Source organism: Trichomycterus rosablanca, chromosome 2 (assembly GCF_030014385.1).
Source record: "Trichomycterus rosablanca isolate fTriRos1 chromosome 2, fTriRos1.hap1, whole genome shotgun sequence".
Classification (NCBI taxonomy): domain Eukaryota; kingdom Metazoa; phylum Chordata; class Actinopteri; order Siluriformes; family Trichomycteridae; genus Trichomycterus; species Trichomycterus rosablanca.
The window spans coordinates 15,899,956-16,040,808 of NC_085989.1; the positions used below are offsets into that span (position 1 = coordinate 15,899,956).

Here is a 140,853-nt window from a genome sequence, read left to right on the forward strand (position 1 = left end):
GAGGCAGAACATTACCACCTCCTTGTTTCTACACTCACTGTCCATTTTATCAGCTTCACTTACCATATAGGAGCACTTTGTAGTTCTACAATTACTGACTGTAGTCCATCTGTTTCTCTACATGCTGTTTAGCCTGCTTTCACCCTGTTCTTCAATGGCCAGGACCACCACAGAGCAGGTATTATTTGGGTGGTGGATCATTCTCAGCACTGCAGTGACACTGACATGGTGGTGGTGTGTTAGTGTGTGTTGTGCTGGTATGAGTGGATCAGACACAGCAGCGCTGATGGAGTTTTTAAACACCTCACTGTCACTGCTGAACTGAGAATAGTCCACCAACCAAAAATATATCCAGCGTCCTGTGACCACTGATGAAGCTCTAGATGGTCCTATATGGTAAGTGGAGCTGATAAAATGGACAGTGAGTGTAGAAACAATTAGGTGGTTTTAATGTTCTGGCTGATCGGTGTATGGCGCTTTTATTCAAAGTGCGCAATTTGCAAAAACAAAGACGTAGATATACCAATGGAACTTTTGAGGCTAATTATAATGAACTACAAAAATCATCACGACTCATCAACCCATCAATTAAACACCTTTAAGAAACTCAAATATCACCAAATATAGACAATGCTGAAGAACTACACTGCATACCACAAACCAGGACCAAATACAGGCAAAACAATTGGTGGGATGGCAATCTACATAAAGAAGAACTTCCCCCATAGCCATGTTCCCCACACCCAACTGCAGACAACAACAATCAGAACATCAATTATCATCCATAAAAATATAACCATACATACCATATGTATTCCCTCAAACATGACACTAAAGCTAACAGTCTGAACAATTTGACTGATCAACTTCCACTACTATACATTATTTTAAGAAACACCACTCCCAGAACCAATTAACGTTGAGTTTCAAGGTACTATATATATATATATATATATACAGTGTATCACAAAAGTGAGTACACCTCTCACATTTTTGCAGATATTTAAGTATATCTTTTCATGGGACAACACTGACAAAATGACACTTTGACACAATGAAAAGTAGTCTGCTTATATAACAGTGTAAATTTATTCTTCTCTCAAAATAACTCAATATACAGCCATTAATGTCTAAACCACCGGCAACAAAAGTGAGTACACCCCTTAGTGAAAGTTCCTGAAGTGTCAATATTTTGTGTGGCCACCATTATTTCCCAGAACTGCCTTAACTCTCCTGGGCATGGAGTTTACCAGAGCTTCACAGGTTGCCACTGGAATGCTTTTCCACTCCTCCATGACGACATCACGGAGCCGGCGGATATTCGAGACTTTGCGTTCCTCCACCTTCCGCTTGAGGATGCCCCAAAGATGTTCTATTGGGTTTAGGTCTGGAAACATGCTTGGCCAGTCCATCACCTTTACCCTCAGCCTCTTCAATAAAGCAGTGGTCGTCTTAGAGGTGTGTTTGGGGTCATTATCATGCTGGAACACTGCCCTGCGACCCAGTTTCCGGAGGGAGGGGATCATGCTCTTCTCAGTATTTCACAGTACATATTGGAGTTCATGTGTCCCTCAATGAAATGTAACTCCCCAACACCTGCTGCACTCATGCAGCCCCAGACCATGGCATTCCCACCACCATGCTTGACTGTAGGCATGACACACTTATCTTTGTACTCCTCACCTGATTGCCGCCACACATGCTTGAGACCATCTGAACCAAACAAATTAATCTTGGTCTCATCAGACCATAGGACATGGTTCCAGTAATCCATGTCCTTTGTTGACATGTCTTCAGCAAACTGTTTGCGAGCTTTCTTGTGTAGAGACTTCAGAAGAGGCTTCCTTCTGGGGTGACAGCCATGCAGACCAATTTGATGTAGTGTGCGGCGTATGGTCTGAGCACTGACAGGCTGACCCCCCACCTTTTCAATCTCTGCAGCAATGCTGACAGCACTCCTGCGCCTGTCTTTCAAAGACAGCAGCTGGATGTGACGCTGAGCACGTGCACTCAGCTTCTTTGGACGACCAACACGAGGTCTGTTCTGAGTGGACCCTGCTCTTTTAAAACGCTGGATGATCTTGGCCACTGTGCTGCAGCTCAGTTTCAGGGTGTTGGCAATCTTCTTGTAGCCTTGGCCATCTTCATGTAGCGCAACAATTCGTCTTTTAAGATCCTCAGAGAGTTCTTTGCCATGAGGTGCCATGTTGGAACTTTCAGTGACCAGTATGAGAGAGTGTGAGAGCTGTACTACTAAATTGAACACACCTGCTCCCTATGCACACCTGAGACCTAGTAACACTAACAAATCACATGACATTTTGGAGGGAAAATGACAAGCAGTGCTCAATTTGGACATTTAGGGGTGTAGTCTCTTAGGGGTGTACTCACTTTTGTTGCCGATGGTTTAGACATTAATGGCTGTATTTTGAGTTATTTTGAGGGAAGAATAAATTTACACTGTTATATAAGCTGCACACAGACTACTTTTCATTGTGTCAAAGTGTCATTTTGTCAGTGTTGTCCCATGAAAAGATATACTTAAATATCTGCAGAAATGTGAGGGGTGTACTCACTTTTGTGATACACTGTATATATGATATGATATGATAAAAATATCAAGCCAACAGTGCCCTGTGGGCAGCGTCCTGTGACCACTGATGAAGGTCTAGAAGATGACCAACTCAAACAGCAACAATAGATGAGCGATCAGCTCTGACTTTACATCTACAAGGTGGACCAACTAGGTAGGAGTGTCTAATAGAGTGGACAGTGAGTGGACAGCAGTGCTGCAGTGCTGCTGTTTCTGATCCACTCATACCAGCACAACACACACTAACACACCACCACCATGTCAGTGTCACTGCAGTGCTGAGAATGATCCACCACCCAAATAATACCTGCTCTGTGGTGGTTGTGGGAGAGTCCTGACCATTGAAGAGCAGCATGAAAGGGGCATGCAGAGAAACAGATGGACTACAGTCAGTAATTGTAGAACTACAAAGTGCTTCTATATGGTAAGTGGAGCTGATAAATGGACAGTGAGTGTAGAAACAAGGAGGTGGTCTTAATGTTATGGTTGATCGGTGTGTATATACAGTGTATCACAAAAGTGAGTACACCCCTCACATTTCTGCAGATATTTAAGTATATCTTTTCATGGGACAACACTGACAAAATGACACTTTGACACAATGAAAAGTAGTCTGTGTGCAGCTTATATAACAGTGTAAATTTATTCTTCCCTCAAAATAACTCAATATACAGCCATTAATGTCTAAACCACCAGCAACAAAAGTGAGTACACCCCTTAGTGAAAGTTCCTGAAGTGTCAATATTTTGTGTGGCCACCATTATTTCCCAGAACTGCCTTAACTCTTCTGGGCATGGAGTTTACCAGAGCTTCACAGGTTGCCACTGGAATGCTTTTCCACTCCTCCATGACGACATCACGGAGCTGGCGGATATTCGAGACTTTGCGCTCCTCCACCTTCCGCTTGAGGATGCCCCAAAGATGTTCTATTGGGTTTAGGTCTGGAGACATGCTTGGCCAGTCCATCACCTTTACCCTCAGCCTCTTCAATAAAGCAGTGGTCGTCTTAGAGGTGTGTTTGGGGTCATTATCATGCTGGAACACTGCCCTGCGACCCAGTTTCCGGAGGGAGGGGATCATGCTCTGCTTCAGTATTTCACAGTACATATTGGAGTTCATGTGTCCCTCAATGAAATGTAACTCCCCAACACCTGCTGCACTCATGCAGCCCCAGACCATGGAATTCCCACCACCATGCTTGACTGTAGGCATGACACACTTATCTTTGTACTCCTCACCTGATTGCCGCCACACATGCTTGAGACCATCTGAACCAAACAAATTAATCTTGGTCTCATCAGACCATAGGACATGGTTCCAGTAATCCATGTCCTTTGTTGACATGTCTTCAGCAAACTGTTTGCGGGCTTTCTTGTGTAGAGACTTCAGAAGAGGCTTCCTTCTGGGGTGACAGCCATGCAGACCAATTTGATGTAGTGTGCGGCGTATGGTCTGAGCACTGACAGGCTGACCCCCCACCTTTTCAATCTCTGCAGCAATGCTGACAGCACTCCTGCGCCTATCTTTCAAAGACAGCAGTTGGATGTGACGCTGAGCACATGCACTCAGCTTCTTTGGACGACCAACGCGAGGTCTGTTCTGAGTGGACTCTGCTCTTTTAAAACGCTGGATGATCTTGGCCACTGTGCTGCAGCTCAGTTTCAGGGTGTTGGCAATCTTCTTGTAGCCTTGGCCATCTTCATGTAGCGCAACAATTCGTCTTTTAAGATCCTCAGAGAGTTCTTTGCCATGAGGTGCCATGTTGGAACTTTCAGTGACCAGTATGAGAGAGTGTGAGAGCTGTACTACTAAATTGAACACACCTGCTCCCTATGCACACCTGAGACCTAGTAACACTAACAAATCACATGACATTTTGGAGGGAAAATGACAAGCAGTGCTCAATTTGGACATTTAGGGGTGTAGTCTCTTAGGGGTGTACTCACTTTTGTTGCCGGTGGTTTAGACATTAATGGCTGTATATTGAGTTATTTTGAGGGAAGAATAAATTTACACTGTTATATAAGCTGCACACAGACTACTTTTCATTGTGTCAAAGTGTCATTTTGCCAGTGTTGTCCCATGAAAAGATATACTTAAATATCTGCAGAAATGTGAGGGGTGTACTCACTTTTGTGATACACTGTATATATATATATATATATATATATATATATATATATATATATATATCATAACCAACAATTTCTTTAATGTATGCAAATGTTGTTTACAATCAACATTCTAATTAATTCTGATCTGGAGTTATTGAAGTTGGAGTGAAAAGAGTCCATGTTGGTCTCCAAAGGTTTAATAGTGTCATTATTCATACATTGTGCCTTTTTGTCTTTAAAGCTTTGTCAGACTCTGAAAAAGCATCACTGAATCACTTAGTAAAACGAGTCCGAAATGACTCTTTTCAAACGAAAAATTCATTTGAATCGAATCAGGGAGCTGTGCTCTTATCTATGGTAAAGATTCATTCATTTTGCTCACTCTGTTTCATTATGGTGTTGAGAGTAAACAACTCCATGAACCAGTTCGCATTTGATTCAGAGATTCAGTCGTGCTTCAAGTCTTGAAAGACAGCTGTATAAACCAATCAGAGCTTCTAAATTCAGATTGTGGGCGGAATTTCAGTTGTTCCTGCAATCCAAAGCAATACATGCTGTTTTTGGATTTCTCCAGTGTGATTTAGGTGAGCTGGCAATGAAAAACAAACTACCTGTTTCAGTGTTTTACTGCGAAAACCGAGAGAATAAATGATCCGAATAAGACAGGTGGCCAAACGGTTGGAAATGGATTTATATATTCTGGAAATATTCTGGGAATTTACAAGATGGCCACCAAGAAGAAAAACAAGTGGATTATATCCCTAATGGAACAACACACAGATATAGATTTGGTCTCAGTTTGAAGAAGAGAAGTTCAGGTAAGCAGCGGTTATAATTTTATGCTGCTGTGTGGTTGATCTGGGTCGCATTGCTGCTGTTTACCGTGTGCTTTCATTTTGCAATGATGGCAAAGCATTACCAAATATTGAACTCTTTCGAGATTTTTAAGCTCATTTATTCAAAGTAAAATGGACAGCATAAATGTGATTGAGATTCTGCTGGTTTGTTTGATATAAATATTGCCAATATTAATACTTTAATGACGTCTTACCGAAACATTCAAGCCGAGTGCTAAACAAAGCGACATTCGCAGACACTTTTTACGGTTTACGGTAAAAGTCGTGTTTAAAGGTACAAATTTCTCAACGAAGGGCGTTGAGTTTTAAAGATTTCGAGTTACCACTGTACTATTATAGACCTAATGGAGACCCCATCGAATGGTTCAAGACAACCCTAAAAGAAATAGTGTAAGAAACCATCCCAAAAACATCCAAGGAGCCAAAAAACACTTGGTTCAACAAGGAATGCAAACAAGCAATAAAATATTTATAGTATAAATATTTATACTATATATAATAAATATAGAGACCAAAAAAGCTAAAATCATAAAATGCACAGACTCACACAAGTCATACACACCAGACCACCCCATGATCAGTAATATACAAAAGTAATTTACAAAATAAGACATCAGGCTATGCCAAACTTCAGGACATAGTGGAATAGTAGGAAACAAACAAGCAAATCAACTAGCCAGAGAAAAAAAACAGACAACATATAACATTAAAATTCCCTATACATAAATATAAAACCACTAATAATAAGAGGCATATATTAACACTAATGGTAAACCACAAATAACCACAAACTTCAAGAGATACTGTACACCCAAAAGTTAACAAGCCAAGGACACACCAACTAAGATGTATTGACTAAATCATACACACAAGATGTAGAATTTACACAGCAGAATAACCCACCAACACCTGATAAAAGGATAAAATCCTCCTGCTAAACACCCATTACGATAAAGCATGTCCTAATAGAAAGCCCTAAATAGGTCATGGAAAGGCAACAACTACTTAAATCTGGAACCATAAAAGAAATACTTATTCAAGAAAATACAGGAACAGTACTAACGCATCATTCAGCCATAAAAATAAAATACTGAGCATGCCATAAATGGCACAAATATGTGCTAAACATGGTGTTAAATCTAAAATAAATTGAATGAATAAATATCCAAAGCGAGTTTCAGTTGCTGTTTATTACAGTGCAATCAATCGAGGGTTAAGGGCCTTCCTCATGGGCCCAACAGTGGCAACCTAGTGGTGGTTGTACTTAAACCTGCATTTTCTGATTACTAGTCCTGTACCAATGTACCACAAATCTTAAATGGCACAATAATCTGTTAACAACAGCCCTTACTGTGAATTCATTTGAATTTATTTTATACAGCTTTTTTTCTATTTGCTCCTTCCATTCCACCTCAATTTAGACATCCCCAATTCCCAACTGCACTCATGAAACATGTAAATCACTGACCTTTTACGAGACACCTATTAAAAATATCTAATGCTATTTCTATTTCTCTATTTTACGCTATTTCTATTCCACTATTCCTATTCATCTGTGTTTAAACCCAGATGTAAACCCCAAATAAGCAATCCAAAGGTGACAATGACAAGAGAAATGCTTCCTTCCTGCTCCTGTTAAAACACTCTACAGTGGTAAGCCGTGTAACTATAATCAGTAAGGACTAAGACTATAAAAGTACTATAAATATTAGGACTAAAAAAATTTTTTTTTTTTTTGCATTGCACACGTCACCCTTTATACATGATCAGACTTTAGAGGTTTGTTTATTATTCAGAACAACAAACAATTGCCAACTACTCATGACCTGCATATAGGGCGGCACGGTGGCTAAGTGGGTAGCACTGTCACCTCACAGCAAGAAGGTCCTGGGTTCGATCCCCAGGTGGGGAGGTCCAGGTCCTTTCTGTGTGGAGTTTGCATGTTCTCCCCGTGTCTGCGTGGGTTTCCTGTGGGAGCTCCGGTTTCCTCCCACAGTCCAAAGACATGCAAGTGAGGTAAATTGGAGATACAAAATTGTTCATGACTGTGTTTGATATTAAACTTGAGCTGATGAATCTTGTGTAATGAGTAATTACTGTTCCTGTCATGAATGTAACCAAAGTGTAAAACATGATGTTAAAATCCTAATAAACAAACAAAAACAAACTATCCTGCATATATGTGTTACTGATGAATAATGTAGTACTCTTAAATGACCACTGCATGGCGCACAATGTCACAAAAAGTCCTGGGGTTTTGTTAAAAACAAGATACACTAAATGGCCAAACGCATGTAGACGACTGAACGTTTACTTGTTATACATCTCACTCCAAAACCATAGGCAGTTACATAGAGTTGCCTGCACACTTTGCAGCTATAACAGCCTCCACTCTTAGGAAGACCTTTTTAAAAATATGAGACGTTCTGTGAAAATCTGTGCTACCTTACTCAAAACTCTTGTATGGTCTTTTATGAAGTTTACTTTTTGCACAAGGTCACAGTCATGCTGAAACAATAAAAGGCCTTCCCAAATGTTGGAGGCATAGAATATACTTTATATAATTTCATCCTTCTCTTAGCAATGAGTGTGGTTAAATACCTTAACTTACTAATTAAGAGGCATGTCCATATACTTTTGAACATGTGGTGTATCTTAAAGCTGTGTTTTCATTGCTTTTTCATAGACATTGCATATTGTGCATTATTACTCAGTAACTTGTGTTGAATTATTTTATATGAACATTCTTAATCATCGAGTTTGTGACCATCATTTCTATACTGTTATACTGTTAAGCCATTCCACCTTTATGACCTCTAATAAGCAATTTTGGTGCTTATTAAGTGCTTACAGGCTTCTGAAACAGCTCTTGTGAAATGTTCACACATTCTTCTCATGCAAAAGCTTCCAGTGTGATGTCCCTTTTCTAGAGTGGCTCCCACCTGTAAATCCACGTTATGCATGGTGTGTGCTATTTGATGGGGTTGGGGTGCCGCTTGTCCATGCCGGTCCAGCTGGTTCTAAAAGTTCCATATCTTTCCTTTTTTCCTGAGAACTGAGCTATAATGTGACAACCAGCTCTCAGTTCTGTGCTGTCCCTGTGCTATCCACTTTCTGTGTTGTAGGCTGTGGATGTTTTGTGTCTTTCATTTTTTACTTTTAATTTAATCTATTTGCAATTGCCCTTATTTGTTAGTGGTTTTAGCACAGTAGTGTTCTTCCCCTTTTGAAGCATTTGCACTTCTATTTCACTCTTGCAGTTGTGGGGACTTTTTTCTCACACTTCTACTGTATAGCAGGGCGTGACCCACCATGTCAGACCTTTTTCATTTGCTGTATCATTCAATTACTTTATTTAAACTTTAGAGCTATAAATCCCTATTTTAGTTTTTATATACATCATAGAGTAACTTGTGAATCGGGTGAATAAACACTGCCTATAGGGCTGTATATATACAGGTACGGTACATCATGCTTGAACTGTGACAGGGTAAATGTTTATGCAAATCTGCTTTGATGAGTTTTTGATTCTGTATGGCTGAACTCCATGCTGAACAATTTCACACAGGAAGTTCACATAGGAAAGAGCACAGTCTTGTGTTACCAAGTGCTTCAGGTCAAAGTTATTTTCTCATGTCAGTCTGTTTTTGAGTGCAGAATCACCATCATGTGCCACTTTAGAATGAGTAACTGCTTCATACCTGGAGGAGTCCATGTACGTTTTAGATGAAAGTTGAAAAAGACAGTATGGAAAATGCGAATAATGTCATGTTTGGTGTGGTCAGTTTCATTACATTTGTTAATATACAGTATAGTTTGTTTGTTAATACAGATCCATTCCTACATTTCAGGCCTGCAACACATTCCAAAAAAGCTGGGACAGTGACTTTGTAATGTTGCCATTCCTTCACACAACACTTAAAAGATGTTCTGGCACCAAGAATACCAAGCGATGTGTCTGTATGTCTATGGGAATCTGCCCATTCAGTCAAAAAAGCATTTGTATGATGTGGCATTGATATTGGTCAAGAAAGCCTCAATTGATATTCCAGTTCATTCTAAAGCTGTTCAGTGGGCTGAGCTCAGGGATCTGTCCAGGCACTGGAGTTTCTTTAAGCCAATCTTTTCTTCATGTCCTTATAAATCTTGCTTTGTGCACAGGGATACAGTCATGCTGTGCACCAATCAGCCATAACATTAAAACCACCTCCTTGTTTCTACACTCACTGTCCATTTTATCAGCTCCACTTACCATATAGAAGCACTTTGTAGTTCTACAATTACTGACTGTAGTCCATTTGTTTCTCACAGAGCAGGTATTATTTGGGTGGTGGGTCATTCTCAGCACTGCAGTGACACTAACATGGTGGTGGTGTGTCAGTGTGTATTGTGCTGGTATGAGTGGATAAGTCACAGCAGCGCTTCTGGAGTTTTTAAACACCTTACTGTCCCTGCTGGACTGAGAATAGTCCACCAACCATAAATATATCCAGCCAACAGCGCCCCTGGGCAGTGTCCTGTGACCACTGATTAAGATCTCAAAGATGACCAATTCAAACAGCAGCAATAGATAAGCGATCGTCTCTGACTTTACACAAAGTAGGTAGGAGTGTCTAATAGAGTGGACAGTGAGTGGACATGGTATTTAAAAATCCAGCAGTGCCGCTGTGTCTGATCCACTCATACCAGCACAACACACACTAACACACCACCACCATGTCATTGTCACTGCAGTGCTGAGAATGATCCACCACCTAAATAATACCTGCTCTGTGGTGGTCCTGGAAGAGTTCTGACCATTGACAAACAGCATGATAGGGGGTTAACAAAACATGCAGAGAAACAGATGGACTACAGTCAGTAATTGTAGAACTACAAAGTGCTTCTATATGGTAAGTGGAGCTGATAAAATGGACAGTGTGTGTAGAAACAAGGAGGTGGTTTTAATGTTATGGCTGATCGGTGTATAACTGATTTATTAGACCTGTTAGCAACTGTTGTGGCTGAGACACATGAATACAATTAGAAGGGGTGTCCTAATACTTTTGTTCGTATAGTGTAGTTTCACTCCTCTTGTTTGTGCTGTTGGTGTGATCTTTGCAGAATGAAGTGTTTATAGTTCAGCTTGGGTAACTGAAGTTTACTCAAGTAATAACTTCTACAATTTCTACTATTCTTATTGTATGTTATTGGTTCACATGAATAGATCTTTAAAATTAAAAAGCAACTTTAGTTGTCTTAATACGGAAGGGCACCTCTACAACCCATACATCCAATCTCATTTTATTTACTGAAACACATCCTTTTTTCAGCCTGTATTATACACAATTATTCGATGTGTTGAACAACAGCACAGACAACACACTATATGGTCAAAAGTATGTGGACACCTGACCTTGAGCTTGTCTAACAGCATTAATGTTAGTATAGAGCCCATCCTTTTTTGCTGTTCTTTTAGGGAAGGCTCTTTACAAGATTTTTAAGATGTTATGATGTTAGGTTAGGTATTGAAGTTGGAAGTGGAAGATGGCCTGACTCGACGTTCCAAATCATCCCAAAGATATTTAATTCAGGCCTTTGTGCAGGCCACTACATCTCCTGTACACCAAGTCTGTCTTTAAAAACCTGTCTTTGTGCACTGTCATGCAGAATCAGAAAATGACCTCTTACCACAAAAGTTGTAAACATATAATTTATTTTATAGAAATAGTTTTAAACACTTATCTGAACTTGATCATCCTGATTGGTGTCCATATACTTTTGTCAATACAAACAGCAAGAATGGTACAAGTAATGCATTATGCTTTTCACCAATACTGGCACAAAGGGTTTGGTCTTTTAAACCATGCAAACATTAAAATTGGAATCGTCCTGGGAGGAAGAGTCTTTTACTTTCACACTCACTTTGTTGGCAGAACAGACACAACACGATGCAGGAAATGTTAAGACCTAATGTGATGTCCAGAAGTGGAGCTTTTTCTCTCCAGGTCATAGGAACAATTTAAGGGCAACATCTAAGGTGCTCATTACATAAAAATGAAATGCTGAATGCTCTAGAGAGCAATTTGCTCCTACCATTCTTATAATATAAAACCAATCTAAACCAAAATAGAGATAAATATTTACAAGAAAGAACGGAACTGTCCTATTTACAAAAGCCCAAATTCATTAATGTGCTCAATACTTCTTACTATACAACATAAACAGTCTGCTAAAACACTCCCACACTGACAACATCACAACGCAGCCATCTGTAAGATCTGCACTTTGAACTGCTGTGCATGATGGGAGAGGTCTGTCACACGGTCCACCATCTCCTGCACAGCCGCCGTGTTAGGGTAATGCAGGGCGGCGATCTTGGTGGCACCCACCACAGTCTTTAGCATCTCGCAGAGTACGTTGCTGGAGTCCATCACCCGATTGGCTACGTCCGGCATGGAAGCCTGTCTGGACAGAGTGTCTCCTATAAACACCAGCTTATGAGCACTGAGGATGACGAATTTAGCGTGAGCGACGAAGATACGCGGAGGCTGGCCGGCCGCTACGCAGCCGAAAAAGGCGTCCACTGCGTTCAGCAGAGTCACAAAGTGCTGCTCGCACTGCTCGCCATAGAAGGCCAGCAGCTGCCGATCACGTCCACACAGATGAGCCCCACCCCCTGCCGAGGACATGGAGGAGTCAGACGGGGAGGAAGAACCTGTAGAGTGCTGATGGGAGATCCACTGCGTCATGTCGTTCTCCACTGGTTTGATAACCTCCTGCTCCAGCTGCTTAAGCTGATTCAGCTGTAAAATTGTAGAGAGAAGAAAAGCAAATTAAAAAGGGGAAGAATGAAATACAATTATACATTTAATAAATAATAAAAAAAAACAATGTGTATTATACACTGATCTGGCATAACATTATGACCACCTTCCTAATATTGTATTGGTCCCCCTTTTGCTGCCAAAACAGCCCTGACCCGTCGAGGCATGAACTCCCTGAAGGTGTGCTGTGGTATCTGGCACCAAAATGTTAGCAGCAGATACTTTAACTCCTGTAAGTTGTGAGGTGGGGCCTCCATGGATCGGACTTGTTTGTCCAGCACATCCCACAGATGCTCGACTGGAATGAGATCTGGGGAATTGGGGCCAAGTCAGCACCTCAAACTGCCTTAAACCATTCCTGAACCATTTCTGCTTTGTGGCAGGGTGCATTATCCTGCTGAAAGAGGCCACAGCCATCAGGGAATACCGTTTCCATGAAAGGGTTTACATGGTCTGCAATAATGCTTAGGTAGGTGGTACGTGTCAAAGTACATTTGTAAATGGATGGCTGGACCCAGGGTTTCCCAGCAGAACATTGCCCAAAGCATCACACTGCCTCTGCCGGCTTGCCTTCTTCCCATAGTGCATCCTGGTGCCTTGTGTTCCCCACACGCACCCGGCCATCCATGTGAAACATGATTCATCAGACCAGGCCACCTTCTTTCATTGCTCAGTGGTCCAGTTCCGATGCTCACGTGCCCATTGTTGGCGCTTTCGGCGGTGGACAGGGGTCAGCATGGGCACCCTGACTGGTCTGTGGCTATTCAGCCCCATACGCAACAAACTGTGATGCACTGTGTATTCTGACACCTTTCTATCAGAACCAGCATTAACTTCTTCAGCAATTTGAGCTACAGTAGCTCGTCTGTTGGATTGGACCACACAGGCCAGCCTTCCCTCCCCCATGTGAATCAATGAGCCTTGGCCACCCGGTTTACCACTGTTCCTTCCTTGGACCACTTTTGATAGATACTGACCACTGCAGACCAGGAACACCCCACAAGAGCTGCAGTTTTGGAGATGCTCTGACCCAGCTGTCTAGCCATCAGAATTTGGCCCTTGTCAAACTCGCTCAAATCCTTACACTTGTCCATTTTTCCTGCTTCTAACACATCAACTTAAAATTTTTTTCACTTGCTGCCTAATATATCCCACCCACTAACAGGTGCCGTGATGAAAAGATAATCAGTGTTATTCACTTCACCTGTCAGTGGTCATAATGTTATGCCTAGTCAGTGTATATACACACACAAAACTAATATAGTTATAATGCAGTTATGTAGTGTTTAAGGTTTTATATTGTATTATTACTTCTATTGCAGAAAATTGTAAACGTGACTTATCTATTGCTACAATACAAATATAAATTACAGCAACTTCCACACTGTGACACTGCACTGGAAAATGTTTGCGGATGTTTTACCGCAACATCTGCAGCAGACTTCACACACACTCTTAGCCTATACGAATTAAAACCCTGGTTTCCACAGCAAACCCTTCAGTATGGCTCCTCAGTCATGCTTTTAATTCAGTCCAGCTCATCTCAGTGGTACAAACCAAACAGAACTCAACAGGGATTCTGCCCTGCTGCTCAAATAGCCTGTCCTCTCAGGCACAGCCAAACCCAAAGTTTAGGTTGGACTTTCCTCAAGAACAGTTCAATTACCTAACCAAAGCAAACTGAGAGGTCAGCATGCCTTAGCTATATTCTCATCTTCCAAACATGGTCGCTTAATCATGAGGTTATGAGGCTAGCTTCATCTGAGCTGTGTTTTAAATTAAGATAAACTTGCTGTAAGTGAACATGCTGCCTTACCAACTTTAAATGTTTACATTGAAATGAGAGCAGATTATTTATTATACAAATTTTATTTAGGTGTCCTAACTTTAATTTTATAAAGGTGGAAAAGATGCTTAAGAATAAAGCTAAAATACTGTTTCTATTATTAAGTGCTCTTTGTTTTGCAAGCAGGTTTGCATGGTCAGGACCCCCACAGTACCACTACAGAGCAGGTATTATTTGGGTGGTGGATCATTCTCAGCACTGCAGTGACACTGACATGGTGGTGGTGTGTTAGTGTGTGTTCTGCTGGTATGAATGGATCAGACACAGCAGCGCTGATGGAGTTTCTAAATACCTCACTGTCACTGCTGGACTGAGAATAGTCCACCAACCAAAAATATATTCAGCCAACAGCGCCCCATGGGCAGCGTCCTGTGACCACTGATGAAGGTCAAGAAGATAACCAACTCAAACAGCAGCAATAGATGAGCGATCGTCTCTGACTTTACATCTACAAGGTGGACCAACTGGGTAGGAGTGTCTAATAGAGTGGACAGTGAGTGGAACTCCAGCAGCGCTGCTGTGTCTAATCCACTCATACCAGCACAACACACACTAACACACCACCACCATGTCAGTGTCACTGCAGTTCTGAGAATGATCCACCACCTAAATAATACCTGCTCTGTAGTGGTCCTGACCATTGAAGAACAGGGTGAAAGCAGGTTAAAAAGGTTTGTAGAGGACTGTCAGTAATTGTAGAACTACAAAGTGCTTCTATATGGTAAGTGGAGCTGATAAAATGGACAGTGAGTGTAGAAACCAGGAGGTGGTTTTAGTGTCATGGCTGATCGGTGTATGTATATATATATACTGTATATATATATATATATATATATATATATATATATATTAAGTACTAGGCAGGAATTAACTATTTTAATATAGGGCATAACACTTACACCTACATCTGTTCACTCAGTTACTGTCACCTAGGAACAGTTTTTAGTAGCCAGTCCACCTGATGTCATGTTTTAAGCAGTGCACCCAGAGATAAGCAAATAGCACATACTAAAGTCCTTACAGACTATGTAAAAAAGTGGGGTTCTCAGGTCCTTGGTGTGACACCCACACTACCTGCTGCTCCACGCTGGTGTACTTTATATGATTTCAGTTTACTGCAATGTATTTTTCTATTTTTAAACCCAGTTTCAGTTCTTATTACTGGTTGTAATCCAGACTAAATGGACTGAATGTAGTGCAGTATCACGCGTTCCACATACCTGTTCCTGTCCCAGCTGGAGCTTGTTCTGTTTCACAACATTCTCCTTTTCTAACAGCTCCTTCTGATGACGCTCAAAGTCTTCTTTACCCTTTCAAGTGGAAAAAATAGAATCATTAAACACTTTATTTTGTATCATCTCAATGAAGTATTTCAAATATTTATTATTGCTTGATCATATTTTTATTGCTTGAGAATTTATTCTTTTGTTATGCCGGATGTCTTGGCAGTTTGGAGATTTCTGGTCTTTTTTTTAATGGAATAACTGGAACACAGGAAATATTTGCATTGATTTGTCATAGGCTTATTGTGCAGCAGTGTGCAGTTTGCAGAAAATATGCTCACATCTACTGGGTCAAAAATCTACATACAGCTACTTAGATTATTTGGTTTTGTAGAAAGTTCTATAATGTCATTCAAGTTTGAGTCATGGCATCCTAATTCCTCCTTGGCAATTTTGACTGACTAGGGCTGTTACGTTCTCTGTGCCTATATAAATAGGGCTAGTTCAACTGCACTCATCAGGTCTAAGCTACAGGCATCACTATGTGTAAGATTCATCAGTTCAAGTCTTTAATGTCAAACACAGTCATGGCCAATTTTGTATCTCCAGTTCACCTCACTTGCATGTTTTTGGACTGTGGGAGGAAACTGGAGCTCCCAGAGGAAACCTACACTGACACGGGGAGAACATGCAAACTCCACACAGAAAAGACCCGGACAGCTCCACCTGGGAATCAAACCCAGGACCTTCTTGCTGTGAGGTGACAGTGATTCCCATTAAGCCACCATCTGTACAAAAAAAAGGGTGGAAGGAAAACCCAAACTGTTACCCTATTCCAAAATAAAAAGGTGTCCAGATGATAGGGATGTAACGATGCACCAATACACAGTTAAAAATCGATGCATTTTTGCCACGATTTAAATCGATAATTCAAGTAAAATGAATCGATATTCACTTTAAACAGCGAAGGGCACTTGCGCCAGCCACCTCGCCTGGTTGCCAAATCGAGCTTTATCCAAAATGGGTGAAAATTCAAAGGTTGCGGTGGTGATTTATGCCTGACATATAAACCGGCACCACAGTGAGAAGCTCCGGTCAGCCCGTGTAAGCGAAAATCATTCATAAAAGGGCAAACCACGCTGACAAGCGCGTTTACATGAGGTGCATTGGTATTTTCGTGGCAAAAGATATGAGGCCATTTTCAGTAGTTGAAAATGAGAGATTTCGATTACTGGTTAACACACTGGAGCCTAAATACTGCATTCCATCGCGCCTGCACTTTAGCCATACTGTAATGCCAGCACTTTACTTTACAGCACTTTACCAAGCTTGGAAGGAGCACAGGCAAAACCTTAGTTTATTTATTTGAGGTTACTTTCTTTGTTTGTATTATTTATTTATTTATTATATAATGTGGGATTTGTTTTAAAATTTCATTTTGAAATTTGAAATGTGAAGGGAAATGTGCAGCATTTTTGTTTTTGTTTTTTATTTAGATAAATAAAAGCTAAGCACACATACATTATTCTATTTTATTTTTTAAAGAGAAATAATAAAAGGAAACTTTGTCATAATTTGTCTTTAATTTCATTTTGTTTAAAAAAATCGGGAAAAAATCGTATCGTGAACTCAGTATCGTGAATCGTAGATTATAGAGTGTATCGTTACATCCCTACCAGATGATCAAACGTAACTCAAAAACTACACACAAGCTGATCTGCTAAAAACTAGAAGCTGCTTCACTAGATGGTACAGAGTGGCAGGATGTAGAATACGATGCCTGGGATACAATGTTAACCCTGGAATATGTGAGACAATGTAAAAATGCATCATGTTGTAGTATAAACATCTGGATCTCAGCTAGATCTTACCTGTAAGTGGACATAATCGTAATCCTCCATCCAGCTCTTTACACACTGCTCGCTGTCCTGAACCACAGGGAAAGGTTTGGTCTTGCCACAGTAGCTCTCTTCCTCTATTTGAGTGCAAGTGAAAGGATGAACAACCCCCTCTATAGGCACCTTCTGGAACAGCAGCTCCGCATTGACCCCTATCGTAGATACCAGCTGCTTGGCGTCATCGGGCAGAGTTCGTGCCATCATCACGAAGCGCTCAAGCTCATCGCTTTTGCCTTGCTGTCGGTTGCCTGTGAAGACCCAGGAACCGTTTTCCAGGCTCTGGTGCAAGATCTGCTGTGAGTCCTCCAGCCTTTGCAGCTGCTTTTTCAGTTTTGAATGCAGAGCCGGGTCAGACAGGGCAGTTGCATTCACTGCAGCCCCTTTTCCAAAAGCGAGAAATTCTGACAGAGCGCTACGTACTCGCTCCATCGTGGCACGGACTTCATTAGCATAGCGTTCCATAAAGCTGTGAGTTCTCCAGCTGGGCAAAAAGGCCAAGTTTTGCAGAGATGAGACAGAAGACTCCAGGCCTTGCTGTAGACGGCCGAGCTTCTGTAGGGCTGAATCAAGGTCCAGTGTTAGACGTCCCTCTGCTGGAGAGCCGGCTGATGAGGACGACGTCGACATGCTGCTTCCTGTACTGGAGAACGATAGGCGGTTCATGCCATCGGTCATCTCTGCCAGCGAACGGGAATCAGAGGGAGGGATGTCGTAGATGCCCTTGTTGCGATTGTGCTCCCTGCACTGTGTTTGCTGCTGCATCCCTCGTGGAACATCGTACAAATCGTGGGACGCTCCAGTACTGATCTGACTAGCAGGAACATCATAGATGGCGCTGTTGTTATCGCTGGGAGGAAAGTCGTAGTTGGATTTGGTGGATTTGGTGTGGCTGGGAGGTGGTACATCATAAATGCCCTCCAGCTTCTGCTTGTGAGGCTGAGGAAAGTCATAGTTCCCCTCTTCTTGGGCGGTGTTGCTTTTGCAAGGTGGTTTGGAATACACCTGTGAAAACGACGACAACATTAACACAAGCTACATTAACAGGTGAAGTTATTGATCTGCATTGCTGTTCTGTTGTGTTTAGGGGCTAATTTGTTCTCCCCAACTTAGTCTCCCCTTTTATACAATTGCCTCAAATCTAGAATGGAAAGACTAGACATTTTCCTTCTCTGAGATATGTGAAGCCACTTACCAACTTTATGGGGTGTGTTCGAAAACCTAGGGAGCTGCCTTGCTGTCTTACTGTCTACATAGGCAGCTGACTTAGTAGAGAGGATTCTAATAAGTTAGTGACTTAAAAGGCAGGTTATTCGAACGCACTACTTAGATAGCGATTCCATCGGGTTTAGCATTTCGCGTTTAGCATTTAGCATCTCGCCATTAAAACCAATAAACTGAGGTAGCATACGTCAATACCATCTCCCTTCATGTACCGATAACGGTTAAATTTCCTGACAAGCCCGAACTTGCAAATAAAAACCCTCGGTACAAGTTTATACAAGTTAAAAATCAGTAATATTTTATTTACGTTTGAAAATAACTCCATTCGTTTCTCCGCCCCGTCAGCCATGAATGCTGGGATTGTCTTGATCACTAAGGCAGCGTTCGATGCTCACTCGTTCTTGAGCCAAAATAAAATTGAAATAATAAGATGCCTCAGAAGTGTGGATTTTAAGGCATCTAGGATTTCGAACAGCCTCCTTCTCGGGAGCGCGCACAGGATGACGTAAAATGCTGCCTATGTAGACAGCACACTAGCTTTTCGAACACACCCATTTACTGCCCTTACCATAGCTTATTTGGCACCTCAATATGTAGTGAACTGCAAACATGGTTGGGGGGCTACACATGCTGGCATCACATGCTTGCTAAAGAAGAAAAAAATACCAATCCACCCAGAGAGAAGCCAATCAGCTTCCAGCTATGAATGACTAATCATATAATTGACTAAAACTTGTGCCCTTAAAAGAGAAGAAAGTGCAAGATTAGGAACTGGACATAGAAAATGCTGTTTATGACATTGAAACAGTGTATTTATTTTTATTTTTTTCTATTTATTTATGCATTTTCTCCTCTTTTTCTCCCGATTTAGCGTAGCCAATTAGTCTTTCGCTGCTGGGGATCCCTATTGCCTCTGAGGAGGGTATATTTGCCTGCTCCACGTCCCCTCCGACACGTGCGCAGTTCCTCAACCCCTTCTTTTTCGCACATAAGGCTCATCGACTTCTGCACAGGCCCCATCCACTTAGTCTGGTCTTTTCCCACCAAGCAGACTTAGTGGCCCATTTTGTCTGCTGCAGGCATTGCCAGTTGTGCCCGCTAGATGGCCCCCAGCCGACCGGTAGCAGAGCAGAGATTCGAACCGAGGTGTTCAGAATCTCAGCGCTGGTGTGCTAGTGGACTATCCCGCTGCGCCACCTGGCACCACAGTGTATTTATTTATTTATTATTATTACATATTTTTTGCATTTGGGAAATAATGCACGGCCACTTCCGCTGGGATCCAGGGTTAAGTCCCTAGCAGTGCTATTGGTCGTTTGGGCATCTACATAAAAATATGATTGGCTACGTCTGAGTGGGGGCGGATGGCTGAGGCCCCGCCGCTGACTGGTGTCCTGAGGTGAGTTAGGACAAAGCAGTGATAAAATATGAAACTAAATAGTTTTTTGCAACCCCCCTTTTTTCTCCCAATCTATAATCTAGTCCTTTCCAGTTCCCAATCATGACTCTACTGCTTGCTAAAGTCCTGGCCTTGTCAAAAAGAGCTCCCTCATTAAAAAGAAGATATGCTGCTTCTTTTTACCTGCCAGCAGCTGACTCTCACAAAGAGTCATATCGCGTACAGAGTCACCCTATGCATGACTCTGTGAATCATCCACCACTTGTGCAGTTTTTTTTTTTTTAACCACATGTTATTTTTATTTTAAATGTATAGTGTGTATATAGAATAGATGTAGTGGATGTATATCACCAAATCATATTACCTGACATCATTTTATGTCCTATCAAAAGTTTAATTTTTTTTAAATAGAAAGACAGTACATTGCAATACAGATTCCAAACAATTTCTGTCAGTGTGGCCTAAGTCAACCATACATACAAAAACAAAAAACAGTGAAAAACCACAGACACACCTCAGTCTCCGCTTAATGTTTTATGGCAGATCTATAATCATGTATTTTTTGCTCTCCCACATAATGGATGTGGAAGGCATTTGACAACCACACATTTTAAAACCCTGGTTTGAGCTTGGTTTTGACATACATGGCACTATGGCAGGGACATAAACCAACATACAACAGGAACTGGCTCTAACTAATTTCAGTCAAGCATTAAATCTACTGTGTGGAGTATGTGAAGTCTACGCAACCCCTCAATCAAATAGGTTGCAAATAACAGGTCCCCAACATACTTATACTCATTGCAAATAAACTCTGCACTGGACTGTGCTGTACTCTAAAGAGCAGTGAAATATAAAAACATTATTTAAGACGCTCAGTGTGGAGTTCAAAGCACCATTCTGAGTCTGTCTGGATGACTACTGGCAGACAACGGTTTCATTTAGCAACCAAGAAAAACTAATAAAAAACAATATTTATTTTCTTAAGGTTTTAACTTTGTAGGTTTTAACTTTTGCAGTCTAAGGCTACACCCACATGACAAGCTTTTGCCTTTGACTGTGCCTTTGTTTCCTATGTTGTGAGGCTGTGCCTTATTTGGGTGGTGGATCATTCTCAGCACTGCAATGACAATGACATGGTGGTGGTGTGTTAGTGTGTGTTGTGTTAGTTTTTAAATACCATGTCCACTCACTGTCCACTCTATTAGACACTCCTACCTAGTTGGTCCACCTTGTAGATGTAAAGTCAGAGACGATCGCTCATCTATTGCTGCTGTTTGAGTTGGTCATCTTCTAGACCTTCATCAGTGGTCACAGGACACTGCCCATGGGGCGCTGTTGGCTGGATATTTTTGGTTGGTGAACTATTTTCAGTCCAGCAGTGACAGTGAGGTGTTTAAAAACTCCATCACTGCTGCTGTGTCTGATCCACTCATACCAGCACAACACACACTAACACACCACCACCATGTCATTGTCACTGCAGTGCTGAGAATCATCCACCCCCCGAATAATACCTGCTCTCTAGTGGTCCTGTGGGGGTCCTGACCATTGAAAAACAGCATGAAAGGGGGCTAACAAAGCGTGCAAAGAAACAGATGGACTACAGTCAGTAATTGTAGAACTACAAAGTGCTCCTATGTGGTAAGTGGAGCTGATAAAATGGACAGTGAGTGTAGAAACAAGGAGGTGGTCAAAATGTTATGCCTGATCGGTGTAGTTAGTATTGATATCATTCAGGTGTCTTTGCCTTACTATAAATTATAAGGTTAATCATATAATGCATACTACATACTGTGTACAGTGTACTACAAACCTTTGGTGGGAGTCAGATAAACACAGGGAGAACATGCCACAAACAACATTTACATTTATGGCATTTATAGCAGTCACTATTAAACAAAGTGACTTACAATTGTAAACAAATACCATGCAAGGAATTTAGGGCTTAGGGCCTTGTTCAGGGGTCCAACAGTGACAACAGTACCTTAACCAGTGACACTAACTGAAGGCGGGAACTGAACTTGGGTCTGAGCTTTGCAGCACCTACACTACCCGGTTATGTAGCTCGGACCATTAAGGTCACAAGTCTGGCTCATCTTAAGCCACACATCAGACCTCAAGGAAGACAGGCATCAAGACTCTTATCTGTACTAGAAGTTTATTATGGTGTAATAAACTTCCCCTGTCCTCAGATATGACCGAAGACCCTCCTCTTCACTGCACACTTTAATGGAAACTAACCTTGCATTTGCTATTGACTTAAGACTGAATCTTCAAATAATCTGCTTTTTACCTCTATTTTAACCTGTGTTTTAGTTAAATCATGTTCCCAGACTGTCACACAATTTTTTGTTTACAATTCTGCAAACATCACCCTAGACTGAAGTATCTGCTGCATGCTGCAAATGTACTTGTCAAGCATAGAAAATTCTTTTTAATATGAACTATTTTGTCCTGAGTTGCTCTTGAACAGACTTTGAATGGACAGCATCTGTGAGTTAGGCAAAGTAAACATGATTGCAACATACCGCTTGTGATGGTGGAGGTATGTCATACACCCCTTGATTTTTTGTGTCCAGTGATGGAGGAATATCATAAACACCTTGGCCTCGAGTACTCGCATGCTTTCCCATTTTTTTCCCAGCCGGGATGTCATACACCTGTAAAGCCAACACACAGCCAGTAATCAACACTGATCCAAACTCTGTCCATGTAGATGTAGATCACCAAGAACTCACAATTCACATAATCATGAGTGACCTGAAAGACACCTACCCCTTGAGTTCTCATGGGAGGAACATCATATAGGTCTTGAGAGTTGTTGGATGCAGGGCTGTACTTGTAGGTCTGTCCAACTCGTGTCGGGGTCTGCACCTGCTTAACACATAAAGACAACAAATTTCATTTTACATTTTGTATCATTTTGGCTTTCATGTTTTTTTAATCAGTTCTTTATCCAGTGATTGCTTGTTCAGCCCGTCTGGTGCACTTAAGCTTGATAAAGATGCTGGCATGGTGTGTATGGATGCAAATTTTGCCAATTCTTCCAACAGCATAAAGTATCCTATTAAAGTATAAAATAAAACACATCAGCGAGTTTTATCTTAACAAATCTTCATGCACTGTTGATTAAAAACAGCGTAACAATGAACGTGTAAAGCAGTAAGATGAACCTAGTTCACACTACACGATTTCTGCCCTGATTTTCACACACCGACTGGCCGCCGCTAGATGTGGCAGCTCGGAAGCAACTCGACGTTTGCTCAGGGATGGAAACTCGGCTTGCGATCGCTATGTGTGAACTGTTCAACGACTCGATCCGAGCGGCTCACTGAGCGCTCTGCGACTATCCAGCATGTTAAATATCTGGATCAGTCGGACAACTGGCAACACATGCGGTGTAGAACTACAGCCAATGAGAACGCAAGATACGGGGTGAGTATAAAAACGTGGGACAGGGGCATAATTTAGTTTCTATCAGAATACATTCACACACACGTTTTACAGTATTTCTAACCTTATCGTTCTCTACAAACCATAATACCAACACTGCATTGCAAAAAAATATTTATTAACCTCCAACTCACTACAGAACAATCCATGCGTTAGCGTAGCCAAATCCACTCAGATTCATTTATTTTTTCTCCTTAATTTTACACTGCACATCAGCGCTTATTGTTGACGTGTATTTTTGGACTTGGTATCATTAAACCCCTCATCACTTTTCGTGTGTATTTTGTGACAAAACGTAGTTTGGGGGACCAGACAGACTCGCCTGCAATTCCTCATGGTGATAGATCGTGTGGTGTGAAACCCCCTGTCGCCGATCAGTTGTGTAGTGTGAAATACACAACGACTGAAAAGACTCCCGAGTGCTAGAGATCCAGTTGTGTAGTGTGAGCTGTACAGCAATCAGAACAACTTGAAAGTTGTGTAGGGTGAACTTGGCATAAGCAGAACCAGTTCAACATTTAGAGGGTAAACTTTACACAGTGGTGAGCTGAACATGCTAATTACAAAAAAAGACGCAGTCAGTATTTTAAAGCTCTTTCTGACAACATTAGTGTAGTTATTATACAATGATGAACCTTGATGAGTTTTACCTTTAAACTAGAGACTGATGCAAAATATACACATTATTTTTGTTGATTTTTGTTAATTAAAAATCATATCCACATACAAAGAAATGCAACCAGACTCCATACTGATGCTAACTGAATTCAGTGTATGTGTTTTTATGTTACTGTGAAACACTGGATGCAAGGCAGAAATACCCTGGACGCTCATCCATGGCCACCATGCCCCTTTCCTTCCCAGCCAGCTGACAGCACACCTGAGATTCAAATTTGGATCTCATTGCTGGTGGGCTATTGTAATAGACTGCTGCACCACCTAAGCCCCCCACTGGTCATGATTTAAATAATAAATATGCATGAAAGGATTTACATGTGTAAATGCATCAGTAAGCTGAGCTGTTTTCCCCAAGTTTAATTTAATGCTATTTTGCTGCTACTTTTTATGTACACAAGACAAACAAAATTACCCAGAATTCACAAACAAAAAAGGCAATTCTGGCAGCTGGGCCTAATCTAACATCATTATGGTCTTCCTGAGACCAGCTGGCTTGTTTATTTCAGTCCTCAAGTGACCGTACTACTGTAGCTGTGGCCAGGTCCAGTTTTGCTGTTTTATCTAAACCCTTTCTGACAGAAGCAACAGCTCTGCATCTTCATAACGCTTAAGTGCACCAGACAGGCTGAGAACAATGAGAGAGGAAACTAAAGGTCAGCCAGGTCGAATGGTGATTGGTGATACAGAGTGACAGATCAGATAAAAGGAGAGGATGTACACCAGAGTGTATTTTACTTTCACACACAAAAATACCACATAACCTTTACTGTTAATGACATTAAATTTCCTGGTACACATTCAGTGATTCAAAAACTATTCAGAATTAGAATCACTTTATTTCGCCAGGTATGTTACACATACAAGGAATTGGTTTCGGTGATAGTACACATGATACACATGATACAAATGTACACCGATCAGCCATAACATTAAAACCTCCTTCTTGTTTCTACACTCACTGTCCATTTTATTGGCTTCACTTACCATATAGAAGCACTTTGTAGTTCTACAATTACTGACTGTAGTCCATCTGTTTCTCTACATGCTTTGTTAGCCCCCTATCATGCTGTTCTTCAATGGTCAGGACCCCCCAGGACCACTACAGAGCAGGTATTATTTAGGTGGTGGATGATTCTCAGCACTGCAGTGACACTGACATGGTGGTGGTGTGTTAGTGTGTGTTGTGCTGGTATGAGTGGATAAGACACAGCAATGCTGATGGAGTTTTTAAACACCTCACTGTCACTGCTGGACTGAGAATAGTCCACCAACCAAAAATATCCAGCCAACAGCTCCCTGTGGGCAGCGTCCTGTGATAGGGTGTGTCTAGAAGATGACCAACTCAAACAGCAGCAATAGATGAGCGATCGTCTCTGACATCTACATCTACAAGGTGGACCAACTAGGTAGGAGTGTCTAATAGAGTGGACAGTGAGTGGACACGGTATTTAAAAACTTCAGCAGTGCTGCTGTGTCTGATCCACTCATACCAGCACAACACACACTAACACACCACCACCATGTCAGAGTCACTGCAGTGCTGAGAATCATCCACCACCTAAATAATACCTGCTCTGTAGTGGTCCTGTGGGGGTCCTGACCATTAAAGAACAGGGTGAAAGCAGGCTAAAACAAAGTATGCAGAGAAACAGATGGACTACAGTCAGTAATTGTAGAAGTACAAAGTACTTCTATATGGTAAGTGGAGCTGATAAAATAGACAGTGAGTGTAGAAACAAGGATGTGGTTTTAATGTTATGGCTGATGGGTGTATAACATGTAACATTCATTTGAAAAATCATTCAGCATGACTTACGGCCACACAGCAGCAAATCCTCGTCTATTGTTTTTTAGTAAAGAGGTTAAGCAAGGTAAAAACAAGAGAGGGAGATGGAAGAGATGAAGACGCAGTGATTTTCATTGGAAGTGATGAGGATGGACAGTTAGGGAGGTGAGATAAGATGAGGTGAGATGACAGTTCTATCGGGAGAAAGGTGCTAAGAATGGAGTATCGTCTCAGAAGGATGCTTAGGACAGGGCAGAATGATGAATAATCTGCTGCGATGACCCCTGATTGGCCAGACAAAACAAAGAGGAAGAAGATTTGCTTAGTTTACACGAGTTGACATTTTTACCCAGCACATAATACTAGCTGTCATGTCAAAAAATTGCCACGTCAGTTATCATTCACACACCGCCTAGCTGCTAAACTGCGTAACTGGTTCCAAATGCTCATCCAACAAGCCGTCTGCTTTCTCTTACACTGGGTTCAACTATATAACGGTTTGCTGTGTCAGTCAGACAGAAGAATGTTTGGAATCCTCCCGCCCTCGTTCGCCCTCTGCCTCTCTTCACTATCACTGAACAGTTCACTTAAAAGCCTAAAAATGACCAACCCTTGGTTTGACCTCAATATCTGGAAGAACCAGACGAATCGCAGCACTCTGATCGAAAGGCTGAAGACCCACCAGTCATTTCCAGTATTACAGTGGAGTGACACGTGCAAGCACATTCTCACGACATAAACGCAAGGATCTGAGGAGCACAGAGAGCCAGATGGTTTTAATCAACGTGCTCGTCACACACACAATTTCACTGTGTTTTTTAGGTGCACATCAATGGAATTCCTACATATAAATCATTACCAAGGAATGCTCGGGTCAGAACAGTTCACCAAGCTTAACGCCTGTTCCCATAGCTCTTAAATCACCTTTGCTTGAGAAGCTGAGGCAGAATGAAGCAAAGTAAAAAAGAGGAGATATACGGAAGAAAATATGAGCTCAGTTTAAACCCTAACCAAAGAGACGGGACACTACTTTTTTAGTCCTGCTGCCAGTAGCTTTGCAACGTGGAAAAGAAACAACAGCAATGGAAGGCAGTATGTGGTGCAGCACTTTACTACACTAGCCCAACACCATTGTGATTAGGGATGTCGGGGCCGATCAAGGCATTTTTTAACTGATCGGTATCGGCTTTACTAAGGCCGATCCTAAGCCGATCCTTTGTTTTACGTCAGCATGTCCGCTGTGTGGAAATACTTTAAATTGGAAAGTGAAACAAGTCCAACAACGAAGTGTAATGTCTGCAATGCGAGCATTTCACGAGGCGGTAGGAGCAGAGCTGCGTTCATTACTGTAGAATTTTACTATTTATATGGTGTGTGAGTCAAGGATCACTCCGGTTTACAAAACAACGTAGTGATGCACTTGCTTAATAAAGGAATAAATACACGGTATATTCACAAATTGTCGGGAGCAGAACACTTTATTAACTTCTTCTGTTAGGGTACCGAATAGCGGACAGCTAGAGCCAAGCACGCTATTCCATGCACTATGGAAGCCCCAAAGGGTCAAAACACACTCACTTCGCGTAGAAACGTCCATCAAACCATTGTCACAATACAACCACAGAAAACTTTGTTACAGTTACAACACGCATACAAGTACGGTGGCTCATAAAAAACAAACCAGATATCATTTAACCAAACGATCTACAATTACTACCAATTTGATACGGCACCTAAAAAATAAACACTCAGCCGAATACAGCGAGTTTATTATTGTGATGAGAAAAGGAACCGGCTCTCCGCTAACACGGCAGAGATGCTGATTTTCCTCAGAAAGAACCTTCACTTCATTTTGAGTGTTCTAGTTTTACTACTACAATGCTGCACTAAGTTTGTTTACTTTTATTTTGTAAAAATAAAAGAACATTAAGCAATAGCTTGGATGCAGCCAATTTTTTTTCCTACAGCACTGCAGAGCTATTCAGTTGTTAAACATATACACTGGATTAATTTGAATAATTGTAATGTACTTGAAGTGTGCACTGTGTGAACAGTATTATCTAGTTCTTAACTAGACAATAACTACAAAATACAAGTATCGGTTTTGAGACTCGGTATCGGATCGGGATCAAAATTAATGATCGGGATCGGGAACAAAAAAACGTGATCGGGACATCCCTAATTGTGATCAGAGTTCCGATCTTAATGGTGCAATCGGCTGGCTGGGTATCTACAAAGACATTGGCTATGTTTGAAAATAGGAATGACTAAAGCCCTCTGATGGATTGGCGCCCCGTCTCGGGTACTCTTTCCTTGCGCCCAGTATTTCCCAGTGGAAACATTCCTGCCATGACCCTGACCAGGATATGAATGCCTGTTAATTATCTGTGTTTATGAGCTGAATTGCTTTGGTTCTTGTAAAAAGCTGCCAATTTAGGTAATGTACCACCAAATGTGCCTACTTAACAAGATAATTACTGGGAACTGTGGCTCCACTCGTTCATTATTCCATTCATTTTATCTCCAGTACCCACTTTAAATAACTTTAGAAACTGCTGGCATGTTTGGAGGACACCGGAACAGCTGGGTTAAACCCACATGAAAATGCAAAGAACACTCCAAATTCCACACAGACAGTAACTGAAGGCAAGAATCAAACCCAAGACACTGAAGCTATGCTGCACCAACATGCTTTATGCTATGTGCTACTACAGAAAAAAACAGTTTCAGCTGAAACTAACAGTCTGAGGATGCTACGTGCTGAAAGCACACACACAAACATACACACAGACACATACACACACACACACATACACACATGCACACACACAGACAGACACAAACACACACACATATGCACACACAAACATACTCACAAACAGACACATTAACACACACACACATGCACACATACAAACATACTCACAAACACAGAGACACAAACACACACACACACATATGCACATACAGACACAAACACACACAAACACACACAGACACATACACATGCACACACACAGACACATACACATGCACACACACAGACACACACACACACATGCACACACACAAACACACAGACACACATACACATGCACACACAGACACACATACACATGCACACACACAGACACATACACATGCAGACACAAACACACACAGACACATATACACATGCACACACACAGACACATACACATGCACACACAGACACATACACACACACAGACACACACACACACACAGACACATATACACATGCAGACACAAACACACACACACATGCACACACACACACACACATATACACATGCACACACACAGACACATGCACACACACAGACACATACACATGCACACACACAGACACATATACACATGCACAAACACAGACACATACACACAGACACATACACATGCACACACACAGACACATATACACATGCACACACACAGACACATACACACAGACACATACACATGCACACACACAGACACATATACACATGCACACACACAGACACATACACACAGACACATACACATGCACACACACAGACACATATACACATGCACAAACACAGACACATACACACAGACACATACACATGCACACACACAGACACATATACACATGCACACACACAGACACATACACACAGACACATACACATGCACACACACAGACACATATACACATGCAGACACATACACATGCAGACACAAACACACACACATGCACACACACAAACAGACACATATACACATGCACACACAGACACATACACACAGACACATACACATGCACACACACAGACACATACACATGCAGACACAAACACACACACATGCACACACACAAACAGACACATTAACATGCACACACACATATGCACACATACAAACATACTCACAAACACAGAGACAAACACACACACACATATGCACAGACACATAAACACACACACACACATGCACACAGACACATATACACATGCACACACAGACACATACACATGCACACACACAGACACATACACATGCACACACACAGACACATATACACATGCACACACAAACACACACACACATGCACACACACAAACACAGACACATATTAACACGCACACACACATATGCACACATACAAACATACTCACAAACACAGAGACACAAACACACACACACACACATATGCACATACAGACACAAACACACACACACACTTGCACACAGACACATATACACATGCAGACACAAACACACACATGCACACACATTAACACACACACACACATATGCACACATACAAACATAATCACAAACACAGACACAAACACACACACACATACAGTATATATGCACACATACAAACATACTCACAAACACAGACACAAACACACACACACATATACAGGTCCTTCTCAAAAAATTAGCATATTGTGATAAAGTTCATTATTTTCCATAATGTAATGATAAAAATTAAACTTTCATATATTTTAGATTCATTGCACACCAACTGAAATATTTCAGGTCTTTTATTGTTTTAATACTGATGATTTTGGCATACAGCTCATGAAAACCCAAAATTCCTATCTCAAAAAATTAGCATATTTCACCCGACCAATAAAAGAAAAGTGTTTTTAATACAAAAAAAGTCAACCTTCAAATAATTATGTTCAGTTATGCACTCAATACTTGGTCGGGAATCCTTTTGCAGAAATGACTGCTTCAATGCGGCGTGGCATGGAGGCAATCAGCCTGTGGCACTGCTGAGGTGTTATGGAGGCCCAGGATGCTTCGATAGCGGCCTTAAGCTCATCCAGAGTGTTGGGTCTTGTGTCTCTCAACTTTCTCTTCACAATATCCCACAGATTCTCTATGGGGTTCAGGTCAGGAGAGTTGGCAGGCCAATTGAGCACAGTAATACCATGGTCAGTAAACCATTCACCAGTGGTTTTGGCACTGTGAGCAGGTGCCAGGTCGTGCTGAAAAATGAAATCTTCATCTCCATAAAGCTTTTCAGCAGATGGAAGCATGAAGTGCTCCAAAATCTCCTGATAGCTAGCTGCATTGACCCTGCCCTTGATAAAACACAGTGGACCAACACCAGCAGCTGACATGGCACCCCAGACCATCACTGACTGTGGGTACTTGACACTGGACTTCAGGCATTTTGGCATTTCCTTCTCCCCAGTCTTCCTCCAGACTCTGGCACCTTGATTTCCGAATGACATGCAAAATTTGCTTTCATCCGAAAACAGTACTTTGGACCACTGAGCAACAGTCCAGTGCTGCTGTTTCTGGTTCAAAAGTGGCTTGACCTGGGGAATGCGGCACCTGTAGCCCATTTCCTGCACACGCCTGTGCACGGTGGCTCTGGATGTTTCTACTCCAGACTCAGTCCACTGCTTCCGCAGGTCCCCCAAGGTCTGGAATCGGCCCTTCTCCACAATCTTCCTCAGGGTCCGGTCACCTCTTCTCGTTGTGCAGCGTTTTCTGCCACACTTTTTCCTTCCCACAGACTTCCCACTGAGGTGCCTTGATACAGCACTCTGGGAACAGCCTATTCGTTCAGAAATTTCTTTCTGTGTCTTACCCTCTTGCTTGAGGGTGTCAATGATGGCCTTCTGGACAGCAGTCAGGTCGGCAGTCTTACCCATGATTGCAGTTTTGAGTAATGAACCAGGCTGGGAGTTTTTAAAAGCCTCAGGAATCTTTTGCAGGTGTTTAGAGTTAATTCGTTGATTCAGATGATTAGGTTAATAGCTCGTTTAGAGAACCTTTTCATGATATGCTAATTTTTTGAGATAGGAATTTCGGGTTTTCATGAGCTGTATGCCAAAATCATCAGTATTAAAACAATAAAAGACCTGAAATATTTCAGTTGGTGTGCAATGAATCTAAAATATATGAAAGTTAAATTTTTATCATTACATTATGGAAAATAATGAACTTTATCACAATATGCTAATTTTTTTAGAAGGACCTGTATATATGCACACATACAAACATACTCACAAACACAGAGACACAAACACACACACACATATATATGCACACATACAAACATACTCACAAACAGAGACACAAACACACACACACATATGCACACATACAAACATACTCACAAACACAGACACCAACACACACACATATATATATATGCACACATACAAACATACTCACAAACACAGAGACACAAACACACACACACACACATATATATGTACACATACAAACATACTCACAAACACAGAGACACAAACACACACACACATATATATGCACACATACAAACATACTCACAAACACAGACACAAACACACACACACACATATATATATGCACACATACAAACATACTCACAAACACAGACACCAACACACACACATATATATATATGCACACATACAAACATACTCACAAACAGAGACACAAACACACACACACATATGCACATACAGACACATATAAACACACACACACACACAAACATACACAGACACATATACACATGCACACACACAGACACACATGCACACAGACAGACACAAACACACACGCACACACACACAAACATACTCACAAACACACACACATATTAACACACACACACACACACATATATATATATATATATATATATATATATATATATATATATATATGCACACACACAAACATACTCACAAGCACAGAGACACATGAACACACACACACACACACACACACACACACACACACATCACTCAGATTTAAGTTCCTTTATTTATCCTTCCTTGATCCGTCTCTGCTGATCTGGAGGGTGTGTAAATATTGACCAGACTGACTGTGAGCTCACTGTGAATAGTTAAGAGAAATGAGAAACACTCCGTGGACTGCGTCTCTGGATACCATTACACTGGAACAGGGTGACTAAGAATGAGGTCAGAGTCAAACCTGTACACAGAGGGTCATTTATGCCAGAGGAAAAAAAAACAGTCCAAACAACAGTAAAGTATGAATGGTGATTTGATCGAATGACCAAGAATAACTTACACCAGTGAACATACAGAACATTCACCACACATAGAGGATAATTAATTAAATATTTAGAAATACACTGGAACAGCTTTTGAGTGGAAATACGATAGAATGAGCTATGTGTGTGCACAAGAAGTATACGATTACTGCTACTGTTAATGTGCACATAATTTTTATGAACTTTCTGATTTAATGCTGATTTATAAAGAGATCCTAGGCGCTTTGGTGACACAGCGGTAAATGATGCTAGCCCACTAATGCTGAAATCCAGGATTTAAATACGCAGTGGTGCTGTTGTCCAGCTGGGCATCTGCATACATACATAAGTGTTCAGAGCCCTCGATTTTGGCACAATTCATCATGTTGTAGATTTGATTTTGATTTGATGTGAATGTAATTTTGACCTCAAAATCTACACTTAAGGACAACTTAAAGTTTTTTAAATATTGCGGTGTTGTTTTGGCTGTATGCTTTGGGTCATTGTCCTGTTGTCCCCTGTCTTGGTGGAACTTTTCTTCAGGGAAAGCATATTACTGCCACCACCATATATAACCATAGGGATTATATTTACCAGGTGATAAGCAGTGTCTGCTTTTTGCCAGACATTGTGCTAGCTTAAGTCACATGATTTTTACCTAACAATGGCTTTCCCCTTGCCTCTTAGCCATAAAGGCCTAATTTACAGAGCCTTGAATAGATGGTTGTTTGTCCAATACCCAACTCCAGAAAGACAGTTCCTTGATCACTGTGGTTTGGCTTTTCCTCTGACAGTACAGTATAAATTGTTACCCTTATAGACCCTGGTGTGTGCCTTTTCATACTATGTCTAACAGTTGGACGAGTTCTAAACACATCTCAATGATAATAATCTTTTATATCTATTCATTTTTATCTTTTTTTATCTATCCATTATCTCCACATCATGTATTTTATAGGGTCTGATGTAACACATCTTAAATATTGTGTAGAAATTTAAATAACATAAATAAATCATAAAATCCTAAAATGCTGGCATGTAAAACTATAACACACCCCTCTAAAGATAACCAATAATCACCAGTAGCAGCTTAATCATTGTATAAAAAATGTTATTGATACTGCAGGGTCACTGGTGTCTCCTCACTATTCTTGCCCTTTCAACACCTCAGAATGACCCCACTGACCAAACAACCTTTATCCCATGCCAAGCAAACCTGGTTTATCATTTAAAAGCTGATAAATGAGTCAGTGACATGCATTCCTACCCTGTGTCTAATTTCAGTACCTTCCTTTACAACTGACTACTAACCTCTTCAAGTAAACTTATTTTCTAGCACACTGATTCATTTTGCATGACGTCCAAAAATCTCATTTATTAATTAGATAAAATAAAAATAAAAAGGGGGGCTTTAAAAAGTGCACTAAAAGTGGTGCATAGAAATTAATAAATGAAAGCTTTATTTTTTTATTTCATTTTCATCAACCACTTTTCCTGGTCAAAGTGGATTCAGTTCCACTGGGAAACACAAAGAGCAAGGCAGGAATACCCCAGACAAGACGCGCGCCCAGTGTTCCCGGTGGAACCATGACAAAGATAAAGCTGTCGATTAAAATGAAAAAAAAAATGACAAATTAAAAAATAAATTAGCCGCTCAGGTGGCGCAGCAGTAAAAACACACGCTGAACACCAGAGCTGGGATCTCGAATACATTTTATCGAGTCTCGGCTCTGCCTGCCGGCTGGGCTGAGCAGCCACATGAACAATGATTGGCCTGTCGTTCAGATAGGGGTGGGATATTAAGCCGGATAAGGACTTTCTTGTAACTAATGCAATTACGACCTCTGCTGGCTGATTGATGGTGCCTGCACAGAGACGGGAAAAGAGTGCTGTCAGGGTGTGTCTCTCCGTACACAGTGCTGATCCACATTGCACTCGTCAAAGTGTAGGTGACAAAATGCATACAACTGCTGCCCACGTGTCGGAAGGGGGCGTGGGTTAGCTTCGTTCTCCTCAATCAGAGTGGGGATCGGCATTGATGGAGAGGAAGCATGACATAATTGGGCAACTGGATGTGCTAAAAAGGGAGAAAATGCATAAACAAAAATATATAACAGTAAAATAATAAACCAAACATTGATGTCTTGCTGCTGAAGCCGTTAGTGTGATGTTTTGCTCTCGGCCTTTAAGAATTTTCCAGCCCCAACCTTGTAACTGCTCTATTTATTGAGCAGTACGGACAGATCCAGCCTATTAATATGCCAGTCCTATTATGCAGACAATTAAGTGCCGAATCTTCAGAGACCTCAGACGTCTCAGCCAGAAAAGCAAAAAGTGCAAAGCCCTCCTGCCTAACCATGTGCACAGAACAGAACACGTTACTTTCTATATGGGGAATGCAGTCACTGCTGATTCTAAGACTTTCCAGAACTGTTAATGATTGGCTGTTTTGAAAAAGTTTGCAGGGGCAAATATTTAAACTGAGGCATTATCTATTTACTGCTCCCCATTTTAAAGGCATTTTTGCCTGCAGATAAAATAATAATTATGTGAAATTAAAGTGATTTGTGAGGAAAGCTAAAGGAGGAGAAAGGAGGGGGAACAATGAACCGGCTGAACTCTGTCCATGGGGCAATAAAAATGAGGTACCTTTTAACAAAGCATTTCCCGTTGCCTCATTTTTCTGCTTCTCTTGCTGATAGGCACACATAAAACGTCCCTGCAGGGGGGAGTATGTCAAGAATGCAGGGAAAATGAGCTGATTCGTTAAAAAAATGCTGGTTCTTTTATTAGCCTATAATTATCAGTTAAGATAGGATGACAAATTGTGCAAACAAATAAAAACCAACAGTTTAGCAAGAGGTCGTCAAACAGATGAGTATGACCTGAATGAAACGTCTGAATCTGTGTACTGTTTAATTCTACCACAGCAAAAAAGATAAGTCTATATTTTTCAAGTCTCCCACATTTTGTGGTCTCTTGCCACACTCCCAAGGTAAACTCAAGTCTAGATCAGACATTACCAGAATTATCTTACTTTAAACTCATTTGTACAACCCCAAATCGGAAAAAGTAGGGACAGTATGAAAAATGCAAATAATAAATGCAGTGTTTCTTACATTTAATTTGATTTTATTTCATTGTAGACGGTATGAACCCAAGATATTTCATGTTTTGTCTGGTCAACTTTATTAAAAAGAAATTGGAGCTGGAGCAATTTAGGGCTAGTAATAAGGTAAAAAAAAAAAACAAACAAACAAAAAAACTAATAACAGTGTAATTTCGAACACGGAATGTCAACCAGTGATTGTAATCAAAAACCATATCCACAAAACTGAACTGAACACTGTGATCTCTAGGGATGTAATGATGCACCACAAGACAGTTAAGAATCGATGCAAATATGCCACGACTCATATCGATTGAGATGTAAAATGAATCGATATTCAGTTTAAACAGCAGAGTGCACTGGCGCTATCCACCTCGCCTGGTTGACGTCACTGCACAGAGTTACCGGGTTCTGGATTTTCCAGCCAAATTGGGCTTCATGAAAAATGCGGGTGGTGATTTCTGCCTGACCTGGCAACCCTGTCACTACACTGTTTTAGTAAAATGGCAACAGCAGGTGAGGATTCGGAATCTGAGGATGCCCCCTCCTCTTATCAGAAGTGTGGCAGCATTTTGAATTCCTCAAGACGATAATGGACAAAACTAAAACACCGTGCAAATATAGCAAAGAGGGTACTGAACTACATAAATATGAAAATGTAGATATGCTAATATTTCTTAAAAAAACATGTAAATTCCAAGCTTGAAAGGAGCACAGGCAAAGCCTTAGTTTATTTATGTGAGGATACTTATTTATGTGAGGAAAAAATTGTATTGTGAACCCAGTGAATCGCATCGCATCGCGGGTAGAGTGTATTGTTACATCCCTAGTGATCTCCGATACCTCAGACAGCACTGCATCAGGAACTATCATTCGTCAATAGCTGATATAACCACATGGGTGAGGGATTACTTTGGCATACCTTGTCAGGCACTACAATGTGAAGTTACATGCACAAATGTCACATAAAACTTTACTGTGCAAAAAAGAAGCCTTATGTTAACCATGTCTAGAAGTAGCAAGTGTTCTGGTTTCGGAGGCACCTGACTGTCTGACTTGTCTCCAATAGAGAACATGTGAAGAATATTGAAACACAAATGCAACATGACAACCCCTGATGTGTTTGCAGAAAGAATGGGACAAAACAACACCTGAAACACTTCATCACTTAGTGTCCAAGGTGCCAAAACATATTGTAAATGTTGTGATAAGGAATGGCAACATTGGTAAATGCTTGCCATCCAAACTTTTATTGGAATGTGTTGCAGGTCTAAAATGCAGGGATGGAGGTATACTATATTGCCAAAAGTATTCGCTCGTCTGCCTTCACACGCATATGAACTTGAGTGACTCCCATTCTTAATCCATAGGGTTTAATATGATGTCGAACCACCCTTTGCAGTTATAACAGCTTCAACTCTTCTGGGAGGGATCCCACAAGGTTTAGGAGTGTGTTTATGGGAATTTCTGACCATTCTTCCTGAAGCGCATTTGTGAGGTCAGACACTGATGTTGGCCTGGCTCACAGTCTCCGCTCTAATTCATCCCAAAGGTGTTCTATCGGGTTGAGGTCAGGACTCTGTGCAGGCCAGTCAAGCTCTTCCACACCAAACTCACTCATCCATGTCTTTATGAACCTTGCTTTGTGCACTGGTGCGCAGTCATGTTGGAACAGGAAGGGGCCATCCCCAAACTGTTCCCACAAAGTTGGGAGCATGAACTCCCGCTCTAGAGTCCAGCTTTACACCACTGCATCCGGCGCTTTGCATTGCGCTTGATGATGTAAGGCTTGGATGCAGCTGCTCGGCCATGGAAACCCATTCCATGAAGCTCTCTACACACTGTTCTCAATCTAATCTGAAGGCCACATGAAGTTTGGAGGTCTGTAGCGACCTCTGCACACTATGCGCCTCAGCATCTGCTGATCATTTTACGTGGCTGAGTTGCTGTCGTTCCCAATCGCTTCCACTTTGTTATAATACCACTGACAGTTCACTGTGGAATATTTAGTAGCGAGGAACACTGCATTTTTGTTTGCATTTTCCATACTGTTCATTTGGGGCTGTAGAAACTCAATGGCAAAGCAAAGCTGTCAAAAAGTGATTAAAATTCTGGCCCCAATGCCCTAGCGTGGCTACTCTAGCTATTCCAGCTATTCTATTATTGGTCAGTAATCTTTATCTTTATGGCTGATAACTCTACACATAAGAGGTCTGCTTGTGCCCTCAACTTGACACAACATAAAGAAAAGAACCAGACTACGCATACACTGATAGCACTCAGCTTTTGAACTGCTACATGATTCACAATTTGACTTACTAGAGGTCTGGGAATTGTGGACATTGAGGGCAGTAACCAGAGTTAACCAGTTACGCGGCAAATACATGAGAAAAGATATGCTGACAAGATTGTGTATGCTGCAGCACACCTTGGTTATACAGGCAGGGCATTTAAGTTTTTCTAAATGGAACTCCCAATTTGTTTTAGTCATACAGAGTCAATCAGGGAAATATTAACAACAGAGAAAGGAAGAAATATGCTGGGTTTCTAGCATATAATGCTGTTACAAAAAATTTGAAAAAAATAAACACATTTAAATAAGTTGGGACAGAGGCATATTTGTTCCATCACATTTCCTATTAATAAGACTTTTTAATTATTTAGGAACTGAGGAGCAAGTGGAATTTTTCTCCATTCGCGGTCGCCATTGTCTGATTCTCCTCTAGGCACATCTAGGCATTCCTATGAGCGGACCCAACACAGGAGTCCACATTGGATCAAAGTGGCGTCAGCAGATGGAGTGGCTGTTCTTATTCTCTCTGCCCTTTTTTGCCACTGCTGGTTCCCTCTATTGTATCTCTATTCAAGAACTTGGGTTAACACATGCAGGTGGATTGAGTAGCTGGCACAAAGGTGACAATCAGTTCTCATTATGTCTCTATCCCTATCCCCGTGGGCAGCGTCCTGTGACCACTGATGAAGGTCTAGAAGATGACCACCTCAAACAGCAGCAATAGATGAGCGATCGTCTCTGACTTTACATCTACAAGGTGGACCAACTAGCAGCAAACTCCAGCAGCGCTGCTGTGTCTGATCCACTCATACCAGCACAATACACACTAACACACCACCACCATGTCATTGTCACTGCAGTGCTAAGAATGATCCACCACCCAAATAATACCTGCTCTGTGGGGGTCCTGTGGTGGTCCTAACCCCTAAAGAACAGGGTGAAAGCAGGCTAAAAAAGATATATAGAGAAACAGATAGACTACAGTCAGTAATTGTAAAACTACGAAGTGCCTCTATATGATAAGTGGGGCTGATAAAATGGACAGTGAGTGTAGAAACAAGGAGGTGGTTTTAATGTTATGGCTGATCATCCTGATACATACTTGATATAAATCTTAATGATCCACAAAGCCCTTAGCAGGCATAACCTATGAACAACGTATTAAAGATTAAAGGCATTCAGAAACACAATAGTGCCTGAGGGGGGGATTATTATCGCATGCTTATTGTGTGCTACAGGAACTCTGACATGGAGATAGATTCAGCAGGAAATCCTTATTTCGACTTCACCTTCCTTAAAGCCGCACCTGCGTAAAACTTCTTGGATTAACTTTGGACTGAGAGACATTCGCATAAACAACGCATTTATGGCTACGACACACCCTCTTACCTCATGCGAGCTATGTCTGGTAAACTGCAAGCCTCAGTGGAAAACAGCAAATAAGTGCACCCTCTCTGCAATGGCAGACCGTGATTTTATTTAGTGGTTGTCAAAACACCACATGCAGCAAAAATAGCAATTTACATTTGGAAAACAGGCTTAGCACACAAAGAAAAATGCAGTAAAATTTATAGCCAGAGACGGGGAGTATTTTAAATACCAGAATGAATGATCACAGATTAACACTTAGGTGTAACTTGCAGTGGTCGCTCAAAGATCAGGGTACTGGACTAGTGGTCAGAAAGTCCAGGTTTAGGCCGCATCATTGGTAAGTTGCCACGGTTGGGCCCCTGAGCAAAACCCTTAACCCCTTAATTGTTTGAACTGCATAATTTGCAATTGTAAGTCGCTTTGGATAAAAGCATCTGCTTTATGTCAAAGGTCTAAATGTGATCAGCTGTGTACAATAGTTGTGTGTGTTTGCTAGTAATAATATTTATGCATCTTTATGAACTTCTAATACAGGGGTGGGCAAACTTTTCGGCTCAAGGGCCACACTGGGTTTTAAAAATGGACAGACGGGCCGGGTGGGTGCAGGGGTGGGGGTTTGGAACTAATATAAATTCACATTCAAACCTTTATTTTCATGATTAAAGGGTGAATATTTTGAATATAAATGAAACCCATTATGTGCACGTTTACACATGCGTGAATGTGATTTTTTTAATGTATTTTTATCTTTGTTTCTACTAGGTGTATCGCCGTCTAAAAAAAACAATTCAGCGTTTAAAGCAGCACTTTTGACATAAGTTGATGGTTTATGTGTGACGTTTTAAACCAGCTAAGTGGTTAGATCATGCTGGCCTGATGGGTGACTCCAGAGGGGTAAGTGGGCTCAGTTCGATGGCAAATGTGTCGAATGAATATTTGTACGTAGACCAGATAGACTCAGCTTTAGCAAAGTTTGGTAGTGGTCATCTAGTGGAATCAATTGAAACGCAGGATATTGCAGGAAAAAGGTGAAATTAATGCGGTTTTAGGACAGTTTTGAAAATACTCAGCGGGCCGGACTAAACTAGCCCACCACTGTTCTAATAGAACTACTGCATCCTAATCAGAGCAATACTAAAGCCTGCATGGGAGAGGTCTTTAAACCTTGTCCCTCGTCTTATTTTTAACAAAAAGTAATTACTCTGCACACCTTATTAGTTAAATTGCTTTGGTCATTTTGTGCATAGTCTGTGTTGAAAAATAAATAGTCTGGACACTACTATTCTACACTGATGAGCCCAAACATTACAACCACCTGCCTAATGGCATGCTGAGACATCTAGAGGCATCCTGTGGTATCTGGTACCAGGACATTACCAACAGGTCCTTTAACAACTGTATGTTGTGAGGTGGATCATCGTACAATGTACCCTGGTGCCATCTGTTCTGCAGTTAAATGATGCACCAATGCCCAACCATCAATATGATTTTAGAAAAAACTGCCCCAGAGTGTACTGCCCCAGAGGGTGGTAGGGCAACTCTGTATTAATGAACATTAAAACCACCTCCTTGTTTCTACACTCACTGTCCAATTTATCAGCTCCACTTACCATATAGAAGCACTTTGTAGTTCTAAAATTACTGACTGTAGTCCATCTGTTTCTCTGCATACTGTGTTACCCCTCTTTCATGCTGTTCTTTAATGGTCAGGACTCCCACACGACCACTACAGAGTAGGTATTATTTGGGTGATGGATCATTCTCAGCACTGCAGTGACACTGACATGGTGGTGGTGTGTTAGTGTGTGAGTGGATCAGACACAGCAGCGCTGATGGAGTTTTTAAACACCTCACTGTCACTGCTGGACTGAGAATAGTCCACCAACCAAAAAAATCCAGCCAACAGCGCCCTGTGGGCTGTGTCCTGTGACCATTGATGAAGGCCTAGAAGATGACCAACTCAAACAGCAGCAATTGATGAGCGAACGTTTATGACTTTACATCTACAAGGTGGACCAACTAGGTAGGAGTGGACAGTCACCACCATGTCATTGTCACTGCAGTGCTGAGAATGATCCACCACCTAAATAATACCTACTCTGTAGTGGTCCTGTGGGGGTCCTGACCATTGAAGATCAGGGTGAAAGCAGGCTAAAAAAATATGTAGAAAAACAGATGGACTACAGTCAGTAATCATAGAACTACAAAGTGCTTCTATATGGTAAGTGGAGCAGATAAGATGGACAGTCAGTGTAGAAACAAGGAGGTGGTTTTGATGTTATGGCTGATCGGTGTGCAAATGAAGTTCTAGCAGGTTCTCAGTCAGACAGATTTAGCTTTCCTTGCAAACAGATGGATGCCCACAAATAAGCATTCTCTTCCCATTTGTTGGACTTTTTGTGGGTTTTTGTCAGACAGACTGCATCTGAGAGCAGAAAAAGAGAGCTAAACATAACATGTGTGGACCTGTGGGAAGGCAAGACACTCCCAGCTTGCTGCTGCCATTCGAGTCTGAAAGTGGCTTTGGCCGGATGCAGAGCCTGCTTCGATTTCATCTCAATTAGGACCATAAAACGACGAACAGAGCAGCATGAATACTGAAACGTGTTTAGTGCTGAGTCAATATCCAGCTGTTGAGGTTAGAGTAATATCCCATTAAAAAATCCACACTTTTTAACTTATATCAAGGGTGGTCAACCATTCAAGACAGGGCTAATGTAACTAACATGAAGGAAAAGTTTTACAACCACCAACTTTAGCATTCTTCAAAACTGCATGTAACATTATAAATAACTCCTGTAATTAAAGGCAAATGGCAGAACAGCCAAAGCCCTTGTGAGTCAGAAGCTTTTCAGCATTTAACGTGCAATTAAAGTGAATGTAGAAATGCACACTATTTGATCAAAAGTATGTAGACACCAGCCTGTGGGCTTCTGACATCCACTTACAGAAATGTTGTCAACTGGTTATAACAGGTTCCACTCTTCTGGAAGGGCTTTACACATGATTCTGGAGTGTGCCTGTGGGGATTTGAGCCTAGTCAAAAGCACATCTGTGATGGTTTTGAGGTCAGGGCCTAAACTGTTGCCAAAAAGTTTGATAAAAACAATTGTTTCTATATAACAAATGCTTTTTCTTTTTGCGCAGTATTTCACCGTGAAACCAGACTCACTGCAACCCTGAGCAGCATAAAGAGGTTAATAACAATGTTTTAACTACACCTGTAAAAGTGGGTGTGGCATAAACACCTGAGCAATTTATTAGGAAGAGTGTCCACATACTTTTTGCCATCCAGTGTGTCATAATCACTTCATCATCCTCATCATTGTATTATCTTATTGGCTCTGTCTGTGCTACAATGCATGACTTAAAAGCCTAAATAGTCTCTTACCATACAGGGCATCCCGTCTGCTGCCAGCGCACTACTTTGTGGCACCTGGTACACGTCCTGGCTGGGTGGTACCTGATAAATTCCCTGTGCCTGGCATCCTGGCATGGGCTGGTACATGCCCAGGGGTGTGTGGGGACTGTGCTGCTGGTGTGCCAGACTCGGTGAAGGAGATGATGAGAGTTTGGACAGTGCTTGATTTTCAAACATGGGCCCGATGAGAAGCTTGAGGCGGTTGCCCGGCGCGATTCCCTGGCGCCCATGCAGGGAGCAGAGCCACCATCCCTCGAGGCCACCCGTGTTCTGTTCGATCACTGTCAGGATGTCGCCTTTGCGAAACGCCAGCTCCTCTGGAGACTCGGGCATGTTGTCGTACAGAGCCTTCGCCATCTGGTTCTGTTGAGCAAGAAGAAATATATAATCAGTATCTACATTATAATAAATAACAGTAGCCAAATGTCTCTTGTCAAATGTGTATACAAACTTTCCAGGACATGTAAAAACCTATTTTTTATTAATTAATTCCCTTGATTTTTTTTATTTAACAGACAAAAGTATAAAGAAAAGATTTCCAGTGTTGTTACTGATCAACATGCCTGCAACACACTCCAAAAAGTTGGAACAGAGGCATGTTTTGCACTGTGTTCCATCGACTACAGCTGCTTTGTAATATGCAGTTGCTATTTGTCTTTTTCTCTTCATAATGCACCATCAATTTTTAATAGGAGACAGATCTGGACTGCAGGCAGGCCAGTCAAGCACACACGCTCTGTGTCTATGAAGCCACACTGTTGTAGCGCGTACAGAATGAAGCCTGGCACTGTCTTGTTACAATAACCACTAACATCCCAAGAAAAGACGCCGCCTTGATAGCAAGTATCATGACAGTTGTTGATTTGTGCAGCTTTCACTGATTACAGTGTGGATGGTCCTTTTTGTCAAATGTAATATCCTATTTTTCAGAAAACAAGCTGAAACATGGACTTATTGGACCCCAGAACACAATTCCACTGTCTTTTAGTCAATCTGTAATAAGCTTAGGCCCAGAGAACACTGGTGTTTCTGCATAGAATTGATGTCTTGATGTCGGTTTGGTTGCATTTCTAGTTGCAGTGGCAGACTGTGTTAAATGACAGCAGTTTTCTGAAGTACTCCAGAGCCTAAGTGGCTATATTTGTCATAGTAGCATGTCGTCAGAGGGCTCAAAGATCACACACATTCAGTTGTGTTTTCAGTTCTTACCCTACCTGAGATTTCTCCAGATTCCCTGAATCTTTTCATAATATAATGTAAGGTATATTTTTTCATTCAGTTTTTTTAACTGAATGACATCTTTCATGAGGTTTGGGACACAGTGGTAAGCCACAACCCATCATTTCTTGTACAGCCTTTTGTGGATTATGATTCCCTCAACTGTTGTCAAATTACCTGCTTATTGTGGAATGTTTCAGACCACTGTATCTTTAATATTCTATTATGTTAATATATTAACTTCTCACTCTTACTTTGAGAAAGTTTGTTACCTTGTTTCCATTATTTTGGTCACTATTTTTTACCCCTTTTGTTTGTGGCATTGTCTTTTAGCCATAGTATTGATTTTACCTTGGTTCTGCATTCTGCAAATGCTTTTATATCTTGCAAAATCACTTTCAATTCTTTCAAGAGTGGGACTCCACTTGGTGCTTGAAGGGCCTGGCAAAACCCGTCCCATTACATATCCATAAAAAACCCATAAACTTGGGCTGCTCAGGTGGCGCAGCGGTAAAGTACGCTAGCTCACCAGAGTTGGGGTTTCAAATACATCGTATCGAATCTCAGCTCTGCCTTTCCTACTAGGCTCGGCGGCTGCATGAACAACGATTGGGATTAGAGGGTAAGAAATTCGGTGCGACTGCGGCCCCTGCTGGCTGACTGATGGCGCCTGCACAGGGTTGAGGAATAATGCTGATGGGGGTGTGGCCCTCCGTACACAGTGCCCGTCAAGTGTATGAACTCGACTCGTGCAGGTGAAAAATGCACTATCTGTACTGACTGTGCGTACCAGAGGGGGCGTATGTCAGTTGAGAGGCGTCCTCAGTCAGCGGTGAAGGGTCTCAGTATAGAGGACGCATTCAGGGTAAATGGACACGACTAGACTGGGGGATAAAAATTGGGGGAAAAAGAGGGGAAAAAATATAAATAAATTTAAAAAAAAACATAAACTTTATAATCTTCATTGTGTTGGTCTGCATTTATTTTATGCCTCTTAAGAGTTGAGACATCTTAGAGTAAAGCCCCCTCCCTGTATTCTAAAATCCTTTTGCCATTGATGCAACAGTCTTATCTATTCAATTAGCACATTGTCACTGACCGGAAGCTTCTGCTGGCATTGTCTCTTGTCAACTGTCTCTATGGTCAACTTTCCTCACAGCTTTAGAAGAAAACTGTTCCCATGTGAAACTCCCAGTTGAGGCGACATAATTATCTCAGATCGGATGTGTGGTCGTATGCCTATTGTCTACTTCTCTTTTCCTTGGTGTGAGAAGTACTATGAGCTTGACCATGATCTCAGAGGTTAATGCCAACCAATAAGAATGTCTGTCTTGTTTGCATAGCTTAATGAGCCCAGATAGTCATGCTCAAATGCCCTGAGATCCTGATATGAAAGGGAAGCTGAACGTTCATTGCTGTTGGTGCCAAGATGAGGAACATCCTGAATAATTCAACCCATTCCGTGCTGCTGTAGCATCTGTATGCTGATTCATGAATATGTATCAGTACTGTAATGCTGTGTTAGGACAAATACAGGTGCAATCATTCATACAGCAGCTATTAACCCCAGAGTGTTTGATTTTTACAATGCATATACACCGATCAGCCATAACATTAAAACCACCTCCTTGTCCATTTTATCAGCTCCACTTACCATATAGAAGCACTTTGTAGTTCTACAATTACTGACTGTAGTCCATCTGTTTCTCTGCATGCTTGGTTAGCCCCCTTTCATGCTGTTCTTCAATGGTCAGGACCCCCACAGGACCACTACAGAGCAGATATAATTTAGGTGGTGGATCATTCTCAGCACTGCAGTGACACTGACATGGTGGTGGTGTGTTAGTGTGTGTTGTGCTGGATCAGACACAGCAATGCTGATGGAGTTTTCAAACACCTCACTGTCACTGCTGGACTGAGAATAGTCCACCAACCAAAGATATGCAGCCAACAGCGCCCCGTGTGCAGCTTCCTGTGACCACTGATGAAAATCTAGAAGATGACCAACTAAGATGAGCAATCGTCTCTGACTTTACATCTACAAGGTGGACCAACTAGGTAGGAGTGTCTAATAGAGTGGACAGTGAGTGGACACGGTATTTAAAAATTCCAGCAGCGATGCTGTGTCTGATCCACTCATACCAGCACAACACACACTAACACACCACCACCATGTCAGTGTCACTGCAGTGCTGAGAATGATCCACCACCTAAATAATATCTACTCTGTGGTGGTCCTGTGGGGGTCCTGACCATTGAAGAACAGGGTGAAAGGGGGCTAACAAAGCATGTAGAGAAACAGATGGACTACAGTCAGTAATTGTAGAACTACAAAGTGCTCCTATATGGTAAGTGGAGCTGATAAAATGGATAGTGAGTGTAGAAACAAGGAGGTGGTCATAATGTTATGGCTGATCAGTGTACATCTATGTTAAGTGAGCAGACACCTCCAAATGACCAATGTAACAAAGTCTAGATGCTTATTTTATTACAATAATTGTTTACATTTAAGGTACTTGAGTGGACGGTGGTAAAACACACTAGCCGATTTCTGTTAAGAGCTCTGGACCTCAATTCTCAGCTCTGCTATCGGCTGACCGGCCTGAGAGGGTTGAGCCAAAGGGATTCCTTATTACTGCTGCAACTGCGACTTCTGCTGGCTGGTTAATAGCACCAACATAACAGGGAATAATAGAGATCAGTGTGTGACTCTCCATACAAAATACTGATCCCTGTGTAAACCTTATGTGCATTGGGCAAGTGAAAAGAAGCATTTAGCTACTACACACGTGTATTAGGTACAGTCTTTCTCTGCCAGAATAGGGGTCTGCAGGGGTCAACTGCCCAGAATTGCCATATTGATGCATTTCTAGACTGCTAGACTTCACAGAGACGAAACATTGAAACCAATCCTAAAACACAGGTCCCTGAAGTAGTGTGCCATCATCACTACCAGCTGCCGCACCATGGCACCCATATGTCAATTCGGTACTTTTCATTTATCTTATTTAAAAAAGATAATTTACTTACTGGCGTGCTTTGGTGGTGGTGGAGGTGGTGGGTGAGAAACAGGACTACTTAAAGAAAACCAACACAGACACATGCAGGAGACTAACCGAAGGCTGGGGCCAAACCTACCACCTTTAACACTGTAAAACTGTTAAACACAGTAAAAAAAATCTTTACAACCTCTATATCAGGAGAACTGGTATAGTACGCTAGCCCAATTAGCATAGAAATAAACAAATAATATGTAAGTTCATCACTTCGCTGGAAGCTGGAACATTTAGCCATTGCGTGCGTTGCGGGTTAAGACGGCCGGAGCGTTATTAGAGAGCAGAAAATGACACAATCAGAATGATGTTGGATCATATATATATATATATATATATATATATATATATATATATATATATATATATATATATATATAAAATTGTCACACGTAACTAATGTTGCTGACTTTTGCTGTCCACAAGTCATTTTTTGCGAGTCACGAGTCGAGTCCGAGTCATTTGAAACGAGTCCGAGTCGAGTCTGAAGTCTTACGTGCGACCCCATCTCTGCCTCCAGTAAGATCCGGATTTGTCGATGGAAGCCCTACGATAGATTAGAGTCCTGTCTGTGTGTCTGTGGTGAGGACACTAAAAGAAGCAGCCAGCACGACCCTAACCAGTATCAAGTGGTAGTAAAAACAAAATGAACATCTTCATCCTACTTAATGGAATCTTGGTTTCAAGTGTCATGTTAGCTAACTGTTATTTGCCCCAGTCTCCCTGATCTATCATCTTTCCTACCACTTTTACAAGCCTTGCAAAAATAGAACATTGTTTTAAAGCTGAATAGAAGAGATGCCAGTAAGAATGTTACCAGAGTAAAAGAAGTATACACATGATATATGATGCTGATCCCAGCATAGACTGCAATGCTAACATTAGAAAGCATAGAAACCAACTACAAGACCACAATGCTACAAGAACCACTGAGAGTAGAGTGATGGATTATAGGACATTCCACAATCTGAAGCAAACAGATCTACCCTGGATGTCTCTCGAAATAGCAATCAGGTCCTGGTATCTATGATTATCCGGGATTCTTGACTCCTCAGCCAGATAATTCAGCTTTCTAAGCATTAGCATCGGGTTGAAAAGTAAACAGAATGTCCAAAAAAACGTATCAGTCATGATAAGTGTGATAAGGACACACAGGTCAGCACCTAGCACTCACAGACCTTTAGCTCTCATGTCCCCTCTCTACATGACTCATACTGTTCTAAAAAAAAAAAAAGAAGACGTTTTTTATATTTCGCTGACCCGGACAGCTCTAAAATGATTGCGTACACAAAGGAATCTGTGCTGACCTTACGCAATGATGAAAAAGTAATTGGGTAAATGAGCTGACTTTACACACGTGCAGAAATTTGCCCTCTCAGGCAACGTGCCTGCATACATAGCACACCTCAGCGGGGAGCTGGTACTCTGAACCAGCCTTTCTTGTGAAATGACGCTGGGAGAAAATAAGAACTGACTCACTCAAAAGTACCCTCGAGAGGGTGGGGGTGGGAGGGCATTGAGTGAGCCAGCACAGTTACTTGCCCTCATTTCAGGCGAGTAAGAATAGAAAATAATTATGTTAATGACGCTAATGAGGACCACATGGCTGGGCTTCATGGTCGTGCTGAGCGGGTGAGCGAAAAAAGCCGCTAGCCAAAACAAAACAGGCTGTTCCCAGGCTGAGGTGTAAACGTGCTTAATGGATTGTGTGTACGTGAGCCCTCTGGTTCTTCTAGATACATCTGGAGTTGACTGCTTTGTGCTCATATTGTTACTGATGCGTGGCATCATTGGACTGGAATGATCAGCATCAACAATGACCACCACTGATCTGTAATTAAGTGTATTCATTCACCAATCCTCCACAGGCTTGCAATGACTGGAGAGCCACTGACCACATCTAAGGCTATGGTCACGTATACTACATGACCAAAGCAATGTGGACACCTCTGCTAATAAGTTCAGCTGTTTCTGCCATATCAGTTGCTAACAGATGTATACAATCACTTATATGAAATCAATGTGTTTTTTTTTTTTATTTAAATGCATTTTCTCCCCTTTTTCTCCCTGTTTAGCGTGTCCAATTGCCCAATTGCATCGTGCTTCCTCTCTGCCTATGCCGATCCCTGCTCTGACCGAGGAGATCGAAGCTAACCCACACTCCCGCCGACAAGTGGGCAGCAGGCCGCATGCATCTTATCACCCACACATTGACGAGTGTTGTGCCACCTAGCGTTGTGTACGGAGAGACACACCCTAAGAGCACTCCTTCCCCATTTCTGTGCAGGCGCCTCTAATCAGCCAACAGAGGTCGTAATTGCACCATTCTGACAGAGAGAGAGACCCATATCCGGCTTAGTCCCGCCCACCTGAACAACCGGCCAATTGTTGTTCATGTCAGCCGGCAAGGCAGAGCTGAGATTCGATACGATGCATTCGAGATCCCAGCCTGGTTGCAGCGTGTGTTTTTACCGCTGCGCCACCTGAGCGGCCAAATCAATATGTGTTTTTAACAACAGAATGTGTTTAGAGAAGGCTCTTCCAGCATTACTGAGGTCCTAGGCACAAAGCAAGAACACAGTCTGGTGTCTTATTCATTCAAATTATTCTTCAGAGACGCTCAGGTAGCGCAGCGGTAAAAAGACACGCTGCAACCAGAGCTGGATTAGAAGTACATCGTATCGAATAGAATGCTGATTTGAAACACCCCCGACCCACCCTCAGTGCACATGCGCCAGCTGTGTACAGCAACATTGAGTTTTTGAATGTTCTTTATACGTTTTTTATGTCTAAAACTATTTCACATTCAAATCACTGTTATGTGTCAGTATGAAGTCTGACTCAAGTTAAACTCTGCACATATACATACAGACAATAGACTGCATGTTTACTATGTTTAGTTAGCAGGAGTTCGGGTGACCCAGCAGTGAATTATGCTAGCCTACTATCACAGGGAGTAATGGTTAGAATCCCCAGCGGTGCTATCAGCTGGACGAGCGTCTACATACAGACATATGTCTGGGATGAAGGGATGGCTGAGGCCCCATGATGGATTAGCTTCCTGTACTATTTACTCGCCATCACAATAATGACTATTAAGCTCAGACCCATAATCTAGCTGACTAGGATCCTTGCTTGTAATCTGTCCCAGCCAAGGGACTAAACAATCTAAACAAAACGATACACTATATTAGCAAAAGTATTCGCTCGTCTGCCTTTACACATATATGAACTTGAGTGACACCCATTCTTAATCCATAGGGTTTAATATGATGTCGGACCACCCTTTGCAGCTATAACAGCTTCAACTCTTCTGTGGAGGCTTTCCACAAGGTTTAGGAATGTGTTTATGGGAAATTTTTTACCATTCTTCCAGAAGCGCATTTGTGAGGTCAGACACTGATGTTGGACGAGAAGGCCTGGCTCACAGTCTCCACTCTAATTTATCCCAAAGGTGTTCTATCGGGTTGAGGTCAGGACTCTGTGCAGGCCAGTCAAGTTCTTCCACACCAAACTCGCTCATCCACGTCTTTATGGACCTTGCTCTGTGCACTGGTGCGCAGTCATGTTGGAACAGGAAGGGGCCATCCCCAAACTGTTCCCACAAAGTTGGGAGCATAAAATTGTCCAAAATCTCTTGGTATGCTGAAGTATTAAGAGTTCCTTTCACTGGAACTAAGGGGCCGAGCCCAACTCCTGAGAAACAACCCCACACCATAATCCCCCCTCCACCAAATTTTACACTTGGCACAATGCAGTCAGACAAGTACCGTTCTCCTGGCAACCACCAAACCCAGACTCGTCCATCGGATTGCCAGACAGAGAAGCGTGATTCGTCACTCCAGAGAACACGTCTCCACTGCTGTAGGGTCCAGTGGTGGCGTGCTTTACACCACTGCATCCAACGCTTTGCATTGCGCTTGGTGATGTAAGGCTTGGATTAGGGATGCACCGATCCAACTTTTTCAGTTCCGATACCGATCCGATACATATACTTTGGCTATCGGCCGATACCCGATACCGATCCGATACCATTGTTGAATTAATAAACCGTATACTTTATTATGTGGGAAAGGCATCAGGATCGACTTAAACATTACTAAGTTTGCAAAACAAAATATAATTAACACAGATATAAATGTACTGAACTGCTATTTATTTGTCAATAAAATAATAAACAGGCATCTTCATATTTCAGTGTTATTTTCACTCAACGAGTGAGCATCCGACGCTGCCTTGGTGACCAAAGCAATCCCAGCATTCATTGCGGGTCGGGTGCGCTTTTCTTACAGAAAAATAAACATGGCTTGACGGGGCGGAGAAACGAATGGAGTATTATCAAACGTAAATAAAATATTACTGATTTTTAACTTGTATAAACTTGTACCGAGTGTTTTTATTTGCAAGTTCGAGCTTGTCAGGAGATGTAACGGTTATCGGTACATGAAGGGAAATGTTATATTGACGTTAGCGTTAATGCTAAGATGCTAAATCCGATGGAATCGCTGTGTAAGTAGCGCGTTCGAATAACCTGATTTATGAGTTGATGACTTATTAGAATCCTCTCTACTGAGGCAGCCGCTTATGTAGACAGTAAGACAGCAAGGCAGCTCCTTAGGTTTTCGAACACACCCAAAATGTGGCTGCTGACAATGAGAAAAACAGTAGTAGCTTAAATAACTTTTTCAAATAAACTTATCCGTAAATATTTAGTGCAAACAGTAATTCAAAATAAAATATAGCAGCTAAACCTGAGTAATAAACATGTTGCCATCGAACTTGTTGGCATAGCAAGCGTGAAATACCTCCATGCAGCTGACTCTTTGGCTCGCTCCATGTTGCTCTTTTTGTTTGTGCTCTACGCCATCCGTCAGCAGTGCGTCCTGTATGGGCTTAGCATGCGTCGCAAACGAACTAAAGTGAACGTATATCGGCCCCATGGATCGGTTTAATTATCCGATATCCGATCCATCTCATTTTGGTAATATCGGGACCGATATCCGATCTTAATATCGGATCGGTGCATCCCTAGCTTGGCTGCAGCTACTCTGCCATGAAAACCCATCCCATGAAGCTCTCTACACACTGTTCTTGAGCTAATCTGAAGGCCACATGAAGTTTGAAGGTCTGTAGTGATTGACTCTGCAGAAAGTTGGCGACCTCTGCGCACTATGCACCTCTGTCATTTTAAGTGGCTACCACTACGTTGCTGTCGTTCCCAATCGCTTCCACTTTGTTATAATACCACTGACAGTCGACTGTGGAATATTTAGTACCGAGCAAATTTCATGACTGGACTTGTTGCACAGGTGGCATCCTATCATGGTACCACGCTGGAATTCACTGAGCTCCTGAGAGCGACCCATCCTTTCACAAATGTTTGTAGAAGCAGTCTGCATGCCGAGGTGCTTGGTTTTATACACCTGTGGTCATGAATGTGATTGGAACACCTGAATTCAATGATTTGGATGGGTGAGTGAATACTTTTGGCAATATAGTGTAATCACAGAAATGAAAGCAAAATTTAAAATGACCTAACAATCTAGCTTCTCAAACTAACTTCACTAGTCAAGACACTGCCTCATTATTTCTCACATAGTACCACCCATTTCCTCTGAACTATGAGTCAAGCCCGCTTTCACACTCTGATGGCATTCTGATGATGCAAAAAAATCCCCCCACCTACGAGCATTTAATACACAATCAAGTTACCATGGCGGCCTTTCAAAATGAGACCACAGGTTTCAATATTTATTCTGCAAGGTTTGGTTAATTTGCTCTCTCAACCACAAGTTTCAAAATGACTGGGCTTGTCTCACTATCAACATGTTTTAGGCTGAAGGGGAATTATGGTATTTTATAACAACATTTAACCAACTTAACTGCTTAACAGAGTGATTCCTGTGTTTTGGATGAACTTGTTTAAAAAGAACACTATTTGTTTACATACTACACATGAGTACCAGTTAGCAGAGGAAGAAGGAAGGAAATAACACATGCTGTGAACTTCTTGGAAGGTGACCTATTTTTAACACAAGCTGCACATCATTAAATTGCTTCATAGGCTTAGAATTTCTATTCTTAGGCTTGTCTTGATGATTTCTACGCTGTGGATTTTGTCTTTCTATACTATTTTATTGTATTTTATTAGGAGATTGAGTGGTGCAGAGGTGTATAATGCTAGCCCTAGTGGTGCTATCTGCCGACCAGGTCTCTACACAGCAGGGCTCTAGAGTGTGACCAATTTGGTCGCACATGCGACCTAATTTCTCAATGATGCGACCAGCCGTTCGAGGCAAAAAAAAGTCTCTGTTACTCTGAGTGAAGTCTCCGGTGCAACAACAGACACACATTAGGCCCATAATCTAATCATATCTATATGTCTAAACCAATCAGAGATAGTGAAGGGCGGGACCAGCGTCTTCAACGGTGGGCGTTACACAGCGAAAGTTAAGAGTAGTAATATCATGGCGGAGTGTGTAGGATATGTGTGAACATTTGTGCTGCTGTTACAGATGTTGGTTTTAATGTAAAAACATCAATCAAATATCGGTGATAAGAAGACGTGACGTGTTTGTCTCAGTTGTTGTTTTCTTTAGTTCACTGACGTGAGAAGAGTTTTGCGCTTCGCTTTCACCGCGACTATCGACGTAAATAACCAATTTGCTCAGCGCTCGACTCGATAGATAAAACATCATTAAAGTTCCATTATACAAACAAACATCTGTGTGAAATAACCATCAAACCCAGTCTAACAGCTCCACATGTATCTGTGTTTAGCTGGATTTACTTCACGTGTGCTGTTTATATTTCACGTTAAGCGTTGTTCGTTCTGTCCGGGTCACTTTTACCACCTCATATCACACAGTTCATCTTTTTTAAGGCACTTTAAAAATATCAGCAGCAAACTGACTCAAAATGTAATAATGTCATGTAGCCTATGTCAATAATATGCGTCTCGTTACTGCATTAACCATATATAATATTCTTATTATTAAATGAGATTTGAAGCCCTTAAAACACTTGCACTTTTAATTTAGATTTTCTTTTTATTTCATTTATCTTGAGTTTAAATTTCAGCTCAGTGAAGCACTTTAAGCAACAACACTTTTTCAGTAAGTTACCTTTCTTGTAGAATTGTGCTTCTGAGGTGTTAAATGCGATGCGGTCGAAAATTTTAGTGCACCAAACTTTTGTGCTGGTGCACCTAAGAAAAGAAGTTAGGCACACCAGTGCAACCAGTGCAAAAAGTTAGTCTAGAGCCCTGCACAGACATGAACGACTAGGTTTGAGGGTGGCTATTTTGTACATTTTGTAAGGGACATCATTAAAACAATAAAAGACAGTTGGAAATAATGCATAGTTTAAAGACTGACACGAATAATACAACCCCAAATCAGAATAAGTTGGGACGGTATGCAGTGTTTCTTACATTTACTTTGACTTTTACAAGGGCAGTGGTACAAGGAGGGACAGGCCATTAACCACCAACAGGTTGTTGTACAGCCAAGACTCATCACCTGTTTAGGACATGAAGCCTAAAGTGCCTGGTACAGACCAACAAAGGAACTACTGTGGCTCAAACTGCAGATTAAGTTAATACTAGCAATGAGGGGGATGTGTCTCAACACACATCAAACATTTCAGTGTATGGGGCTGCATAGTTACAGGCCAATCAAAGTACCCATGCTAATACATGTCTTAATGGATCTGAGCTGTTTTGACAGTATAATAGGCAGGTGGTCTTAATGTCTTCCCAAAGTTTGTCTCAACACCTGTTTATCTATTGGCTGGACAGAGACTTGGAGAGGTCTCACACCCACCTAATTACAGAAGGCTTAGCCAAGGCAGAACAATTCTTTGGCTGAAAACAAAACATCAAAACAAAGACAGGTAAATAAAAAATAATGAATAAACAAAGTAATAAAACTCAAAAAGTACACAAAAAAACAACCAAACTAAAACCACAGCCCAAAGCGAGACAGGCTTTCCACCAGTGGAGCAAAACCACGATCGCCAGAAAACAGAAAAACACTGGTACTGGGTTTGGAGAGAATAAAAGAGCACTTGGATGCAACTCTGCCAGCTACTCAATCCACCAGCAAGTTCCAACCCAAATGCTCACCAGACAAACAAAAGAGAGGAACTTAGAAAAGCAACAGTGCCAACACAACTAAAGATGCTGCCAGCATTGATCCAAAGCAGCTTATAATTATGAACAATTACAATCTAAGCACATGAGGCCTAAGGTCCCAACAGCGGCAACCTGGCAGTGAATCAGTAACCCTCTAATTGCTGGTCCAGTATCCCAACCATTAAGCTACCAGTGCCACATAGTCACATAGTCAACACGGTATAACGACTATTAAAAAATCCACAACTAGCAAACTAATAATAAATGTCTATGTGTTTATGTGGAAAAAGCACCATCAATCGACTTGCATAGGGGGCAAAATGTGGAGAGAGGAATAGATTCACATCTGTGAAACATTAAATAATGCAGATTTGGCATTATTATGGAATGCATTTCAGCGTAGTAGAAGGGAAACATTTTAATTTAAGAGAGCAACTCATTAATTAAGGCAAATGAGCAAAATGGATAAGCCATGTTGTGCTGATTTAGTGTGTCACCTAGTACACTGTTTGCAGGTATTTTTATACACACAACCCCATATGAAATCAGAGCTTATTAGCTACATCTGTTCATTTAATGCATTCACTGTAATTATTTAGCATAGGGTGTAGGAAGATTGGGAAGGAAAACAAACATTACCAAGGTCTAGTACACTTCGTGGGTATAGTCCATATAATCCTAGTCAAATGCTATTAACATTCCTGAATGTAGTGTGCATAGTCATGAGCTCTATTCAGCAGAGATAAAATATAGCATGATACATCATAAGAAGTGTCAAACCACATTAAACACGGAAAAAACAGGTACCGAGTCGCTAATTTAAGTATCGATTCCCTTTTTTGCTCTCAATATTCATGTAAACATGAACTAAACTGGACAACTGTTGTCTTATACAGGCAAAGATATACAGATGTAGCACTAGAGGCGCTCGGGTGGTGTAGTGGTAAATTACACTAGCCCACTATCGTTGGGATCCAGGGTTTGAAATCCCAGCTGTGCTATCTGCCAGTTGTGCACCTACATGCAGACATGATTGGCTATGTCCCTAGGAATAGATTGGCATCCTGTTTGGGGTGTGTTACTCCCGTGCACTCAGTGATTCTGAGAGACAAACCCCTGCGATCCTGAACAAAATTAAGTGGTAGCAGAAACATGAAAATTAAATAGCACTAGATACAGCACCACTGGTATTACAACATGCCACAAATACTACCAAAAACTGGCTACATCAGCTACACCTGGATACTAGATATCAATTTTTAACTCTAAGAACAGGGGTGGCACGGTGGCTCAGTGGTTATCACTGTCGCCTCACAGCAAGAAGGTCCTGGGTTCAATGCCCAGGTGGGGCGGTCCGGGAGGTCCTTTCTGTGTGGAGTTTGCATGTTCTCCCCGTGTCTGCGTGGGTTTCCTCCGGGTGCTCCAGTTTTCTCCCACAGTCCAAAGATATGCAAGTGAGGTGAATTGAAGACATTAAATTGTCCATGACTGTGTTTGATATAACCTTGTGAACTGATGAATCTTGTGTAATGAGTAACTACCGTTCCTGTCATGAATGTAACCAAAGTGTAAAACATGACGTTAAAATCCTAATAAACAAACAAACTAACTCTAAGAACACTGTCAATGTATTTAGCTGTTTAATAACATGAAGAGGTCAACCTGTGTATAGACCTTTTAGAGTAAAATGATAATGTACAGGCTTAACATAATAGTTATAAATGCTAATTCCAAACTCCAAACACAGCACAGACTAATTAAAAAAATCTGTTAATCCCTTTGCCAACCACAGCAGACATTAATGACGCAGATGCCAATTATAAACCCCACTGAAAACCACAAAACCCAGACCTGTGAGCAAAAACGAGTATGATCTTATCAGTCAACGTGTAGCATATTTTCCACTTCTGGATGGCGGAACACAAAGCATGCCCTCAATACATGTCTGCTGTCAGCTGTTAAATACAGTGGCTGATCTAGTTTAATTTTCCATGAGAAGGTCTGGAAAGTAATGCATGGAGTACAACTGTGGAGTACACTATATGGCCAAAAGTATGTGGACACTCCTCCTAACAACTAAGTTATAGTGCTTTAGCAACACCCATTGCTAAAATGGATATAACACTATATATATTTGTATTAGTACGCTTCCAATCTTGTGAAAGCCCTGTTCTCGTTCCAGCATGACTATAACCCCTGTGTAGACCTTTATCGCATGCGTTCTTTTAAAGAATAGTTGAATGACAGTATTTCAAGAAGGAATACATACACTATATTGCCAAAAGTATTCACTCACCCATCCAAATCATTGAATTCAGGTGTTCCAATCACTTCCATGGCCACAGGTGTATAAAACCAAGCACCTCGGCATGCAGACTGCTTCTACAAACATTAGTGAAAGAATGGGTCGCTCTCAGGAGCTCAGTGAATAGGATGCCACCTGTGCAACCAGTCGTGAAATTTCCTCTCTACTAAATATTCAACAGTTAACTGTCGGTGGTATTATAACAAAATGGAAGCGATTAGGAACGACAGCCACTTAAAATGTCAGCGCATAGTGCGCAGAGGTCACCAACTTTCTGCAGAGTCAATCGCTACAGACCTCCAAACTTCATGTGGCCTTCAGATTAGCTGAAGAACAGTGTGTAGAGAGCTTCTTGGAATGGGTTTCCATGGCCGAGCAGCTGCATTCAAGCCTTACATCCCCAAGCGCAATGCAAAGCGTCGGATGCAGTGGTGTAAAGCACGCCGCCACTGGACTCTAGAGCAGTGGAGACGTGTTCTCTGGAGTGAAGAATCGCGCTTCTCCGTCTGGCAATCCGATGGACGAGTCTGGGTTTGGCGGTTGCCAGGAGAACGGTACTTGTCTGACTGCATTGTGCCGAGTGAGGAGTTGGGCTCGGCCCCTTAGTTCCAGTGAAAGGAACTCTTAATGCTTCAGCATACCAAGAGATTTTGGACAAGTTCATGCTCCCAACTTTGTGGGAACAGTTTGGGGATGGCCCCTTCCTGTTCCAACATGACTGCGCACCAGTGCACAGAGCAAGGTCCATAAAGACGTGGATGAGTGAGTTTGGTGTGGAAGAACTTGACTGGCCTGCACAGAGTCCTGACCTCAACCCGATAGAACACCTTTGGGATGAATTAGAGCGGAGACTGCGACTTCTCGTCCAACATCAGTTTCTGACCTCACAAATGCGCTTCTGGAAGAATGGTCAAAAATTCCCATAAACACACTCCTAAACCTTGTGGAAAGCCTCCACAGAAGAGTTGAAGCTGTTATAGCTGCAAAGGGTGGTCCGACATCATATTAAACCCTATGGATTAAGAATGGGATGTCATATGTGTGTGAAGGCAGACGAGCGAATACTTTTGGCAATCTTCTGGATGCAAACTGCACACATACTCCGTATTAAGTAAGTAAGTTCAGGTTTTTGTTAGTTTGTCCTTTCATATGGAAATACAATGTAATTGGTAAGTCTTATCATGGAATAAAACAGAAAGAATATTAATGCCTTTGAACTTTGCTGCTGGCAAAGACTTTTGAGAGTACCTCGGCCATCAAAGAAGGCAAAGAAATGAATTCTAGACCATATCAAACCTAACCTCTCTCTTACAGCCAAGATAACCAAACTGAAGCTGTAAGATGCTGAACAATTATCAGAAGAAAAAAGATGAAAGCAGAATGATGAATATAATTAGAAGAATAACAAACAAGCCATTAAAAAGTCTGCAAGCCCAAACAGAAAACAGATGGCTCTTAATGATGATAATAATAATAATAATAATAATAATAAATACCGCAAAGACCTTTTTTCTTTGTCCTTAAAACATCTTCTCTATCTGAAAGTGAATCTTCACTCTGCAGCCCTAAGCAGTTCTGAATCGGTTGCAGAGAAACAGCTTGAGGCTTGAAAATCTTTTGTACAGCTAGTCAGCAAAGTGCCCCACACACACACTTTCAGTTCTTTACATACATCCTGAAGACACCCAAAACAAAGCCAGATGCTCAGCAGACCGAGAATGTGTTATGATAGCCGGATGCTGTTGACATTGAGCATTTAGAAATGGCATTCTTGCTGTCAGATTTTCTCAGCAGGCATTTTCTTTCTATTTTATGCTTAACAGACAGGGGTATGACTATTGTCTGATGTCCTTTAGCTCATTTAATAGGAATATAGGACTAGTGCAAGAGAGGTGAGGGGTTAAAATGATGGTTTTTCTAATTCCATAGAACAGAGCTGGCTAATCATTTCAAGCCTAGGACACATAATCATCTGAGGGGCCTTCACGTATGAGCAGAAAGCTCACAGCACATGTGCTCTCGACTTCACACTCGACTTAAACATTAGGGAGTAAAGCAGACAGGTCTTTCTGTATATTTACATTTAGATTTTCAGCATTTAGTATACGCTTTTATCCAAAGCGACTTACAATTGAGACTGCATACATTACAAGCAATTGAGGGTTAAGGGCCTTGCTCAGGGGCCCAACAGTGGAATTCTGGCAGACGTGGGGCTTGAACCAGTGACCTTCCAGTTACTAGCCCTGTAATTTTACCGCTGAGCTACCACTCACCAGATACGGATCATATACATACGAACTAGTTTACTACAGTTTAGCCCACTGAGCATATGAAACATCTTACAGTAAAAAGACTTGATCTGTTTTAATGGACTACACTACAAATCACCTTGTCACCTCACTACATTCATAACATATACACTGATCAGCCATAACAGTAAAACCACCTCCTTGTTTCTACATTCTGTCCATTTTCTTAGCTCCACTTACCACATAGAAGCACTGTGTAGCTCTACAATTACTGACTGTAGTCCATCTGTTTCTCTGCGAGCTTTGTTAGCCCCCTTTCATGCTGTTCTTCAATGGTCAGGACTCTCCCAGGACCACTACAGAACAGGTATTATTTGGGTGGTGGATCATTCTCAGCACTGCAGTGACACTGACATGGTGGTGATGTGTTAGTGTGTGTTGTGCTGGTATGAGTGGATCAGACACAGTAATCTTGATGGAGTTTTTAAACACCTCACTGTCACTGCTGGACTGAGAATAGTCCACCAATCAAAAATATCCAGCCAACAGCGCCCCGTAGGCAGCGTCCTGTAACCACTTATGAAGGTCTAGAAGATGACCAACTTAAACAGCAGCAATAGATGAGCGATCGTCTCTGACTTTACATCTACAAGGTGGACCAACTAGGTAGGAGTGTCTACTGTGACTGATTCCCTCATACCAGCACAACACACACTAACACACCACCACCATGTCAGTGTAACGGCAGTGCTGAGAATGATCCACCACCTAAATAATACCTGCTCTGTGGTGGTCCTGACCATTGAAGAACAGCATGAAAGGGGGCTAACAAAGCTTGCAGAGAAACAGATGGACTACAGTCAGTAATTGTAGAGCTACAAAGTGCTTCTATATGGTAAGTGGAGCTGATAAAATGGACAGTGTGTGTAGAAACAAGGAGGTGGTTTTAATGTTATGGCTGATCAGTGTATTTTATTACAATTTTGAAGTTTGATTTGCATCATCTGTCGGAAGAAATATATATATATTTAGAATACTCTGAATACTTACAGCAAGCCTGATATGTTTATTTAAGCTCAGCTGATCCACAAAACTAAGGTACCCCAACCTAAGCCTGCATAACAACCTAATGCCCTACAATATATCAACTGTGTTCTAATCGTTTTCAATATGTGTGTGTGTGTGTGTGTGTGTGTGAGTGAAGACCATTCACAAAGAAAGAGACAGTGTGGTAGGGCACTGGTTGAGACCTGCTTTGTGAACAGCCGTTGTTCTCAGCGTAGTGAATTTGGGATGCCTGGAAAGAAGTGTTTGTTATGCTTTTATGCTTGGTGCCTCCCCCACAGCGCGCACACACACACACACACACACACACACACAAAGACATAAGAACTATTCTTCTGAAGCTCCCTGATCCCTCATCTTTTTTTCATTTGTGCATAAAAGAATATATATAGTACCTTCTATACAAGCACCCATATTCAGCCAGTAATCTAAAAATGAATTGAAAGCAATGGCTCTCTGGAATGTCATTGATTAGCTGGTTAACTGATAACCAACAAAGAAGTAATTGTTCAATAAATGCTTTAATTTAAACTGTCATTTAAAATCATTTCCAACACCAGAGATTCCAATTAAGAGCACAGATATATTCTATACAGAATAAAAGTCTTTTCTTTTGGCTGTTCCCATTGGGGGTCGCCACAGCTGATCATTCATCTCCATCCTGCCCTGTCCTAAACATTTTTCTTTACCACCCCAGGTGGTCTGGTGGCTCCATCCTCAGCATCTTTCTCCTAATAAAACCCGTCCCTCCTCTGCACATGCCCAAACCATCTCAATCTCTCCTTCTTAATGTACCTGCCCTGTCCTTCTAATAAGCTCGTTTCTAATCTTGTCCATTCTTGTTACCCACAAGGAGAATCGCAGCAACCTCTTCTCTGCCACCTCTCTTCACCTCTCTAACACAATCGCTATGACTTTGTACACTTGTTCAGTTTCATCACCTCAACTTCTTGCAACTTCGCATGATTGACTATGTCTGAGGCGGTAACAAAGCCCTGGGATAGATTGGCACCCTGTCCAGGGTATTTCTTCCTTGCGCCCGGTGTTTTTGTCTGCTACCCTCAACAGGATAAAGTGGTTGATGACAATGAATACAAGAAAATGATTACAAATGTGCTAGACTGGGAGTAAAAAGTATAACTACTCACTCACTTTCTTAACCGCTTAACCAATTAGGGTTGCCAGTCCATCGCAGGGCAGACACACACACACACACACACCCATTCACCTATAGGGCAATTCAGTGTCTCCAATTAACCTGACTGCATGTTTTTGGACTGTGGGAGGAAACCGGAGCTCCCGGAGGAAACCCACGCAGACACGGGGAGAACATGCAAACTTTACACAGAAAGGACCCGGACCGCCCCGCCTGGGGATCAAACCCAGGACCTTCTTGCTGTGAGGCGACAGTGCTACCCACTTAGCCACCGTGCCTCCCAAAGGTATAACTAGTTAAAAGTAAATATCAAAAATGTAAATATAGCTTTGTTACAGTTCCCCAATGTAAGATCAACTGTTTGCCTTTCATTTCCATCCTATTCTTCACCATAACCTTCCACCCTTTTCTTCTCCTACAGCTATCCTCTCTTTGAACCAGGCCTGCAACTTGAACCCATACAAAGAAAAAGAGAGAGGAAGGGAAAGAGACAAGAGCCTAATAGAGAGAGGTGGAAAAAATCCCAGAACTTTGGATCACCTAATTATTCTTAACTGTGGTCAGAAAACTATTCCTACCACACTTATTACATAAGCCTGACTAGAGGTTGGACGGAGTATCAGTCAGTCTGTGTATATACAGGCAGGGGCCTCTTTTCTCTGTACTGAAGGGAAATGTGTGTCAGAACCTTCTGAATTACGGCAGCTGTCACTTCATATTGAGCAATAAACTTTAATCCTTAACGCCTATCCATGGGGTTTTTTTAAGCGATGGCTACGAGTAATAACAGCATTAGCTGGAGGTGCCGGATGACAGGAAGTCTCCAAACACCTGCGCACCTGTTCAAAACATAACTGATGTGAGCTGAACTACAGTTGACCTATGTGGTTTATCATGTCAGGTTTGAATAAGAACTGAACTTACTGTATCTGTAGGGTAAAAATTTAAAGAATAACTACAGTATGTATTGTACAACAAAGTCATTATGTAAACACATCTATAATGCTTTAATGAGTTATGTGTTTCTCAAACTGTGTACCAGTGCTGAAAGGTAAATGGGACAGTGGTAGCCTAGTGGGTAGAGCTTTGGGCTATCAACTGAAAGGTTGAGATTTTGAATCTGCCATAAAGCCACTGTTGGGCTCTTGAGCAAGTCCCTTAACCCTCTCTGCTCTCGGCGCCATACGATGGCTGACCCTGCGCTCTGAGCCCAGCTTCCAAACAAGCTGGGATACATGAAGAAAGAATTTCATTGTACACCTGTATATATGACAAATAAAGGCGTTCTATTCTATAAAGCACAGACAGGCCACACTACTAAAAAACATGATTCCTTTGACTGAAATGTATGATTCTAACTGCACATACAAGCCTCCTGTGTACAAGTGTGCATGTTGTGTATGCATATAGGAGGTACTCGAGGGTTTAAGTTTGACAGTTGCACTCCTTTTTGAAATGTTGCATTCTAAAGATGTGGTGACATCCTGTTTACATAAAAAAAATAACTTAGTAAGGTTTGGGAACGAGATAAGCAAACATGATATATCCAGTTTGGTTTAAAACTAGATGCCGCTCAGGTAGCACAGCGGTAAAAACACACGCTAGCACACCAGAGATGGGATTTTGAATACATCGTATCGAATCTCAGCTCTGCCATCCGGCTGGTTTAAGCAGCCACATGAACAACGAGTGGCCTGTTGTTCATGTAGGGGTGGGGTATTAAGCCGGATAGGGGCTCCTTGTAACTGATGCACTACGACCTCTGCTGGCTGATTGATGGCGCCTACACAGAGGCGGGAAAAGAGTGCGGATCAGGGTGTGTCTCTCCGTACACAAGGCTGATTTGCAAATATGGGGGGGAATAGGTTGGAGGGGCCGTGGGTTAGCTTCGTTCTCCTCAAATCAGAGCGGGGGTCTGCATTAGTGGAGAGGAAGCATGACTCAATCGGGCAATTGGACACGCTAAAAAGTCTGGAGAAAAGGGGAGAAAATGCATAAAACAAGAAAATATATATTTAAAAAACCTAGATTTAAGTTTGAGCATTAACATATATAAAGCATTTCATGACAGTCATACATATGAATCCCCTGAGAGCATATATCAGATTCTGTATGCTTTATATTAGCTGTGGCCAAAATAAAAAGATTTTGTAGCCACACCTTACCTTACTTACTAAGTCATGGCCACATAAGAGCAGTGCTCTGTTAATGCTGCAATAGTGAAATCAGAAATCATTTCACCAGATATACAGTTAAGGTTGATGTGTTGTGAAACAAAGCTTTTTAAATGGTTTGAAGCAATGAAAATCCAACTTGCTCACATGCCACAGGGCACAACCAACAATGGTATTAAGAAAAGACTGGGCGGGGTAGCCACAGCAAGTGAATACAGGATTAGAAAAGGCAGGATTGCACTTTAAAAAGCAAACCCTGTCTCCACATTTCATAGCTCACTAGTCGCCATGCTGTTTCTGTCCACTTTGTCTGTTTGTTTTGTTTTGGTTTGGTTAAACACCATGTTCGCTCGTTGGCGGTATTATGGCAGGAAAGGCTGTCGCTTTATTCATGGAATATCAGTTCACTGTTCATATTATTTCCAGATAAAGTCCTGTTATGGTACTTTTATCTTAGATTAGTGTCTTTAATTTTATGATTGTGAGAAAGCTGAGAACTGTTCTTGCTTTGTCTTGGTTGAAAATCTCCCCCAGTGTGTTTGATAGGGAAAGCTGTTCCACCTCGTCTGTGCTTGGCTTTTGGCTACGTCATATAAACAATTTGTCTCAAGGTTGCACAGCAACAAAGTAAGTGGCCCCGCCTAACTCCATAGGAAACAAGCCGGCGCAACAGCGGTTTTGTGTTTTATGTGAATGCAGTGGCTATAAAAGGGGGGATGCTGTGGAACTACCACATTAGTGACTGATGTCACTTTCATTCATGCTGGGTTCTTTCATGGGGTCTGCATATACAAATGCTGCACATCATACGGTAGTCCCCACCCGCTGTATATGGCCTTCATGGCATGTGGGTCCATTAAAGCTGTAACATTGATGCCAACTTTTAAATACGACTAATGAATACAAAGAGCATAGTGTGATCTTCCACACTTGTCCGCATTACCAGAGTAGGTGCAAGAGGAAACTACATCAGGAAAAGGGGAATATTATTACTAATTTATATAATTCATAAAATAAATGGGACAGTAGTGGCCTAGTGGGTAGAGCTTTGGGCTATCAACTGAAAGGTTGGGCTCTTGAGCAAGGCCCTTAACCCTCTTTGCTCCAGGGGCGCCATATGATGGCTGACCCTGCGCTCTGACCCCGGCTTCCAAACAAGCTGGGATAGGCGAAGAAAGAATTTCATTGTACTGTACACCTGTATATGAATATATGACAAATAAAGGCATTTTATTCTAATTCAAAAAGCTAAACAAATAATAACCAACTAAACAAAAGATAAAATGTATATGAGTTTACTTTTAATAACGATCACAAAAATAAGCCTGTTCTAAATTCTGCTGCTGCCCCACCTTAGACCGAGAAGTGCCGTAGACTGTAATGCCCCAATTTTGACTGTGAAAGTGAGCTGCCGTCAATCACTTAACCTGCTAAGAGAAGGGTCTTTAGCAGCCCACAGTATCATGTATGAGAGCCATGCCATCTATGTTCAACCACCCCTTGTGCAGATGCCTCAACCGGCCAACAGAGGCCATTGACCCTCCTACCACAAACACAATCGTGTAGGTGCCTTGCCTGTCAAAAGCACAGGTGAGATTTGAACAAATCTAACCAGTGGTGGGCTTGCACACTGTAGCATTGTGCTACCCAAGAATATCCTATATTTTAAATATAGTATAAGCTACATTACTCTACTGTATGTAATAACACGTTGTATCTTAGTAACATATTGAGTCACCAAACCCTGGTAAATTGGTAAATGACTACTCATATTCTGTCATTTAAAGCTGGCAAATGATCCAGACATGCCTTTTAGGTACTTTATTACTACAGTACTGATCTGTTAGCTGAGAAAACATGGCTTGTAAGTAGGGCTGGGCGATATGGATCAAAAATAATATCTAGATATTTTTTGCTGAACGGCGATATACGATAAATATATCTCAATATTTTTTATCCCATAAGGTAATAACAAAAATACATTTTTGTTCCAGTTTTTTTACAGGCACTTTTATTAATATTCATGCTTGGCAAGCTTTACACAAGAACTATTTTTCCTTAAAAAAAAAAAAAAAAAGAGCTATTCTAAGAAAAAAAAAGTTGTTTTCTAAGGCATCTCCTGTTGTGTATTGTGAATTACAAATATATTGTCTGGCCCTTTAAGAATGTTAAGTGTACTATAGGGCGCAGGGAGCGAGTGTGTAGGGAAGATGTCGGAATGACACGGTTTCCGGCTGAGCTTGTGTGACATTAAAAGTAAAACCCCGTTAAAGTAAACCCCTCGTTAACCCCCCACCCCACCCCCACATGTTTGGACATTATTTTATGTATATGTCGCCATAACATTTACATTATTTATTTTTTTTACGTATAGAACTTAGTTCTGTAATACAGGCAGAACTAATCGTTCATGTTACTGTGTAACTATTACAACATTTAATGCATTTTAATCAGTGTTCTGCTTCATGCACTTTATTATTATTTAACAGATTTATTTGCTGTTTAATTGCTGTTTGCTCCTTGTTTACTGCAGAGTTAGTTCATGCAATTTAATAATGTTTGGTTGTTTATTGGCCGACAACAAGAAATACTACTGTATAATAAAAGATAAATAAATAAATGACGTGTCGGACGTCGGGCGATCGTCCAGTATAAACTAACACAACCACGTACAACATCCAGTACAGAAATCCCCATAATGTTTGTATTTACAGATAGAGCAAGTATATGCACATCACATATACAAACACAAGAGTCAGAACAACAGGAGACGCACCGTTACGTTATTATTACTTTCTCAACACTTAATGTGAAGTAAATACGTGCATGTCAGCGCGTGCATGCCCTTGTATTGGTTTTTGAAACGAATAACGACTCGTTTTCTTGTTTTTTAACTTTGGGATTTGAAGTGAAAACTAATGACCAAAGGTACACGGAGCTGGAACCTTTAGTCTGGACTTGTTTTCGGCATTCTCTACAGAATACATTATTCTGCTGCTCATCTGACACTTTGAATTCGAACCATCTCCAAATAATTCCAAAATTAGTCATTATTTTTCTTTTTAGTAAGCAGCTCCTCTTCGATAGCTTCTGTCATGTCTTTATCCGTCTCCATGCTATCGCTGCCTGCAGGAATTACTGGTGAAGCGGTGGGGAGGGGCGAGTTGTGTTCAGTGAGGGAGAGGGGTGGGGCAGGTGAACATGTGCAGAGACAAACTGGGAGAAGAGAAAGACGAACTGTCTGATCTAACTGGAACGCAACATCTATATCGATATATGCGATATTGTCTTATCTTATATCGCGTATGAAAATATATCGATATTTTATAAAATCTCGATATATCGCCCAGCCCTACTTGTAAGTAGTGGGATTTTAAATAATTAGCTAAATATAATATGTGGATGTTATTCCTAAACTGGAGATTATTGTGTGTCTGACCTACTTGGCAGCCATCTTCACCCTTGGAGTGTAAAAAAAGCCTAGTTTATTCTTATGACTTCATCAGAGGATAAATGTGAATCTGAGCACCACAATTTTAAAGCTGTAAGAGTGCTAAGGGCTCACAAGCATCAAGCCAATATTGAAAAGTTGGCGCTGACATATAGTATATCTCATGTCTGCTGTGAAATGTAATTGGTGCAGCAAGCTGAGTTAAAATCTCAGCAGTGCTACTGACCTGGTTGGGCATCCTACAGACACAACTGTCCATGTCTGAAAAAGGGAACCTGGGATCCAGGGTTCAAATCCCCAGTGATGCTATTGGCTGGTTGACTGTCTTCATACAGACATCATTGACTATGTCTGGGGGGAGAATGGATTGGTGTCCCGTCTGGGGTGTATTACTGCATTGCACCCAGTGATTCAGGGAAACCGGACCCATTGTGACGGTGACCATGATAAAGTGTTTAAATTTTACTTATTTAAAAAAATAAGGTGCTTTCACAAAACTTGGCTGCTGGTCTGGACTGTACAAAGTTACTTTATCCAATTTTAATGTTAGAGAAATTATGAAACGTGGCTGAGAATTTAGAAAAGAGATTTCTTTTATACAGGACGTCAAATAAACATGATCATAGTTGTTGCAACATAATTGTCTGCAACTTTTTAACTACACACAGAAAAATATAACACAGGTCTACACCGATCAGGCATAACATTATGACCACCTTTCTAATATTGTGTTGGTCCCCCTTTCGCTGCCAAAACAGCCCTGCAACTGTGATGCACTGTGTATTCTGACACCTTTCTATCAGAACCAGCATTAACTTCTTCAGCAGTTTGAGCTACAGTAGTTCGTCTGTTGGATCGGACCACACGGGCCAGCCTTCGCTCCCCACGTGCATCAGTGAGACTTGGCCGCCCATGACCCTGTCACCGGTTTACCACTGTTTCTTCCTTGGACCGCTTTCGATAGATACTGACCACTGCAGACTGGGAACACCCCACAAGAGCTGCAGTTTTGGAGATGCTCTGACCCAGTCGTTTAGCCAAACTCACTCAAATCCTTACGCTTGCCCATTTTTCCTGCTTCTAACACATCAACTTTGAGAATAAAATGTTCACTTGCTGCCTAATATATCCCACCCACTAACAGGTGCCGTGATAAAAAGATAATCAGTGTTATTCACTTCACCTGTCATAATGTTATGCCTGATCGGTGTATACAATTGTGAACTCAATTCAAGAGACAAAAACGTTTGCCTTTACATCAACAACCAAAGCTAACCAAAGCTGACTTCATCTCTATCGTTATAAATCTTTAACCCTGAAGTTAAACAAAGATTGCAGTTACGATGTTTAGCATATCAAGGTATATAATTCAAGAACTACAGCAGGGATTCTAAACCTGAGAATTTAAACTTTTTAGTAATATAGAATAGGCTATATTCCAAGGCAATGTGGGCAAACAAAAAATATAATGTGATGAATAAGCCCCACCTGCAGGTCACACATCTACATTTCACATTTACATTTTCAGCATTTGGCAGACGCTTTTATCCAAAGCGACTTACAGTTATGACTGAACACAATTTTTAGCAAGGGTTAAGGGCCTTGCTCAGGGGCCCAACAGTGGCAACTTGGCGGTGGTGGGGCTTGAACCGGCAACCTTTAGATTACAAGTCCAGTACCTTAACCACTGAGCTATCACTGCCCTAAAAGAAAGTTCCCACTTAAAAAAAGGACAAGAGCCGAGCCCCTGTACTGAAGTAACATTTGAATGACTAAACCTGCAGTCCTGCCAATAAACAGATCCAACAGATCCAAAATAGCCTGGCTGTACAGCAAGTCAAGTACCATTGTGGTCTGATATTGTGAGTCTTAAAGAAGTTATTTGAGGTATGCAAGCTTCTGCAATCCTAATATGGTCTGATGATTAAGCCTCCAATTCAAAACACATGCATCCAATAGGAGATTTAAAGAGCAGAGAGTAGACAGACAGAGAAGAAAAATAGTGTGGTAACGGTAATGAAATTCAAACAAGCCGATCTGAGTTCAACTGCTGCCAACTAGCCCTCGTTCCCCAGACAGTGTGAAGCACACAAAAGCATTCCATTCAAGAACAGCTCTGGCCTAGCACCATAGTAGGACACGGAGCATCCCATCCACTTGAAAGGCCCTAAAGAGAATGTAAATGTTGAGATCGCTACACTTGGAGGCCAAGTTCTGAATGAATGCACCCTCCTCCCACTAGGCAAACATGTCTGACAATCCACACCAGAATTCCTTTTGAGATAAAGCCTAGTGTGAGTATAGGTGTGTTTCCAGGGCTATGTCTGTCTATGAAACTGTACACATCCTTTAAAACAGTCAAACAGTATATGGGAGTAGGCAGCAGAAATTTGTTTAATTTACTGTTTTGTACACTCAAAGTTTTGACCATTTTGCTTTTACGCCTCAAAACCTTCGAACAAGCAAAAATGCCAAAGAAACTGAACCAATGACTGCAAAGTTTGTTTGTTTATTAGGATTTTAACGTCACGTTTAACACTTTGGTTACATTCATGACAGGAACGGTAATTACTCATTACACAAGGTTATATTGAACACAGTCATGGACAATTTAGTGTCTCCAAATCACCTCACTTCAATGTCTTTGGACTGTGGGAGGGAACCCACGCAGACACGGGGAGAACATACAAACTCCACACAGAAAGGACCCGTACCACCCCACCTGGGGATCGAACTCAGGACCTCCTTGCTGTGAGGCGATAGTGCTACCCACTGTGCCACCCTGACAAGTAAAAATGCAAGTTTATTCCCCAGTCTGCCTTTTCACTGATAAACCAGTTTATGTTATTACACTGATTTCCAGGAGTTCAGTCAGAAACCATTCTAACCTTGAATGATGAAGACACAATGGTGTCATTTGGTTCAGTTTTCTCTGTCGTTACTTTTGCTCCTGAATTCTACAGCTTAAATAGCACATAGTTAAATATACATTCACCATGGCTCTATAAGGTTTATTTACAGGATTTTATATGCCACCAAAAAAGCTCACTGAAACTCATAACATACATTACATAATGTAAATAAATGAGTAGGCACTTGGGTGGAGCAGCAGAAAAATTATGCTAGCCCACTACCGCTGGGGTTCAGGGTTCAAATCCCCCGTCGTTCTATAGGTCAGTCATGCATATACATGCAGACATGATTCATTGTGTTTGAGGTGGAAAGATTGGCTGAGGCTCTGCGATGGATAAGTGTCCTACTTGGGCATTGCACCCTGTGATTCCAGGGAAACCGGACCCACCATGATGCTGGCCAAGATAAAGCAGAAATGATGGCATGAAAAATAAACGAGCTTAAAAAGGTTACATAGTTTCGTATCCACACAAAACAAGGTACTGTAGCGCTGACCATCAATCATGACCAATAAACAAGAAATACAACCATTGCAACACTGAGGTCAAGCTGGCGATGAAAGGAAAAGAGAAAACGAATGGCCTATGTGTTCAAAAGTGGCTCTAAGTAACGCGATAGGTCAGATGTAGTTCGCATTATTTACTAGCTGCTACTACTCAATAGGCTTCTCTGTCAGCTCCTAGGTATTTAATTACAAAGCTAAATCACTGATGTTCACAGTTAGAGGTAAATTTGTACTTACACAGAAGAATGGGTGGTTTGAAAAGGTCATTTTCACCAGAGACCACAAATAATGTCATTTAACTGTCATTTAAACATTTAGGGGAAGATAAGTATATAGGAACACAAAGCATCTGTTACAACAAATGTGCTGAGCTGTTATTTATGGTGCCAAGTTTGTAAATGGGATACTAGAGTAAGGTCACATTGTTTCTCACAGTTAAGCATCATGGAGTTTGTAATAAACTGTGTTAACTGCTTAATAAAAAGAGTGTAACACTTTAATTAGTTATATTAATTTGTTAATATAGATTAAGTGCATATGCTACTGTAAAAATCAACAGGGCAGCATTGTAGCACAGAAATATGGTTCTTGGGGACCAGGGTTCAGCTCTTGCCTCCAGCCACTGTCTGTGTCTCCCCATTACCAACTACCTCATAAAAATATGCAGAAGGTGGACTGAAAATTCAAAATTGATGGGTGTGTGGTAACCTGCAGCGAATACCATATTCAAAGTATATTTCCACCCAGTGTTCCGATGCAAACCTGACCAGAATGAGTCGGCTATTAAAGATAATAGAAAAATAATACAAGTAAATGAATGAATGAGCGTATGAATATAATGGTAGGTATACTGGTTGGTTTTCTGTTTCTAATGTTTAGGGCAGCTGTAGCCTAGTGGTTAAGGTACTGGACTAGTAATCAGAAGGTTGCCGGTTCAAGACTCACCTCTGCCAAGTTGCATCTGTTGGGCCCTTGAGCAAGGCCCTTAACCCTCAATTGCTTAGAGTGTATACTGTCACAACTGTATGTCGCTTTGGATAAAAGAGTCTGCTAAATGCTGAAAATGTAAATGTAATGTATATACACATGGGCAGTGATAGCTCAGTGGTTAAGGTACTGGACTAGTAACTAAAAGGTTACCGCCAGGCTGCCACTGTTGGGCCCCTGAGCAAGGCCCTCAATTGCTCAAAAAATGTGTTCAGTCATAATTGTAAGTCACTTTGGAAAAAAGGGTCTGCTATATGTCGAAAATGTAAACGTAAATATACACTATATGGTCAAAAGTGCATGAACATTTCATTCCAAAGCCATGGGTATTGCATATCCTTTGAGGCTATAACAGCCTCCGCTCCTCTGGGATGGCTTTTTGGATTTTGATGTCTGTGGAAATCTGAGTCCATTCAGTCAAAAGAGTAATACTGTGGTCAAACACTGATGTCGGATGATATTGGCCTGGCTCGCAGTCAACCTTCCAATTCATTCCAAAGGTGTGTTTAGGGGTGTTTTAAGTTCAGGGGTTTGTGTAAGTCACTGTATTTATGGATCTTGCTTACAATTTGACTATCCAGATTCATAAACCTAGATTTAAATGACCCAGCCACTACTGTACTGTGAATGGCATGCCAATACAAATCCTATTACATAACAGTAAGCTTTTATGCAGAGTACAGAAGCTTCACCACACTTCAATGAGCCAGAAACATGTATTTCTATCTTCTTTCAGAAATAACGTTATTTTAAAGTCACTTACTTTATACTTCATTGTGAGTTCGCTTCTTCCGTACGCCACACTCCAAATATGACACGGATAAAACGGCAGCGCAAAACTTCGCTTAAAAGACGTTAACGGTCATTGTAAGCATTACAATGTAAAGTAAAGAAAAGTAGTTATATTTTCACCAGAACCGTTTTATCTGCTTCGACGAACTCCAAGTCCTTTCTGTCATCCACCGCTACCGACTGAACACTAAGGTAAAAAAGAGCGCATTACACCACGACCGGCTGAGCTCATTTACATAGCACGTTTTCTATTGGATTAGACTGTTATCTTATTTACAAATCGCGGATGCGATTGGTCGAGAAGACCAAACGCCCTCCCGCCAATGCCAGCACCATGACGTAAGGAGTGAACGGTCTCGCGGCGTTGTCTGCTAATTTCCGTGACGGTACGATGGCTCTGAGGCGGCCGTTATACTGAACAGAAAAAGAGCTCATAGCAAACAATTCATTAACAACGAGGCTTTTGTCATAAACTTATTTAACTTCATTACATACACAACGTTCTGGTTATTAGCTACACCCGTCTTATTCTACCAAAATTGAAAATAAAATGTAATAAAACATTACGTTCCTTATGGTAAATATTGGTAGGGCGATGACGCTTAAACATGGTTCTTATATACAGCTTCAATATGTCAACAGCATGGCCGTAACAATAATCAGCCATAACATTAAAACCACCTCCTTGTTTGTGCACTCACTGTCCATTTTATCAGCTCCACTTACCATATAGAAGCACTTTGTAGTTCTACAATTACTTCAATGGTCAGGACTCTCCCAGGACCACCACAGAGCAGGTATTATTTGGGTGGTGGATCATTCTCATGTGACACTGACATGGTGGTGGTGTGGTGGTGTGTTAGTGTGTGTTGTGCTCGCAGCACTGAGAGAGTTTTTAAACACCTCACTGTCACTGCTGGACTGAGAATAGTCCACCAACCAAAAATATCCAGCCAACAGTGCCCCATGGGCAGCGCCCTGTGACCACTGATGAAGGTCTAGAAGATGACCAACTCAAACAGCAGCAATAGATGAGCGATCGTCTCTGACTTTACATCTACAAGGTGGACCAACTAGGTAGGAGAGTCTAATAGAGTGGACAGTGAGTGGACACGGTATTTAAAAACTCCGGCAGCACTGCTGTGTCTGATCCACTCATACCAGCACAATATACACTAACACACCACCACCATGTCAGTGTCACTGCAGTGCTGAGAATGATCCACCACCTAAATAATACCTGCTCTGTGGGGGTCCTGTGGGGGTCCTGACCATTGGAAGAACAGGGTGAAAGCAAGCTAAAAAGATGTAGAGAAACAGATGGACTACAGTCAGTAATTGTAGAACTACAAAGTGCTTCTATATAGTAAGTGGAGCTGATAAAATGGACAGTGAGTGTAGAAACAAGGATGTGGTTTTAATGTTATGGCTGATTGGTGTATATGAAGGGGTGTATTCACATCAGTTGTTATTGTGACACTTATTGTAACACCTTGCCACCAGCACTTCAGCTAAATCTTTATAAAAGCTCTGTCTTGCATATAAAGGCAACGTTAACTTCAATATGGTCATGATATTACTGTACACACACAATTCAAACACAATGTCGGTTGACTTTGGATAAACATTTCTAAACAAAAAATATGCAGCTGACTGTTGCAAATCTGTTGTTGGCAATTACAGCTTTAATATGTCAGCAGCAAGGCCGTAATCACAATATATATGAGATGTTGTATTCAGATATGCTCAAAATTTCCCCTCAATATACCAGTGTTTATTTATTTATTAGGATTTTATCGTCATGTTTTACACTTTGGTTACATTCATGACAGAAACGGTAGTTACTCATTACACAAGGTTCATTAGTTCACAAGTTTAAGGTGAAACACAGTCATGGACAATTTTCTATCTTCAATTAACCTCACTTGCATGTCTTTGGACTGTAAAAAGAAACCGGAGCTTCCGGAGAAAACCCACACAGACACGGGGAGAACATGCAAACTCCACACAGAAAGGACCCGGACCGCCCCACATGGGGATCAAACCCAGGTGAGGCAGCAGTGCTACCCACTGAGCCACTGTGCCGCCCTATATACTTATGTAAAAATAGAAATAACACCAGCACTTCAGCTAAATATTTATAACAGCTCTGACTTGCATGTAAAGCCACCATTGACTTCAATTAACTTTAAACTTCATTTTGTGCTGGAACTGTAATTAAGGAAATAAATAACGTTTTGCTAAAAAGTGACAGTAATTGTATACAGTAGAAACAAACATTTTCGATCAACCATCCCTAATGTTAGCTATCATAGCTGTACCAAATTACCTGTAAAGTTAGTTAGCCACACATTTACAAAGCGACCAACAATTCAAAACAAGTCATTGGCATATTCAACTAACATTAATGTCTTCAAGTTACAGTATATTTGTTGGTAAACCCACATGAAGTCTCATTAAAGTGTTACAAATTATGTGTGACATGGTAGATGGTAGGTGGGTCATTCCTGGGATTGGGTGCCTTTTGGACCTTAAAACTTTTTGAAAATTACACACTGTTTTTATTTGTTTTTTATGTTTTATTATAAAAAGGACATGTTATACTTTTCCAAACTAATATTGGTCAAGCTAAATTACACATGTACACTCATACACACTGTGACGTCCACCCTGTTACGTGTTAGGTTGTAACATGGTGGACCATAACAGGGTGGACATTCTGACATAAAATTAGCCATTAGCTAGCGAGTAAGCAAAACCATGCTAGCATAAAAATGAATTCAGACAAAGAATTCTCTGCTTTTTAGTATGATTATTTTTAAAATGATTAAATCGTATTACTTTTCCTCATATATCCCATAACAGGGTGGACATGTTATGGTTGACCATATAAGACTTTTAGGATAAAATGTGGAAAAAACAACATTAAAATGAGGAGTTAGCCACTCATCTTCCACAGTTGTTTTCCCTCCAAAAAGATCATGTGAGCTCCAGGAATGATGTCAGCATGCAAAACAGCTCTTCATTTAAAAAAAACAGTAGTAAGAAATAACAGGGTGGACAGCAACTTGAGGGACATGTGAAAAACCCTCATAATCAGCAATAAAATGAAACTCATGATGAAAAAAAAATCCAAGGCTTTTAAACAGTACTGAAAGACTGAGATATTTTCATGATTAAACCTCATATATCCATCACTAAATCAGAATGTACTGCACTGGGGACATAGGAAAACCTCTGGTATCTAAGAGATAAAAACAGTATGTATACAGTCATTTTATTTTCGGGGTGGGGGGGGGAAACATTGTGTTAAGTATTTGAAAGTGTTAATTATTTCAGTAAGATGTTTAAAAATTGTATTGTTTAAAATGTACTTAATAAATACAATGATCAGTACTGGGGACACAAAAGGCACCGAATTGTAGGAATGACCCAGTAGCTTTAATTTTTTGAATATTCATATAGTATCCTGTGTATCTGTACATGCTTATGATAAACAGCATTAGTGTTAGTTCGATTGAAATGCAAGTAGTTTTATTTTTACTACACAGTCAACTTTCATTCATAGTATGTCATTATGAGCAAGAAGAAGGGTGGGAGTGACATTGGCAGTTTTTTTCCGGCAGCCTCAGAAAAAAAGAAAAGTAGGAAGCAGTAGGGAAATGAGTACTAGTCAGATGATAGTAGCATATAATAGAACATGAAATGAGTCAGTGTTTTTGATGTAATATTCACCAAATTACATCTGATAGGGTCAATACTTTATTCCTGAACCTCATGTTTAGACATACCCGTTGTTTACTGATAATACTTCTTTCATGTTTATTCTGGTGCGTTCAGATGAGAGAAGGAGAGATAGTACAAGAATGCTCACAGGGCAGTAAGAGTGACAAAAGTGACATGGCGGTGAGTGAGGAAACTATTGAAGAAGAGATTAGAATATAGCATCAGATGAGAAGAAGAGAGAGGGCTGGAGAACAGAAGATAGGTCGAGAGGAGAGACCAGGTGTCCCTGCTGCCCACCTAAATGCATGTAAATAAAAACAACAATTCCCCTTTGTCACAATAGCTGCACATGGCTTTAATTAATTTCAGTTAGATTTTACATTATATGCTTATGGCTATGGTTGTACTTCTGGATTTGTTAATTTTCTTGAACCTTATTTAGACAACAAACATACAAAGAAATGACTTTTAATGTTTTGGTTGACCAACCTCAAGGCAACATCTTTTTCCAGAAAGTCTACATTTATTTTAGCAAGACAATGCCAGGCCTCATTCTGTATGGGCAACAACAGCATGGCTTTGTAGACACAGAGTGCGTGTGCTTGGCTGGCCTGTCTGCAGGTCCATATCTGTCTCCAGTAGTCACCAAACAATGGTGACTACTGGCTGTTGAGCAGCTACATCAACCAAATATGGGCAAAGATTTCAAACAAACTTGCAACAGTTAGTATCCTGTTTGCTAATGATTACAAAGTTTTGAGTCATTAGTTGTATATGACTTGATTTGGTTACTGAAATGAGTTTCAGAATGTTAAATTGCATTTACAAAGCTAGAAAAATCATCTAAAAGATTTGGCTACATTCCTATGCATTTTCTCCCCTTTTTTCTCCCTTTTTAGCGCGTCCAATTGCCTGATTGTGTCATGCTTCCTCTCCACCAATGCCGATCCCCGCTCTGATTAAGGAGAACGAAGCTAACCCACGCCCCCTCTGACACGTGGGCAGCAGCCATATGCATTTTGTCAACTCTGACGAGTGCAATGTGGATCAGCACTGTGTACGGAGAGACACACCCTGACAGCACTCAGCCAGGAGAGGTCGTATTTGCATTAGTTATGAGAGAGTCCCTATCCAGCTTTTAATATCCCACCCCTATCTAAACAACAGGCCAATCGTTGTTTATGAGGCTGCTTAGCCCAGCCGGCAGGCAGAGCTGAGACTCGATACGATGAATTCGAGATCCCAGCTCTGGTGTTCCAGCGTGTGTTTTTACCGCTGCGCCACCTGAGCGGCTTTGGCTACATTTCTTACTGCACCACAACAATGCTCCATTAGAAGTAAATATCTTCCAGTTCCATCTTGACAACATCCACATTGCAAACCAATACAAATATCAAGTTATTTAAATAAAATTAAACTATGAGGGTTCTTCAAAACGTTTCCTCACTTTTTGTAAACTCTCTTTATTAAGAATGTAAAAAACAAATTACATCACTTTTCTACATAGTTACCCTCTGATGCATTTTTTCCAGCATCCACCAACTTTTTAATGCCATCAGCAAAAAATTTTTTTGGTTGAGTGTGTAGCCACTGATGCACCGCTGCTTTCACATCATCATCACATGAAAATCTTCTTCCCCTTAAAGCTTCTTTGAGTGGTCCAAAAAGGTGGAAATCAGATGGCACCAAATCCAGGCTATAAACTCTCAGTCTCTCAGACACGACCAGTTACTACTCCTCCCACCCTCACTCCTTCTGCCCTTCCAATGAACATATAAAAGTGCAGAAACGTTTTGACGATCCCTCATACATGTTATTAAGATTTACAGTGATTTGTAGCACATGCATGAATGTAAGAGTATATTAGGCCTATTTACTTAACAGCTAATAATGGCTCTGTAGAAGGGCTCTGTGGAAGGGCTCTGTAGAAGGGTTTGGTATGACATATTTAAAGACTGACTAATCTCTGCCTGTCTCTCATAGATGATGTCATGTGGCCTAAGAGTAGTTCTCTTTGTTGATGTTGATGACAACACGAAAACAAGTGTTTATCACTGGTGCGGCAGGGACTGATTGTACAAGGCTTGAGGACACTGAAATATATATATAATTATCTGTCTTGTTGCATTTGTTTTGTGTTTTCTTGTAGGACTGATATTTTTATATCATCGTGGGGCCTTACCCCCCTCTTCCCCCAGAAATAGCTGCCATGTCTGTAAGTAGATGCCTGACAGGCCAATAACCTGCTGAGATTCAAACCCTGTGGTAGTGGCTTAGCTTAATGTGCTTCTGCGCAACCCAAGCTCCACTTTATTTTTCTATATAATTTTTATTTTTTTATTCCCGTGTTGTTACGTAAAATCAAGAAAATCTTTTTCTCCATTTAAGTTTCCGAACAGTATTATACAGACCCTAAGCCAATGATCTGGCAGATAATCTGCATAAAAACTACTTCTAAAACACAGCAGGCACAAATTCTCAAACTCCACTGCTTTCATAACAAGAATCTCTGTTGCAAGAGAATTAGTGGTTGCTCTGAAATGATGTTTCGAATTGCAAAAGTCCAACAATGGTTGTTGCTAATAATACTTTCTCATTGCTAAATGAGTCTGCAGCCTACTATAAAGTCTGACCTTTGTATAAATAACAAACCGTTAATAGCTTGAGGCTTACATAATGTTATGTTACATAGATAGTGTATGTGGTTTTGGGTATGTGGGTGTCTCTGTATCATATGTATGTCTGTGTGCGTGCCTGTGGAATACTGGGCCCCTGTGAAAGTCTCACACAAAACTATAGGCAAACAGATTTACAACCCCCCTTCAAATCCTCTCATTGCTTTTCACTCTTTCTCTGTCTTCTCATTTTGACCCAGTCTGGCAGTGTGACTAGGCAGCAGAGTGCTGGAATGGGAGACATTTAAAGGCCAGACCTAAATTATAAAAGGTTTCTGGGTATTTATGATACTTTCACAATGGTATTTTGGAAACACTTTACTAAACCACTACCACCAATACAAACTTTGTCATTAAAATGGTTTGGCAATACTTTTTCTTTTAATGGCTTTGCTGCTTTGGTTTAGAAACTTCTATGTTCCAAAGAATTTTATAGAATAGACTTGATAAAAGGCGGTTAGCTTTGTTCCCATTGGCTTTTAAAAGTTAAACACATGTTGATTTTATTGTGTTAAGAGAAGTTTGTGTTTAGCTAAATTTCATCTATGGTGAAAGATTTCTTTTACTTACTAGCCACGTTACTTAGAAAGACCACTACGTATTTTGATAGGTTTAAACATGTATAAAAAGTATCTAAAATACAGTTTGTAAAGGTTTATTTATTGAATACATAGGAATAATTTTAGATAGCTATAAAAACATGCTTATGCATGACTTACATGCTTATGCATAATGTACACATCTCGGTTTTCTTCAATTACATTGAGTGTAAATGTAATGTGTACTGCTTTTAAAAGTTATTAATGCATTTAAAAAATGTTTTACCACCTCCTGGTCAGGGTCGCCGTCGGTCTAATTCATTGGGCTAGGGGGAGGAAACACCCTGAACAGGTCCACAGTACAGACTGTGTATTAACACCCCTAAACTATTTTCATTTTTATTGTTATTGATTGCAAAATGCAGTTGTATTAGCTGTTAAAAGTGGCTCAACCAAGTACTAAACAAATGAAATTAGAGGTAATGCTTAATGCTTTTTCAAAGCAATAAATTATGCTGTATAGAAGGACACGACTTCTCAGTTCTGCGCTATTCCTTCTCATGCCCTCCTTTCCCACCTGTGGATGTTTTTGTGTCTTTTATTTGTTATTTGTGTGGGTGTGTTCGAAAACCTAGTGCGCTCTCTACATAGACAGCATTTTACATCATCCTACATGCGCTCCCGAGAAGTAGGCTGTTTGAAATCCTAGATGCCTTAATATGCTCACTACTAATGTATGTTAAAATTTCAATGGTATTTTGACTCAAGAACGAGTAACATCCCATGCTGCCTTAGCGGTGAAGACAATCTCAGCATTCAGTGCGGCACAACTTTTCTCACAGAAAAATAAAAAATTGGTGGACGGTGCAGAGAAACGAACAGAGTTATATTCAAATGTAAATAAATTATAATAGATTTTTAATTTGTGTCATTTATTTGCAAATTTTTGCTTGTCAGCGAATATAACTGTTTTTGGTACACGGAGGGAGATGTAAGTGGACATGCTAGCATGTTGTGCCACCCCATCCCATTGGTTTGAATGGCATGAGGCTAACTGTGTTAGCTTAGTTAGCAAAAACTGATGGAATTGCTGTCTAAGTAGTGCGTTAGAAAAACTTGCCTTATAAGTCGATGACCTTTTAGAATCCTCTCTACTGAGGCAGCTGCCTATGTAGGTAGTAAGACAGCAATGCAGCTCACTAGGTTTTCAAACACACCCTTTTTTCTGTTGTTTCTGTTCACTTTTACTTGCTATATCCCAATTGCTCTACCTTGGTCAAGCAGGTGCGGGGCTTTACCTTGTGCTTCAGTAGTGAGGTGCAACCAGCCCTGTTACAATGTCTAATGTAGCATTACATTACTAAATGTTTTAAGTGTTCAGCAATGAAAATTTTCTTGCCTAACCAATAATTAACTGCCATACAAACCAAAGCACTAGAAAAACGAATTTGTATTTATTTTATTTATTTATTTTATTTATTTTATTTATGCGTTTTATTCATGTTAAATGTATGAAAATAATAAACATAAAAAAGGTTTTAAATGAAAAAATGTGACTATAATAATTGTTGCGTTTTTATTAAAAATTTTATTTATTTTATTTTAGACAGGCAAAGGTATTTATTTGTTAAATATAAAAAGTTCTACTAAAAATAATTAAATAGCAAATAAAAATAGTATTTAAAATGTAAATACTTTTGAATTAATCAGTTAGTTCATACTGCATATAAAATTCCAACAGGGATAGAATATTTAGTTTGAACCACGTCTTTGCTGCTTCATTAACCTGAAAAAAAAAAACCACTGGCGCACCACATTTGGTCCAAAAGTGAACACTGTAATGGATCCAAACTGAATTTAACAAGGTTTAAGGTAAAATGGGCCAGTTCAGCCTTGGTTGCATTGGATACTTTAAGTAAACTCATGCCAGTATTGGGCCACTGTCCAAAAGAAAACCATGCTGAGCTACATTTGTTCCAGATCTGGAAGTCCACTTGTTATGTGGAAAGAAATTGGCCACAGAGAACCATATGTAAAATGTAAAGTGAATAATAAGAAAAGTATATGGAATACATAGCATTATAACAGTTTTAATAGTTTTGACACATTTTTGGACTGTGTTATGAACCAGCCGCCTAGCCTGCATTATGTTATTATTAAATGACTATAATAATAACACTAGCAGTATACTAACCAAACCCAAAGCCAGTGAATTCCATCCCTTGGTTTTCCAATATAATGTCTCTTTCTTTTGACCATAAATCATGGATACTTATTTTCCAGACATTATTTCTAGAATTATAATAGACCGAAAGTACTTCATTTCATTTTATTTTTATCAACTGCTTTATCCTGGTGAGGGTCGCAGCAGATCTGGACAGGGTGCCAGTTCATTGCAGGGCATCTCAGACATTGTCCATGTAGACATCTGGCTGTGAATGTGTGAAGACTTTCCTGCATATTATAAGCATGCAGTTATTGGCTGTTTGCTTAAGAAGTAGAACCTCAGTCCATAGGTGATATATAATTTCTATTTTATCTCTAAGTTACCTTTTCTTTCAACGGTACTGGAAATATTCTGCAACAATGGAGGGCTCATCTCACTAAAAGTTATATTTATTAAATATTTTAGTCTAGTTTTAAACATCTACTTTTCACAGAATCAGACCTGTTAAATGTGCCAAATGATCTTTGTGGATTCTGGTATTTGTTCCATCCTGATTCTTGGGGAGCCACCCCAAGCATGTAGTAAGCATAAAGGGCAGTGTGAGTTTGAATATTGGTAGTCTCTTCTCCACCGTTGCTCAAATCTTCATTTTTGAGCAAGGGCACACAATATTTCATTTTACTGTTATTATGATGACACTTGGCTCTACCTACCATTAGGCCTACAGATTTGTCCTCACACAAACACTCACTCACTTTCTTAACCACTTATCCAATTAGGGTTGTGAGGATGGGGGGGGGTATGCTGGAGCCTGCAAGGCACAGAGTAAGACCCTGGATGGGATGCCAGTCCGTCGCAGGGCAGACACACATACACACACACACACACACATACACACACCCATTCACCTATAGGGCAATTCAATTTCTCCAATTAACCTGCCTGCATGTTTTTGGACTGTGGGAGGAAACCGGAGCTCCCGAAGGAAACCCACGCAGACACAGGGAGAACATGCAAACTCTGCACAGAAAGGACCCGGACCGCCCCACCGTGGGGATCGAACCAAGGACCTTCTTGCTGTGAGGCAACAGTGCTACCCACCAAGCCACCGTGCAGAAAAAGTCATTTTTTTATCCTTGCAACATGTTCTAACTTTTCCCAGATTGTAATAATGTGGTTTTAAATTGCCCGTATTTAAAATGGCCTGTACAGAAGTTCAGGGTCAGTGCATGTAAGCAAAAGAAAAAGGAAACAAAAATAAAAGGGCTTGATTCTTCTTTAGACTTTTTCCACATGATAGAACATACAGTGGAAAGGTTGAATCACATGTTTGTTTTAAGAACACATTGCACTGTGGGTAATCACCACCAGCTACTGAACAAGCATGATCGTGCCCATTCAGACCACAATATGGCCTTGGAAACATATTTGCTACGATAAAAAGCAGCAAGCAAATCATCATCATCCAGAAACACAGCTGACTATCCTGGATTTAAGCTCAGTGTGATTAGTTCACTCTTGATTTTATCAGTCCATTTTATCAGCTCCGCTTACCTTATAGAAGCACTTTGTAGTTCTACAATTACTGACTGTAGTCCATCTGTTTCTCTACATACTGTTTTCACCCTGTTCTTCAATGGTCAGGACCCCCACAGGGCCACAGAGTAGATATTATTTAGATGGTGGATGATTCTCAGCACTGCAGGGACAATGACATGGTGGTGGTGTGTTAGTGTTGTGCTGGTGTGAGTGGATCAGATACCGTGTCCACTCACTGTCCACTCTATCAGACGATTCTACCTAGTTGGTCCACCTTGTAGATGTAAAGTCAGAGACGATCGCTCATCTATTGCTGCTGGTAATATACAGGTATATCTGAACATTTTAACAGACAGATCAGCTATGGGGACCGGTGACTGAAGCCTGTCTAACATATTTCTGCCTTGCGTTCAGGCTTTCCTGGTGGAACCAAGCTTTTGTTGACTTGGAAGTTTGTTTGGACTTTTTATTGTATTGAAAAAAAGTCCAATCATCATTAAGGTTTAATTTCCCTACAGAAATCATTCCTCCCCAAAATGCCTTGGCATTTCTGTGAATCCATGATTTTCCTGCAGCAAAAGAACACTTCCACATCATTGCTGACACACCTCCATGCTTGACCATGGGAGTAATACTCTTCTAGTCATAAGCCTTGCTTTTTATGCACCAGACAATTTGCTGATCCATAAGGCCAAACAGTTCCAGTCTTGATTTGTCACCCCATAAAACTTTGTCACATCCAAATTCCTTCCTGACTTATTCCAGTTGACCCTTTCGTATGCCTCTTGGTCAAGAGTGATATATCTCATGGATCCGTTACTTGATTGTCTTATAATTATAGTGTTGGTCCCCATTCTGCGGATGCCACAGTCTCCTTTATTCTGAATAGACTTTCAACAACATTCAGTGTTGAACATTCAGTGTGTTTGTAGGAATTTGTGTCCATGGGGTAAGAGCAACTGTGAGGTCAAGGAGACAAAAAGGTTTGGCATGCAAATGAGGTTCTGATGTCTTTCTAGGTGGATCAGAAGCGTTGAGATCAGGGCTTTATACAAGCCATTAAAGTTTCTTAATGCCAAGCTAATTATTATTACTATTCTAAGTACTATTAACTTTGCTATGTGCACATGGGCACAGTAAAACTGGAGCAGAAATGGAAACTGCACAGTGTCTCTCCGAGTTCTTGGATTGTATTATTTAATGTGTATGTATAAGTGTGTGTGTGTGTGTGTGTGTGTGTTAAACCTGCCAGAAACCCCAGAAAGTCTACTACTGCCAGTCAAGCACAAAGTCCAGGATAGATAGATTTCCTCCATAAATAACCAGCAGGAGTTTGAGCCAGAGCTCAAGCTTTTTGCAAGCTTTAAGTCTGAGACAAAACACAAAACCAATGCACTGAGCAAAAAATAAATATGTAGTTGCATATTTGTGTGTGAAGTCAGTGATCACTTCAGTGACTGCCTCACAACATCTCCAAAAGTACACCCCAGACTGGACATGAATCCATAGTAAGGCATTACATACACTGATCAGCCATAACATTAAAACCACCTCCTTGTTTCTACACCCACTGTCCATGTTATCAGCTCCACTTACCATATAGGAGCACTTTGTAGTTCTACAATTACTGACTGTAGTCCATCTGTTTCTCTACATACTGTTTTAACCTGCTTTCACCCTGTTCTTCAATGGTCAGGACCCCCACAGGACCACCACAGAGTAGGTATTATTTGGGTGTTGGATCATTCTCTGCACTGCAGTGACACTGACTTGGTGGTGGTGTGTTTGTGTGTTGTGCTGTTATTAGTGGATCAGACACAGCAGCGCTGCTGGAGTTTTTAAATACCTACCTAGTTGGTCCACCTTGTAGATGTAAAGTCAGAGACGATCGCTCATCTATTGCTGCTGTTTGAGTTGGTCATCTTCTAGACCTTCATCAGAGGTCACAGGACGCTGCCCTTGGGGCACTGTTGGCTGGATATATTTTTGGTTGGTGGACTATTCTCAGTCCAGCAGTGACAGTGAGGTGTTTAAAAACTCCATCAGCACTGCTGTATCTTATCCACTCATACCAGCACAACACACACTAACACACCACCACCATGTCAGTGTCACTGCAGTGCTGAGAATGATCCACCACACAAATAATACCTGCACTGTGGTGGTCCTGGGAGAGTCCTAAACATTTAAGAACAGCATGAAAGGGGGATAACAAAGCATGCAGAGAAAAGATGGACTACAGTCAGTAATTGTAGAACTGCAAAATGCTTTCATATGGTAAGTGGAGCTGATAAAATGGACAGTGAGTGTAGAAACAAGGAGGTGGTTTTAATTTTATGGTTGATCGGTGTATATATTAGTTCATGTATTAACACCTTAAAGTAATCTACACCTGGGTTTTAGGAGGTGGAAGGAAACTTAAGTGCCAAGAGAACACCCACAGTGAATGGAAGTAAGGATCGAACCCAGATACCCAGGATGCTGGTGCTGTGCCCAGCTTGTTGTCTGCAACATTAAGAATGTTGGACACACACACGAAGATGAAGGTACACATGCTTATTGACATACCTGATTGTCATAAACATGAAGGATTAAGATCTATTAAGATCTATTCCATATCAGCATGTATATGCCGTTTCTGGGCTCTTATGCATTTCCTGTGCTTTTTCACAAAACAAAAAACAAATTCAATGCAGAAAATGATTTCTGTAATATCAGTTTCATTTAATGCGTAATTCTTTCTTACTTGTAGCTGTGTGGAATAGCAATGCACAACCTGAACAAAACAAAAACAGGATCATTTACTGAACCCAATTTTATTAAGTAGACTGCTAAGCCACTGTGACCCTAATCAAGGAAAAGTAGTTAGTAAAGAATAAATGCACAAACTAAAATTATTCATGACATTTTCAATTGACAACCAGGTGCGTCTCAGAGTTTAGGTGTTTATTTTTTTTAATAATTTTTCATATAGCATCCGTACCAATTCTGAAGACCATGATCCTTACCTCTGGTTCTCTGAATGTCTGATTGGGTTTCTGCTGCTCAGTCTATGCTCTATATTTTTTTATTCATTTAAACCCACTTGTAATTGGTAGTAACAATTTCATGAAGGTAGATGAAGTCTAAATGTGCTTGAATAATCATGTCATTAAGTGATTTGTAATAGATGCAGTAATAAAAAATATTCAGACCTTTTGGTATAGCTGTTTGATTTAATTATCCTTGCAAAACTTAGTTTGGAAGGGCACATACCTAGTTTACACACACAGTCTAAGGAACTGTCTGATCTCTACAATCAAATTTTAGCAAGGCATAGGTCAGACAATATAACAATAACTAAGGCTTTGGGTGTTCCCAAACCACAGTGTCCTCAATCATTTTGAGATGGAAGAAGCTTGACACAACCTTGAACATATATAAAGTTGACTGTCCAGCCAATTTAAGCATCCAGGCAACAAGGACGGGTGAGGGAGATGAGAAAGGACTTACCAGTCACCTAAAATCCTGTGCAGAGATTGAAGCGCATGTTGGATGGACAACAAACTTTGTGGAACTCCAACTTTTTGCAGACTGGCAAGACAGAAGCCACTGTGAGTAAAAGTCATATATTAGCCCACATTCTGTTTGCAAAATGAGATGAAAATTATACTTCAGCAATCACTATGTCTGGAAAAACAGGCACTGCACATCTACTGACTAATACCATCACTACAGTGCCATGGGGATGATACTCATTAGCAGAGACTGGGAGCCTGATCAGAAATGATGGATGGATGAATGCAACCAAATACAGGAATATCCTTGAAGAACACCTTCTTCACTGTGCACAAAAACTCAGTCTGGGGTGTCAGTTCACATTTCAACAGCCTAAACAAATACTTGGAGGGGCTTTGGGGCAGGTTTTTGAATGTTCTTGTGTGGCCCAAACAAAGCCCAGACCTAAAGCCTATCATTTATCTGTCAAGAGACCTGAAGTATTCAGTTCACATACGCTTGCCATGCAGTCTGACGTAGCTTGAAAGGATCTGTCATGAAGAAGTTGTGCAAAGCTTGTAGTGACATATCCAAGATGACTTGCATCTACTACCTACAAATCAGTGGCGATTTCTCTAAGACTGCAAGGGAAGCTCAGCTTCCCCTAAAATGTCAAAAATTAAATGGTCAAGTATGTACAGTTGTGTTAACATTTCATTGACTACAAATACGTTAGAACAAGTTCATCTCGAAGACGAGTTCATTCAGAATCAGCTACTTATCACAAATCGACTGACTCGATTTTTTTAACTTCTCACACATTCCCGTAGCGTCAATGCATTTGCCCTTAGAAGCTGAGCGTCTATTCACTTCAACGGGACTGCATGGAAGGGTTTTTTTCATTGCTTTGAAACTCACAGGTCATTGGATAAATGCCACAATTTTGTCCCACCCCCGGACGCTGAGCGTCTCTGAGGGTGAATGGAGCTGTGGGCGGGTCTGGACACGGAGCTTCTGCAAGATGATTGGAGGATCAGTCGAAAGGCTGAATCCTGTTTTGATTGACAGCTATTTTGAGATCTACACGTGACTTAATCACTGGGAGCTTCAGTCCCATCGCGGATTTTGCGAGTGAAGTCGAAAGACAAACTGCAACCCATTTCTTGGTATTTGCTTGGTGAAATTACTTGACCATTTCCATTGTTCATTGTGTAAATAAAACACACTCATAGAATTTGTTACAGTTTAACATAATGTCAACATTTCCTTGTTCGAGTTCAGGCCATTTTCTTGAAAAGGAACGGAGGGCAGAATTTATGTATAAATAAATTGACAAATTTTATGATGTAAGCCGACAATGAGCTTCCCCTCTTTGAAAGACCAGCAGCCGCCACTGCTACTAAGGACTAAATAAAAAGGGTAATTGCAGTGATAGCCATTCAAAAGCAAATCCATGACAAAAAGTCAAGGAGTCTAAATACTTCGGTATACCACTATATATCATCTTTTTAACTCCTTAATGCCTAGTTCACACTACACGATTTCTGCCCTGATTTTCGTTTGCCAACTGGTCGCCGCTAGATGTGGCAGCTCAGAAGCAACTCTGCGTTTGCTCAGGGATCGAACTCGGGTCTCGATCGCTATGTGTGAACTGTTCAACGACTCGATCTCTTGGTGGCTGAAGAAGCATGTTAAATATCTGGACCAGTCGCCGACTCAAAGTCCTGTACTGTAAAAGGCGTTGCGAGCGGGTTGCGAGTGGCAGCGTGTGCTATGTCGAACTACAGCCAATGAGAACACCAGATACGGGGTAAGGGGAAACCCGGGGGAGGAGTGTAAAAACGTGGGACAGGCACATAATATAGTTTCTATCAGAATACAGCGGCACACACACAAGCTTTGCAGTATTTTGTAATCTGATCATCCACGCCAAACCATAATAACAACACTGCATTGCAAAAATATTTATTTATCTCCAACTCACTACAGAACAGATTATCCCTACTGGTCGCGTAGCCAAATCCACTCAGATTCATTTACTTTTCCTACTTGCTTTTTTGCTGCACATCAGCGCACAAACAACTATGATCGCTCGCTTATTGTTGATGTACATTTTTGGACGTGGTATCATTAAACCCCTCGTCACTTCTTGTATGTGTTTTCGTGACAAAGCCTGTTGTGTAGTGTGAGCTGTACAGCGATCTGACGATTTGGAAAGTTGTGTAGTGTGAACTTGGCATAATACTTTATATGGAATAACTGATGCACATAAATGATTGTTTTTTATGTCTAGTAAAACTGTCAAGACATCAGTGCCTGGCCTTGAGAAATGTACACTATATTGCCAAAAGTATTCGCTTATCTACCTTCACACGCATATGAACTTGAGTGACGTACCATTCTTAATCCATAGGGTTTAATATGATGTCGGACCACCCTTTGCAGCTATAACAGCTTCAACTCTTCTGGGAAGGCTTTCCACAAGGTTTAGGAGTGTGTTTATGGGAATTTTTGACCACTCTTCCAGAAGCGCATTTGTGAGGTCAAACAGTGATGTTGGACGAGAAGGCCTGGCTGGCAGTCTCTGCACTAATTCATCCCAAAGGTGTTCTATCGGGTTGAGGTCAGGACTCTGTGCAGGCCAGTCAAGCTCTTCCACACCAAACTCGCTCATCCATGTCTTTATGGACCTTGCTTTGTGCACTGGTGCGCAGTCATGTTGGAACAGGAAGGGGCCATCCCCAAACTGTTCCCACAAAGTTGGGAGCATAAAATTGTCCAAAATCTCTTGGTATACTGAAGCATTAAGAGTTCCTTTCACGGGAACTAAGGGGCCGAGCCCAACTCCTGAAAAACAACCCCACACCATAATCCCCCCTCCACCAAACTTTACACTTGGCACAAAGCAGTCAGACAAGTACCGTTCTCCTGGCAACCACCGAACCCAGACTCGTCCATCGGATTGCCAGACGGAGAAGCATGATTCGTCACTCCAGAGAACACGTCTCCACTGCTCTAGAGTCCAGTGGCGTTGTGCTTTACACCACTGCATCTGACGCTTTGCATTGCGTTGGTGATGTAAGGCTTGGATGCAGCTACTCGGCCATGGAAAACCATTCCATGAAGCTCTCTACACACTGTTCTTGAGCTAATCTGAAGGCCACATGAAGTTTGGAGGTCTGTAGTGATTGACTCTGCAGAAAGTTGGTGACCTCTGCGCACTATGCACCTCAGCATCCCCTGACACCACTCTGTCATTTTACGTGGCCTGACACTTCATGGCTGAGTTGCTGTCGTTCCAAATCGCTTCCACTTTGTTATAATACCACTGACAGTCGACTGTGGAATATTTAGTAGCGAGGAAATTTCACGACTGGACTTGTTGCACAGGTGGCATCCTATCACGGTACCACACTGGAATTCACTGAGCTCCTGAGAGCGACCCATTCTTTCACAAATGTTTGTAGAAGCAGTCTGCATGCCTAGGTGCTTGGTTTTATACACCTGTGGCCATGGAAGTGATTTGGATTGGTGAGTGAAATCTTTTGGCAATATAGTGTATGTATAATGAATTTCCCCTTAGGAAAAGTGGGAAAACACACTTTGAGTATAAATATTTGTACTTCTGTTTTGTTATTATTTTTTGTGAGGTGGAAGAGTGTGCGTTTAGCTCCAAGCATTATGAACTCTTGACTTTAATAGTTTATGCAGCAGCAAATCCCCGTCCTCGATGATCCCTCTCCCGACCTTGTCTTAGTTAGAAGACCACAAAACACATCACCACAACAGCCTAGGGGTGGAATCCAAGGGGAATGTACAGTACACCCAACCGAGCAAAACATCCAAAATTGATTTTGTCTGTACCTCATCTGCAACAGAACTAAAAAACAGGGGATTGTAGATTTATTTAATGCTTTGTTTATTTGTATCTGCTCAGCAAATCTAACTGGCATCTTAATAGTTTTTCATTGGAATGTAAATACTCTGCATCACATAAAACTCATTTCAAGCTTGGGTACAAAACATTCCAGTCTTTTTTACAGAGAATATTTTTTATTCATGAAATTGGTAGTAATAATTATAGTAATTATGTTCAGCCAAATAATCTTGTACTTAAGGACCCAAACACATCTCATAAGGACCAAAAACAGTGGAAATGTTTGCTGTGATCCACAATGGAAATAAGTCTATGGACTTTTTGTGTTATCCCTGACTGTTTCAGTTTTTTATAGGAGGTATTGTATCTATTTATAAAATATGAAATGGTTCAATAAAATCAAATCAAATCAAATCAAATCAAATGAACTGAGCTTGTTGACAGGAAAAATAGACATCAAGTGAGCTGTGCCAGACAAAAGGACCATCCACACTGTAAAGGTGCAAAAGCACAACATCTGTCATGGTGTGGGAGTCCCTTACCCCACCGCATGAGTGACTTGCATATGTGTAAGAATACCATTGACACAGAGGCTCATATTGGGATTGTAGTGCCATCAAAATGTATTTTCCCAGTAAGTCCATTATTTCAATAAGACAATGCCAGGTCTCATTCTGCACATGCTACAACAGTATGGTTTCATAGATACATAGTGCGCGTGCTTGACTGGCCTGTGTGCAGTTCAGATTTGCCTCCTGATGAAAATGTATGGCACATCATGAAGAAGAGAATCAGACAATGACAACCACGCACTGCTGAGCAGCTGAAGTCTTGTATCAAGCAAGAATGGGCAAGATTTCCAGTTGCAAAGTCTCAAAACACATTTAAGCTAATCAATGAATACATTAGAATTATTTTCTTTGTACCTCTATTTGTTAAATTATGGTTCAAGAGAATGAACAATTCCCAATTATTCTGGACATGAGCTTTGAATTGTCATTACAAGCTTTATATTGTTCTGGATCAGTATAGAAAACACACAGAACCTGGAACCAAAACTGATATATTTTGTTTATAAATTTACTGTGTACAAATGGTGACTTAAATTATTAATTTGGTGGTGTAAAAGGTTCTATAATGTCATAATAACTGATAGCTGGTGACTTTTCAGTGCCTATATAAATAGGGCCAAGTTGACCACACCTATTATATATATATATTTATATATATTTTTTAACGTGTCAAATTTTTTTACCCAATTGCGTTATGCTTCCTCTCTACTGGTGCTGACCTTCGCCCCAATTGTGAAGAGCGAACTGACACACGCCCCCTCACACACGTGAGCAGTAGCTGACTGCATCTTTTTACTTACATGAGGCGAGTTCATATGCGAACCAGCCTTGTGCATGGAGAGCCACACCCTGATCAATGCATTATTCCTCCACTCTGTGCAGACGCCATCAATCAGCCAGCAGAGGTTGTAATTGCACCAGTTAGGAGTTCCCTATCCGGCTCCCTCCTTGGATGAACAACAGCCAAACGTTGTTCATGTGGCCGCCATGCCCAGCCGGATGGCAGAGCTGAGATTTGATACAATGTATTCGAAATCCCAGCTCTGGTGTGCTAGCGTATTTTACCGCTGCACCACCTGAGCGACTTCCACACCTATTATATTAAGTGACAACTATTACTGTGGCTCTGTCACTGTCTAGAAATCAAACTAGGTTAACATTGCTATGGGTTTAATAGGGTTCAGTGCAATAAAAAGCCAAAGTTTGCACCTTAACGCCCAACTATAGTCTTTTTCCCTGACCAAATGTACAAATTGAAATCATTTTGGAAGACAAAATTTGGGTGTAATGTATACATTTTTGGACCCATAACTTTTTTTTGTGTTACAAAAATTCAGTGACAAAGGAGGAACTAATTACATTAAAATTCCATGAGTGCCTTAAAATATAGTGCATATGCCTTAAAATTATATGTTAGCTTTTACTTTAAATGTAAATAGATAGGCAGTCAAATTTATTTGTGTCAGTAAAATTATATGTAGCCATGTAAATTGGTAGGTCTATTTGTCAGGGGGTTCCACAGTGTGTGACTTTAGCGTGTGTGTGTGTGTGAGTGTGTGAGTGTGACCCTCCTTTTAAATTCAATACTTGCCTTTAGGCCTAAATAAAACAATATGGCAGAAAATGTAAAAGAACTCTAAAGCACTATAAAGCACTGAGACAGAATTTAACAGATCTGTTTCTAATATAATTATATACTTTATAGTTTTATGTTTATAATAAAAGTCTGTTTCCTTTTTTAATCAGTGAAACTATTGGGTTACTAGGCAGTTGTAGCCTAGCGATTAAGGTAATTAAAAGGTCGCTGGTTCAAGCCCCACCACTGCCAGGTCGCCACTGTTGGGTCCTTGAGAAAGGCCCTTAACCCTCAATTGCTTAGACAACTTACTGTCACATACTGTAAGTCGCTTTGGATAAAAACGCCTGCTAAATGCCAAAAATGTAAATATACATACAGTATGTGTAGACTACTAACGGTTTATGGCATTTTAGGTAAAAGGACATAAAACATCATTTCTGCAATAAATATTTTGTTTTAAAAAATGTGTGTGTGTGTGCATGCAAGTGAGCGAAACTAACATGTCCTCCAAAGCCCATAAAAGTTTTTAGTATGGGGAAAACATCTGTGCCAAACAGTCTAGCTCCTGTTCTGGGATTTCTTCAGTCCACAGCAGATAAAAAAGGAAAAGGAGAAAAAAACAAGACAAGGTTTTGTCTATGAGGAGTGAGAAAATCAGGTCACAGGGTTGCTGCTAGGTGGATCGATATAGCGGTTGAATGCTGCTAGTCTGTCGGCCTGTTTTGCTTGGCAAACATTTTCTCCTCTGTGGACCAGTGCTGTTTGAAATGAATCCCTCTCTTTGCTATGGATGAAGAGGATATTATTTGACTCTTGCCCACCACCTATGTGCACTTTAAAAAAAACAACCTCTGAGGCCTCCCTGGATGTATTTTCTGATTTCCTACTTTACAAGCCCTTTTTTGCCACAGTATGACTCTTTGATTCGTCTCAGCTGGATGCCTTCTCTGCCAAAACCAAATATGTTGAGAATATTTGACTTTACACAAACCATGCAAGTTATACATATTTAGTGGATGACTGAATTGGTCCAACCACATATTTTCCTACCAGGCATTTTCTGTTCATCTGTTCATCTGAATGTGACCATATTGAATAAATAAAACCCAATTTTTTCTTGGGTGCAAGTCTGAGTTTACATGAATTAAACTAGTTGTGACACAGAAAGGCAAGAAATGGCTCACAGCTTGACGGGTGTGTATATTTATGACCTTATGAAATGGAATCCTAGCGCTGCACATTGCCAATGGATTATTCATAAAATATTATATACTACTGTGTTTTGTAAAAAACGTTGGTGTTTAGGCTGGCACTGAACCAAACCAAGGTCACCAATCTGCCCAGTGGGAGTGGAGAATGGGTCTACTGAATCACTCCTTTTCTAAGGAAGCCCTATGTTTGCTGTTTATTGCAGTTGTGACTTAGTGACTATAGGGTACTGGCCTATTTATCAGAAGGTGCCAAGTTTAAGGCTCCTGTGCAAGGCCCTTATTTTGGATTGAATCATGTCTCAATAGTATATTAGTTTGAATTAAACATAGAGTCAGAATTATACCAACCAAATAACAACTTAAATGTTGCAAATGTACTGCATCATATTACAGCATATTACTGCATCATATCACATAAGTGGCTGCAGAAGGGAGATTCCATGCTAATCAGACCTCTATTATACAACCCCAAATCAGAAAAAGTTGGGACAGTATGGAAAATGCAAACAATAAATTTACTTTGACTTATTTGATTGCAGACAGAATGAACCTGAGATATTTCATGTTTTATCTGCTCAACTTCATTTTATTTATTAATAAACATCCATTCCTGCATTTCAGGCCTGCAACACATTCCAAAAAAGTTGGGACAGTAAAACATTTACCACTTTGTAATGTTACCATTCCTTTTCACCACACTTAAAAGAGGTTTTGGCACTGAGGAGACCAAGTGATTTAGTGTTTCAGCTTTTATTTTGTCCCATTCTTCCTGCAAACACGTCTTAAGATGTGCAACAGTACGGGGTCGTTGTCACATTTTTCGTTTCAAGATTCTCCACACATTCTCTATTGGGGAGAGGTCAGGACTGCAGGCAGGCCAGTCCAGTACCCGTATCCTCTTCTTCTGCAGCCATGCCTTTGTAATGTGTGCAGCATGTGGTTTTGCATTGTCTTGTTGAAAAATGCATGGACGTCCCTGGAAAAGATGACGTCTTGAAGGCAGCAAGTGTAAATGACCTTTGCCAAGGGCACTACACAGCCCCATACCATAACAGACCCTGGCGTTTGGACTTGTTGCTGATAAAAGTCTGGATGGTCTTTTTCGTCTTTGGTCTGGAGCACATAGTGTCCATTTTTTTTCAAATAAAGACCTGGAATTCTGATTCATCTTACCTACAATACACATTTCCACTGTGTGATGGTCCATCCTAGATGCCTCTGAGCGCAGAGAAGTCGACGCCGCTTCTGGACATGGTTTACAACAAATGAAATGAAGTTGAGCAGACAGAACATGAAATATCTTGGGTTCAAACTGTCTGCAATCAAATAACAGTCAAAGTAAATGTAAGGAACACTGCTTTTTTATTTTATTTGCATTTTCCATACTGTCCCAACTTTTTCGGATTTGAGGTTGTATTTAATGAACCTTCAACTGACAAACACTGGTTGGCATATGCTAGTGTAACTGATTAGATTATGGCCCAATCACCCTCAGTAATAAAATAAATTAAGAAAATTGGCACTATGCTTAATTGGCCTTTATTATTGCATAATGAAGATACAGACCCATCTGTTTTGAGCCAACTTTGTCATCTTAAATTCCACAACTACATTCTTTTCCTAAGTGAAATTAACAAGCTTGTTTCCCATGTACTCTTCCTTAGAAAGAGCAGGTAGAATCCTCACCCTAAGAATGCAGTCTCCTAGCATGTCCGATCCCTCATTATCTTCACCATCGCACACTAATGACAGCCCTTTGTTCTTGCTGAATAAGAGTTCGTGGGAAATTGTTCAGGAACTCGCGTGTAGCATTCTTACTTGCGTCATTATGGTAATTTGGATACAAACTTCTTATGCAGCCTTGACTGGTTGTGTTCAGCTCAGCAAAGTCTTTGTAAACTTATTCACCGATTTAAAACAGAGTATCATTTGTAATAGATAAAGATGAATAAACCAGTGCTAGGCAGCGGAAACAATTTGAGACCAGCAACAAGCTACTGCTACTTTTATTCACCAATCTTTTGTCTAGAAATAACTATGGCTTCATGCTTGATTTGTATGTGCATTTTAGTAATGAGTACGGCTGAAATGATGAAACAAACAAATATAAAACTACATACCAAAACACTGGGTTATGATATACAGTGATCAGCCAAAACATTAAAACCACCTCCTTGTTTCTACACTCACTGTCCATTTTATCAGCTCCACTTACCATATAGAAGCACTTTGTAGTTTTACAATTACTGACTGTAGTCCGTCTGTTTCTCTACATAATGTTTTAACCCGCTTTCACCCTGTTCTTCAATGGTCAGGACCCCCACAGGACCACCACAGAGTAGGTATTATTTAGATGGTGGATCATTCTCAGCACTGCAGTGATAATGACATGGTGGTGGTGTGTTAGTGTGTGTTGTGCTGGTATGAGTGGATCAGACACAGCAGCGCTGCTGGAGTTTTTAAATACTGTGTCCACTCACTGTCCACTCTGTTAGACACTCCTACCTAGTTGGTCCACCTTGTAGATGTAAAGTCAAAGACGATCGCTCATCTATTGCTACTGTTTGAGTTGGTCATCTTTTAGACCTTCATCAGTGGTCACAGGACCCTGCCTATGGGGCGCTGTTGGCTGGATATTTTTGGTTGGTGGACTATTCTCAGTCCAGCAGTGACAGTGAGGTGTTTAAAAACTCCATCAGCACTAATGTGTCTTATCCACTCATACCAGCACAACACACACTAACACACCACCACCATGTCAGCGCTGAGAATGATCTACCACCCAAATAATACCTACTCTGTGGTGGTCCTGGGGGAGTCCTGACCATTGAAGAATAGCATGAAAGGGGGCTAACAAAGCATGCAGAGAAACAGATGGACTACAGTCGGTAATTGTAGAACTACAAAGTGCTCCTATATGGTAAGTGAAGCTGATAAAATGGACAGTGAGTGTAGAAACAAGGAAGTGGTTTTAATGTTATGGCTGATCGGTGTACTTGACACACACTATATCGCCAAATGTATGTGGACACCTGACTGTAAGCTTGATAGACGTTACAATAAAAACTAAATAAATATGGAGATGCCCTCCCCTTGCAGGGGTGGAGCATGTCCTAAATCTGGGTGGCACGGTGGCTCGAGACTGTCAAAGCACAGCAAAAAGTTCCTGTGTTTGATTCCCATGTGGAGTGGTTCGGGTCCTTTATGTGTGGAGTTTGCATGTTCTCGCTGTGCCCACGTGGGTTTCCTTTAAGAGCTCCAATTTCCTTCCATAGTCCAAAGAACAACCTTCGAATGCAGCCAGGCTAATTGGAGCTACTAAAAATTGCCCTGGGTGTAAATGTGTGTGCGTGTTTGCCCTGTGATGAACTGACAGCCTGTCTGGGGTGTTTTCTAAATTTCACCCGGTGAATTGTACCCACCGTGACCCAGAATGGGATAAAGCGGTGTTAAAACTAACAGTGAATGAATGGATGTCCTAAATCTGCATGCAGTTCATACTGCAAGGATGTTATTACTTTATTATCAATGATGGGAACAGTATGTAACTAACTTCATGAAGACTGAAGTAAAAAAACAGCTGTCTTTATTGTTAAGGCTCCTTGGAACTACAGATGGAAAGCCAGACAGAGCTGGATTCTTTAAGTAAAAATAATTTAAAAATAAACCCCTTAAGTATTTTCCAAAATCTAAAACAGATCAACCAACTCTGTCGGATTCACTCAAATTATTCACTGGAGCAAATAAATTCACTGGAGCTCAGCTGAATGTCATAATTTTGACTGCCATATGAAGGAAAATGTGGCTTTTTAGATTAAAACTGCCTAAAAATCATATAGAGACCTCACCTGTATCATTTACATTGTGGTGTCGTGTGGTGTTATTTATAGAGGGGAAATGCCATAACCAAACGGTACTGAATGAACCTTTGGCAGAAGGAAGACACTTTTATGAGTCATTGAAATGTAAAGGCTATTGTCCTTTAAGTGGCAAAAACATGTTTATTTTCATCAATCATTCATCAAAAAAAAAAAAAATGGATAGAGGAAATTGGATGCTGAGGTGGCGCAGTAGGATAATCCACTAGCACACCAGTGCTGGGATTCTGAACTTCCCGTTGCATAAATAAAGACAACAAAGACAACTTTGAATGACTCAGATCTTCATTTAGGTTACAACTGTAGACAAATGTTTTGTCACTGTAACTGTCAGTGCCTACCAGAAATCACAGTATGTTTTAAGTGTTTATTTTAAGAAGGTCAGGTTAAATGTGTGAGTTGAACCATGCCTGATTAAAACACATTACATTGAGAGCTGTGGTGATTCAATGTGTCTGTTTATGGATTAAGAACATTTTGTATGGTTGCTATTCTGCAAAGTAGTGAATGTCATTTCATGTGTGTAAAAGCAAAAGACCAGCAGAACTCTGTGTTCTAGCATGCGCTAAAAGATAAACGCCTGACAAAATGTGTGTTTATGAGTGCAGGCCACACCTTTAACTATAGTGAATGAAGCGTGATTATGAGACTGTTAAGAAATGGGAGAGAAACTCTGAGAATAGTGTGGCTTCCTCTTTGTGCTGGGCAGCCAAACCTCTTCCTCATTATTTATTAATTTAGGAGGAGGTGCTGGCACTTAAATGGGTCACATAGCTTTTCCAGTGAGTATAAACCACTGAGGTTCAGAGCAATTAAAAGTGGTCAGTCACCAGCGAAAACCAGCAAAATGTGTTCAAAACAACAAATGCTAATCAAGAAAAACCCAGCATAAATACAACCCCAAATCAGAAAAAGTTTGGACAGCATGGAATATGCAAATAATAAAAGAAAACACAGAGTTTCTTACATTTACTTTGACTTTTATTTGATTGCAGACAGGATGAACCTGATAACACACAAAAGCATGTTTAAATATTCCTGAATGTTTAAAAAAGAATAGTATTTCTTTGTTGTTAGTTTTGGATGAATGTGTTTGTCAAGTACTAAGCCTTGGTAATCTGACTACATTTCATGAGTATTATATGAATACAGAAATTCACGTAATTCCAATGGGTTCATAAATATTTCCCAGCAACTGTATATTTTTAACTATTCTCACAGGTTTTGTGATTAGCAATCAGTCCAACTCCTCATTTTGGTCTTTATACTCTAAAGAGGAAGCCCTGGGTGAAACCTGAGAATGGACAAGTATGAGACAAATAGAGCATGAGAAAAAGAGAGATTGTGATCAAAAAGAAACTGATCTCATGTAATAACGTCATTAAAATAGCCTGGACCACAGGTGTACGTTGGTGTGTTTTTATGTCTAGTGAGTAGGTGTTAATGTCATATTGCAAAAACTGGTGTGGTGTAAGGAGGTGTTGTGTGTGTTTTCCATTACAGGTTCACCCTGTAGAGATACTAAAGTGCCAGGCACAGTTGTCAGATGTACATATACAAATAAATATATACAAATTTACACTTACTTATTCTGTAATTAGCCCCAGCGGGCAATATCATTTTTACACTTGATAAATCTAGTTGCAGCTCATGCTATAGCTCAGTGAATTTGAGGATTTGCTATAGGTTAATGCTGTCTACTGTGAAACTGGAACTGGTTCTAGTGTAACAGTGTACTGATTCTTTGTTTTGTTTGCATTTGCTCAGACACTTACGTAACGCCATAATGTGAATTTTACACTTCAGTGCAGAATGCTGTCTTGTCTGCATGGATATGCACACGCAGATGCATAATGCTACCTTTATGGGAGTTTTCCAGCTGCACTTTGAATTCCAGTAAGCTTCAGTAGGAAAATATGTGAGGTCCTTTTTAATTTTACAAGCAGATATAAGTTGTGTAAACTCTGACACACTAACATGGATACATCAGTCCCACCACGCGTTTTTTAGACAAGTTTGGGGGACAATTGGCGTACTGTTAAAAGAGCATCGTATCAAAACAACATTTTTAAGGAAGGATGGGACATGATGAAGGCCAACGAAATTCAATACTTTTTTTTGTGCTGTAAAATTCTCAGAGGTGACATGTTTACAGATATTATGGTCAGCAGAATATTTGAAAAACTATAGCAGAAAAGTGGATAGAATAAAAAGATCAAGTAGGGACAGTATGGAAATGCAAATAAAAAAAACCATGCAGTTTTGTCTGGTCAACTTCATTAAAAAAAATCAACAGGTGATTGCTGATCATGATTTGGAACAACAGCAGTATCCATGAAAGGCTGAGTCCTTGAAAAGCAAAGATGGGCAGAGGAAACTTTTGAAAAATTTTTTGACAATGACACCCCTGTACTGTTGCACACATTGCAAGATGTGTTTGCAGGAAGAATGGGACAAAATAAAAGCTGAAACATTTTATTGCTTGGTATCCTCGGTGCCAAAACGTCTTTTAAGTGTTGCAAGAAGGAATGGCAACATCACAAAGTGGTAAAGGCTTTACTGTCCCAACTTTTTTGGAATGTGTTGCAGGCCTGAATTGCAAGAATGGATGTTTATTAATAAATGAAATAATCTTGACCAGACAAGACATGAAATATCTTGGGTTTAAACTAGGGCTGGCTCGATACCTCTTTTTTATGTTCAATACCGATACTGATACTGTAAACTGAGTATCTGCCGTTACTGATACCAATCCGATACCGTCATTTCTCCTCTCAAACAACTAAGCAGTAATAATACATGTCTCGATGCACCATGGTTAAACTAGCTATCTAAATAACAACGCTCAGACTGTGAAACAAATATTCTAAAGGAATAAATACAGAACCTACAACATCACAGTTCTGCAAAACTGCTTTATTTTAACTTTTACACACAGAACATCTAGCAGCATTTTTGGCTTGTTTAACAAAAGTGTGTACAATTGAAAGATGTGGATGTCAATCAAACGCGATGGACCAATTAGAATTGACGCAAAGTTAAGATTTTCTGTTAAAGTTTTGTCACGATTATAAAACCCTGCTGGATTTTGAAGAGGACATCTGTGGCTAAACGGGAAATGGTGTAGTTTGTTTTATTTTATAACACTAATGGATTAATCATTGAGGATGTGAGAGATCTCCAAGCCGGGACAAGGTTTTCTTTATGTCAGGTCAGCAATTTATCATTTATAAAGTGATTTTTATTGTGTTTAAACAGTGTATTTAGATGTGGCAGTAGTAGATGATTTTTATTGTGTTTAAACAGTGTATTTAGATGTGGCAGTAGTAGATGATTTTTATTGTGTTTAAACAGTGTATTTAGATGTGGCAGTAGTAGATCATTTTTTAAAATGCTAAAAGTTAAAGTAGATCAGTGTATTTTAATTTCTGAATAGCTGTTGCAGATGAGTTGTAGATCAGTGGCACATGTTAATGATGTCATCAAGAGTGAGCTGGCAATAAACGGCGCTCTGTTGGAACATATCTTCGTGTGTTATTTGCTTTACACACAAACAATGGCCTTATTTACATTAAGCGTTTTTTACATTGTGTTATTTACATTAAGCAACAGTATCGGATCGGATTACATGTTTTTTTCCTTCCGATATCCAATCCAGTGATTTGGGCCAATATCGGACCGATATCGATACAGAGTATTGGATCATGCCAGCCCTAGTTCAAACTGTCTGCAATGAAATAAAAGTCAAAGTGAATGTAAGAAACACTGCATGTTTTTTTTCATTTGTATTTTCCATACTGTCCCATTGTTTCTGATTTGGGGTTGCATATGGTCGTATATACTTTGTGGCAACACTATGCAGAAGGCTCTTTTCTGTTCCAGCATGACTGTGCACAAAGGTTTATAAAGACATAATTATGACTCCAATGGCCTGCACAGAGTCCTGACCTTAATCCCACTGAACCCATTTGGGATGAATCAAAACATCATTTGCCATCCAGACCATCTCATTCAATATTAGTGTCTGACCCTTAGAAATGGTTCTTTGACAAAATGGACACAAATGATCACAAACACATTAAAAATAATACATGAAATTTCGAGTGGGCCTGAAATTGGGCCTGGAAGTGACACACGTCAGTTCCAAACAAATGCTTGTTCAGTGTGATTACAGTAATAAAGTCATTTGAACATGTGACTCAAATGTTTGATATGAACCACAAGACTGTGTATTATTGGCTCTAGTGTGAATCTTTATAATGTATTAAGTCTGCTACCCGAAACTATGAAGGAGATTCAAAGTATTCAACTGTTATACTTTATTCAACTGTTATACTTTTTAGCATCAAATATATTATATGTAATGCCCTACCTAATTCACAGCGTTGAAAATTGCATCACAGACCGTGAAATGGGCAGTTTCCCGTGAAATATGCAATTTGCTGTGAAATGTAAGGTTTGTGTTTAGTAATTGAATATTTTCAACAGGCGCAATATGCAGTATGGGGCGGACCTAGACTGTTCTGTGGTGTAGTGTACTGACAATGTTTGATGTATGTGGTTACGTATTGAGTGCAATTTTTCCCTTTGGGGATTCCATAGTCAATAAAAAAGTGTTCTTCTCTGCTCACGTCATCATCTCTCTGTAGTTTGTGCTCAAAACAACAAGCCAGTAAAGTATTATTCTCCCGACAGTTTGTCTATGAACAGTTTACTTGTTTCTTTATAAACTCATCAAACTCTAAAGACACTCGGTTACACTAGCAATTGGTTAGACAAAACTGAGTTTGGAAAACAACCAACCAATACTGTGAAGACAGAGAGGGGTGTGTTAAAACACGGACGAGTATTTACATATCCGTTCGAGTAGGCTGTGCTGTGTATTGTAGCTTTCATTTATTCTATCATTCAATTTATGAGTGTTATTTAATGACTGCCGTGCCGTGCTGTGACTTTTGTTTAAAAATCAGTGAAATCTGCGATTTTTAAAAAACGAGGGTCTGTGAAATGAAGCACATTTTCCCGTGAATTTATTAGGGCCCTAATTATATGATTCAATGAATTTGACAGGTGGGGTGTGGTTTAGATAAAGGCTGTATGAGAAGTGGTGGATGAAGTTTGGGAAGTAAACAGAAAGGTTAAATAATGTATGCAGTTGTGGAACCTATCCTGGAGCCTATCCCAGCTTTTGAATGGGCGCAAGGCACACAGTAACACCCTGGATGGGGCGCCAGTCCATTGCAGGGCAGACACACACACACATACACACACCCATTCACCTATAGGGCAATTTAGTGTCTCCAATTAACTTCACTGCATGTTTTTGGACTGTGGGAGGAAACCGGAGCTTCCAGAGGAAACCCACGCAGACACGGGGAGAACATGCAAACTCCGCACAGAAAGGGCCCAGACCACCCCGCCTGGGGATCGAAACCAGGACCTTCTTGCTGTGAGGCGACAGTGCTACCCACCGAGCCACTGTGCCGCCCTGTTTAAAATCTAAATGGATTAAATTTATGTAAAATATAAAATGGAAGCATTTCCACTAGTGGTCTCAGCCTTCTCACAACCACTGTAGGTGTAGGTGCAAAGCTGTTTTTTTTTTTAGTAAATAAAAAGTTTTACATGGAAAACTTATAGTTTTGTCAAAATCAGAAAGCTAGCCCAATGGGCTTCTTTTTGGATGGTCACATGTAATCCAACTACTAAGAAGGTCTGTCATTAATTAGAAATACAGGTTCACATCCGCTCAGGTGGCGCAGCGGTAAAACACGCTAGCACACCAGAGCTGGGATTTCGAATACATCGTATCGAATCTCAGCTCTGCCACCTGGCTGGGCAGGGTGGCCACACGAACAACGATTGTCTGTTGTTCACAGGGTGGGCAAGCCGGACCAGGGTTCCTCATAACCTGTGCTTGATGGCGTCTGCGCAGAGTTGGGGAATGATGCTGATCAGGGTGTGGCTCTCCGTGCACAAGGCTGGTCCGCATATGAACTTGCCTCGTGCTGAAAAGTGCTGAAAAGAGGCAGTCGGTACTGATCACTTGTTGGAGGAGGTATGTATCAAGTGTGAAGCTCCTCAGTCAGCAGTGGAGAGTTGTATCGGTGGAGGTGAAGCGTAAAGTTATCAGGGTAATTGGATACGACTAGACTAGGGGAGAAAATTGGGAGGAAAATTGGAGAAAAAGAGGTTCCCAATCCAGCACACTTTACATCGACTTACAGCCTGCTGTTTTGCTGTTTTTCCTCTTTTCCTGTGATTATGTAATCAGCTACTTTAGACATATAGTATTCATGCCCTAAATATTTAGACAAATGGGTCATTTATTTACAGACAATAATAGGCATTATGAGCCTTAAGTCTTCTTAAGTCTCTGTGTAAACACTAAAGTGGCTCATTCTGATACTAGACAGGACAGTTCAACAAAGCCAGACATTTCTCCTCCACAGTACAATCTACATCAGATAATATAGATACCAGACAACGATAAAAGACGTCTCTCAGACAGACAGCTAGCTTTTTTTCTTTTACACATCTCTGACTACAACTGTGCGTAGGAGTATTTTTGGATTTATCATTCTTTATAGCCTCAGGCTGGGTATTTAATTCCAGGGTTACAATGGTGTTGAAATGTTATGGGAATTCCCGTTCTAGACTGTATTACCTGAAAGCATTCGCTGAAGGAAGGATGAGAAGATCAGAGAGGGTGTGGAGCTAAAAAAGAATAACATACTACAAATACACAGATCAGTCAGAACATTAAAACCACCTCCTTGTTTCTACCCTCACTGTCCATTTTATCAGCTCCACTTACTATATAGAAGCACTTTGTAGTTCTACAATTACTGACCGTAGTCCATCTGTTTCTCTACATATCTTTTTAACCTGTTTTCACCCTGTTCTTCAGTGGTCAGGACCCCCACAGAGCAGGTATCATTATTTGGGTGGTGGATCATTCTCAGCACTGCAGTGACAATGACATGGTGGTGGTGTGTTATTGTGTGTTGTGCTGGTATGATATGGATCAGACACAGCAGCGCTGCTGGAGTTTTTAAATACCGTGTCCACTCACTGTCCACTCTATTAGACATTCCTAACTAGTTGGTCCACCTTGTAGATGTAAAGTCAGAGACGATCACTCATCTATTGCTGCCGTTTGAGTTGGTCATCTTCTAGACCTTCATCAGTGGTCACAGGACGCTGCCCACGGGGCGCTGTTGCCTGGATATATTTTTGGTTGGTGGACTATTCTCAGTCCAGCAGTGACAGTGAGGTGTTTAAAAACTTCATCAGCACTGCTATGTCTTATACACTCGTATGACCATTGAAGAACAGTATGAAAGGGGCCTAACAAAGCATGCAGAGAAACAGATGGACTACAGTCAGTAATTGTAGAACCACAAAGTGCTTCTATATGGTAAGTAGAGCTGATAAAATGGACAGTGAGTGTAGAAACAAGGAGGTGGTTTTAATGTTATGGCTGATTGGTGTAAGTACTTCAATCTGTTTTTTTAAATTATAAAATATCTCTGTTTGTACTATATTTTAATTGTTTCATTTTTCAGTGTTACTCTTTTATGCTGTCTGTCTTTTATTTCACATATTGCATGTATTTAAACCTAATGTTTTACTCAGATAGTATCATAGTGGGATGGCAGCACAGCTGGAAGAACAGGTGGCACACAGTTTAAACCTCAGCTTTCATTAATTTCACGTTTTATGTTCTCCCTGTCTCTTGTGTGTTTTCTTCTGGGCATTCTGGTTTGTACCTATGTATTTAACTATTTTAGTAACATCCACTGTAAAATATGTACATAAACTTTGCAACACTTCCTTTGTTGGGAAATCTCTTTTCTACCATAAATGTGCTCATGTGCAAGACATTCATGAAGGAACTTTAGTGGCCTGCACAAACCCTTACCTTAAGCCTTTTGAACATTTTTTTTTCTATTTTATGTATGCATTTTCTCCCAATTTAGCGTAGTCAATTTGTCTTCTACTGCTGGGGGATCCCTGATTGCAGTCGAGGTGGGTATATTGCTGCTCACGCCTCCCCCGACCCATGCGCAGCCCTTAGCGGAACCATTTTTCACCCATGCATTCTGCACTGGCGCCTCTCTATCTGCTTATCAGGGTCCTTACACAGTGTTAGAAGACCCCACCCACATAGTCCAGTCATCCCGCCCTAGCAGAGACATGTCTGCTGCAGGCACTGCCAATTATACCCTCTAGATGGCGCCCAGCCGACCGGTGGCAATGCCGAGTTTTGTACCGAGGAGTTCAGAATCTCGGCTCTGGTGTGCTAGCGGAATATCCCGCTGTACCACCTGGGCCTTTTAAACTTCGGTATTATCTGAAACTAGTGTGAGCTAGGTCTTCCTGTCCAACATTAAGTACGCACGCATACATTTTAACTGAAAACTGTAGGCTGTTATAGCTGCAAAGATTAGCTCTAAATGTTCATGGTTTTGGAATAGTAATAGTCCACTGTGCGTAGGGTCTATGAAAACATCAGGTCATTTAAATTGATAATTGAATTTTCAATTTTTTGAAAATTCAAAAATGTTCCATTTTCTCCCCTAATCTAGTCATGTCCAATTACCCTGATTGCGTCCTCTATACTGATTCGACCCTTCACCGTTGACTGAGGACGCCTCTCAACTGACATACGCCCCCTCCGGCACGTACAGTCAGTACAGATAGTGCATTTTTCACCTGCACGAGTCGAGTTCATACACTGACGGGCACTGTGTACGGAGGGCCACACCCCCATAAGCATTATTCCTCAGCCCTGTGCAGGCGCCATCAGTCAGCCAGCAGGGGCTGCATTTGCACCAGTTATGAGGACCTTTGGTCTGACTTTTTTACCCCTATGAACAACAGCCAATCGTTGTTCATGCAGCCACCCAGCTCAGTCAGAAAGGCAGAGCTGAGATTCGATACGATGTATTCGAAACCCCAACTCTGGTGCGCTCGTGTACTTTTTACCGCTGCGCCACCTGAGCGGCTGCTTTAAAATATATTAAAAATTACATTTGCACATGTAGTTTCAGGGTTTTATCACCAACTAAGCCAGTTATATATATTTTTTTAACTTAGAAACTACTTCACGAGCAATGAATAAACCAACAGTGGTTGCACAGCAACATGGATCTTGTGGAATGGGGTTTGATCTTTGCCTATAGTCAGTCTCTGTGTGGAGCTATGTGGGTTTACGCCTGGAACTCTGGTTTGCTCTTACAGACCAGACCATGCCCACAGGTGAACAGGCTATTCTAAATTGCTTATTGCTTCTTGTGTGAGGCCACATGTTGGGTAGCTGCCCTGTACAGAGTGTACTTTTGCCTTGGGTTCAGTGTTTTAAAGTGGGCTCAGGGCCCACCATGACATGATTAACATACACCAATCAGCCATAACATCAAAACCACCTCCTTGTTTATACACACACTGTCCATTTTACCAGCTCCACTTACCATATAGAAGCACTTTGAAGTTCTACAATTACTGACTGTAGTCCATCTGTTTCCCTGCATGCTTTGTTAGCCCCCTTTCATGCTGTTCTTCAATGGTCAGGACTCTCCCAGGACCACCACAGAGCAGGTATTATTTGGATGGTGGGTCATTCTTAGCACTGCAGTGACACTGACATGGTGGTGGTGTGTTAGTGCGTGTTGTGCTGGTATGAGTGGGTCAGACATAGCAATGCTGTTGGCTGTTTAAACACCTCACTGTCACTGCTGGACTGAGAATAGTCCACCAGCCAAAAATATATCCAGCCAACAGTGCCCCGTAGGCAGCATCCTGTGACCACTGAAGATGAGCAACTCAAACAGCAGCAATAGATGAGCGATCGTCTCTGACTTTACATCTACAAGGTGGACCAACTAGGTAGGAGTGTCTAATAGAGTGGACAGTGAGTGGACACGGTATTTAAAAACTCCAGCAGCGCTGCTGTGTCTGATCCACTCATCTACTCACTGATGGTCTGTGTTTATTTTCCATGTTTAGATGTGTTATTTAAAACACACGTGTAAAGCCCTCTTTTAACCCAGATGAGCTGGCACTTCAAAGAGCTCAGTTCACACGCACAGTTCAAGTCCAGATGGCTGGATACAAACAGAAAGTCTTGGGCAACCTCCTCCTTTCTAGAAAAAAAAATCTATTTTTAACTCTCTTGTGTGTGGTATTGTGCTGTTGCTAAAGATACTTTAGTTTTATGAATAATTTGAAGGCATGTTAAACTAAGATAATGATGTTTTTTACAAACTATTATCAGGTAAATTTAAGAATTCATTTCTGTTATGGGTAAAAATATTTTTTTAAAGTTCAAAACATTTTAATGACAGAAACTCAATTAAATTAAGGTTTTGTTCACCATAGCAATGTCCAATTTATCCATTTCCATTTGTACAGAAGCAACCTCTGCCACTTGCAAGACTCTCATGCTGACAATAGGAGATCCACATTCCTCCTCCAACACAAGACTTGTTAATTCTTACAGAAAGCTTTAACAGGTATGGTTGATCATGCTTCAGTGTCTGTGTTCCTCTGCCACTCGTTCTGGTGCCTTGACGAAAAAGTAGGAGTCAGCATTTCAGCAGCAAGTATGTAATTTGTAAGTAATCTGTCCTCCCTGTTTTCAGCCATGGCCAATTGTTTTTGTTAAGCGCCCAGTGACACCCTAAGACTTTTCCTCCATTCTCTGATCTGATGTGGTTAGCTGATGTACCAGTGTTATTTTTACAAATAAAATTTAAATGTTTCATTTATTTTATTTTTATGTTTTACCACCACTGGGTCATGGTCGCAGTGGGTCTGACTTCTCCGTAATCACTGAATGAAATGCAGGAACATAAAGGACTTCAGTCTATTGTGGGGTCTCGGTCATCACCCCCAACATAGCCAATCAAGTCTTTATGTAGGCACCTGACTGGCCAACAGCAGAAGTGGATTCAAACCCTGGATCCCAGTGGTAGTGGGATAGTATAAATTACTGCTGCACCTGAGTGCCTTAATATATACACAGATCAGCCATAACATTAAAACCACCTCCTTGTTTCTACACTCACTGTCCATTTTATCAGCTCCACTTACCATATAGAAGCACTTCGTAGTTCTACAATTACTGACTGTAGTCCATCTGTTTCTCTACATACTTTTTTAGCCTGCTTTCACCCTGTTCTTCAATGGTCAGGACCACCACAGAGTAGGTATTATTTAGGTGGTGGATCATTCTCAGCACTGCAGTGATAATGACATGGTGGTGGTGTGTTAGTGTGTGTTGTGCTGGTATGAGTGAATCAGACACAGCAGCGCTGATGGAGTTTTTAAATACTGCGTCCACTCACTGTCCACTCTATTAGACACTCCTGCCTAGTTGGTCCACCTTGTAGATGTAAAGTCAGAGACGATCGCTCATCTATTGCTGCTGTTTGAGTTGGTCATCTTCTAGACCTTCATCAGTGGTCACAGGACGCTGCCCACGGGGCGCTGTTGGCTGGATATATTTTTGGTTGGTGGACTATTCTCAGTCCAGCAGTGACAATGAGGTGTTTAAAAACTCCAGCAGCGCTGCTGTGTCTGATCCACTCATACCAGCACAACACACACTAACACACCACCACCATGTCAGAGTCACGGCAGTGCTGAGAATGATCCACCACCCAAATAATACCTACTCTGTGGTGGTCCTGTGGGGGTCCTGACCATTGAAGAACAGCATAAAAGAGGGGTAACAAAGCATGCAGAGAAACAGATGGACTACAGTCAGTAATTGTAGAACTACAAAGTGCTTTTATATGGTAAGTGAAGCTGATAAAATAGACAGTGAGTGTAGAAACAAGGAGGTAGATTTAATGTTATTGCTAATCGGTGTATATTGTGTGTGTTTAGTAGAAATGTGGACTGTGAAGTAAGAGATTAATACATGTTCTGAAGTATCTAGCAGAGCAAAAGCTAATGATGCCATCATTTAACAATGGTTATAATGACATGTGTTTAACCACAGCATGACCCAACCAAAGCCTGTCTGTTCCAGGCTTGAGTTTGAGCAGCTAAACCTACAATGAGAACCAAAATGTAACATGTTTTTGAGTAACTGATCTTCATGTGGTAGGAATAAAGAAGTATAAATCTATATTTTACTGGCTTACTCATTGAGGTCTGAGAGGCAGTCTTTTTTAGCATGAGAACACAAGCCAACCCTTCAACCACTGAAGTTCTGCCAGATACAGTTCGTGTATTCATTTCTAGTCATGCTTCTACAGTTCGTGTATTCATTTCTAGTCATGCTTCTAACACGAGGAGGGTGAATTATTGTAGATTTACAACACAAGCTACAGACAGGTGTCTGGCAATAATGGAATAATGAAAGAAAATGTGTTAGTAAGTTTTGGGACACCACAAGCTGTTAGAACAGCTTTACTGCTCAGTGGCATTAATTCTATGAGTTTTTTTTTTTTAACTGTTTTCAAAATATACAACACTATGCCAGAAATGCCATAGCATATACATTACAAACCCCTCAGATAACATTGCATAAGAAACCAGACTAGACTGAAGGACAGTGGAAACATGGTCAGATGTGGTCAGATGAGTCCAGGTTTAGCTTGTTTTATGAATTTTCCGTGACAAGGACATAAAGGACCATCCAGACTGTTAGCAGCAAAAGCTGCCATTGTATGGGGGTGCATCAGTGCCCACAGCGAGGGTGACTTTCATGTATGTGAAGGTATCATTGATGCGAAGGTGTATATTTTAAATTTAGAGAGACATGCAGCTATCAAGGCTACATCTTTTCCCGGAAAGTCAAGACAATAGTGTTTTTAGTTCCCAAATCATTAAACTCTAAAGTTAATAAGAAAGGTGGTGAAACGGCGCTAAATATGGCTTTGTCCCAACTTTTTGTTGGAGGCATCTAATTCTACATAAGTGTATATTTACAAAATAGAATGAAGTTGATCAGTAAAACATTTTTTTGCATTTTACAAAATGTCCAACATTTCTGGAAATGGGGTTTGTGTAATGTGAACACACATGCAGATGTTCTGAATGTGATTATTATTTATCAAGAGGAACATGATACAAACAATAATCAATAAGTAAACAAGGGACTAATAAGTAACAAGGTAACAAAGAAAATAAGGAAAATAAATCAAAGACAAAACCAAACTAACCCCATGCTATTGCTAACCTATGCTAATACTAATATATGCTAATGCTAACTTCAAACATGTAACAGGTCCCCAATTTAAACTAGTCTAACCACTACTTAGAAAAAACAAAGAATACTAAGCCCTACTTTAGTTGTTAAGCTATTGTTAATGCTAGAGTACAAAGGAAGGAAGAACGAGGACAAGATCATGGACAAGGTCACTGACATGAGCAAGAGTACTACTAGACAAGCTACATTCACACAAACCATTATGCAAGCAAACAGTTACCAACCGGGAGGACTGCACACAATAGGAACTAAAATCACTGAATAATAATGGAGACATGATGAACAACTGGGGTGATAATCACATGGACAAATCAGGGGCTGAGGTGGAGACAAAAGAGGGTGTACACACAAACAAAAACAATGAGTCCATATGGTTAGTGAGATAAAGTGACTGCAGTTGTGACAGCTTATAGATGATTACATGGTTTTCATATGCATAAAATCATTCAGAGACCTCTTGTGCACTGCAGTTGGATGCAATGTTATCTTAGCAGATACTACTACCTGTAACAGGCTCACCTGCCATATACAGGGGTTGGACAATGAAACTGAAACACCTGGTTTTAGACCACAATAATTTATTAGTATGGTGTAGGGCCTCCTTTTGCGGCCAATACAGCGTCAATTCGTCTTGGAAATGACATATACAAGTCCTGCACAGTGGTCAGAGGGATTTTAAGCCATTCTTCTTGCAGGATAGTGGCCAGGTCACTACGTGATGCTGGTGGAGGAAAACGTTTCCTGACTCGCTTCTCCAAAACACCCCAAAGTGGCTCAATAATATTTAGATCTGGTGACTGTGCAGGCCATGGGAGATGTTCAACTTCACTTTCATGTTCATCAAACCAATCTTTCACCAGTCTTGCTGTGTGTATTGGTGCATTGTCATCCTGATACACGGCACCGCCTTCAGGATACAATGTTTGAACCATTGGATGCACATGGTCCTCCAGAATGGTTTGGTAGTCCTTGGCAGTGACGCGCCCATCTAGCACAAGTATTGGGCCAAGGGAATGCCATGATATGGCAGCCCAAACCATCACTGATCCACCCCCATGCTTCACTCTGGGCATGCAACAGTCTGGGTGGTACGCTTCTTTGGGGCTTCTCCACACCGTAACTCTCCCGGATGTGGGGAAAACAGTAAAGGTGGACTCATCAGAGAACAATACATGTTTCACATTGTCCACAGCCCAAGATTTGCGCTCCTTGCACCATTGAAACCGACGTTTGGCATTGGCACGAGTGACCAAAGGTTTGGCTATAGCAGCCCGGCCGTGTATATCGACCCTGTGGAGCTCCCGACGGACAGTTCTGGTGGAAACAGGAGAGTTGAGGTGCACATTTAATTCTGCCGTGATTTGGGCAGCCGTGGTTTTATGTTTTTTGGATACAATCCGGGTTAGCACCCGAACATCCCTTTCAGACAGCTTCCTCTTGCGTCCACAGTTAATCCTGTTGGATGTGGTTTGTCCTTCTTGGTGGTATGCTGACATTACCCTGGATACCGTGGCTCTTGATACATCACAAAGACTTGCTGTCTTGGTCACAGATGCGCCAGCAAGACGTGCACCAACAATTTGTCCTCTTTTGAACTCTGGTATGTCACCCATAATGTGTGCATTGCAATATTTTGAGCAAAACTGTGCTCTTACCCTGCTAATTGAACCTTCACACTCTGCTCTTACTGGTGCAATGTGCAATTAATGAAGATTGGCCACCAGACTGGTCCAATTTAGCCATGAAACCTCCCACACTAAAATGACAGGTGTTTCAGTTTCATTGTCCAACCCCTGTATATGGTGCAGACTACAGTATCATGCCTACTTGGAGGCATAAAGGTGTAGATGACTGACAGTCCCAACGTTACTTCACTTCACCCTAGGAGGACCTTTATATTTCAGCTTTGCTGGCCAGCTCTGGGCTTTTTACCTGCACTCATACTAGACGTGTCTCTACCCCACTCTTTGTTCTTTTTTGATAGCTTGGGTTGTCACTGTCTCTCTTTCTTATCTATCCCTTTATAGATTGCTTTTTTTATATGTAGACTTGTGTTTTGCTGGGCTCTTATCAATCATGCCCCTGTGAGGCAGGTACAGTACATGGCAATATGTGTTCCCTTATGTTCACTGGGGACAGTTTATGCTTATGTCTCTGTGGTGAGAATGTCTCTCTTTTGCTCTTTCTTGGTCAGTGCCTGGAGTGTGGTGCGATTTCCATTTTGAGTTGTGGATTTTGGTTTGGTTCTCTTTTGTTGTTAGTTATTTTTATATTGACCCTTTTAGTTATTATCTTTCTCTTTTTTGGCCCCAGTATTGTTTTAACTTAGTTAAGTATCCTGCAATTCTGTGCAGATTGCTTGCTCCAAACACCACGAGAATTGATACCTTTCATCATTTTAACCAGGTGATCAGACAGAAACCCTTTATTTTTAGTGACACTTCTCTCCAAAGGGGACAAGTATAGCCAAACCATGGCAACCAAAGCCCCACAAAGAATAACAGAGCTTATGTGCCACCTAAATGTGGGAGTCAAGCATTTAGGCCACTACTTCTATTTGTGTATGCCACACATGTACATGGGGCACAAACCAAAAGAACATGTTAAGGGAGACCAATGTCTACTGTTTTGTACTACTGAACTCTCAAACATTGTGCTTGTCTTTTTAATGATGTTTGGTGCAGGGTGTATCCCTGTCCTGCATGCAATGTTTTTCCGAGTGGTAGCAGACCCTCCAGTACAGCGACCAGGACTAAGATGTTAAATATGATGAATAAATTGACATGGAATATGGAAAATAAGATCAAGACAACGGCAAGAGAGCAAGACAAAACTAAGACTAACGTGTAAGACTAAGCCTAACACTAACTAAACAAAGACTAAATCAAGACAAAACCAAGACTAATGACAATGAGATCAAAAGAAGATTTTTAGTGGTAAAGACCAACACTAAGACCAATAAAAACAAGACCAAGTCTTTTATTATTGGAGCTGAAGACAAGACTCTAAATATTATGAGACCAGTAATAATTCTGCTCAGTTTACTGCTTGTTAGAGTATAGCTTTAATGGAATAAGCTTCCCACTATATAGTAATAATAGTAACTAATAATAGTAACTAATAGTAATATTTATACTAGCAGGGCAGAAAATACTTTAAAATATTTTTTCTGTGTTCCACCTAACTTCAATCATTAGCAATGTGAGTGTTAAATGATCCAGAATGAAATCTTTCTTCTCTATATTATTTTATTGATTTTAATGTGTAGTATAGGGCTTGGGACACATCAATAACATTAAGATCTCAGGCTCAGGTATTATGCATGACTGTTGTGTCACAAATCCAGCCTCTATGTGCTCCCAGTGTTTATGTGCCCCGCCCCTCTCTCCGGGAGCACATGTTTTATAAGGCTTTTGTTTGTCTACGCCTTCTCATTTTGATTGGTCTCTTGCTAATAATCCACAGCTGCACCTTGTTTAGGGTTGGTTTTCAGGGAATTTAGGAAGGCAACTGTGAATCCTTCAGCAGAGACTACTTTGACTTTGTCATGCTTTTGGTTTTCTGACTCATGTTGGTTTGGTCATGATTTTGGTTTTCCCAGCTCATGGTGTTTGGTTAGTTTGCTTGGTATTGACTGTTTGGTTATTCTGTTCATGTTCATGGTATCTTGTCTTGTCTGATTGTTTCTAGTTAGAAGTCTGATTTAGTGATTACTTTTAAAATAGTTTAAGAGCAGGCAATTGTGGTTAAAACATGAACAATCAAGTCAAGATTAAAGAGTATAAAACTAAAATCAAGACAAATACAACAACACTAAAGAGCATGGGATCAAGATAAAGCCTATATATATACAGTGCTCAGCATAAATGAGTACACCCCCTTTGAAAAGTAAGATTTTAATCAATATCTCACTGAACACAGGAACAATTTTCTAAATTTTGACAAGACTGAGTTTCATAGAACATTTCTTTAACCCATAACATAAAAGTAAGGTTAATAATATAACTTAGATTACAAAATATTCAGTTTTACTCAAATGAGTTGATGCAAAAATGAATACACCCCACATCAAAAAGTACTACATCTAGTATTTTATATGACCACTATGATTTTTATGGACAGCATTAAGTCTTCTAATCATGGAATGAACAAGTTGGCGACAAATTGCAACGTCTATCTTTTTCAATTCTTCAAGAACGACCTCTTTTAGAGCCTGGATGCTGGATGGAGAGTGATGCTCAACCTGTGTCTTCAGAATTCCCCATAGGTGTTTGATTGGGTTCAGATCAGGAGACATACTGATTCACTTACACCCTGTTCTTCTTCAGAAATGCAACAGTGGCCTTAGATGTGTGTTTTGGATCATTGTCATGTTGGAAAAGTGCATGACAACCAAGGGCATGAAGTGATGGTAGCATCTTGTCCTTCAATATAGAGCAGCACATCTGTGAATTCATGATACCATCGATGAAATGCAGCTCCCCAACACCAGCAGCACTCATGCAGCCCCACATAAGGACACTGCCACCACCATGTTTCACTGTAGGCACCATGCATTCTTCTTTGTACTCCTCACCTTTGCGACGCCATACAGTTTGGAAGCCATCAGTTCCAAAAACATTTATCTTGGTCTCATCACTTCAGAGTATAGAGTCCCAGTAGTCTTCATCTTTTTCAGCATGGGCCCTGGCAAATTCTAGGCGGGCTTTTTTGTGCATGGGCTTCAGGAGAGGCTTCCTTCGTGGATGATACCCATGCATGCCATTCTTCTGCAGTGTACGCTGTACTGTGTCACGGGAAAAAGTCACCCCAGTTTGGCTTTTTACCTCTTTAGCTAACTGCAGTGAACTTGCATGCCGATTTTCTTCAACACTTCTCATCAGAAGACGCTCCTGTTTGGGTGTTAACATCCGTGGATGGCCTGGACGTCTCTGTAAGATGGTTGCAGTTCCATCTTTGTTAAATTTTTGTATCACTTTTGCTACAGTATTCTGACTGATCAGTAAAGCTTTGCCGATCTTCTTGTAGCCTTCACCTTTCTTGTGTAAAGAAACAATTTTCTTTCTCAGGTCTTGTGACATTTCTCTTCCATGTGGTGCCACTGCTGACAGCATGAAATGGGATGGGGTTTTCTTTGTTAAGTAATGCCCTTTTAATTGTCAACTGTCTGCTGGACACCTGTTTAATGAATAATTAGACTCACATGTGGTTAAATTCATGTTAATTAGAATTTTGTAGTCTAAACTCCTAAGACTTTCATTGGGGTGTACTCATTTTTGCAACATGGTCTTGAATGAATTTGTTAAGAAAATAACTTTTTTGTGTGTACAAATGAACAAATCTTGTTTGCAATCAATGGCCCACATTTGTAGGAGTATTCTGTAGTATAGTACCCCATAGAAAATGTTGATTCTGTAAAGAAACTAAAGGTTTTCTGACAAATCTGTTGGGGTGTACTCATTTATGCTGAGCACTGTATATACATACAGTATATATATCAGTGGCGGCTGCTGGTCTTTCAAAGAGGGGAAGCTCATTGTCGGCTTACATCATAAAATTTGTCAATTTATTTACACATAAATTGTACCCTCTGTTCCTTTTACAAGAAAATGGCCTGAAATGGGTTGCAGTTTGTCTTTCGACTTCACTCGCAAAATCTGCGATGGGACTGAAGCTCCTAGTGATTAAGTGACTAATGAAGTGTATTGCATGGCAATACGAATGTCCCTATTTGTCATGCCAATAAAGCTTCTTTTGAGTTTGAGTTGGAGAAGTGACGGTGTAGCGCTCAAATGAGCTGTCAATCAAAACGGGATTCAGCCTTTCCACTGATCCTCCAATCATCTTGCAGAAGCTCAGCGTCCACACAAAATCGAGGCATTTATCCAATGACCGGCGAGTTTCGGAGCATTAAAAAAAAAACCTCAACGCAGTCCCATAGAAGTGAAGAGACGCTCAGCTTCTGCGGGCAAATGCATTGACGCTACGGGAATGTATGAGGTAAGTTAAGAAAATCGAGTCGATTTGTGATAATTAGCTGATTCTGAACAAACTCGTCTTCGAGATATACGTATATATATATATATATATATATATATATATATATATATATATATATATATATATATACAGTATATATATATATATATATACATATACAGTGTATCACAAAAGTGAGTACACCCCTCACATTTCTGCAGATATTTAAGTATATCTTTTCATGGGACAACACTGACAAAATGACACTTTGACACAATGAAAAGTAGTCTGTGTGCAGCTTATATAACAGTGTAAATTTATTCTTCCCTCAAAATAACTCAATATACAGCCATTAATGTCTAAACCACCGGCAACAAAAGTGAGTACACCCCTTAGTGAAAGTTCCTGAAGTGTCAATATTTTGTGTGGCCACCATTATTTCCCAGAACTGCCTTAACTCTCCTGGGCATGGAGTTTACCAGAGCTTCACAGGTTGCCACTGGAATGCTTTTCCACTCCTCCATGACGACATCACGGAGCTGGCGGATATTCGAGACTTTGCACTCCTCCACCTTCCGCTTGAGGATGCCCCAAAGATGTTCGATTGGGTTTAGGTCTGGAGACATGCTTGGCCAGTCCATCACCTTTACCCTCAGCCTCTTCAATAAAGCAGTGGTCGTCTTAGAGGTGTGTTTGGGGTCATTATCATGCTGGAACACTGCCCTGCGACCCAGTTTCCGGAGGGAGGGGATCATGCTCTGCTCAGTATTTCACAGTACATATTGGAGTTCATGTGTCCCTCAATGAAATGTAACTCCCCAACACCTGCTGCACTCATGCAGCCCCAGACCATGGCATTCCCACCACCATGCTTGACTGTAGGCATGACACACTTATCTTTGTACTCCTCACCTGAAATTAATCTTGGTCTCATCAGACCATAGGACATGGTTCCAGTAATCCATGTCCTTTGTTGACATGTCTTCAGCAAACTGTTTGTGGGCTTTCTTGTGTAGAGACTTCAGAAGAGGCTTCCTTCTGGGGTGACAGCCATGCAGACCAATTTGATGTAGTGTGCGGCGTATGGTCTGAGCACTGACAGGCTGACCCCCCACCTTTTCAATCTCTGCAGCAATGCTGACAGCACTCCTGCGCCTATCTTTCAAAGACAGCAGTTGGATGTGACGCTGAGCACGTGCACTCAGCTTCTTTGGACGACCAACGCAAGGTCTGTTCTGAGTGGACCCTGCTCTTTTAAAACGCTGGATGATCTTGGCCACTGTGCTGCAGCTCAGTTTCAGGGTGTTGGCAATCTTCTTGTAGCCTTGGCCATCTTCATGTAGCGCAACAATTCGTCTTTTAAGATCCTCAGAGAGTTCTTTGCCATGAGGTGCCATGTTGGAACTTTCAGTGACCAGTATGAGAGAGTGTGAGAGCTGTACTACTAAATTGAACACACCTGCTCCCTATGCACACCTGAGACCTAGTAACACTAACAAATCACATGACATTTTGGAGGGAAAATGACAAGCAGTGCTCAATTTGGACATTTAGGGGTGTAGTCTCTTAGGGGTGTACTCACTTTTGTTGCCGGTGGTTTAGACATTAATGGCTGTATATTGAGTTATTTTGAGGGAAGAATACATTTACACTGTTATATAAGCTGCACACAGACTACTTTTCATTGTGTCAAAGTGTCATTTTGTCAGTGTTGTCCCATGAAAAGATATACTTAAATATCTGCAGAAATGTGAGGGGTGTACTCACTTTTGTGATACACTGTATATATATTTTTTTATTATTTTTTTTATTCATGCATTTTCTCCCCTTTTTCTCCCTTTTTTTTTAGCACGTCCAATTCTCCACCAATGCCATTCCCTGCTCTCATTGAGGAGAACAAAGCTAACCCAGCATTGTGTACGGAGATACACACCCTGAGAGCACTCTTTTGTCATCTCTGTGCAGGCGCCATCAATCAGCCAGCAGAGGTCGTAATTGCACCAGACATGGGAGAGAGACCCCATCTGGCTTAGTCCCGGCCATATCTGAACAACAGGCCAATCGTTGTTCATGTGGCTGCTCAGCCTTAGCCAGCAGGCAGAGCTGAGATTCGAAACGATGTATTCGAGATCCCAGCTCTGGTTCCAGCATGTTTTTTTACCGCTGCGCCACCCGAGCGGCAAGCCAACCCTTTATAATGGTAGTTGCAAACACAAACCCAAAACTACAAAGTATAAGACCAAGAACAATTCAAGACATTACCTAACATTATCAAGACTTTTGTGTTTAAGATCAAGACAGGTCCTAATTGTTAATTAATACTTGTGCTTGTGATACAGATTTTCATCCTTTACAAAACAAAAAAACCTGAACTGTGAGGAATGTGTGTGTTGAATGATCTTAATGACTTGAGAACCCTAATTTATGAAACACTGGTCTAAAGATGGGTTAGTTGGCTAAATAGCTGCTGCTGTATCTGCTGATGCTTCTAGAGAAACCTAATTTTAGTTAGAGTTTAATTACATTATTATGCATTTTAAAAGAGTTTAGTTACATCTTCCGTCTTGTTTCTAAGCTCAGAAGTGCTAAAACACAAGCATACAATCTGTGTAAGATATTTTTATGGATCTGCTTAAGCAAATCATAAATACATCACCTGGTGTTTTGTACTTAATGTTTAGAGTGGCTTTATAATACTAGGGTAGACTGAGGCCTTGCATGCTTTTACCCTGAGCTCAGGCCACATCTAGAAAATAGCCCACATTCTGAGGGCATGGAGCCCACCACTACTGCTTTACATCTGTAAGTTATTTTTATTTGGAAAGAAATAATGAAATTTCTTTGAATTTTGTATGGCCATATTTATAATAGGTAAACAATGGGTGCAAATGTATTATATAAGCTGGATGCCCCTCTTGACGTAACCTTCCCTATTTACCTGGGCTTGGGACTGGAGCTAGGTTTTGCCTTAATGTACGCCATATAACTGAAAGGCCTTCCCCAAAATGTTGCCACAAAGTTAAAATCATAAAATGTACTAATTGCTGATATTATAAGCCTGTCAGCAATGATGTACGTAGCTGAAACACCTGAATTGAATAAATAAGGAAAATGTACAAGTACTTTTGGCTATGTCCTGTAGCTTAACACAGGTGGCTTATTGTGTACAAACACCACCAAAGTCATAACATAACTCGTTACACACTTAAAATGAGCAGTACCAAAACTGTCACTGGGGAGAGAAAGCACATTACTGTAGCTAAAGCTAATTTAAGGTTTACCATATGGCCAAAAATATATAGACACACCCTTTTGAGTTTGGGTATTTTAAGCACATTCATTGTATAAAACCTATTATATAAATTAAATGATATGCTTTGATCTACATAACATGGAAATGGCTCTTGTTCCAGTATGACTGTGCCCCTGTGCTAAAATGAAGATCCATAAAGACATTATTTGACAAGTTTGGTGTGGAGGTTGGACAGGAATGTTATTTTTTACAGACACACTCCAAAAGCTTGTGGAAAAACATCACACATATTAGTGCCTGTGGTTTTGGAATAAGATGTCTTAAAGCTTCTGGTTATGTGTTCACACTTTTAGTGATATTGTGTAAATCCATAATGTTGGCTTATTATAACATGGTTTCTTACATCATTTTATGCATCTCTGTGTAAAATATCCAACAGTTCCTGGCAGTAGACTTTGAAGGACAAGCTCTGCTTCTTTTTGCTGATGTTGTCTATATTTTGCATACATTGCCATGACTTCTGAGACCAATTGAAGCATCACTTTTATTTCTTTATTTTTTGTGTATAATGCTGTTTTACAACCCTGTTAGTTGCCTCTCTGTGCTTAGAAATTTAACATTTTATAGTGTTTGGTTTACAGTAGTTAAACAAGTTAAACAATCTAAGCTCCTTAATAGCTGATGCATTCCGTTTATTATCAGTTTAAAATAACTCACCTGTGCAGCTGTGTTTGTAATTGCGATCTAGTCCTTTCAGAGTAAAGCTCCTTTGGCATTTGATTGATTCATCTTATGGTTCTTACATCAACCCTAAAAACATCCTGATATGACATCAGCTCTGCCACCCACACGTTTTCTAGAACAAGGTAGTAAGAAAAGAAGCTGCTTTCCTTAAACAAACTGAAACTGAATTTATTTTCCAGCTGTTAACACTGAGGCATATGTTATTGTGTATAATAATGATGATGATGTTGATTAGTATGTTGATAATGACGTATTGTCAGACATGTATGTGCAGGTATGTGTGTGTTAAGCATAATGTATGACACAGCTGGGTAATCATACACACTATACTCTTAATAAATGAACTCATGGTCACAGAATACACCCTAGACTGCAGTACTGAAATTGCACATGTTGCTAAATAACATGTTTCTGAAAATGTTTGACCCTTACTCAAACTTGAATATTTATATATTTATATTTACAACTTTTTATCCTGATTTGGGTTGTGTTGAGTCTGAGACAGCAGAAAATACTAGGTTCAGGGGTGAAATCAACTTAAACAGAACAGCAGTCCGTTGGGACAACACACACTTAGACATCACCTTGATGGCAATATACACTGATCAGCCATAACATTAAAACCACCTCATTGTTTCTACACTCACTGTCCATCTTATCAGCTCCACTTACCATATAGAAGCACTTTGTACTTCTACAATTACTGACTGTAGTTCATCTATTTCTCTACATACCTTTTTAGCCTGCTTTTACCTTGTTCTTCAAAAGCCAGGACCCCCACAGAGCAGGTATTATTTAGGTGGTGGATCATTCTCAGCACTGCAGTGACACTGACATGGTGGTGGTGTGTTAGTGTGTGTTGTGCTGGTATGAGTGGATCATACACAGCAGTGCTGCTGGAGTTTAAAAAAAAATACCGTGTCCACTCACTGTCCACTCTATTAGACACTCCTACCTAGTTGGTTCACCTTGTAGATGTAAAGTCAGAGACGATCGCTCATCTATTGCTGCTGTTTGAGTTGGTCATCTTCTAGACCTTCATCAGTGGTCACAGGATGCTGCCCACAGGGCGCTGTGCTGGATATATTTTTGGTTGGTGGACAATTCTCAGTCCAGCAGGGACAGTGAGGTGTTTAAAAACACCAGCAGCACTGCTGTGTCATCCACTCATACCAGCACAACATACAATAACACACCACCACCATGTCAGTGCTGAGAATGATCTACCACCTAAATAATACCTGCTCTGTGGTGGTCCTGTGGGGGTCCTTGCCATTGAAGAACAGGGTGAAAGCAGGTTAAAAAGATATGTAGAGAAACAGATGGACTACAGTCAGTAATTGTAGAACTACAAAGTGCTTCTATATGGTAAGTGGAGCTGATAAAATGGACAGTGAGTGTAGAAACAAGGAGGTGGTTTTAATGTTGTGGCTGATCAGTGTATATCTCTTTATAATCCCAAAAATTCCTCAGTGTCAGTGGTACCTTAACACATATGCAAGTCGTCCATGCCGTAGATACTGATGCACTCCCATACCATGTCAACTTTTCTTGCTGCAACGTGGACTTATCTGACCACAGCACATGTCCATATGAGTTCAGGCCCAGTAAACTTAGAGATGTTTCTACATAGAACTGATATATGGCTTTCTCTGAGTGTCAGGTAGCACTTCTTGATTCAGTTCCAGACTGTAGTAAGTGACAACAGTTTTCTGAAGTCATCCTGAGTCCATATGGCTGTATCTATCACAGTAGCAGGATAGTTTCTGATGCAATGCTGTCTGAGGGCTTAAGATCACACAAATGGTGAAAACCTAGTCTAGCATAAAGTTTGTGAGTCTGCTGTCACATGCACATACTGACCAGTCATAAAGATTTGTTGCTATTGTCCTCTTGGAAGCTTTCCTAACTAATATCATACTGGCTCATTCAGGATGGAGGGATGGCCCAATTAGACAAAGTGTTGGTGGTGCCATTCACTTTTCATTTCTTAATAACGCTCTGAATAATACTTAGAGAGAGAGAGAGAGAGAGAGAGAGATTAGAGCATTAGGACTTTCCAACCCTGCTAAATTAGTTGCATTACTATGTACCACTAAAAGTGGACTCCTTAAGCAATGACCACCTTAATTCTAAAGTAATCAAAACCACTACAGTTAAGTAATACTACAATTAAGTAACGTTCATGTATTTTACTACAACCCTAAATCAAAAAAAGTTGGGACAGCATGGAAAATGCAAATAATATAAAAATACAGAGTTTCTTACATTTACTTTGACTTTTATTTGATCGCAGACTGGAAGATATTTCATGTTTTATCTGCTCAACTTCATTTCATTTATTAATAAACATCCATTCCTGCATTTCAGGCCTGCAACACATTCCAAAAAAAGTTGGGATAGTAAAAAATTTACCACTTTGTAATGTTGCCATTCCTTTTCACCACACTTAAAAGACGTTTTGGCACCGAGGATACCAAGTGATTTAGTGTTTCAGCTTTTATTTTGTCCCATTCTTCCTGCAAACACGTCTTAAGATGTGCAACAGTACGGGGTCGTCGTTGTTGCATTTTTCTTCACTATTGAAGACAGGTCAGGACTGCAGGCAGGCAGGCCAGTCCAGTACCCATACCCTCTTCTTCCACAGCTATGCCTTTGTAATGTGTGCAGCATGTGGTTTTGCATTGTGTTGTTGAAAAATACATGGATGTCCCTGGAAAAGATGACGTCTTGAAGGCAGCAAGATCTCAGTGTACTTTTCTTCATTAATGCTGCCATCACAGAAGTGTAAATGACCTTTGCCAAGGGCACTGACACAGCCCCATACCATGACAGACCCTGCTTTTGAACTTGTTGCTGATAACAGTCTGGATGGTCCTTTTCATCTTTGGTCCAGCATACAGCGTCCATTTTTCCAAAAAAGACCTGGAATGCTGATTCATCTGACCACAATACAGTACACGTTTCCACTGTGTGGTGGTACATCCTAGATGCCTTCAAGCCCAGAGAAGTCAACGCCGCTTCACGACATGGTTAACATAAGCCTTCCTTTTTGCACAGTAAAGTTTTAAGTATCAGTTGTGCATGTACGTAACTCTGTATTGTAGTGCTTGACAAAGGTTTACCAAAGTAATCCCTTGCTCATGTGGTTATATCAGCTATTGTTGAGTGGAGATTCTTGATGCAGTGCTGTCTGAGGGATCAAAGATCACAGGCGTTCAGCTTAAGCTTGCACCCTTGGCCTTTACGCACTGCCGATTCCTCAAATCGGTTAATGATATTATGCACTGTAGAGGGAGAAATATGCAAATCCCTTCCAATCTTGATTTGAGGTACAATGTTTTTAAACATTACAATAATTTTCTCACACATTTGTTGACAAACTGGAGATCCTCTGATCATCTTTGCTCATCAAAGACTCAAAGAGAAATTATAAAAAAAAAACTGTTTAAAATATGTATAATTTGCTGTTGAGGGTTGTAAACGTTAGTTTTAACTATTTTAACAACATTTTATAGTGTTATATGATTAAAGGTAGAAATTTTGACAGCACATGAATTTCTATACACACTGTATCTATCTAATCCACAACAACTGAGCTTGAAATATGCATCACTTTGGTTGTTTTACTGGTGTAAATATTTCTTACACCTGTAAAGTATCCCCCAAAAGGTAAAAAACAAACAAAAAAAAACTAAAAGGGTTTTGCAAGTTGAATAACTGTACCTTTAACCTTGCTATTAATTCACCTCTAGCTTATTACTTTAGAAGTGAGAGGAGTAGTTTAGCACAGAGCTAACCACAGCATTTAGCAATATGATGCACTATGAAACTGTGGAAGTGGGTGGTTAACTAGAGTGGTGTTTGTGGGTTGCCATGTGCTCAGTTATGACTGTGCGCATGTGACACGTTATTTATGTGTTTAAATGAAGAGTTATAATTATTATAATCATAAGCAACTATAACTAACTCACTATAAATACTGTTAAATCTAACAAGGTAAAAGGGTTTTTCAATAAGTAAGCCAGCTAGTCAACATGAGGTAACAAATGTAATGTTGTACATACACTGATCAGCCATAACATTAAAACCACCTCCTTGTTTCTACACTCACTGTCCATTTTATCAGCTCCACTTACCATATAGAAGCCCTTTGTAGTTCTACAATTACTGACTGTAGTCCATCTGTTTCTGCCCACAGGGAGCCGTTGGCTGGATATTTTTCGTTGGTGGACTAATCTCAGTCCAGCAGTGACAGTGAGGTGTTTAAAAACTCCAGTGTCTGATCGACTCATACCAGCCCAACACACACTAACACACCACCACCCCACCACCATGTCAGTGTCACTGCAGTGCTGAGAATGACCCACCACCCAACAATACCTACTCTGTAGTGGTCCTGGGAGCAGGGGTGCAACTACATACTTTCTGAGGTGTATGCAAACATATTATCCGCGCCCCCCCCCCCCCCCCCCCCCCCCCCTTAATAAAATACAAGACATATATTGTACACTTTTATTGTGTTCTTTCGTTACATATTACAGCAGGTGATCTTCTGAAACATCACAAACAAAAAAGTCTAAGTAAAAATATGTAACGGCAAATCTGAACAACAGCCTGGACTCTATGTATTGTTACATGTCGTGCTTTTGCACTTGCCCATTTGTCAAGAATACTATCAAATGAAATAGACCGCGCCACATTGTTTTCAATTGAGATCACTGCTAACTGGGTCAAGCGATCATTGCTCATACTCGAACGAAGGTATGTTTTGATGAGCTTCAGCTTGCTAAATGATCTCTCGGCAGATGCAACGGTCAGAGGCATGGTCAGGAATACTCTAAGGGCTACTGTCAAATTTGGAAACACCAAATCAAGATTCTCCTTTATGAGGAAATTTAACTTCTCTAGAGCATTGTAACCCTTCAGTAGACGGCTTGCTGGGTATATTTCTTGAATGATATCTCTTGAAACATCACAGGTAGTCAGGGCAACTTTAGCTTCACCAAAAAGCTTACATGCAAAACAATAGACTCTGTTAGTACTTTTGGAATACAGTAACCAATCCCGTTCCACTTTCTCTCCATTAGACAGTAAACGAAAACAGTATGCTTTGGAAAAACGCCTTTTACTCTTATCTGATCTTGGATATGGTCCATCAGAACATTTCTGTGGGCCATTCTCAACCATGTACTGCCTAAATGAGTCGCTCATTTCATGTGGTGAAGGCCATTCAGATGGATCTTCTGAGTAAGGCCTTGTCCCAGCCCTCTCCTCTGCAGCTCTCTGCTCCTCTCCCACATCTGCACCTCTCTTTTCCACCTCCTCCTCATCATCATCATCTGGACTTCTCTGCTTCTCTCCCTCATCTGCACCTCTCTGTTCCACCTCCTCCTCATTATCATCTGGACTTCTCTGCTTCTCTCCCTCATCTGCACCTTTCTGTTCCACCTCTTCCTCCTCATCATCTGGACTTCTCTGCTCCTCTCCCTCATCTGCACCTTTCTGTTCCACCTCTTCCTCCTCATCATCTGGACTTCTCTGCTCCTCTCCCTCATCTGCACCTCTCTGTTCCACATTCTCCTCTGTGGTGATTGGCTTGCCATGTTTCCCTGCACTAGTTTTCCCAAAAAAGGACACAGTGAAAAATGGTCATCAGAAAGTCAAACCATACTGGGCATATAGGTTTTTGTGGCCTGCCTAATGTATTTATTCCTGCCTGATGTCATCTCTTGTCTCCTCTACAGCAGATGCCATCATCGACCTCATGTCTGTCTCCAGATATCTGTTTTTGAATAAAACTGAGCAGAATCAGGATCTCAGGATGATCTCTTCCCTTCAAAACACTTGCTTAGGAGTCTCCAAATCATTTTACATATAGCTGTCACTAGAAGTGTGGATATTTGATTGTTTCTTTGTGTCTGTAAAATTCTGTCTAGTAGAATATCAGTTATGTAATATAAAAACAGCGTTGGCAACCCCTGTTCTCTACGGGGCGCGTTCTCAAGCGCCTGTGTTTGGGAGGAAGTGACTGGAGGGTAGAGGGGAAGGAGTGGATGGGCGTCTGATTAGTGCTGTGCTTCTGTTTTTTTATATGTATTATCATACACGAACAAACAGCTCTTACAGAAAATGCTGACAAGAAATAATTTTCCGGCATCGATTTGGCGCCCCCTCTGGTGCAGCGCCCCTATGCTTTGCATACGCTGCATACCCCCTTTTTGCGCCACTGCCTGGGAGAGTCCTGACCATTGAAGAACAGCATGAAAGAGGGGTAACAAAGCATGCAGAGAAACAGATGGACTACAGTCAGTAATAGTAGAACTACAAAGTGCTTCTGTATGGTAAGTAGAGCTGATAACATGGACAGTGTGTGTAGAAACAAGGAGGTGGTTTTAATGTTATGGCTGATCGGTGTATACCTCTGCTAATTTTTTTAAGTTTAGGTCTGTAAACCAATCTCATTGCTAACTGTCTATAGAGACATGGTTTGAGGTTGTGGAGAGGCATGTAGAAACTCTTGTAAATAGCCTTCATAAAAAAGTAAGGGTTGTTATAGCTACAACATGGAGAGGGAGACCTATTAACTAAAAATGGGATGTCTTTAAGCTCTTGATTATGTGTCCACATACTTTCAGCCATACAGTGTACATATACAGTTGTTGATGTGAGATAACTTATGTTAATATCGGTTTATTTAGACATGGATGTTGTAAGGGGCCATCTGCCATTAATAGGTGGGCAGAGGGCATGGTGGCACAGAAGACAGGTGAGTGCCAGTTCTTTCAATTGACAGTCTTTGAAGTCATTATGTGTGATTCGCTTCAGATGGAGGAGTCCCTTTAAAATCCCAGAACTATTGTCAAATCTTTGCTGGCTTCTCTGTTGTTTTTGCACTATCTTTGAGGCCTTGATGTGGTTTATCCGCCTAGATAGCATGATGGCACCCCTATTATCAGACCCCACATAGGAATCCATGCTGTACCCTTTTACAGCTGCTGCCAGTTTTTACTGAGTTCCCTCTTTTTATTCTTTTTTCAACAACATGTCACATGCTAGCTGATCAAGCAGCGTGAACATATGGGACAACCCGTTCTTATTCTGTCTTTATTTCTTCCCTGTCCTCTCTCTTTGCTTTGAGCTGTGGATTTTACTTGGCCTTGTTATATTTTGTTATTAGTTTCTTCTTTTTTATTGTGTAGCTTTATAGCCAAAGAATTGTTCCGTCTTGGTTAAGTATCCTGCAAAATGGGGTCATTTATTCAAATTCAAATAGGTGCAGGGTTCCACACCATTACAGATGTGACATAAAGGAAATACACTGATCAGCCATAACATTAAAACCACCTCCTGGTTTTTACACTCGCTGTCCATTTTATCAGCTCCACTTACCATATAGAAGCACTTTGTAGTTCTACAATTACTCACTGTAGTCCATCTATTTCTCTACATACCTTTTTAGCCTGCTTTTACCCTGTTCTTCAATGGTCAGGACCACCACAGAGTGGGTATTATTTATATAGGTATTATTCTCAGCACTAGGTATTATCCACTCAGACATGAGTGGATGAGTTTATCAGACACAGCAGCACTGCTGGAGTTTTTAAATACCATGTCCACTCACTGTCCACTCTATTAGACACTCCTACCTGGTTGGTCCACCTTGTAGATGTAAAGTCAGAGATGATCGCTCATCTATTGCTGCTGTTTGAGTTGGTCATCTTCTAGACCTTTATCAGTGGTCACAGGATGCTGCCCACAGGGCACTGTTGGCTGGATATTTTTGGTTGGTGGACTATTTCAGCAGTGACAGTGAGGTGTTTAAAAACTCCATCAGTATTGCTGTGTCTTATCCACTCACACCAAAACAACACACACTAACACACCACCACCATGCCAAAAATGTAAATGTCAGTGCTGAGAATCATCCACCACATAATTAATACCTACTCTGTAGTGGTCCTGGGAGAGTCCTGACCATTGAAGAACAGCATGAAAGGGGGCTAACAAAGCATGCAGAGAAACAGATGGACTACAGTTAGTAATTGTAGAACTACAAAGTGCTTCTATAGGGTACGTGGAGCTGATAACATGGACAATGTGTGTAGAAACAAGAAGGTGGTTTTAATGTTATGGCTGATTGGTGTTTATTACTACTATTGATTACCCACCTTAAACCACACATACTCATACACATAATAAGTGGAACTGCCACTCCATCAACCGGTGCCACTTGCACTTGGATCCATACATGGGACCTGCTCCTGAAAGTGCTGGCACACCAGCTCTTGGGTCAGTTCACTCATTCAGGGCAGCTTTCTCATGACAAAGGTGTTGCGACACCAGATTAGTTTCCTGAAAAAGATAAAGAGCACTAGGATCTGCTCTGGAAAAAAAAACAGACAGGTTTAAGCCCAGCATTTCAGATTTAGAGAGAAAAGCGAGTTGCCAAGAGTGGAGCTGGCAACTCTGTGAGGAAGAAACCTTGATATATATAAATACTTCCATCTGTAGCAAATTAACGCTCAATTACCATTCTAAAGTAACTGCTATAAATTCTAATGAGAATGTCATTAGTAATCTGTGAAAATTTCTCGTGTGTAAAAAGTATCAATTCATTTAAAAAAAGCTAAATAAGTTTACTTGTGTAATGAAGAGTTAATCGAAATTAGGAACTGTAGTAAGTTTAGAGCTACAGCTACAGCTCTTTATTGCAGTTATTATTTATTGTGAATAAATATGTTGGGAATACTAAGTACTTTCAGTTTTTTTAAAAAGGTCATAACCATAAATAATAAATACCAAAACAATCATACTGCCACAAACTTTGCTATAGAGATAATTAACTTGTGACTTGCTGGTTATACAGACATGGGATTTTAACCACTGTCAAGTGATATGCATGTGTTCTACCTCAATACCAAACACCAGCCTAATTAAAACAATCACAACACTGTGCATTAAATAATCAACTGTATTAGAAAAGATGAATTAAAATAGTTGAAACATGTTTTGAACATGACACCATGCTTCAAGCTTTAAGGTGTTTGTTTTTCCTGCATGTTGATTACTAAGCCCATTGCGACTGTAAAGTGTCACCTATGTTCCAGCAGCTTCTAATTTATAACAGACCTGCATTTTGGTGGTTTCTGGATTACATTTGATTTGCAATAAAAATGTACTGTTAAATTTACTTAGTATATAGCCACTCAGGTGGCGCAAAGGTAAAACACGCTGGCACACCAGAGCTGATGTTTCGAACCGATGAGTTCGAAACATCAGCTCTGGTGTGCCTGGCTGGGATGGACGGCTATATAAAAAACGATTGACTTGTTGTTCATACAGGGAGGGAGGAGCCAGATAGGGACCTCATCACTGATGCAGTTACGACCTCTGCTGGCTGGTTGAGGGCATCTGCATAGAGTTGAGGAATAATGTGATCAGGGTGTGGCTCTCCGTGCACAAAGCTGATCCGCATATGAACTCGCCTCGTGCAGGTGAATAGATGCAGTCGACTACTGCACAATTGTCGGAGGGGGCGTGTGTGAGTTTGCTCTCCTCAATCGGGGTGGGGGTCAGCACCAGTAGATCGGGAGAAAATGCATAAAAAAAAAATTACTTATATATGGGTGTTAAATTTCATATGGGCACATAGAAGGCACACACTACAGTCAAATATAATTACCAACGGGGAATTTATTAGGCCGTATCACAAAGTTAATGCCTCATACATGCATTCTACAAAACACAATTGATAGTTGCTTTATGTATATTTCAGGAATACAAACTTTGTAAAGGTTTTTGGATACAGTATAAAAAATGTCCATGTATTTTTTATAGGAAAAAATAAATATCTATTATTAATATCCAGTATTTCCACCCAGAACTGATTGTTTCCAGGATCAGGCACAGACTCACCACAAACCCGGTCGGAATAAATCAGTTACTGAAGATGAATGAATATATAAATTGAAAAATACAAACCATAACCCGTAAATGTGGGGTTTGGTGGTTATACTGTGCAAAAAAGTGGAACAATTTTGTCATGCATATGATAGAACAATTCAAGTATGTCCACTCTAAACCAACGCTTTCAGACTGTAATATCTTCTTAAAATCTGTAGCCTCATGAACAAAGATCTCTCAAAGCATATCAGTCCCTGTGAGTCACACACACACAGACTCATCTTGTAACAAGACCAGGCCTGGCTTTGCTCAAGCTCCACTGTCACTCTAATCAATGCAGAAAGAGAATAATCACAGGCTCCTGTTTCCTCTGGTGTAATAGGTAATGCCCAAAGCAGGTCTGAGAAACCCTGTTTCCCATGGTGTGTCTATGTGGGTGTTAGGAGGTCTTGTTTGATGTGGCTGATGTGTCCTTTTGGTCCCAACTGAAGACAAACTACAGCTCATTGTGTGTCAGGACTAAATGTTAGCAGGCAGGTCCTTTTGCCATGTAATTAGAGGAACCTACATCAAAGAATACTATAAATATAATCACCATGACTGAATGAGGTTTACTCATGAACCCTATGAATGTAATCATATCAAGTGTAAACAAGTGGTGTTCATTGATCAAACACCTGTACATACCTTAAGCATTAATATTTTAATCAATTATATAATAATATTATATAATATATAATAATTTGTATGTTTTAATTACCTGTTTTTGATCATTATTATTTATTTGAAAACATGACGTGTAAAACCTCATTGACATTATAAAAAACATGTTATTTCTCACATTGCATATTATTAAAATAAGCGAATGAACAAAATCATAAAGAATAACTACAATAACAAATATTTCCACCTTACTGAAGTGATTTCAAAATTAGTAAATAATTGGGAGCATGACTTGTACAGTATAATGTGCTAGTGCACCACCGCTGAGAGCTAAAGATCTCGAGTGTGAATCTCAGTTGTGCTATCAACCTGCCCAGACTTCCAACATGCACAATTAGTTAAATGAGGGAGATTGCTGTTGCAAATTAGACCTTTGTTGGCTGGTTGAAATGCCTCCTTTAGGGGTGGATGATTGATATAAAGCATAGTGTGACTAACTGTAAGCGATAAAGATACTTGTGAGAGGTCACTGCTGGCAAGTAAAAGTCTTTTATGTTTGTTTACATTTTATAATAATGTCATATTGTATATGGCTTAACAGGTATTGTTTGTGGCACAAGTGTCTATTCATGACATCAATGACACCAGTTTTATGAGGCCTTTAAAGGTATCAGAATTGTATTATTAAAATTGGATAGTTAAAAATGCATAAAAAGTCATTTGTTTTTATGTGGATTATTATAGCTGACATTAATATTTATTTAACAGTTAGCGTTTAGGATGCAAAATTAGTTACATTTATGAGCATTCTTCAAACCAGCAAAACGTCTAAAAATGTTCAGATAATAGAAAGGTACTTCTAAAAATGCAGATGGTAGCAGGTACATACAGATGTACTTTTGTAGACAGTACCAGTAAAAAGATCATACAAGTAATTAACTTCTACATTAAAACTAAAACCAACATCTTACTAAACCACACATACATAAGAGGTAACTTCAATGAAAGTAGCCAGAGAAAACCTACAGGTGAGTCCTGTTCCAGTTTGTGATAATAACAGGCTTTCTCTGTTTGAACTGCTCCATGTGATCCTTTGTTTAACTCTCCTTATTCTAAACACTGGAGCACGGTACTGTTGCTTTGAAGTCTCCATGTGTCTTCCTGCTAACAACTAGATCTGCCCTAACAAGGACACCAAATCCTTGGCCATATTATTAACACATGGAAAATTAGAGCAGCGTGAAGGACGAGTAAGGATTTAACTATGTGGTTGAGTCATTCCAGGGATTTCTGCATGTTTGAGTCATGCTGGAAACCTCCATTCCCGTAAAACAGCTTAAGGTTGTAGACAGGACATATAGTAAGACAAACTTAAATGATGTGTCACCAGTGATGACCTACACCAGTGTTTATGAACAAGCTCACAGTAAGATGTCACCCTCTTCTGTTCAGCTGCAAAAAAAATTACAGTAATGTTTTACAATAGTCATCCTAACTTCTCTTGAATGGCTTATTCTTATTATATAGAATCATGTCTGTTTGTAGATGACGGGTTATTGGATATATCCTGGGGGGAGAGGTTGGCAGGCACAGGCCCTGTGATAGATTGGTGTCCTCTTTCGGGGGGGGGGGGGGGGGGCATACATACTACTCGGTATATTAAAATACATACATACTACTCGGTATATCAAAATACTAATGCTGCTACTGGTAGTGCATTTAACATAAATTACTTCTGCTTAAGCTTGTCCTTTGCTCTTAAGAAGATAGTCTACCAAATAACAAAAATAAAATTGTATTTTAATAGTTTAAATAAATCACTTGGAATATAAAACATTTCCAGGTATTCTGTTTTTCCTCCAACCTGCCAAAACATGCAGAATATTAATTGTCTACTTTAAAAAGTAATTAAATATAGAAGTGTATTTGCCCTATGATGGATTGCTGCCCTGTCCAGGGTGTATTTTGGCCTTTTGTAGCTAATCATCTCAGTTCTCTAATATGAAAATGACACAATTGCAGACATCCCAAGTCTCCCAAAAGTTCCGGGAGTCTCCCGCATATACATAGCGGCTCCCTGATGCCCGCAAGTCAGATAAAATCTCCCGGAATCTAGAACGAGTGGCCAAGAGCGACACAAACACACACGCAGGCGACACAGACTTTTTTTCTCCGATTGTGTACTAAATCTGTTATCTGATATACAATTTAGTGCACTATGTAGGGAACATAAATCAACTGTCTAATATACTGTCTAGTGCACTATGTAGGGAACATAAATCCATCTGATATACAATTTAGTGCACTATGTAGGGAACATAATTAATTATGTAATACACTATCTAGTGCACTATGTAAGGAACACAAATCATCATCTAGTTATACTTTCTAGTGCACTGTGTAGTGAACATGAATGTGTTATCTAATACACTATCTAGTGCACTATGTAGGGAACATAAATCTATTATCTTTCACAGTATCTACTGCACTATGTAGTACACATTAATGTGTTTGTGATGCAAACAGTTAGCTAAGTAGCTCAGTTAGCAGCTCCTAAAAGTTCTGTTATCACCCATATCCTTTGGTGTGTGCGAGAGGTTTTTTAACTTTTTTTTTTTTTGGGCTTGGGGGGTCGGGGTCAAGGTCCGGGTCCGGGGGTACCTCCCTGAAATGAGTTTTTGCAACTTGGGATGTCTGCAATTGTAATATAGATAAAGTCTTTTTAGGTTTTTCAGATTGTTTCTTACTATCTAATTAATCTAATCTTCTTTCAGTTTACTTTTATAATTGTCAGTTTTTCACTTGGGTGACTGATACGTTTAAAAGAGAAAGTGTAAAAGAGAAAGATAATCCTGTAGTTAATGCACAATTAGCATAACTATTAAAATATTAGGATTACAATTAAATGGATTAGGAAGAACAATTAGGAAGAGTCAGAATACCAAGTAAGAAATAGTAAAGAGCTATCATAGGGCAGTGATAGCTCAGTGGTTAAGGTACTGGTTGCCGGTTCAAGTCCCGCCACCACCAAGTTGCCACTGTTGGGTCCCTGAGCAAGGCCCTTAACCCTCAATTGCTCATCGTGTTAAGCTCATTGTGTACGTCGCTTTGAATAAAAGTGTCTGCTAAATGCTGAAAATGTAAAGAGTTAAAGGAAGGGGAATTAAAGATAAGACTTACTGAAGAGGTTAGGAGGGAAAGTGATAAGAATAAATAACAGTAAATACAGTGAGGAAAAGAGGAAAGAAAGGGAGTTAGAATATACCGTTTTTGTACTTTCTTACTTATTAATAAATAGTAATATTTTTGTTTTACTATATTAATAAGAAGATATTAATATATTTAGTCATTTTGGGTTTGGTTAATCAGGACTGTATTACTACATCCTTTTCAAAACATTGAAAACAAAGAGAAGGCTAGGCTACACGGCTACAGTATTAGCCCAGAGTGCCACCTTGTGACTAAACATACACCTCTCTGATCCTCAGTTCTTAGATGAAATGTAACTGGTAAAAACGTTGAAGTTTGATTTACGTTGCAAAGTAACAGTTGCTGTAAACAACAACTTTACAAAAGAACAAGTCATTTATTCTAGTGAAATTTATACATCTAAAACCAATCCAATTCAACTTTACATTGTGATTAATAATGGTTCACAGTATGACATCGTGGTGTAGCGCGTAGTCTGGGTGCCAGCGCCAGGAATATGTGGACCTCACTTCTAACCTAATTTCTGGTCGCCGTCTGTGATGAGTTTGGCATGTTCTTTTCAGATCCGTATGTTTTGTCAGGTACTATTGTTTCCTCCCATCTGTCAAAACATCTTCACAGATAGATTGGCTTGCTTGAACTGATGCCTATCCAATGTGTATTTTTAACCTAACGCCCATTGTTTCAATGTATGCTGTGGACCAGCAGCAATTCTGGTAGCAATGGAGCAGTAACTAAAAACAAATTATTAAATGAACTATCCCACTCTAAACTGTTTACATTTAAACCAGAAATGGGGACTCGATTTTCTGCTTTTTAATAACGCTCCGGCCGTCTTAACCCGCAACGCACGCAATGGCTAAATGTTCCAGCCAGCTTCCGGCGTAGTGATGAAGGGTTGCTCCCTACTCCCTACTTTGAATTCGAATTTCACTTCAAATGGTGGAATACGTAATGCACTTTACAGTAACAGATAATGTCAATGAAATGCTCCTACAGAATTGGCGCTAATGATAATAAAAAATAAACACTTTCTGAGCCAAACAGACCTTCTGATTGTAATTTTTAGTAAGAAATGCTATTATTTGAATGTATTTAGTTTGCAGCGTCACACAGATGATTGTCAATGAAACACTTGATTGGCTTTCTAACGAGTTCGTGTTTTACTTCACAACCGGGAAAAGTTTGAAGGTTTTTAATTATAGGCACATTTACAAAATAACGGATTATATTCCTAATGGGACACACGGTTATAAATTTAATAGCATCTGGAACAACATAAGCTAAGGTAAGCAGTGGTTATGGATTTTTTGCTGTGTTTTGAATTTTGGCCGCTGTGCCATAATTTGCAATGAAAACAAAACGTCAGTTTAAGCTTTTAAATTTTACCTAGGAAAGTAAAACGGCAAAATACAGTCGCTAATCTGTTGTTGTTTTTATCTGAACTTACATATTATTTGTTTAATTCTGCGCTACATTTCCAATATATGTTTTGTGTATATTATATTGACTCGTGACTTGACTCGGACTCTAGCCTAAAGACTTGTGACATGACTTGGACTCTAGCCTAAAGATTCGTGACTTGACTTGGACTCTATTATGTACAAATATTATAAAATCTTTTAATATATGTATTTAGCAACTAATAAATAGTTAGAGAAAATTTAATAATACAAATCTACTGTGCAAATACATAAAACATAGGTAGTGCACTGATTCTGTGCTTCTGTTACACAGTGATTGAAGTACCAAATCCTTTTTTAAATTAATATACCAAAAAACAAGTAAATGTATGTGTAGGAAGTTCTTCAGCTTTGAGGCATGGCCTACTTATTCCATGTTAGTGAGTGATGGACTACAGATTGAGCTTCTTTGACTGCACCAATATAACAAGTGAAAAGAGCATGGTGAAAACGAAAACCCAAATACAGTACTCACTTTATGCATGGAGGATTTTTTATACTGTCAAATAATTTCCAAGAACCACAAAAGAACATTAGAACACCTTTCACAAAAAATTAGAACCACTTGACACTGTCCAAATTTAGACAAGCTTTTTATTGCCATAGGCTTAGAGACTGCCTACTTGCTTTTTGGTTTTTAAGTCAGTAATAAAAATAACTTTTTTTAGAAGTTTATTTTATTTAAAGAAAAAGGTAATTGCTGTAATATGTACATTGCGACTTTTTTTTGCAGTACTGAGCTATATTTAAAAACATCATTGCATGTTATCTCAAAATTCTGTATTGTTCCACAGTGTTGATCCTGTTGAAAGGTAAATTTGAATTAGGGAGATCAGTCAGATTCAGTGTGCTTTGACCTAAGTGGACACTGTGCTGTTCAATACACATACACAAAGAGTGGAGCTTCAAAGCTGCAGTGGATTTTAGGATGTTCTTTTATCTTCCATCCCTGGCCTATAGGTATTTAACACTGCACAGACAATAGACCAAAGCAATTGGAGCCTGGGGCTGGCGACATTGCAACAATTCATTCAAAGTCTAAGAACTATTTTAAATATAAAATGTTTAAATTTGTAAAGAAGCTTCATACAGCTTGATAAAAATAATTAGATATACCATGAGATTACACAAAGTGAACTTGAGTAAATCACAACACTGTTTTCAAAACAGAATTTCAAAGCTCTGTGGTCCATGGTTTTCTCTTTTATTGATGCAAAAGGTTTCTAAATGGCAGCCTTGTCATAAAGTTCAGCTTTGTGAAGCTTTTGATAAACAGCTGTGGTAAGAACCTCATGTCCCTGTCAGAAAGATTTTTGTGTTTGACATACACTGTCATCTAGTCCATAAAGTCAATTTTTTTTACACCCTAGGGGCAACATCAATATGATTGAAACACAAAGCACCATTTTACTTCCTCACACATTATTGGCATAAATCAGGGTTTTTATCTATCAGGGTTTCTTGGCAGCATGTTTGTGCTTTTATGATATTATTTTGACTATTTTCCCTTATGTCCTGCTAAAATGCTGCTGTTTGGCTGACCATATATAATGTTATTGCACCAGTATAACTACAGAGCTGTATAAAAATAGAAATATGGGTACAAAAATGCACATAATTGAAATGGCAATAGACTTACAGTCTTCCAACGGGACCTTTGTTAAAAATGAGCCATGTTGGAGTTCTGCATTACACCAGTATATAAAGTTTGCTCCTATGCCCAAAGAAAGAGCCACAAAGACTTTGGCTTGAAGGCCCGCACAGAGCCCTGACCTCAACCACATAAAAAAACTTAGAGCTTGCAACTACAGGGGGTGTCCATGTACTTTTGCCAATACAGTGTACATGTTTCTTATAAATTTATGTATCAGCTAGTAGTTTGTCTGACTCTCAAACTCAACAAGGGGAATCTTGGGAATCTGGGTTCGATCCACAGCCCTGTTCACAATGTGTAGGGAGTTTGTAATGTTTACCTCTGGGTTCCCCACATGCAAAAGGCTGCTCATAATAGTCACTGGGTGAGTGAGTAAAAGGTGAGTGTGCTTCCCTGTGATGGATTGTTGTGCATGGATGGATGGAGGTGTGGTAATCTGTAAGTGGTGTCCACATACTTTTGCCAAAACAGTGTACAAAATGTATGTAAACTTTGACTGTAGGCCTACAGTGTACCTGTGTGTGTGTGTTCAAGCATATGCATATTTTGTGAGAGTACTAATAGCTGGTAGTTTGTCACACAACAACAAGGGTCCTGGAAATTTGGGTTTGATCCACAACACAAAGTTTAAAACAGTAGATACATGGAAATGTCCAGATTAATATAAACAGTAATCCTAATCATTAAGCGGGTGTTTCGTACAAGAAATAGTGTAATAGTGTTTGTGGAGGAATGTTAATTGCGAATGTTATGTTCTCCCTCATGTTGCCTTAACACTGTTAACGGACTACCTGATTTCGTGGAAGAATGCTTTTTGTAAGTGTTTTCGTAAATAAAAACATTTATAAATTGAACATTGTTGTGTTTTATTAGATTTTATGTTGACCACCGTTTATGTAGAGACCAAGCGTTAATGCTATGATTTTATCACAGGGAAAGACGTTTTAGTCAAAACACGCACAGTCTCTCGTGGCTTATTGCTTTAATATGGAGCTTGCAGCTGTAAGTGGTGTCCACATATTTTTGCTGTAGGCCTACAGTGTACGTGTGTGTGTGTGTTCTAGCATATGCATATTTTGTGAGAGTACTAATAGCTGGTAGTTTGTCACACAACAACAAGGGTCATGGAAATTTGGGTTTGATTCACAACTCTGTTCACAATTTGTAAGGAGTTTGTCATGTTCACCTCTGGGTTCCTCACATGAAGAAAGGTGCTCTAAATAGCTGGATTGGCACGCTGTTTAGGGGGTATTTCTGCCTCGCTCTTAGTGATTTAAGATGATCCCGGACCCACTGCGACCCGAAACTGACATAAACGGAACGGTAGTGGTAGCATTGCTGTAGTTTAACGTGTGTGGCTCCTTTAAGCGCATAGATAGTAGTGATGGGAATTTCGGCTCCTTTTAGAGAGCCGGTTCTTTTGGCTCGGCTCACTAAAAAGAGCCGGCTCTTTCGGCTCCCAAGTGGCTCCATAGATTTTTTTGTTGCTTAAATTAATTTATTACCAAATTACATGTAAAATGAATTAATAATGTAAAAAAAACATTGTATCAAATGTGTATTATTTAAATTGCTTTATTTATATACTCAACATGGAACAGAGTGCTCCAACAATAAATTATAAAATACAAAAACAAAGACCCATCTCAATTAGACAAAAAGATCTGATTGTGTATATTATTTGTAAGTTTGCATCTAAAGTGGGACAGCATGGTGGCTAAGTGGTTGGCACTGTCACCTCACGGCAAGAAGGTCCTGGGTTCGATCCCCAGGTGAAGAGCCCGGGTCCTTTCTGTGTGGAGTTTGCATGTCTTTCCCGTGTCCGCGTGGGTTTCCTCCGGGTGCTCCGGTTTCCTCCCACAGTCCAAAGACATGCAAGTGAGGTGAATGTTCCTGTCATGAATGTAACCAAAGTGTAAAACGTGACGTTAAAATCCTAATAAACAAAACAAAATAAACAAGCATCTAGAGTGAAACAACACAACATCAACGAAGCATCACTCACACTCAACAAAATATAAATGAAAATGTGCAAAACTAAAAGAAAATCCAGGTGAAAGCATCCAGGTGACAGTATTTGTAAGTATTTAGTGAAGATTGGCATTCAGAAAAACCAAGGAGCTCATCTTTAATGGCTTGATCCTGTTTCTCCTTTCTGTTATGATCTGCCCTGTTAAAAAAAGATTCTCTCTGAGGGGACAGATACACAGTCTATGTGCCATCACATGTATAAGATGTGGGTAGACTGAACACTTGGTCTCCCAGTGGGTCTGAACTTCTCTGTAAAAGGGGCTTCTCGTGTCCAAACTTTACTATGTCTCCTCTCACTCATTTTCCTCACCTTTCCAGCGTGTAATGTCTGGCTGTGTAAAGCGCCGAGTTCTCTCGCTCTCTCTCTCCCTCCTGTTCGTGTGCACGCTGTCTCTGTGTGTGTGTGTGT

At 40.5% G+C, this 140,853-nt stretch overlaps 1 protein-coding gene across 1 annotated transcript; it reads right to left on the reverse strand.

The window, feature by feature from the left end:
• Positions 1 to 10,831: 10,831 nt before the first annotated feature.
• Positions 10,832 to 73,123, reverse strand: nedd9 (neural precursor cell expressed, developmentally down-regulated 9). Its single transcript, XM_063011952.1, has 7 exons — positions 73,048 to 73,123; positions 43,045 to 43,437; positions 22,736 to 22,837; positions 22,489 to 22,620; positions 17,311 to 18,339; positions 15,437 to 15,526; positions 10,832 to 12,349 (listed from the first exon to the last, which is right to left on the reverse strand). The coding sequence occupies exons 1-7, from the start codon at positions 73,057 to 73,059 to the stop codon at positions 11,801 to 11,803; spliced, it is 2,307 nt and encodes a 768-aa protein (XP_062868022.1). The 5' UTR covers positions 73,060 to 73,123; the 3' UTR covers positions 10,832 to 11,800.
• Between the last annotated feature and the right edge of the window lie 67,730 nt (positions 73,124 to 140,853).

What these genes read in the sequence shown, in the direction of transcription:
- nedd9 (XM_063011952.1), bottom strand. An exon ending in TACCTCCACCATCACAAGCG is followed by an intron (nt 18,340 to 22,488) that starts GTATGTTGCAAT and finishes TCGTTTTCACAG; the next exon opens with GTGTATTCCAAACCACCTTG. An exon ending in ACGATTATGTCCACTTACAG is followed by an intron (nt 15,527 to 17,310) that starts GTAAGATCTAGC and finishes TCCACTTGAAAG; the next exon opens with GGTAAAGAAGACTTTGAGCG.